The 144,179-nt window shown below is 36.6% G+C and overlaps 3 protein-coding genes and 1 long non-coding RNA gene across 4 annotated transcripts; 2 read left to right on the top strand and 2 right to left on the bottom strand.

Moving 5' to 3' along the window:
• Positions 1–4,858: 4,858 nt before the first annotated feature.
• LOC140166623 (uncharacterized) lies at positions 4,859–14,864 on the bottom strand. Its single transcript, XR_011860894.1, has 3 exons — positions 14,657–14,864; positions 8,821–8,927; positions 4,859–5,544 (listed from the first exon to the last, which is right to left on the bottom strand). It is a non-coding gene; the product is annotated as an uncharacterized lncRNA (long non-coding RNA).
• Positions 14,865–19,132: 4,268 nt separating this feature from the next.
• Positions 19,133–62,030, top strand: LOC140149609 (medium-chain acyl-CoA ligase ACSF2, mitochondrial-like). Its single transcript, XM_072171692.1, has 18 exons — positions 19,133–19,321; positions 27,259–27,387; positions 30,746–30,799; positions 32,742–32,848; positions 33,370–33,432; positions 35,264–35,381; positions 36,984–37,094; positions 40,996–41,144; positions 41,740–41,831; positions 44,295–44,365; positions 46,344–46,448; positions 47,588–47,736; positions 50,170–50,224; positions 52,044–52,130; positions 53,484–53,542; positions 55,638–55,698; positions 58,891–58,959; positions 59,570–62,030. Exons 1-18 carry the CDS (start codon positions 19,148–19,150, stop codon positions 59,627–59,629), a joined length of 1,713 nt encoding a protein of 570 aa, XP_072027793.1. The 5' UTR covers positions 19,133–19,147; the 3' UTR covers positions 59,630–62,030.
• A 4,990-nt stretch (positions 62,031–67,020) lies between these two features.
• On the top strand, positions 67,021–97,242 carry LOC140161897 (medium-chain acyl-CoA ligase ACSF2, mitochondrial-like). The gene is made up of 18 exons (XM_072185196.1): positions 67,021–67,194; positions 75,575–75,703; positions 77,613–77,666; positions 78,345–78,451; positions 79,430–79,492; positions 83,217–83,314; positions 83,573–83,682; positions 83,920–84,068; positions 84,923–85,014; positions 85,402–85,472; positions 85,927–86,031; positions 86,785–86,933; positions 87,553–87,607; positions 88,322–88,408; positions 90,478–90,536; positions 93,684–93,744; positions 95,656–95,724; positions 96,152–97,242. Exons 1-18 carry the CDS (start codon positions 67,021–67,023, stop codon positions 96,206–96,208), a joined length of 1,689 nt encoding a protein of 562 aa, XP_072041297.1. The 3' UTR covers positions 96,209–97,242.
• An 11,539-nt stretch (positions 97,243–108,781) lies between these two features.
• On the bottom strand, positions 108,782–131,727 carry LOC140149620 (medium-chain acyl-CoA ligase ACSF2, mitochondrial-like). Its single transcript, XM_072171702.1, has 18 exons — positions 131,533–131,727; positions 127,766–127,894; positions 125,353–125,406; positions 124,429–124,544; positions 124,153–124,215; positions 123,648–123,765; positions 121,207–121,317; positions 120,759–120,907; positions 118,051–118,142; positions 117,296–117,369; positions 116,839–116,943; positions 115,281–115,429; positions 114,378–114,432; positions 113,985–114,071; positions 112,619–112,671; positions 111,762–111,819; positions 110,424–110,492; positions 108,782–110,076 (listed from the first exon to the last, which is right to left on the bottom strand). Exons 1-18 carry the CDS (start codon positions 131,704–131,706, stop codon positions 110,014–110,016), a joined length of 1,719 nt encoding a protein of 572 aa, XP_072027803.1. The 5' UTR covers positions 131,707–131,727; the 3' UTR covers positions 108,782–110,013.
• Between the last annotated feature and the right edge of the window lie 12,452 nt (positions 131,728–144,179).

Consider the following 144,179-nt stretch of genomic DNA (forward strand, 5'->3'; position numbering starts at 1 on the left):
TTGGCAGGCAAAAACTATATGGGATAATGGGAGGCCATATTACAGGCTGTATCAAAATGATTGACATATTAAATAAAGTTGTGATATTTGCAACATAGCATCCTCTTGAAATGACAGAAATTTATATATTGATTAGGTGATTTTGTGTCTTTTTGTACTTGTACAGGAAACTGTTGGGTAACAATCATTTTGATACAGCCTTATAAGGTCTACAGGGATGTGCCACTCCAGAGGGTTGATTTCTTGTAAGAAACACCTAAACTCAAATCAAAAAGTCCCTAAATATGCGTCCCAATTGAAAAATTGTCCAAAACTGTCAAATCAGCAGACTTGTAGTTGTAGTACTTGTACTCGAGTGCCAATTTCCATGCCCATGGCTCTGTTCCCGTACCCGTACTCATACCCTATTTTGGTTTGACTTTCAGACCTGTACCCGTACCGTACCCATACTCATGGACTGGGAGTAGCTTTTGTACCCATATGTTATTAAAAAAACCCACTAAATACAAACAAAATAATCAAAGTTTCAAAGCATAAGCAAATTTTGGGAGTCATTTTATTTATTGCATACACAACATTTTGACTTTTTGATACACAATTGACATCTTCAAAATACATTTAATATCCCTGGCATGGACCTAGACTACTTTCTATTGGTGATTTGGTTCTGTGGAAGGTAGATGCCCAATTTTCCTAATTTCAGTGGTCTTGGTGTTCGGAAAATTAATATAAGGTGTGCGAAAACCTGTTCTATGGACGGACTTGCAAAAAAACAAGTTTCTGCAATAGACTAAATGACCCTAAAATATCACCGAAAGCATAATTGAAAAATAATACCCAGCTGTATTCCATCAAATTTTGGTTAAAACATGCTTTTTTCATGATTTTTATAATTTTTTACCTAAAATGCTTTTACACTATTTTGGGGAGTGAAAATTTATTTATTTGACAAGAAATGTATATCAATGTATTGAGCTGGATCTTTGAATTAAAAAAGTTCACACCAACTTATTTCTGTGACCCATAGTTTTTGATGAACCGTGAAACCCGTCTACAAGCATATATAGTGTTTTTTATGAAAGCTAAATTAATTGAAGCAAGCGTAAATATACCAATACAATAGATTGGTCTTAAGATAATACTTGTTTGTATATGCTTGGATCCGTAATTTATTTGCTCAAACTCCATAATGGCGCCTGGATTAATGTAGCTTTCCATCAGAAGCATTCTATATGCTTGTAGACGGGGTTTTTACGATATGCCTTCCAGAAAACCATATAGACTATTATAAGCCATGCGTCTCTACGGCCCTTGGTTTTCCACTTTCGTTGTCCACTCTTGGGCAGAACATGAAAACACAACAAATCAAGAGTTAAGATATGTCTGAATTAATATTCAAAAAGTTCCACGTTTTACTTTTACTCATTTAGGAGTTATTTGGGGTTAAAAATGTGTTTTTCGTGATTTTTTTCCATTTTTGAAAAAAAAAATTGACAAAAACAAGCTATAATTTGAAAGGGCCATAGATCAAAAACTATAGGTCACAGACATTCACCATCATTAACTTTTTTGTTCAGAATAACTAGGTTGATATAATCATGATAATGACATATTTTTTAAATCAATAAAATATATATTTATTTTTTCCCCATGCAAAATTACATTTTTAGGTCAAAATGGCCAAAATAGCACAAAAATATGGTTTTTGCCATTTTTTATATTTTAGAGTTGTGCTGTGACATTTTTATTCACTAGTGTTAGACATCCATGTGACATGTAACATCTACTATAGAAATGAAATTTCTACTCAATTTATTTTGAAAGTTACAGCTATTTTAATATTTGACATTTTTGGGCAAAAATGGAAAAAAATCACGAAAACCCATTTTTAACCCCAAATAACTCCTAAATGAGTAAAGTAAAACGTGGGAAATTTTTGAATATTAATTCAGACATATATTTACTCTTGATTTGTTATGTTTTCATGTTCTGCCCAAGAGTGGACTACGGAAGTGAAAGATAAATGCCCATGTCTCATAGTCTAATAGGCTATTTCAGCATGAAATACATATTACACTAAGCCAAAAAAGAAACTTATAATTTTTTACAAGGTCATATCTTAAAATCCTGTCTATCTAAATTAACCAAAATTACACACAGGATTGCCTCAATACTCTACTCTAAACACATGTCACTAACTATGCAGTTGTCCAACTGACACAACAGCAAAATGCACTGACAACACCTTCCTGGACCACATTCACAGCGCAACAGATTTCTTTTGCTACGTTCCAATTATTCGCCTGTGAATGTGATCCCGGAAGCTGTTCTGTGTCAGTGCATTTTACTGTTGTGTCAGTTGGACAACTGCTTGGTTACTGACATGTGTTTAGAGTAGAGTATTGAAGTAATCCTGTGTGTAATTTTTGTTCATGTACAGGCGAATAATTGGAACCCAGCCAAAGAAATCTGTTGCGCTGTGAATGTGGTCCAGGAAGGTGTTGCATGTCAGTGCATTTTGCTGTTGTGTCAGTTGGACAACTGTTTGGTTACTGACCAGTGTTTAGAGTAAAGTATTGAAGTAATCCTGTGTGCAATTTTTGTTCATTTTTATGGAGAGGATTTTAAGATATGACCTTGTGAAAAATTATAAGTTTCTTTTTTGGCTTAGTGTATTTGGATTTTTCCACTTTTATACATGTATACATAGACCATATAATACATTTTACCCAAAAGGTCTCTATAAATTTTTTATTTTATTTATTTTTTTTCGCTTTTGGAGTGGCCCTGGACCAAGAGCTAAATGCTTAACAGAGATGTCACATTTCCGGAATTTTCAGTTTCCAGATATGAGAAAATCTCTAATTTTAAAATGAAAATTCCTTAGAACCCTGACTGGATGATTTATAGACACACTGTACTGTGCAAAAATGGTGATGCAATTTTTCATGTGTATGTGAATGATATGATACTGGAAGTATGTATTCACAGATAATAAATGTTTTTATACTATAAAGTGAAGTATTTTTACATTTTGCCCCATGAAATTGCATCTCCAGTGGTGCTCAAGTGTGTAAACCCCTCTGGCTTCGCCCCCTCAACCCCCACCGGGGCGTTACCCCTGGACCCCACCAGGGGCCCTTAAGCGGGCCCCTGGCCCCCCGGCCGCAACAGGCGAGAGCTCCGCTCGCTCCGCTTCGCAATTTCATTGCCTTGGTTTTTTTTTTTTTCTTAAAGCACCAAATTTTTAATAATTGGCATTTTTGGTTTAAAAAAAGGAAAATAATCACAAAAACTGCATTTTTCAAACCAAATATCTCAGCTCATGTCGCTTTTCAGAAATGCCTGCCAGAGTAATCCGAAAGATGGGACTGTTATTTTTTGGATAATTTCAACCTGGCTGACACTTTTGCCTAAAAATGATAGAGCAGATAGACCGCTGTGATCTTTCTACTATGATCATGCAGTGTAAATGTAGTCAACTTAATATAACAGATATACCACTGATTACACAGTGTATAGTGCTATCTACTGAAGATAGCAGACACACTGCTGATCATGCAGTGTAAAGTGCTATCAACTGAAGATAGCAGACATACCACTGATTACAGTGTATAGGCCTACACATTGATTACACGAAGTACCAGTCCTCTTACCCCTTCTCTCTCTCTATCTCCCTTTCTCTTTCTTTCTCTCTTTTACCTTTTTTAGGGATCTACTTTTTTAGTATATACGCCGTAGAAGTGACGTAGTTAATCGGATTAACTCCATAGCAATAGATGAATACAATTTTGGCTATATCGCCCTGCACTACAGGGTTCATGCGGTAACCGATGCATTGAACCATAAATGTCAAAGAAATCCTGATCACTTGCACCTGTAAGATTAGTCTCTTTGAAAAGAGTGGTATTCTATTATATGATTGAAGACAGGTGATGAGTGCAACGTGCTGCAGTGCAGCGCGGTATATTCAAAACTTGTATTCATCTATTGCTATGGTAGTTAATCCGATTATGACGTCACTTCTACGGCATATAGTGTTACATACCTCATATATAGATTCCTGTCATCTGATTGGTTAAGGGGTACTACACCCCTGTGGTAAATTTGTGACTATTTTTGCATTTTTCTCAAAAAATAATAAAACACTGGTAACAAAAGTTATGTATATTATTGGGGCAAGGGATCCAATTACTACACTGAAATTTCAGTAACTCAAGACAAGCGGTTCAGCATATATGATAGGAAATGAGGTACATCCTAGCAGTACCTTATTTCTTATCATAAATAATGAACCGCTTGTCTTGGGTCACTGAAATTCCAGTGTAGTAATTGGATTCCTTGCCCCTATAATACACATAACCTTTGTTACCAGTGTGTTATTAGTTTAAGAGAAAAATGCAAAAATAGACACAAATTTATCGAGGGGTGTAGTACCCTTTAAAAGTGCAGTCATTGAATTAGCTATGCCCTCCTTTTTAAGAATTACGTAAAAACTGAACTATTCCCGGCATAGTCATTTTCACATCATCGGTGTGCCCCGATCAAACTCTACTCTTAGCATTACACGCTGGCGCCAACCCGCTGCCTGCCAGTTGCGGTGACGCGATCAGTTCATAACAAAAAACTTTCTTTGTAAATTTTACCATGGCCTATGAACAATAAAATAGGCCTTTTAACCAATCAGATGACAAAAAGTATATAAAACAAATATTGACTGCTTTATTCGGGTCATAGTTAACATTATAGGCCACGGTGATCTCAAAACCATGCTATGACCCTCCGCTGTGCCTTGGGTCATAGCATGGTTTTGAGATCACCTTGGGCCTATAATCATAACCATGCCGCCATAGCAGTCAATATTTGTATACTATCTACTGAAGATAGCAGACACATTGCTGATTATGCAGTGTAATCAACTGAAGATATCAGATATACCACTGATTACATCCCGGGATTAGTGCTATCTACTGAAGATAGCAGACACACTGCTAATCATGCAGTGTAAAGTGCTATCAACTGAAGGGTTTAATTTGAAGGTGATTATGTTCTTATTATGCTTTTTTGAAATTAATGGATGATTAATAGAATTAGCCCAATTTGCAATTAGCGAGCCATTCCCAAACCAGCGAGCATCTTAGTTCATCATACAGGTATAAGAGTCCAGCACAGAGCCTGCACAATTCTGTTGCAATTAGTGGTGGGTTAAGCCCATTATTTATCTTAATTCGGCTACTTCTTCCACATACAGTGTCATTCACGTGAGGCCACAAATTAGTCCCCAGATCATTAAAGATAGTCTGATAAAATGTCACTTAATATTGCCAAAGATAATTCAATTCATCTCTTGACTTTTGCTGAAGGCTGGTACTTTACATAAATACTAATTTATAGCATTGTTTGACAAATTGTGTAGGTTGAATAAACGGTACCAACAAGAAAATGTACGCTCCATTCAAAAAGCATGCTTTTTTTTTGTAACCATGGCAGCTCTATAAGAGGTAGATTGATGTCCTGAGGTCCCCTTTTCAAATCATCATGCCCCTGTGAAAGAAGACAATAATAACAAGAACATAATTATTTAAAAAGCTTTAATTATAAAACCATTTGATGTATAATCAATGTTATTGCATGCAATGCATGGACGAAATCTACCAACATGAATTTCAACCAATGAATTTCTTGGATCTTGGATTCTATACCTCCCTGTACAGGTTTAAAGTGGAGGTGTGATTGAAAGGTCTATTTTTGTTCACGGAGTGAACATTTCCCCCACTTGGACCCATATCTCATGCAGTTTATCCCTTACATACACTGTGTCTTGAATAGCTATTGTAGCCCATCAACCCTGTGGTTAAGAGGCTAGGAAATAATTTCTAATGTCTCATACCCGGGTTTATATCCCTTTATCTAATCCTGCCCCACATGACAAGGATCAGTGCATAGTCCTAGTTAGATATGAAAATGGAAAGTTAGAACAAATTACTATACACCTGATCCATGAACTGTGTCCTTTTGAAAGACTCTTCTTGTTTGTTTGAATCAGGGTCCTGCGTCACAACATTTAGCTAGAACAGATAATTTTGAAAGCTGAAGTTGTCTGATGAGTAACAGGGGCAATGTGGCGCAGTGGTACAGGCTCTACCTCACAATTGGAGGGTTGCAAGTTCAAGCCCTGGCGGTACCATCGTGTTGTGCACTTGGGCAAGGCGCTGTAAGCTTAAGGCCAGAGTAATGGAAGACACATTCGTTCACGCCCGAATTTGAGATTTCTTGATATTTATCAACACTAACATGTATTCTTTCACTTGAAACTGACAAAATACAACTTCCTAATATTTACTTGTATTTTTGCTTGATTTATTTCACTCCTTTCAACTCTAAAATGTCACATGGCTCAAGACAGCTTAGTAAATTGGCGGAAATAATGAGTCAGAAATGCTTAAAGCGAAAATATTGTGATTCTACAGCGATTCGCGTCGCGTGACGCGGGCGCAACTCTGCTGCGTATGTCCGACGCAGTCAAGGCGCATTCGGTATGTTGTTAACGCCAGCAAATGTGATGTAAACAAAACAAAATTTTGCAGTGAAAAAGCCACTTAGATTTTTTAATTATTTTGGATTTTGGCGCACTAAAAGCAGACATTATAGATTCATTGGTGCAAAAAGATGCATATTTAGACCATGCACCAGATACAGCTTTTACAAGCGTGAAAGTCTTACCGTTTTAAAATATAAGGACGTTTTGTGCATAATTTTGACATTTTTTTACTAAAACGTCGATTTCTCAGAGTTCATTTTTGACAATATTGCACAATTTTTGTGACAAGATAACTCGAAAAATATGCAAGCAAAAGGTAAACATTTTGCACTATCGTTTAGAGCACATCAAAGTCTAGGGAAGGTTTTCTCATTTTTTCAAAATATTTGTTTTAAACAAAAATATACACCATTATGTGCAATTTTAGCTTAATAGAGTTACAAAATTACTTTTTTCACATGTTTTTTGCAATATTTTGAAAAATAAGACTAATTTCAAAAAATAAAAAACCTTCCCTAAGTTCATGTCTCTTCTCCATGAAAAACTAACTAAAAAGTTTTTACTCGAATGGATTTTTTTTAACTTGTCACAAAAAATTGGGGTAAAAAGTGCATTTTTGTGATTTTTCAAAACTTGAGATTTTGAAGAAATCTGACGTCACCATGGGATTCCTTGACTCATTTCCTTTCCAAAAATGTATAGTTTTATATACTTTCGACATACCATTAAAAAATAATGATGCTCGAAAAGGTCCATGTTCTCTCCCATTACTCTGCCCTTAAGGGGGTACTACACCCCTTTGGTAAATTTGAGACTTTTTTTGCATTTTTCTCAAAACATAATAACACACTGGTAACAAAGGTTATGTATATTATTTGGGCAAGGAATCAAATTACTTCACTGAAATTTCCGTGACTCAAGACAAGCGGTTCAGTATAATATGATTGGATATGAGGTACATCCTAGCGGTACCTCTTTTCTTATCATAAATAACAAACTGCTTGTCTTGGGTCACTGAAATTCCATTTTAGTATTTCGATTCCTTGCCCCTATAATATACATAACTTTTGTTACCACTGTGTTATTAGTTTTTGAGAAAAATGCAAAAATAGACACAAATTTATTGAGGGGTGTAGTATCCCCTTAAAGATTTAAGGAGTGCTTTAAATCACACTCATTATGATCATTTAAGGTTGGTCTGAACCCTGGAATTATGAAAACTTTCGGGCCTCATAACTGCTAAATTATTAGTCTAAAGAATATAAAAGTATACATTTTAGAATGGAAATGACTTGATGAATTCATCTGTGAGGCCCAATTTGGGCCAAAATGCTCATTTTTGGAGAAAATTAAAAAAACCAGGTTTTTTGGCCCAAATTTTTTCGCGCAGCGTAACAAAAAATTGTTTGGCCAAAAAAATTTTTTATTGATTTTAAAAACTAGATAAAAATATCTAGGGAGCGTTTTTTCATTTTTTGAATTTTGACCAACTTCACCAAAAATATTTGAAATTTGGTAGAAAATCAGGCTTTTTATGATTTTTTGAAAATTTTGCATTTTTTGACCATTTTGGTGCAAATTTCTCAAAGTTGGTCAAAATTCAAAAAATAAAAAACGCTCCCTAGATATTTTTATCTAGTTTTTAAAAATTAATAAAAAATTTTTTTTGGCCAAACAATTTTTTTGTTACGTTGTAACTAAAATTTAAATAAAAACCTGCTTTTTTTGGGATTTTCTCCAAAATGAGAATTTTGGCCCAAATTGACCTCACAGATGAATTCAGCAAGTCATTTCCAGTCTAAAAATGTATACTTTTATATTCTTTAGACTAATAATTTAGCAGTTATGAAGCCCGAAAGTTTCCATAATTCCAGGGTTAAGACCACCCTTAAGGAGTGCAGAAGAGTGTGATAGCACTCACAGAACTCTCACACTCCTCAAAACTCTAAGCCTGTTTTACTGCATGAAAGAACTGAATATTGCATAATGCTTGCCATTATGAACATTTCCTCAAAAAATAATACTTGACTTGGTACTTGACTTGACCCCGCCAAAAAAAAAACTCCTGGCGCCACCACTGGCTGTGGCTCAAATAATCATGGCTCAAAATGAACATCATAGTCGACAAACAATAATTTCATCCCGGTACACCACTGTTCGACAGTGTCTCACGCCAAGCAATTCCAAAATGTTGAAAGCCCTGCCACCTACCTTTGATCTGAATTTGTTTACTGTATAGGCCTAACAGTAAGTTTTACTGTTGTCTTGACTCTACTTACCAAGTTACAGTTAAGTATGTCAATTGTGTCCTTACACACCCTTCATTGAAATTAATCAATCCATTTACAGATTTTAAACATCTCCACACATTGATAAGCTGGGCCAACTGCAAACCAAACACAAAGACATAATAGCATAATCAGTAATATCAACTTGACTAATATTGAATGTTACTGCAAAAATACCCACACATGTAATATAGTTTGGCAGTGATGTATGTGTGTATTTTGTCGGTCACATTTTCTAATCACACATATAAAGTTAATGTATACGCACGCAAATTAGAAATTCAAATTTTAACGATTAATTTAGAGAATCATTGTTTTTAGATTCAGGATGTATACCAAAATTGCTTTTTAAAAAAAGATTATTTTTGGAATCTAATTAGGAGTTTTGCACACTAGTAAACCCTAATTTAATGATTTTGGCTGCCATTTTGGTATGTAAATTTTGACCCAAAAATCAAAAAATGCAACGGCCACTGTCTAGTGCAGGGCAATGCATTCCGAAAATGGTGTATCCATTGCTATGGTAATTAATCCTGTTACATTGCTACTTCTATAGCAAATACCCTTTATACTTTGTTTTTTGCATGTGTTTACCATCGGGACACTTTCAGGGGGTTGGCAGTTTTGCAGCATACATGTTTCTACTACGGCTAAATGGGCCACTCTCTGTGACAAAAAGTTGAAAATAGCCCGGTACCACTTTAATTTATTGGCATGATACATGTACATATGTCAGCATAATTATTTATGAACATAATTATTTATGATTAGTGTCTAACAATCACGCCAGGGTTGCGTGCCTTCGCAGATCGCAATAGAGCTTTGCGTGCCTTCGCGATTATGGGATAGACCTTAAAATAGGCGGTACTGCATAGCAGTTTTGCACGCCTCATTTCATAGAATTCGGGTGAAGCTTTCACTGCTCGCACTCGCACACAATGGCGGCGGGTCCAGAGCCAAAATTCCCGTTTGTGGTGGGACGAAATTTTGATAGACCTTTTACATTGTAGCTCTGTGCCTGTTATTTTATGGATTCTTCATGTTCTTATTAAAAACAAGTCTGTTACAGACTATATATATTCAAACACAAGAAAAATAGTCCAAAGAATCAACATGTTGCCATGGTAACACAAATTTATTGATGTGGCGGGACGGAATGATAAACTTCATGTATTTGTGAACACAGTACGTTTGTTGAATTTGTATCAAAAGTACTACTGGGATAAAACATTTGTTTCTAACATGGGTATTAACTTCAACTATCCTTTTGTTATGGAAGGAATTATAAAATTCACCCCCCTCTTTATAGTACGCTCATTAAAGCCATATTATAACATTTTCAAACAAAATAGATTAGCATTTCTTTGTCATAAAATGTTAGCTTTTACTGTCAGATATATCCCTTTTATTTTTGAGCCGAACAACTACGGCAAAGCAAAGAAAATTGAATTTACTACCAGCACACATGTCGCCAAATACGTACCACTCCTTCGGTCATGTTGTGGTACGACCCTTTGTGTGTATCACGGTCGTGTACGGCCTACGTACTGTGTGTTATTCGACTAACAATTCCATCGTAATAATAAAGCGCCCGGTTCGGCGTTTTATTCAAAATCTCGGATTTTGACAAAACTACAGCACCTAGAGTCTTGATTTTTTGCAGGGTATATTGGTTTAATAAAGTACAATTTAATCGTGTAAAAAAGGAATTTTAAAATTTCAGTGAGGGCGTCTTCCTCAGCAAATGTTATAATATGGCTTTAATTTGTAAAAATCAGGGACGGAATGTGGCGGGACGGAATTTTGTCCACCATGTCAAAATCAACAAAAAACAAACAATTGATTCACTTTAAAACTTTCACTTCCAATGAAAAATTATTGCAAAATATTGACTGAGAAAGAAATTTTTTATGCCTTCCTGAACTTAAAAAAAATCATCTCAGAATGTAGCGGACTGGCGGACCATGTTTTACACCATAGACCCTGAAAATAGAATTATTGCTGACATCCTACTACAAAAGGCCTGAAAAAAAAAAAAAAAGTTAAAATGACTCTGAGTCTAGCAATATTGATGAATTCAAATTTTGTGTACTCAGGAATATTTAGTTGATATTTTGAAAGTATTGACTGAATTTTTTTTCGTTTTTGCCGGAACGTAAAAAAATCACCTCAAAATGTGGCGGGACGGAATTTTACACCTATTTTAATTTAGTTCTTTATTTTTGCAAAGTCCACTGAGATTTTTTTAGTGCTAAAATTGTCTATATAGAAGACCTTTATAATACCATGAACAAAAAAACCCTATCTTTTTTAAATAATGTAGTAACATCAAATTTAACAATTCCGTCCTGTCACACCGAGAGGGTGCTACGTGTGTATTTTATTGCTTGCATTCCGAAATTGACGGGCAAATTTTACTTTTTTTTTTGCCGATTCATAATCTTTGGTTAGTAGTCTAACCAGCTCTCGGAGAAATTCACTCCTGTGACAATTTCTAAATTTTAGGTTGAGTGATGACCATTTTTGGCTCTGGCCCGGCGGACTTATATTGCATACACGCTTGGCACGCTGGCGGGCAGTGGCGGCTACATGATGGACGTAACGCGTACATTGTTGTATGTTCCAGCTTGGCCAAGAATTATCTAATTGATGTATGCATTTATTATAAACCTATGGTCGTGCGTCATGAATTGGGGTATTGGAAAAGGTGGAGGCGTTACATTTTTTCATTTTATTCAGGACGTTTTGTCCTAGATCTCAAGAATGGAGAGGGGTAGGCCTACTGAACTAGATTTGGTCTCATTTTGTTGCTTATTTATCTAGCTCAAATTGTGGAAAGAAAGAACATCACACTTTATTTACTTCTTGAGATATTGCAGTTCAAATGATGTGAAGTCAGGGGTGGAGGATCCTACGGTTGAGGATCCTACGGTTGAGGCATGTGTTAAAGTATAGGGAATGTTGATTTTTAGTGCCTCACAAATGATACTTTTTACTGTAACTTCATAACCCAGTAAGGTATTGAGATGGATTATGTACCATTGTTTTGGTATTTATGTCTAGTTTGAAATGTGACCAGTTTTACTCCAAGCTAAGTTAATTTGTTGCAAGTGTGCTGCATTCTGTGTCATGGGTTCTAGGCTTTTCCTATACGTTACTGTGTTAAGTATTCATTTATGCTCCGAAATGTTCCAAAGGTCATATTTCTTGAAGGAGTTACCCTACTGCTGTAAATGTTTACATTTTTTGGATGGAAATTTGATGAGGAATTCAAATATGCCATTGGTTTTTGTGTAGGCCATGAAGGAAAAAAAGTTTTGATTGATTATGTAATAAAAATCATAAAAATTATGTACGACTTTTGAACACCCTGTATCTTAGTTCACAAATCACAAATTGACACACGTATGGGAACTGCCATGGGGTGGTCGGGGGGTCGCCGGGTGTAAACGAACGCGTCACCAGCAAGCGTCCTACACGATCAATAACGTGTATAGGGCGCATAATCGCGCATTCAAGTGCGCTGTACGCGACCGGTAGTTCCTGATATATGCGATGACAGGGTCAATGGCCGCTTCTGCCCCCATCAGACTTTCCTGCCGCTGTGGCAAGTGGCAGGGCGTTTCAACCAATGACAAGCCTTGATTGTGTCCTTTTGTCTGCAATGCGTGTGCCACACCGCTCAGCGGCAAGCGGTCCAGCACCCTCAGTTGTCAACCGTCTGGATTGACGACTGAGAAAAACTATGTGGAAAAAAAGTGACGGATTTTGCAACAGGATTCCTGTGCGTGGTATAGAGCATGCGCAGTTATGTCCAAATTGACATTTTGACCGAGTTTGTTGTTTTTATAACTTCAGAGCGCAATCTTGTCACAGCGGCGTGGTACAGCGGCGCGTTACACAGGCGCCGCTAGCATGCTAGTCAGTCGCGCTACAGCGCACAACCAAGTCGCATTGAATAGTTTTCAATAGTACAGGGAACCCATACCATAGTGGCTCTGCACAAAAAAAATGATAGGGCAGCGCCAATACCGATCATACCGTAGGTATGCCAAATTTGCCATCAAACAGCATCATTTTATATATCCAATTAAAGCCCTTGAGTGAAGAATGCCAATGAAAACCTTTTGGTCATAGCACTTTCCGTAGCAAAGTTACATCTAGTCAAAGATTGACTTTCATCAAAAAGATTCAGCTAGCAAAATTCCCCAAAAAACATTTCGGGGGTGTTTCTAGATCTTAGTCTCATGACGATAGCAGCTTTTTTTAATGGAACTGCTATCAAAATCCTCTGAAATTCCATGTGAGTCTCTCATCACCAAAAAAAAATCATATATGGGTCAAGTGAAGTAGACAACATATTTATGTAGGTTTCCTTAAGCAAACGGTTCTTTTAAATTATTTCAATGTAAATGTGCATTGCCGGTTTAGGCCATTTTGGCCGACTCTAGCAAATGTGTTAACTGACGTTTCCCTCTCATACCTATAGTAGGAATTCCAATTGAATGAACGCAGCTTTCAATAGCTGTACTTTCGATCCAACTGCGACCGTGATATCGCAGATCAAACTACAACGCTTAACGCATCGACCTTGGATACAATGCTAACCAATCAAGAGTGCATTTGGCATGGTTAGATGCACTTCTGTGTTAATCACGCACAGTCGCTGACACGCTGGCGTACATCGCACAGTGTACGCAAAAAACCTCACGCTATTGAAAGCTGCGCCATTCAATTGGAATTCCTACTATACATACCGATCAAATGATGTGTCTGTTTTGCCCAGTTTTTTAAGTTTGCGCTGCGAACTAGATTGGAATTATGCTGGTTTCATACTACCTGACGCTGTCAGCTTAGCGGCGTGGCGCCTACGCATTGCCATGATTGCAGACAAACGGACACAATAAAGGCTTGTGATTGGTTGAAACGTCCCCGGGGGGGCCACTCATGTATAAAAGTTGTAAGCATCCGCGTGAATTGACTTTCAAAAATGACCCTAAGCTAGGATGTCGAAAATTTGTCAAATTAACCCTAAACAAGGATTTTACTCAAATAAAAAACACCCTAAGCGAGGAATTTGTTTGAAATTTACCCTAAAAGTGGACAGACAATATAAAAACACCATAAGTGAGGAATTGGTTTGAAATTTGCCCCTATTCATTGCGTGTGTCAGTAGAGTGCCATACAGTGACAGTGATGATATCAACTTAAAATTGGCATTGTTGAAGTCGGCTCCGATTTTTAAAAAATCTGGTTAGTAAAATTGCTTAGAAACCACTCTTTTGTGCCGAATAACTTGATAAATATGTCACCACTAATGTCTGTTAATTGGGTAATTTTAACAAACTACCCTGAGCGAGGATCGTCCTTTAAAAAAACACCCCTTCTTTTAGTAAAATGAGTGTTTTGAGACCCTAATCGCGGATCCGCGCGGATCCTCGTTTTGCTTTTCAAAAACACCCTAAATCCGCGTTTTCTTTCACGCGGATGCTTACAACTTTCATATATGAGTGATCCCCCCGGGGAAACGTCCTGACGCTTGCCGCAGCGGCAAGTGGCAGGAAAGTATGCTGGAGGCTTTAATTTAATAATAATAGTCTAAGCAAGCGGCAGGGTAGTATGAAACCAGCAATCAGGGTCCTGGCCCGGGTTGAAGGGTGACTGACACTGTTGACATTGGTCATTGCCGATTGCATGCAGCACATGAGCAGCTGCATAGTGCATGCAGCGTCTCTGGTTTGTAACCTAGTCGTACTCGTTAGTCTATTTTATTTACTTTAAAATGTATAAAAATTATCTGTATCCACACAAGTGACACAATACTTACAAATCTTCACACAATCACGCAACCACACAGCTAGCCATCGTTGAAATAAAAGCAGAATCCATTGCCGTGCTGGTACAACGCACTACCGCCGACACAGAGAAAATAAAGGTAGAGAAGCGACACTCTCTGCAAACTGCCTATACCGTGCTATACAGCGGTTGAAGACAGGCGTCACGTCCGAATTGACCTACCTTGACCTATAATTTATGAGGAGAATCCCATTTTGTACCGCTCACAAAACAAAGAGTATGAAGTCCGCCCACCGCTGTCTGTGAAGCTGTCAATCATTCTAATGAACAAATGAAACAAGCTCTGGCATTCTGACAATGACGTAATCCTAATTATAAATTAGAGAATCACATTGTACATGTACTGTCTGCTGTACTAGATGTCTTCCAACAAGTGCCGGAGTGTCGCGGCCCTGGCCGACATGGCTCAGCAACACAGCGCGAGATGAGCGAGTCAGCGAAATACCGATACATCGATTAGGCCGTCATGGCCATGCAAGGTTGCCAGTCATCAAGAAATCCTCCGTCCCCCCCTGGTATGGAGATTGTAGAAAGGGAAATTTAATTTTGCTCTCTCTTAAAAATGACAACCTCACAAAACCATATAAAACAAAAGAAATCCACTCACAAAATAATATTTAACACAAATTCTTTTTTCCTCTCTCTAGATATTATTTGAGGAAAAAAGGAGATGGCTCAATGGACAATCGCCCGAAATCTGGACGGCCGAAAAAACCCCACCAAGATAATTACAACCGAACTCAAATAGCGTTTGTATCAAACATTGTTGATGATGACCACAAGTGCAGTCGGGATAACTGCAAGTCGATCCAGGTGGTGTATGACATGCATTCCCTAAATTCAGTAAATTTTCATCGTCAACCGTGTAATTGAATGGGATTATTTTGAAATTTTAAAACGCTTAAAATATCACAAACAAATAGGCCTATGTTGATAAATAATATAAATACAAGCTAAAACCGTTGGGGTTCGATAATGAACCCCACAAAACTAACCGAGTATATGGAAAATGCCATACGGCCGGGCGGTTTCACGAGTTGCCGGCTCGATCATGTCATCCGCCGCCTGAGTCGATCATGATAACTTTTTGATAGCAAGAGGGTATTGACGTCATAATGAGCCTCATTAACCAGCGCCGCCACTTTTTTCAATGGAATTTTACTGTGTAATATACCGCAAAATAAGGATATTGTTTTCTTTTTTTTCTTTTTGTAATAAATGAGGGTTCCAGGTTCCTGCAATATTATTATGACTATTATTGATTAAATGGTTTGTATTTTAGTGACAGTTTGGTTTGATACGTTTTCCATTTGTAGTATCATTACAATTTAAAATTTTCTGCGGTTATAGGGGTGCGGAAAGACATTTCGTCAGGAGAGTATGCTGCAAATCTCTATGTTTGTTTCCGAACAGAGGAAATTTGGCTGCAGGACTGATTTTGAATAAATATTTCATCGTCAGACCTGGTACAGAAATCCCGTCTTTGTACAAGTCAATACCTTTTTCACGGCAAGTGGACGCCCATAGCTTCCACCAATGGTTGAACATGGAGATTGTTATACCATACGAGATAATCTTTCATGGTTTTCATCCTTCTCGATCCCACAGTATGGACGGAGGACTAACGTAGACACCACGAGGAAATTCGTCCACAGTACCTATGATAAAATAAGACAAAAACAAAAGTCTAGCATTAATCATGTTATCTTGAACAATGTATAGAAATTTGATTATGTGATTTGAACAACAAGCATGACAAGCCAACCTTTTACCTCACTGGGCATGTCTTAATATTTGAACAACTTATATACAAAGCGCATTTTTCAGAACCATTCATGCTCTATGATATATTTTATAATGTAAATATACTTCTATGTAATAAGTTCAGATTAAACATTGATATTGATATCTTTTACGTTCTCTCTATAACTGTTTGCCGAGTTGAAATTAAATTAGATTTATTTGATATATTGAACAGAACCAACTATCAACTTGCAAAAAAAATCATTTTCTTTTGGCTGCTTTGATATTTGTTATCCAAATGTTATATGATGACTGGTTTTAGCAGCTTCTCGTCATTTGGACCCGAACCTTCAACGAGTCAACATGAATGTAATCAAACCTCACGCTTGTTTCCTGTGCGATAGATCATCGCACCACAGTATGACCTACGGAGGCATGAAACAACTGTAAACGCCGAAGAGGAATCTGAAAAAGAGGAAGATTCCTTTGTAGCCGATGCCAATTGTGAAGACCGCGATTCCCAAGATTCCGAGTCCGAGGATTCTACCTCTGAAGATTCCGAAGGCGATGAATCTGAAGATTCCGAAAGCGATGAATCTGAAGATTCCACGGAGGATGACTCTGAATCTGGAGACTAGAGGAGTCATCGGATGAAGAGACGACTACCGATGAGCTGGAAGATAATCCTACGTACCAAGAATGGTACGACCAAGCCAAAGAAGCTACTCGCGAGATGTGGACTGAAAAATAAGTACCTTAAGGGAAGGGGTATGAACGTTTGGACAGTATTTATTGTGGGACATTAGAGCACATCAAACATATCGAATTGCATTCTGAATACGAAGAATGTCCTTCTGATATCAAATAATTTTGATTTTTTGAAATTCGCAATGTAATACACATTTTATGGCAAATCATTAAAAATTGATATTTAACAATACTTGAAGTAAACTTTATAAATCTGATGATTTATACTTAAAGTGTATGTAGGTGGGATGAAAAGCCGACGATCAATTGAAAATTTTGACATTTCGTATTGAAGATATGGATTTTTTTCCCAAAACACCAAAAAAAAAATTAGGTCTTTTGGGGAAAAAATCCATATCTTCAATATAAAATTTTCAATTGATCGTCGGCTTTTCCTCCCAGCTACATACACTTTAAGAATATATCATTAGATTTATGAAATTTATTACGAGGACTGTTATATATCAAAATTTGAAAAATATCAAATTTTAATAATTTGTCATAAAATTTGTATTATATCGTGAATTTCAAAAATGAAGATTATTTGATCTCAGAAAGACATGCTTCGTATTCAGAATGCAATCCGATACGTCTGAGGTGCTCTCATGTCCCACAAAAAATACTGTCGAAACGCCATAAACGCTCATTCTAGATCCCTTAACGGAGGCATGGATGAACATCTGGCTCGGAAGAAAAGGCCAATGTAAAGACAATAGAGAGCTTGCGAAATGACGTTACTTTAACTTTAACTTTAACGTCTAGAGGATTATGTATTCAAAACCAAGGTGGTTTTGAATACATAATCCTCTATAATCCTCTAGACGTTAAAGTTAAAGTTAAAGTAACGTCATTTCACAAGCTCTCTATTGTGGGCGGTTAAACGCAACTTTGACCACTTCTTGACGTTTTGTCATACGACGTGCATCTAAAAGAAGATGACACTCATCAGGTAATTGTGGATGACCTCGAAGAGAAGATGGATAAAGGCGTGAACGTACACAAAGCGGTTAAAAGAGTAATGGCTAAGCACCAAGCCAAATTTTACGGACTTTTCCAACAAGAGGATGATGAGGAGATAGAGGAGGCTGAAGATTGTGATGATAACCATATAATGGCAAAAAGAACAAAATTTTATTAATTTTCTAATGTTTTCAAAAAAAAAGGGAATAATACAAATATTTATATTATGTTACGTATGATACAAGTTGATAATAAAATGATGTTCGTAGAAAAAAATATGACAATGGTGTTTCTTGCATCTTTTATCCGGTTTTGTGAACACTTATTCAAGTTATTAGTAATATAACGGTTGAAATCGTGAAAAAACAAATCCTCCAGTGCTAAAAGTAGGGGGAATTCCAACATGAGGTCGAAGTGCGCGACAAAATGTGCCATTTTGAAGCTAACTGATGAAATATTGTGCAAAAGTGGAATAAATTCGCGCGTAGCGCGAAAACAAAGGGCTTTGGGGGCTAAAATGGCCAAATATGAGGTTAATACAGGCGTCAACATTGGGGGATGATTGTATGGACTATCCCCCTGGCAAAATATTGTGGATTTATCCCCATCCCCCCGGGATCTATATATCTGAAATCACCCTTTATTATAGGTTTCTTGATCCTGTAAGTAGAGAAGGAAAACAAAGCCATAAGTTGAAGTGGAAGATTGAAAAATGCCATAGGCCTACGTCGGTGAAAAAAACGTTCAGCGTCCAAGAAAATGTAATGGTAGGCCCTGCACAATAAACAAGATCTTCTTTCTGAATTGGCCGTATTTTTACATGTAATACCGGTACGGTGTAAGAAAATCAATCGCATTATCATGATTATCGTGTTCAATCCAGCGTACGTAATTCATTGGAACGTTCTAAATGACCATGGAAATAGTATTTGCATGAAATGACGTACTTTATTTTATAACAGCTTTGTATCTGTCTGTATTTTTTGGGGCCTATATTCATTTTGCAGTGACGATGGCCGACACAACACTGACTAGAAGTTACATCCATGTTCCTCGAAAAATCCCTTTTACTTGTTTGACGATAGGTCAGCAGTTTTACGAAACAGTAAAGAGGATTCCTGACAAGGAGATGTTTGTTTTCTTTGAGGATGATGAGAGGATTACTTTCCAGCAGATGAAAGATCAGGTACGAAGCCCGGGTACCATATGGACATGCGGGTACGAAGGGTGTTGTTTATCCTACTTTTTAAAATCGCTACTTGTAAGTGGCCTAGACTCGCTTGCCAGTCCTATATACGCCGTACCTTAGACTGCGGAACTCAGTCCACAATGATAGTCAGTCATTTATCTTTTGGTCGTTATATGACTATCATTTGGCCGTACCTACGGTAGCTGTTTTTAAACAACACATGAAAAAACATCTGCCAAGTGAATCGTAATTACATTCATGTTTCATTGCTACTTTAAAACGGTCTCTCATTTTTTGCTATCAGGTCAGCTTTATGTCGGCACCCTAATTTTTTGGTACATTATTTAGTTTACCATCAGTTTTATATTTTCCAATAATATGTATCATGTCACTCCAAATTGTGTGCCCAGTGCATGGACAGCCTTGTGGCCATAACTGCTTGCTTTCACTATCTCGTCCATAGGCACTCAGTGCACGATTTTTAGTGAAAATTGTACCGAGCGTATTTTATTTTTTGGTTAAATGTTGTATGTTGTAACTTTAGGCCGAGGTTAGCAGTGTCCTCATCCATCTCATTGACGTTTTGCATAAAAATAGTTGCTTTTTCCATTATATTATTGTATATAAAATACATCCTTGTATCTCATTGTATCATAATTATATTGTTGTATAATGAATGGATGAAATAAATTGATTGATTGATTGATTGATTAATATATTAAGGACTGGCTTACGCCATTTTGGATGTCAATGGGAAATACACACTTAACGATTTGCGCCGGTTAGAAACTTGAAAAAAAATCTTTAAAATGTCATCAATGTAGGCCTATATAAAAGTGCTACCAATCTTATTGTGCTTGCTAATTTAAGACTCGGTTGAAACACAATTAAGGATCGAATGCATTTTAGTGTCAAAAAAAGGTAAAATTATCGTCAAAGTTCTGCCGAAATCGGCACTCTTGCGAAGGGTTCAGATTTCGAATCGGGAACGATAATATCCGATCTTTGCGATAAAAACACAAAATTACAACTTTAAACATACTATTGGCAAAAGACATTATTACCAAACAATATAGAATAGAAAATTTGACATCATTTTCTCAAAATATTGAAGAAATTTGCTCTCTAGACATCGAAAAAGTACGCAATCCAATTCCCGTTCAAACGCGTGGGAAACTGAAAGTGCATAATCCCCACTAAAGTGGCCCTACAAAATATTCGATGTAAACATATCTACGTCATTTAATCTATTCCCATTCTATTTCCAGTAGCCTAATATTTAAGTTCTAACCAGAGAAGATGTATTAGGGAACAACCCAAAAGTTCGATGAAGCCCTATAAACGAAAGTCCTTTCGTTAGAAGGCTAACCCCCTCCCCCCTCCCTTCTAACGTAAGTTTTCAAATATCGAAAATTCCAACCCGGATTCATACGATACAGGACCGTCGCTATGGTGGATGGGGATGTGGAAGAGTGCAACAATGCAATGATATCGGTCACGTTGATGGGAGAAACCAATATTCTATTTTATTTTATAATATTTTTCTTCATACCTTTTGGGCACGAAAAAATTATGACTTGCTGGATTTTCAAATAAAAAAGAATCAAGGTGCGGTACAGCTGATTAAAATGAACTTAAAATTGCAGGTTGCGAGTACTGCACTCTATATTGATTTGAAATTATTTCGAAACAACCACTGTAAAATGTCAATATCGTACTTCAGAAAATACTAAAATTTATATATTAAATCCTTTAAAAGATCAACTTTGACCGATGTTTTAACTACTTTTTTACATACTTAATAGGACTTGTTGACCCCTTCCCTCCCTAACGAAAGGACTTTCGTTTATAGGGCTACATCGAAGTTTTGGGTTGTTCCCTTAAGGATGAAACTTTTCAGCCATAAAGGTTTTATGTTTTCCGGTAATGTTTACTTCAAATGCTGACGTGGGAGTCAATAATTGGGATAATTAGCTTAATCTCTTTTCATCTTCTCTGATTGAATGTAGGAATTGCTTGAATCTGGGGGATTTCTCTTTGCCGAGAACCACTGTGTCTAAAGTCGGCATCCGCTAAAAGAGTTATCAGGACGAGGATGTTTATACTCACAGACTATATAGGCCTGCCCCTACATTATTTTTTTCTTCTGAAAACCACCCATCGTCCCAGATTTTAAATTTCCCTTTCCCGAGAACCGTTATTGTTTTTTTTCTTTCTGAAAACCGCCACCCCAGATTTTAAATTTCTCTTTGTCGAGAACCGCTGTGTCTAAAGTCAACATCCTCTGAAAGAGTTGTCAGGACGAGGATGTTTAGATATGAAGTACTCACCGACAATATACCCCTTCCCGAAAACCGCCCAACGTCAGCTTTCAAACTTCTCTTTCATTTCAAAAGGCGTTAAAAGCAAAATTTGTACAGTACATGGTGTATATTGCCTCGTGCTTACTTCATCCACGAACACCACCCCAAAACATTGTTTTTTTTTCTTCTGAAAACCGCCCCATGCCAGATCACCGCCCGTTATTATAGGTCTTTTTAAACCGCCCCATGCCAGATTTTAAATTTCTCTTTCCCGAGAACCGCTCTGTTTACAAAGTTGGCATTATTGCCTTTTTCTCTGAAAACCGCCCACCCCAGATTAAACATTTCTCTTTGCCGAGAACCGCGGTGTCTAAAGTCGGAAATCCTCTGAAAGAGTCAGGACGAGGATGTTTGGATATGAAGTACTCACCGACAAAATATCCCGGGGGGGTCACTCCCATTGTGGCTTGTACACCATCCGCGATAATAAAAACGCGTGTCGTGTTTCTAAGGGTGTCAAAAACATGAAAAATTGGGGAAAAGGGTAGCAAAATTGCAATTGCTAATACGCGGAAATGAAATTTAGGGATGTGAACAGGCGCGTTTTAGCCAAGGGTTAAATTCTTGTTTAGGGTGCTTTTCGCGGATGGTGTACATACAGGCCACAATGGGAGTGCCCCCGGGAAAATACCCCTTCCCCAAAATCGCCCAAACCCAGCTATCAAAGTTCTCTATAAGCATGCGCAATTTGAGCATTCACAATTTAATTGCCCACAAAACAGAAGGCATCATTTTAAAAAATTACTAAAAGCATAAAAAAAGAAAACTGGGTCAATATAATTCAATATAGACTATTGCCAAATGCCATGCTATTTAGCAAATTAATTTACCGGCTTAGGTGGAAAATACCAAGGAATACAATTCGCCACTTGCACGGTTCCGCCATTATGCACTATATGCGGGGAGAGCCTCGAACTGGCAGCATACATGAAAGGGAGAGTTACGTAACCTTACGCAGAATGTTAGATGACTGGTTCAATTCCCATTCATGTATGCTGCCAGTTCGAGGCTCTCCCGCACATAGTGCATAATGGCGGAACTGCAAGTGGCGAATAGGCCTATGTCGCAGAGATATAGTCGAATCTAAAAAAATAATATTCGATATCAGAAGGACATTCCTCGTATTCAGAATGCAATTTGGTGAGTCTGATGTGCTCTCAGGTCCCACAAAAATACTGTGCAAACGTTGCTGTCCGATCCCTTAAACTTATTTAAGTATATTATTTCCAAAATGGGTAGTCTATTATGTTGGTTGACTATTGATGTATAACTATTTTTTATCTTTCAATGAAACATGTCTATGGAAGGAATGTGCGAGGACTTCAAAAGTAATTTCTTTCGAGGTTTTTGCTATATAATAATTCCTACCCTTTTTTTAATTATTTTTTTTTTTAAATTCAAGAAGACTGTCCTTCAGGTATTTTTATCACCAACTTCTATTTAATATAATTATGTATTATGTTTAAACACCGAGCATTTATAAAGTTTTTAAAGAGATTATGATGAGAGAATCCAGAGTAATTGCTTTCAAATATGCAAATGAAAAGCATTATAAAAAACTTGAAAGTTTGAAAGAAATTGGGCTTATTGATTAGAATAAATGAGTTTCAAATTGGGCTTATTGTTTAGAATAAATGAGTTTCAAATTTTCGTCCAAAAATGGTATCCAATCACTCCCAGGCACACGGGCATGAAACATGATCAATGCAGAAAAATGAATTTAGAGCGAAATTCGGTCAAATAGGCCTGACGAGTGTCCAAAAGTTGACAACGTTTTGACTAAAAAAGTGTCCAAAAATGGTCTCAAATTACTTGGAGTATGAGTTTGTGTACCCAGTTAAACGTATAAAGGTCATTTTACGAGGAAATGGATGTTGAAAAACTGTACCTTGATAGATGAGCATGTTTGATATAAACAATGAAATAAGCATAACAAAGCAAACGCATGGCCACATCGTAGAACAGGGTTACAGGACACGATGTAAACACCCACACACCACAACCGCCACCCAAGCAAACATGCATACACGTGCACGCACACCCCACCACCACACCCCACCACCACACCCCACCCCTAAACCGTAACGCCTACATTCAACTCGACTACATACACATTCTCCCCACAAACATACTCCACTCTGCCGTAAGCTGCGTAACTCTGCAATATATTTGATGATTATTACTCGCCACTAAGAAACTATAGAAATATGCATTATGCTATGCAAATACACCTGCCGAAAATGTTCGAGGAAATCCAGACATCCTTGTATTGTCTGGGTTATTGTGTGTTCCAATGTCTGTGATTAAACTCGCAAAAGAATATGTTTTGTGTCAACCCATCTGTAAGAGAATTGTTACACAATTCAATGACGCAATTTGAAAATAGAATACTATATAATGGTAAAGAATAATTTTACCTTTCAATAGAAAGTTTCTATAGAAAAAAAATGTCTGGGATGTATAGTAACAACCTTGAAGGAAGTGAACATTTTCTAACATCTTCTCTGATCAAGCTGATACATTAAGAAAAGGAGGAATAATGACTCAATTAATATACAAGGTGTCCCAAAAGTCCCACTTTGAACGTTCATAACTCTAGTATTTAGCAACCGACAGCAAACATGAAGGTATCTTTGCACAAAGAAAACTCGTAGGTCTACAATGTTTTTGACACCAAATTTGCCATTTATTGTAGAAAATAATGAATAAACTAAGTTGAAACATTTGGGCATATTTATACGCACAAAACCATATAATTTTACAACGCATCCCCAGATCCCAAGTATCCACTACCTCCTCTCAACATCTACAACCCCCCCATTCAATTCCATTGTAATATTAAACCATAGACTGTAAAAAGAAATTACAAATAATCTAGAAGAAATCACCAAGAAATATGTACTTATTTGTGCTTTGATTTTATTTAGAAATCGGTATAAGTTATCTTCTGAAGTTGTGCAATATTCCATTCTTCAATTTTCTGCTTTGTCACAAAACATCACAATTTAATTATATGAAACAGTAAATGAGTGTATATTGGCTCGTTCTAACTTCATCCACGAACACCGCCCCTAAACATTTTAGCACCCCAGGTGTACTAGCATGACTAGGGGAATTCAAAAATAGCATAATATTGCGCTAATAGCATACTATAAGGCGCAAACTATTTTAAGAATAGCACAATAGCGCTAATACCACCCCTCCAGGTGTAATAGGGGAATTCAAAAATAACACAATTGCGCTAATAACGCGCTATAAAGCCTACCGCACCATAGCTGAACCATGTGGTTTCGGCACTATACCACTGTCACCCGGGGGTCACACCTTCTTGGCATTTGGAGATAGAGACTCAAAATAGGAATAGGAACTTTGACCGATGTTTTAACTACTTTTTTACAAATACTTTTTGACCCCCTTCCCTCCCTAACGAAAGGACTTTCGTTTATAGGGCTTCATCGAACTTGTGGGTTGTTCCCTAAGAAAGACGTAAAATCGATAATATGATGAATATTATATTATTGATTTTACGTCATCAAACATTACTGGAAATATATAGAATGGGAATAGATTAAATAACGGAGATATGTTACATCAAATGGAATACATATAGTGCTGTCGAAAACCCGAGTAAAAAGAATAAACAGTAAAAAGGTTTCACCTGTCACGTTTCGAACCCGGGACCTAGCGATTGAAAAACAACTATGACATTGGTTCTGCATTATTGCATTTGCCAATAAATACCTATTATCATGATTGTATGAACAAATTTGAGTCTAAGGGTGGTATAATAATCATGCGTAGGGCCTACTCCATCCCGGGGGTGTTGAAAAAAGGGGGGAGCATTTTTAGCAGGTCGAAACGGTGGGGAGCGATTTTTGGGGAGGGCAAGCGATTTTTCCTGCGCGTTTCGCTCGCATTTATATCGTTATGAATTCGGCAGACGGCCGAATCCGGATTCGGCTTTTGGTAAATTCATTTTAGGCATGCAATACTTTTGAATTAGAGAACAAGGGATCAATGATTTACCTATAGAGGGCAGCATATCGATTTTTTAACGGTTATCGTCTTTGACCGTACTGCGAGTCACCGTTAGCTAACCCAGTATGCCGCCCTCTTTTGAAAACTTACTATGCTGTTATCATTTGATCTCCGCTAAGAAATTAATATGCTGCCCTCTATTGTGTACAGCATTGATCCCTTATTCTCAAATTCAAAAGTAATGCATGTGTAAAATGAATTTACCAAAAGCCGAATCCGGATTCGGCCGTCTGCCGAATTCATAACGATATGATAAGACAATTTAGGGGATGTGCCTGTCAATAGGTTTTGACGTTTATATTGATAATGATAATCGTTATGAATTCGGCAGACGGCCGAATCCGGATTCGGCTTTTGGTAAATTCATTTTACACATGCATTACTTTTGAATTTGAGAATAAGGGATCAATGCTGTACACAATAGAGGGCAGCATATTAATTTCTTAGCGGAGATCATATGATAACAGCATAGTAAGTTTTCAAAAGAGGGCGGCATACTGGGTTAGCTAACGGTGACTCGCAGTACGGTCAAAGACGATAACCGTTAAAAAATCGATATGCTGCCCTCTATAGGTAAATCATTGATCCCTTGTTCTCTAATTCAAAAGTATTGCATGCCTAAAATGAATTTACCAAAAGCCGAATCCGGATTCGGCCGTCTGCCGAATTCATAACGATATGTACTGAAAGTGTATGTAGCTGGGATGAAAAGCCGACGCGACGATCAATTGAAAATTTTGACTTTTTATTGATAAACATTTTTTTCCCCAAAAGACCTAATTGTTTTGGGGAAAAATTTCATATCTTCAATACGAGAGGTCAAAATTTTCAATCGATCGTCGGCTTTTTTCTTTCTAGTTACATACACTTTAAGTACCCATATCATTAGATTTATAAAGTTTACTTCGAGTGTTAACTATCAAAAATATCATTTTTTTAATCATTTGCCATAAAATGCGTATTATATCGCGAATTTCATTCGCGAAAAATCAAAATTATTTGATATCAGAAGGACATTCTTCTTATATGCCTGATGTGCTCTTGTCCCACAAAAAATACTGTCCAAACGTCCATATTCCATCCCTTAAGATCATCATTGCACGGGTAATCTTGTTTTGTCCCGTATACAATATGATTCGCAAGCTTTTGCACGAGGTAAAAGGCTATCTGATCACCAGGTTAAGTTTTTCCAGCTTTTTCATGTCCTTCATAGGCTTAGGAACCGGTGGGATGGGGGGGCTTGTGGGAGCTCAACCGCCTCGATAGATTTGTTCTGGTGGCTCAGCCCTCCAATAATTCCAGATGAAGTAAAAAAAAAAATGACCAGATACGGGTGTTTTTGACCTATTTTTCACAAAATTTCCTGACACCAAGGCGTGCGATTACACCCCCCCCCCCTCGGGCACCCTCAGGATGGGTCTCCAAATTTTTTTGTTTGGTCAGCCTCCCCCCTTCCATGATGAAAATCTTCCTAAGCCAATGATTATGATTTTTCATTTTAGAATTGCTTCAATTTGTTTCTTTCTTTTTCAGAGTCAACAATTTGCGGCATCATTGTTATCTTTGGGCATGAAAAAAGGAGATCGGATGGCATTCTGGGGCGCTAACCACGCAGAATGGCTAATAGGACTATATGCGTGTGCGCAACTAGGAATCATAGCGGTATGATTATGTCATTGATCGTGTATAATACAGTTTCATTAAGGGTATACGATGTATTGTTGGTCGAAGCAGCCAAAAAAAGTAGGTCACAGCATCTTGCGAATGGTAGTGAGCTTTAGCAAAAATTGCATTGCTCAATTCATAGCGAGCGTGTAGAAGAATTCAAATATCATAGATATACTTTTGTAGGTCCTGTGGTTCTTGAGTTATGTTGAAACAACAACACTTTTGTAAAACGTACATAACTCATTAACAACAATAAATTAAGCAAGTTTTCAAAGTATGTGATTTGTAGAATGAACTTTTGCAAAACACCAAAGTGTTATTTTTCAATAATATATTGATTCAGATAATGAAAATCGACAATACCTCGTATACCCTTAATCCAGCATATACAGGGCTTCCCAGAAAATTACCGGGTGAATGAATTGGACATAAGTCGATAAATGGGAATCCAAATCTTATTATGCATCTTATTATGCTAATTTTACTTGAATCGGTTGACCGATTGCAAAGAAATGATAAGTGATTACATAACGCATGCATCCCCGTGCATGCATCAAACCAACACAATGCGCACTGTCAATGGGCTTTAGATTTTATTCAGTGAATCCTTTTTGTTATTTTTAAACAACCTGTTTCTTGCAGATTTAATTAGGTTTTGATCAAATTTGAAAAACTGCATGATATTGAAAATGAAAGCTTGCATGTAAGATGATGCTCAGTACTTGTAAATATCTTTTTTTTTTTTGCATAAAGAATTTGAGCTGGCTAAAAAGTTTTCTCACACACATTAATGTTTTAGGAATATTTCCAAGAAATGGTAATGCAAAGTTTAAATCTTTTGAAACTTCAATATAATGTTACATGATATCAAAAATCACACGTTGTCATTCTTGGCTCCAATGTTCTTTGGAAAGTTAAATATTACATAATGCACAGCATAAAAAATTAAAGCTGGGAAGTTTCCAATTGCAGAAATCAAAGTTTTCTCGGACAAACTGATGTTCATCTTCAGCGAAAGCTTGAATGACATACAGGGTGTCCCAGAAAAAAATACCGGGCAAATGAAATTGGCATTAAAATCCACAGATCTAAAAATCAGCGTGTGGCCCATCTTATTCTGCACATTATACGCTGATTTTACTGGAATCGGTTGACTGATTGCGAAGAAATGAGCGATTACATAACGCATGCGTCAATTCACTTCATTCCAAGTTTGAAAGAAAGATAATTCAACACAATGTATGCCGCGCCGTAGTTAACTGTGAATTACTTCATATTTTGTACCGTGAAATCCTTTTAGCTCTTTTAAAATAATCTGTATCTTGCAAAACATTTAATTAGGCTTTGTTCAAATTTGAGAACCTGCACGATATTGAAAATGAAAGCTTGCATGTAAGATGATCCTCGGTACTTGTAAATATCTTTTTTCGTAAATGTTGATATAAATGTTGCATAAAGAATTCCATCTGGTTTAACAAAATTCTCACACACATTAATGTTTTGGGAATATTTCCAAGAAATTGTAATGCAAAGTTTAAATCTTAACACTTCAACATTAATGTTGCATTGTATCAAAAATCACATGTAAAGCTGTAAGCACTTAATCATTGTCTTTCTTGGCTCAAATGTTCTTTGGAAAGTTAAAATATAACATATTTGCACAACCTAAAGTATTAAAGTTGTAAAGCTTCCAATTGCAGAAATCAAAGTTTTCTCGAACAAATTGTTATTCAAACTGTGAAAGCATGAATATTCCACCATCGGATTATAAAATAGATAATGTGGACTAAATTTAGTGAGCGAGTATGAAAAAAGCGCCTGTTGATTCAACCGAATCAAATAAAATTTTCGTATGTGATGCACAATAAAATAGGCTATGCGCTACTTTTTTAATGTTTTGATTATGATGTCTAGTTCTCGACTTACGTTCAATTTTATTTCCTCGGTATTTTTTTCTGGGACACCCTGTACACCGTCGGATTATAAAATAGATAATGAGGAATACATTTAACGCGATACACAAACATTAAGAAGGAGTCGAATGGACGAGTATGATAAAAGTGCCTGTTGATCAAACTTCGAATGAACTGCATTGATCCCGGGCATTGATAGTCCGGCTGCCAGTGGGTTTGACGTTGTTTCGGTGTCCGTAGTTTTGTTTTTGATGGATATTGCTTCTCAAGACCACCAACTTCAAAATTAAGTTTACTGGAACTCTGTCAGCATTGAACATTGTGAGATATGGCGGGTCAGAGTTCACACAGGGGTCAAAATTCAAATTGCTCAAATGCTGTTGAAAAGTTCTCCAAATTATGCCTCTTGTCATGGCGATCCAGAAAAAGTATACTTTTACCTATCTGAGACATTCCCTTCTGGAGTTATAAGCAGAAAGGTCAAAGGTCACCATTTTACCTCCACAGGGGTCAAAACCTGAAAAATGCTCCGATTTGTATGAAAATAGTCGCAAATATTTCGTCTTCTATAAATAATTAAAAAACAGAATAGTTTGCCATAGCTAGGATGTTTCGTTACTATGGTAACGTGGTGATAAAGGTCAATGCCCATTGAATCATGTATAGACCAGGCCCTTTTTGCTATGTTACCATGGTTACCCATGTAAGGAAGCATCATACACAGTACAAACTATTAGTTTTCTGCATGGAATTTCTATGACGAACAATTTGAGACTATTTTGGTGAAGATCGGAGCATTTTTCAGGTTTTGACCCCTGTGGAGGTAAAATCGTGACCTTTAACCTTTTTGCTTATAACTCCAGAAGGGTATGTCACAGATAGATAAAGGATACTTTTTGGTGAACTTTTCAACAGCATTTGAGCGATTTTAATTTTTGACCTCTGTGTGAACTTTGACCCGCCATGTCTCAAATTGCTCAATGGTGACAGAGTTCCAGTAAACTTTTGACGTTGGTGGTCTTGAGAAGCAATATTCATCAAAAACAAAACTATGGACACCAAAACAAGCTTCTGTGGCAAAATTGAGTTTGGCAGACGGACTATGATGGGCGCATCTTTAATTTCTTCGCAACCAGTCAACTGAATCAAATAAAATTTACGTATATGATGCAGAATAAAATGAGCTACGTGTTACATTTTTTGATTTCAATTTATGTCCAAATTCATTCACCAGGTAATTTTTCTGGGACACCCTGTATACCAATTGAGATCATGTAGGGCCTAGCTAGGCTAAGCCTAGTGCCAATCAGACCGATCCTCGCAATTTTACTCAATTGATTTAATATTACATAGCAGATATGGACGAACGATAATTACCCAATTAATTTAACCATTCAAACATAATTTCGTTATACCTAGTTTGTTTGTCATAATTGTAGGTGACGTTCAGGTTGGCTTTGCCTGTACAAGCGCTTGATATTCTGCTTAAAAAGGTAAGAAAGTGAGACACTGATAAGGCGTAAGTGTGTGAACTCATTAGACTAATAACCACATTGTCAAAACATAAGGGAAGTAAACATATCAAAAAAGTAACTAATCCCACTTAAATAATGGCCACTATTCAAAAATGGGCGATTGTATTACAAATCTGTAAAATGCGTTGGAAGCCGAATTAATTAATCTGCGCATTTTGATACCTCATTTGTTGCAATTGTTTAAATATTGACACCGCAGCGTACATTTAAATCAATGTAACCCGAGATTTAAAAGTTGCAGTAAATTCTATTGATATGTATTCAGTATAATGGAAGGAAATCTGCTCGGCTCTCATGGGAATGTTCGTTTTGTTTCATGCATTTTGGGGTCAAAATGTAGGGAAATCAATATTAATTCTTATCGTTGGTCAATATTCACTTAATCCCTAGTTGAAATATGAAGAGTTAACACATTTTAAATGCCCCGCCAAGTTGTCATATCAACGGTTAACATGGTTAAGTTAGATCAGGTTAGACTGGTCATCTTCGTAACATCTCACCTTTTGAACATGCCAAGGTTACAAGAGACATCTTGATGGACGATAATGCAACTCCACACAGGGCTAGGATAACCAACCAATTTCTGGAACAAGAAGGCATTAATCGTATGTTATGGCCTGCCAAATCTCCAGACCTGAACCCGTTGAAGCATTTGTGGGACATTTAAAGTACTGGGTAGACAAAAGGATCAAACCAACAACAACTTTGATTGGTCTGGAACAAATTCTGAGACAGGAATGGGCAGCAATAGACCAGGGGCGCATCAGACGTCTTGTAAACAGTATGAGGCGGAGGTGCTTGGCAGTTATTCAGGCAGAAGGAAGCCACACCCGATATTAACTGTTATGAAAGTGAACATTACAACAACAGTTACAAGAGACATTTGTAAAAACCATTATATCACATGAGTTTAAAAATGAAAATGACAATGTGTACAATGATATCTGAGTGTTTTTGTATTGTTGTAAGTGCAACTTTCAAATCTGGACCTCGCTACATTAAATTGGCCGGTGTTTTATTGTTTTCCGGGCTATCGTATCAAACGAGGTATCAAAATGCGCAGAAATAAATTCTGCTTCCAACACATTTTACAGATTTGTAATACAATAGCCCGTTTTTGAATAATAGCCATTCTTTAAGGGGGATTAGTTATTTGTTTGAGATGTTTATAACCAAATGCTAATTTAAAGATAACCGCATCGTCAAAAGCAATAGGGAAGTATAAGTTTCTGCCTCCATTCTTACGTCAGAAAATTTATTTCTTTTCTATTACTACCTCAAGAAATAAAACAATGAAATAGACAAGGACACAAAAAATCTTATCGGTGAACAATTGGAAACGGCGTCGAGCGCGCAAACCGTGCCGTAGATGTTCATTTATTCATCATAATATATCTTATTTTTGTTCTCATATTTTTCTTCTCGTATTTTCGTAATATTCAGTCATTCATTTCATATTTGCATACATATAACATATTCATGATCGCGATTATAGACTTCAACGTAGCTAATGAATATGGGTAACATATTTATTAAAGTCTCAGATCGCTCAAATCCTGAGGGACTTTGAAAGCAGCAAGGTGGTGGATGAATCGAGTTTAAAATAGGCATTTCTGGCCTTTTCGGTCTTCCATCGTCCATGTTTTGAGATCAGAAAGGATGGCACGTGAGCGATTACCACGTCTGCTCCATATTGATCCGACTTTGATTTTGCTAGGTGTATAGTTATACGATCAGCTGAAACAGTGCAGTCTCTTCTTGTGATCAGACTCAAGTCGTCGAAACGCAGGCCAATACGCTCAGTTCTCCATCATCTAAAGTCAGTAGTAATGATAACCAATGCAAAACGTGTCATGTCGTGTTTACACTGAGCCACTCAGCTATTTTCATCTTGTTACAGTTACGATGTAAATGTCTGCTTCTTTCACGTTCACCAGATGATCTTGTGAACAGAACTGTTCAAATGATTCCAGAACTACGAGATCATTCAACTAAAGGATTTCCAAGGTATGCACGTGTGTAATTTATATGTAATTTGTTTTCTTTATCAATGTAGTTATGATGAGACTGCCATATATTTTCATTCTCGTACTAAGTTACACTTTTCACCAATCCTACCTAATACATGAGTTACAGACTGATCGACTGCTCACTGCCAGAAGTAGATAAATGTAATAGCTGCAATAGCTAGCTGCCATGTGCATGTGTGGATGAGTACAATATAATTTATTGCCAGTTGCAAAAATTGCATTGATAATATCATGGCGAGCGTACCGTGTAGCAGAATTCAAATATCTCAGATTATTATATTCTTATAGGGCATGTGGTTCTTGAGTTAAGTTGTAAAGAGGGCGGAAACAAGTATGAGGCAGTGCAGTCTGTCGTTATAAATGTTATTGTATGGGTGTGCATTGTAATTTAATTTTGGCGTATCTTGTCCAGCATGCTTATTTTTTTTTTAATAATTTCTTTGTGTGTTTTATGATGGTAATAAAATGAATGATTGAATCATTGACTTTCCCTTCCAGCTTTCCAGACTTGGAATTTATTGTTCACGGAAATCTGAGCCCTTTTGATCATCATCAAGAAAGGTTAGTTGTTATCATTTATATGGACAATAATTATTGCACGCCTGTACGTATTACCAGAGAAAATGGATTATATGAAGGGAATTTGGAATTATCATGATTTTAGGCAAACTCTGATGGGGTACATTTTAACAGATAAACCTAGTTTCTCGCTTGAAAAACAAACAAACAGGTTTATCGAATTTGAAAATCCAATTAATTGAAAAATTGCTACAAATTTGGTTTCTCTACCCAATATTCCTGGTTTTTCGACGCTATTCCACCCCGCCGGCAACGGCCAATACGCGCTAGCCAGCAAATCTCCGAGTCGGGTGAGCCCTGTCATTTTTTTCCTTGGTACGTATTTTTGGCCCGCTGATTTTGTCATCACTAAATAGCAAGATAACGGGACGGTAATTATCACAAATAACCGATTATACAGGAAGATAGATTATTAAAGTATGAATTTCTGCAGTTCATTCTTGTATTGGACTGTTATTATGAGTTTGAGGGAGCCGTGAAGAAGCTAAGAAGCCGTGACGTCACACCATTGTTTAAAATATTATTATCTGCTCCTGGGGACCCACTCAGATATACGTATACCTGTAATAAACACGTGGGAAAAGGGTCGGATTTTCGCCATCAGACGGCGTTTTGGGAACCTGGGGTTTCGCCCCTGTAAATCGCCTCATTATAATTTGTATAATAATGCTACGTGTGACTTTGTATATATGGTGGCTGGAAAGAGCAGAACCAAACGCTGCTGAAGAGACTCTAATTATTTGACTTGAATATATCATTTCTAAGATTTCCGTATTTGTTCAAATGTTTTCGTGATTCAGTGGTAGAATTCTCGCCTGCCACGCGGGAGGCCCGGGTTCGATTCCAGGTGGGGTTATTTTGGTAATAAATAAATAAATAATTTATTTGTTTTTATGTAACAATGTATACATTACATTGGGAAATATATTTTGTGCACTTTTTTTTTCTGTAACGGGGACAATAACAGCTAAAAACTCACCTTGGCCCGGCTCGAGAAGGCGCTGTAATAATGAAACGCTGAAAACAAAAATAAAGAAATACATAAGGGGCGAAATAAATACAAAACAAGACCTTATCTTCTCAAACATGATATGAGGAACATGAAAAAAATATAAGAAAAAATGCCCCCTCTACAAAATTAAAATTACAAGAATGAAAACTCAGTTTTTTTTAATTTACAAAAATCATAAAATAAATGAAAAATGTTTAATGTAGCCTACATGATGATATACAAAATTTAAAAAAATATTTCAGGGTCGAATTAAAACAAAAAGAATGAGATATATTGTCAAGAATGATGGGCGTAGTGGTATGGCGACAGGAATACGGCAACGGTGCTGCATGTTTCTGCATGCCTGACCATAATGCAATTCACGCAATGATTGACTTGCTGATTGTGCTAATTATTCACATTTAATACGCTGAAAATATTCTCGTTTTCTCACATTAATGCATAAAGGGGACGATATTTGATATTGTATGTAAGTTTGAAGACAATACATATCCTAAACCAATAGGGTCACCCCCTTTAAATGATCGGTCACCCGTGTCTGCCAACCCTAATACCCTTGAACATAGGCGCCATGGCTACAGAGCGCATAGCTCTGTAGCCATGGCGCACCTATACATCCTAATCCGAAACCACCGCTGCTCACCACAACCCCAAAAACCATTGCTCATCTGGGTGAGAAACATGGTTAAACTTGGTTCCCCTCTTTTATTGTGTACAATACACATAAGTCACCCCTTAACACAAATCTTTGAATTTAAAATTCTTATTAATGTTCTTATATAAATCTATTTATTCTGCCAGCTGTGTGTACAATATGGATGCATTCATGAAGTTGGCGACTCAATCTGATATGGACCAAGTTGAGACAATATGTTGGAGTATTGATATGGATGATCCGTGTATTATTTACACGACATCGGTAAGTTTATTCCAGCTCAACTGCTGGACAATATTTCGTTTATTGATACATGTAGTGTATTCTAAAGAATATGTTATCCTTGACAAAAACAATAATTTCCTTTTATATAATTATTTCGGTATTGTGAAAATGTACAATTTCTTGACCGTTCAGTTGATTAACCCCCAAACATTAAATCGACAGTTTCCCTAGAAAATATCTAAAACCGTAATAAAAATTTAAAATTAATGAAGAATATGCATTCTGTCACCCTGAAAAAACGATAACAAAAATTCCGCCACCGACAGAAAATGACTTTGGGTGTGCTTATTTTATTTGGTCATTTATTGTAACATTTGGCGACATAGGCACTGGAATAAAACAGTGATTTTCTTGGTTTTATCCTATTTGTTCGGCTCAAAATTAAAGGGGGCATATCTGACAATGAATATTAACATTTTGTGGAAAAATATAAAATTCTATTTTCAAAGAAATGTTACAATATTGTTTAACAATAAAACACAAAACAACCGGCATGTGTTTGTTTAGGCACCATCATCTCAAACAAAATCCATCTTTAAAACATCCACCCTGGACATTGTTGAGTCTTCTAATTTGAATTGAATACATAAATACAAAACCCACCCAAGTCCATACTTTGGCAAATTGAGTTAAGCATGGGAAATTGTTGCTTATACATATGTTTATCATATATATAAAAGTACAAGTTAAATCCACCTTTTACATGCGTCTATTGAGCATGTGAAGTCCAGCATGTATGAAGAACAACCAAGGACTTGTAACACATATGCTATCATTGAAATCCAGTATGTGTGAAAGAACAACCCAAGTTCAGGACTTGTAACACATCTATTGTTGGAGAGTGACTTTTGAAGAAGAAAAAACATGGCAGTGTGCTTATCAACATATCTGTACGCTTTATTTTGTATTATCTTACTAGTAGTATTCCCATTCCAACATTGTTGTCTTTGTATGTGATTCAAAAAATAACCCAAGTCCGGCATATAAAATCCCTGAAATGCTATTATCATCATACCTAAAACACATAATACAGTTTAACCCACTCATTTGCATAAAACTTGCCCTGTACACCAGGTAAATCTAACTGAAGGAATAATCGAATTAACTAGCAATGATGAATACAATTTTTTAATATATAGCCTTGCACTACAACGTTCACGTGGTACCTATGCATTGAACCATGAATATCAAAGAAATGCTGATCACTCGCACCTGTAAAATAAGTATCTTTGAAGAGAGCGGTATTGTATTCAATCTATGATTGCAGACATACACAAGTAATGGATGCAACTTACTTGTAGTACAGGGCGGTACATTCAAAATTGTATTAATTTATAGCTATGGTAGTTAATCCGATTATTACGTCACTTCTACGGCGAATAGTCTATTGATTTTATACTGATACGTAGTCAAACATGGGGTTTTGTGTATGCATTTGTGGTTTAAAACACAAAGGTACAGTCTTTATAATGAGATCATAAAGAAATTCCATGAAAATAATCCAGGTCAAATGCCTTGCATTTATTTTTATGTTCATAGTTCATACTTATTCGATGATTTGCTATGATTATTCACTAACAGGGAACCACTGGTCTCCCCAAACCAACGGTATTGTCTCATCATGCAGTGGTAAACTGCGCGGCAGATACTGGGGCGTATCGACAAGGAGTGGACGGATTCAACGATAATTGGGTAAATGCTTGTGGAATCTATATTGACGATGTTAACTTAAAGCCATATTATAACATTTGTTGAGGAAAACGCCCTTTTGTGAGACATGAGAGCACATTAGACACACTAAATTCCATTTTGAATAATGTCCTTCTGATATCAAGTAATTCAGATTTTTTGAAATTTACGATATAATATAAATTTTATGGCAAATTACAAACTTTTTTGACATTTTTAAATGCTAAAACAGTCCTCGAAGTATACTTTTTAAATGATATGTACTTAAAGTGTATGTAGCTGGGAGGAAAAGCCGACCATGACAATTGGGCTATTCCAGAAAATAAGGGCACACCCCTAGAGGAGTAAATTTTCAATAAAAGATATGTCTGGATTTCCAAGTTTGCTTCCTGAAAATTTACTGTTGCCAATGTTACTGTTAAAAGCTTGGAAATGCAACAGAATGTATAAAATGTCACGGAATTTTCCGAAATGAGCTCCTCAAATTTAGGATTTCAATTGCGAAACATTTTTTGGTGGATTTTTTCGTATTTAGACACTTTGAAAGTCTGGATTCCCAGCAATTGTAACTAGTCAAAAGTCCGGAAATCCGAACTCCTCTATAGGTGTATGCATCTATTTTTCGTATTGAGGATTAAGACACGCGAAGTTTCATAAAAGATTTAACAATTTTAAATTTCCGATATAAACTTTCAAAAACGGCTGTATATCAGAAATATTTGAAATCCATCACCATATTGTTTCATATCAGTAAAAACATTGTTCTTTCCTGTCAAAAATGACACCTCATTTGTGACGATAACATATTCCACGGCTGAGTAACTTTCTTTGAAAGAGCTAGAGAGGTCTCAAAGAAAATGTGCTAAACTGACCATTATCTGCGCTCATCTCATTGATTGAAATGAATGAATGAGTGGGTTAATGCATGAATAAAAGAATGAATGAAACGTTATTTGCAGCATATCATTTTGAATGAAAAATGCTATATAGGATGGGATTAACAGTTGTACAGGTGGATTGAAATGGATTAACACAAGTCAATCTCTCTTACTCTTACTACTGGTCACTTCTTCATAGTGGTCATTTGGTCCGATTATCAGATCTGGATAATGCTCGAGCTATTGGTCAGCTTGAGGTTAGCATACCTCCAGTGAATCAAGGTGCGGCAACTTTTGGAGTTTCCCGCAGTATGATCTCCAAGCTATAAGCCAAGTTCCCAGACCGGGCCGGTAGTAGTCAATGGAAATCTCAATGCAATCAAATATGGAGATGACATCCTAGTCCCATTTCTGCAAATGCCTTGGACCGAACCCTGCTCAACAGGAACGCTTGCCCGCACAGGGCAAGAATTGTAAATGACTTCCTGCAAGAAGAAGGAATTCAACGAATGGAGTGGCCAGCCAATAGCCCGGACTGAAATCCTTTAGAACATCCCTGGGATCAACTTGGTCCGGCTGTGCGCACTTGAGTTACATATCAAGCCACCTTGCCTGGTTTAAGACATATCTTGCTTGAAGAGTGGAATGCCATCCCTCAGGAGCGTGTGGCCAGGTTGATAAAAGCATGAGAAGGGGATACAATGCTGTTATGAACGCGTATGGGCTCTCTACTCGTTACTGATTTTAGGTATGTGACGATTGCCATCCCTCAGGAGCGTGTGGCCAGGTTGATAAAAGCATGAGAAGGGGATACAATGCTGTTATGAACGCGTATGGGCTCTCTACTCGTTACTGATTTTAGGTATGTGACGATTGTTTTAATGAAACAGTGTGATATTCCTTACTCATGTATACTGGTGCAAATGGCGCAGACAATGGCAGATTTGGCACATTTTGTTTGAGACCTCCTTGTCCTTCAAAGACAGTTACTCAACCATGGAATAAGTCATGGTGACAAATTTGGTGTCATTTTTGACAGGAAAGAACAATGTTTGTATTGATATGAAACAATATGGAAATAGACTTCAAACGTTTCTGATATATAGCTGTTTTGCAAAGTTTCCAAACTTTTTTTGAGCAGTTTATAATACAAACGCAAATTGTATGACAGATTATTAAAAATTGACATTTTTAAGATAGGAAAGTCCCTTATTTTAAATTGTAATAAAAAATATGTGGCCACGGCCAATAATCAAATTTCTTTTAATCATACTTTGGTCAAAGACTGCTAAAAATGGTCTAGCATACACTTTAAGTACATATCATTAGATTTATGAGGAGTGTTACATGTCAAAAATGTCAATTTTTAGTAATTTGTCATAAAATTTGTATTATGTTGCAAATTTCAAAAAATCTAAATTACTTGATATCAGAAGGACATATTCAAAATGGAATTTGGTGTGTCTAATGTGCACTGCATCATATGCATACAAGATGGACTGGTTCTTCAGTTCCTGTTTACTTCGAGGACTGTTAAATATCAAATATGTTAATTTTTAATAACTTACCATCAACAATTTGTATTATATTTACATTATTTGATACCAGAAGGACATTCCTCGTATTCAAAATGCAATTTGGTGTGTCTGATGTGCTATCATAACTGTGCAAAAGTGGGTGATCGAGCCAAAAGAAATTTGAATTGTGAAATTTGGAATTTTTGAATTGATGGCAAGTTGACGATTTTAACAGTTTTGATCATTGTAATTTTCGATTAGTCAGTACTTTAATATTGACATTACAAAACATCGGTAAGCTGGTATGCAACAAAAAAACAAAAACAAAACAAAACAAAAACTCCAAAAAAGACATTTTTCAGATGTCTGAAATGTGCGAAATATGAGGGTTATCGCCAGAACATGGGACGCTGTATAAATAAGTTTGTATTTCGACACTTATCTTATAATTAATCCGCCTTCTTAAACGTTTTAATGTTTTGTTTGAGATGAACTTGCCATTCCTAGAAAATGGAATGTCGTGAAACGATGTCGTATAAGAATTAATAACTCTGGTGTTCTCCCACCTTTGTTTCAGATGGATATTTTATTGTGAAATGTCATTGTACAAGCAATACGTTAAAAAATATTCCACATAGCCCCTGCATGAAATTATTTAAATATCTTTGTAATCACTCAAAAAGCATTTTGTGTGAATTTTACAACAGAACTAAGTGCTATTCAATTTTTATGGGCCTTTTTATTTTACATGTAAAGTCTATGGGGGTGACGATTAGAAATGGACGGCAATATTGAAAAACCCTCATTTTGGGCCATTTTAGACACTAAAATGCCCACAAAAAAGAAGAGCGCTTAGTTCGGATGTAAAATTCACACACACTGCTAACTGAGTGAATACAAACATAATTGAATACATTTCATTCGGGGGCTATAGCAAACACAAAAAAATGTCCTATACCTTTCTCTGTCTCGCTCTTAGACTAGTTTTATTTTCACAAGTTTAAGATGTGTAAGGCATCTCTTTTAGTAAAAGTGGACGACAACTTTATACTGATATAAAATTGGATCGATTGAGCCCATATTTATTGGTCGAGCTATGAGTTTTAAAATAGTGGACGTCGAGTCCAATATTTTAAAACTCGTAGCGAGACCAATAAATATTGGGTGTAAAGTATCCAATTTTATCATTATTATGTGTTGGATCCAATATTTTCACACACTTGGATTCATCAAAATATAATAATAAAGTTAATTTGTCATGTCCATCCTCAAATTGATTGACAACATTGCCATGCAACCTTTGCTCAATATACTGAACATTATAAGCGATAGCCTAAAGGCCTATGCTATATATAATTGCACATATTCTACATCTACATGTAGCATTGCCTGCATGTCTCTCGCTCTGTATTCCCTTCCTTCTCCCTTCCTCACACCACTTCCTCTATCTCTCATTATCATGACGTCATCCTGATCCACATTAATCACTTGTTTTCTATTTCAACTCAGGATTCAGTCCGATTCGGAGCTACAATGGGTTTCGCTTGTTCCTCAAGTTTTTCACCCAAATTTCTTCCTGTTGTACGAGGATGCACAACCATTGTTCTTTTTCGTGTGTTCGATGCTGAGATTATGGCAAAGGCATTTCAACAAGAGAGGTTTGTTTATTTGACGGGCGGACACGTGCTTGGGTCTTGATGGGACCGGGCTCAAGCTAAATGCTCAAGCCAAGCTTAAATGAAGAGAAGCTTGTATGAGGAGAAAAGAAAGGCCACTCCCAAAACATCAATTGTAGTACAATTTTGTTCTTAGTTCTTGGCTTGACAAATAGGAAATTGTGAATTCATTTCCGTCCCCTGACACAAAGGCTGCTATATCTTCATTCTTCAATTATATTCCATGTGTTACAATTTCACCGATCAGTCACGTGAGGCGCAATTGAAATTAGAAGACGTGCTCAACAGTGTCCAGGTTGGATGTTTTAAAGATGGATTTTGTGAGAGATGATGATGCCAAAACAAAAATATGCCGGTTGTTTTGTGTTTTATTGTTAAACAATATTGTAACGTTACCATGATTACCATAAAAATAGATTTTTATATTTTTCCACAAAATGTTAATATTCATTGTCAGATATGCCAGTTTTATTCCAGTGCCTATATCGCTAAATGTTACAATAAATAGACAAACAAAATAATCATAACCAAACACACTTTCAATCGGTGGCGGATTTGTTGTTATTGTTTTCTACAGGGTGACAGAATGCATATTCTTCATTAATCACATATCGGCGCTTCTTAGCCTCCCAAACATTGATGATTACGACTTCTCAAGTTTACGAATAGGTAGATTGGTTACTACAAGACATCACTAAAGACAAAAACGACGATGATATCATCGTCGTCATCATCATCATCATCATTATCATCATCATCATCATCCAGGGCCGTTCCGACCATTAGGCCAGGTAAGGCGGTCGCCTAGGGCGGCAAACGTAGAGGGGCGCAAAAAAAAGGGCGAAAAAAAAAAAAAACGGGAATGGAGAAAGAAAAGGGAAGAAAAAATGACAGCGCCTCCCTTAGGGGGCGCCGAATTGACCAATTCAGGATCGATTCTGCGCCCCTCCAAATGATGAAAGTCAAAATTTTACAATATCAATATTTAAGACCGATATTCAATATCATTGTAACCAAAATTAATTAGTGGTAAACCCTATTTGTGCAAATTTTTGCTCGCTCCCCGCACAATTGTTTCAAGAATTGGGGTGGGGGTTGTCATTATGTATCCTTATAGCCCTGAGCAGCACAAACCTTATAGCTCCGGCACAGGAAAAAAAAGGTGAGTTTTCAAGGGGCCCCCTTTAACACCTTTTTTGGTATGTTCTGGTGGGGCGGCGGGAAGAGGCTTTGCCTAGGGCGGCAAAATCCCTAGGAACGGCTCTGTCATCAACATCATCATCATCATCATCATCATCATCATCATCATCATCATCATCATCATCATCATCATCATCATCATCAGGGTGCATCAAACGCCCCTCATGTCAACCATATTTTTTGTACCTAGTGTCAAACCGTGCCATTTAACTAGAAAACCATCCCCTCCAAATTTAAATTCAATCGGAGGTCGGGAAGGGGGTCCACCGTGAGCTTAAAGTTCGGACAGAGGTAACCAGTAAAAGTCCGGCCGGCAGCTATTGAAATATATATACAGTTATATATATTTAAATTCATATTATAAGATCGTACATTATGACTTTAAAGCTTCAAATTAACCTCTTGTTGAAGCACAATGATGACCAACGCATAGAGAAAGTACAAACTCTCATCATATTTTGCAAAGAGCAAACAAAAGCTTCCACCTTTTTATACTTCTAAAAACCCATGATCTATTAATAGACCATTCTATCACGTTACAACACTTCCTATGGGTATTCCCCATGATGTCATATATCCACGTTATATCAGGGATTCCCTTAATGGTGCAACACACAATGGACGTTCTGGAAAAGGGAATTCCCAAATATCAAAATTAGAAATGATTCAATATTATTTGTTTGGATCAACTTAATGAATGAGAGACATTTCCCCAAATGTCTTATGATATATCTCTTAATTTTGTAAACAGAGATAAATAATCAAATTAAATTACTCAGGGCACATCACAGCCTAGATAGGAGAAAATTACATTATAATTATCACACCAAAAAGTATCACTCGGTACATAAAGCACACAATTGACAACAATTACGACGACATATCGTCAGCCTGCTACGCTAATTGCTTACGTCATAGTAATTTTGAGAACAAGGTACAAAATATGGTTCAAGTGTACCAATCTTTGCTCAAGGACAACTGATAATGATACAAATTAAAGGGAATAATCCAAAATAATAAGGGTGATTACGTAACTGATGCATGTTTGAACCACAATTTGTACTTTGTTCTCAAAATTACAAAAAATGACTTGGGCAATTCAGGTTGTAGGCTGACGATATCATTGTTGTTAGGTCAAGTTGCTTTGATTTTATTATCAAATTGAGATTATAATCTGATCTACATGGACTATCAGGCCAACCATGCCAACTGATGCTAAAGCTTGATGGTGCATCCGAGATAGGATGTGAAATATTGCCACTCATAAGTAAAGCGCTCCACAGACTCCGAGTATTGTACGTACAATATTGTATGCAACATATCTACGTTATTTAATCTATTGCCATTCTATTTCCAGTAATGTTTAAGTTCTAACGAATGTTTGATGACGAAAAATCGATAATATGTTACATGTAATCTTAGATTATTAATACACAGATTGGAATTTTCCATGCCTGTGCCCTCTAAGCGTACTCGAATTCAGCTGACGCCGGTACAGCGTACAGACCTGGCGACATCGCTTATCTTACGCGCGAAGTTTCTTTTGTGTACGCTCGCGCTATTTGCGCTATTTTGAGTTTGCTCACGCGGTACCTGACTTAGCGTCGATCCCCTGAGGCAACATGCCATGTTTCCACGGTATGCATGTAATATCTAGTAGAAATATATTATCGATTTTACGTCATCAAACATTCGTTAGAACTTAAACATTACTGGAAATAGAATGGCAATAGATTAAACAACGTAGATATGTTGCATACAATATTGTACGTACAATAAAAAGTCTGAATACTGCTTTAGTCCAGTAGATCAGATTATAATCTCAAGTTCATAGTTATTAATTCCTTGGTGAATTATAATCTTCATAATCTTCACAATCGTAGTCGATTTGATTTGATTACAATCTTTTTACGTTTCTTCCTTACCGTATAGCATGTATGAGTGGTAGTACAATGCCCTTGTCTTTGCTACAGAAAGCCAACAAAATTATCAAGTACATAACGGTAAGTTTAGGGTAGAGTGCACCAAATCTTTAAATTACTATGTTAGCTAAAACCAGTATACGAATTCTTTATTATATACCTCATATATAGGTTCCTGTCATCTGATTGGTTAAAAATGTGGGCATTGTATACAAAATGAGTGGCATGGTTAAAATTACACGCCCAAGGTGATCCCCAAACAATGACTATGCCCCGACTATGACTATGCCCTAATACCAGTCAATATTTGCAGTGGCGTAGATTTCTTTTTGACATTGGGGAGATGGGGTTGGAAAACAATTCTTAAGTATATTGTATCCAGCCCTTTTTAGTTACCAAAATAAGTTTATGATACAAATGCGCGTGAAGCGAGCAAAAAATGTTGCCATTTAAGCTAAAATGATGAAATATGGTGCAAAAGTGCAATATATTCGCGCGAAGCGCGGAAAAATTGCCACTTTTGAAGCTAAAATGGCCAAATATGAAGTTAATTTGGTCAGAAACCCACATACAGGCGTCAACATTGGAGGAGGGGGGGGGGGTGATTGTATGGACCATCCCCCCTGGTAAAATATTGGGGGGATTTATCCCCCATCCCCTCGGGATCTACGCCTATGAATATTTGTATACTATAACAAAGAAAGTTCACAGAAATAAACAAGCAAAATTAAATACAATCTCGCGATCACCCCACACAAATTAAACTAGAGCTAATTGCGCATACACAAATACGCGACCTTAGCAATAGCTAATTAACTACGCCTATAGCTAAATTAGTCCAGCTATATAGCATGCATGCATGTTAGCAGTAATATATTATGCTGATTTTACTGAGGTCTTTTTTGAAATGCACTATACTTTGGAATTTGACTAGAGACCAAGATTAATTCGTTAGCTCACCTATACTATAGCATATGCGAGTTCAAAAGGTCCAGCATATTGGTATAATTCATTGGAATATACATGTATGAACAGATGTTTTTAGTATTATAATTATAATCATTAATAATTTACATATTACATAATTATTTTCCATAATTACAGTATGTGAAATCATTTTGATATAAACCAAAAATTATTCAATATTATGTAAATATTTCTGTGCAACTTTGATCATGCGCTATTATAGTGCGACTTCCTAAGGTACCGGTATTTTGCTACATGACCTTTGACCCCAATGACCTTTGACCCCAATGACATTTGAACCCCAATGGATGTATGCAAGTAATGGCATGCTATATTATAATTTGTGGAATGACTTAGCATTTTTAGTAACAGAACAGAAAATCACATCAGCCATAATGACCTTCGTTTGACCTTTGACCTCAAGGCTAATGCATGTGGCAAGTGACATCATCTTGCTGTATAATTCGTGTAAGGAGTAGCAGTTTTAGTAAAAATAACAGGAACTATCATTTTCGGCCATAAAGACCTTTCCATGACCTTTGACCTAGAGTTGGTCATGTGACATTTGTGCCACCAGCTATTGGTCCTGATGACCAAGTAACATTGTTGTACTCTATATATTTGTGACAGCAGCAGTATTTTAGGGTATTTGGTCATATACCGGAAGTATCCCTTTAATGACATTTGACCCCAATTCTGGACAATAACTTTTAAACACTGGGTATAGGCTATAGCTGATGCATGTACCCAAGTGCCATCATCGTGCTATGTAATTTGTGGAAGAAGTAGCATTTTTAGTGAAATCACATTTTTGGCCATTGACCGGAAGTGGATGACCTTTGACCTGAAGTTGATCATGTTTCATTTGGCCCCCACCCAATGGTCCTAATGACCAACTATGGTCAACATGGCACAAAGCATATGGCTACGGTGGCTCATTATAAGATTGACAGAAAGAAAGAAAGAAAGAAAGAAAGAACTTGGCAGAAATAGACCTTAGCAATTTTGCAAATTGCTAAGGAAATAGTAAAACATCTCTCTTAATTTCTCTCCGATTCTCTACTTACTTCTTTTTGTACTTATATTTTGTTAGAACATGTTCGGTATGACGGAGACACTTGATAATATCGCTAACCATCCACTGGATCCCAAAGATGTATTAGATGACAGTGCTTTTTTCCCATATGGAGGCATGGAGGTAACGTATAGAAAGTTGGCATATCTGTTTATTTATTTCACTGTTGATTATGTTTCTTCCATTTTGGTGGTCAATGTGAAACATCATAAACATGTACACCAGTATACAGCTTATTTCAACGTTTAAGCATCCCATAGAAATAACGACATCGACTATCATGCATAGATAAAGAAGTAACGTCTGCTTGTTTGACCCAACTTAATAGTAAGCCTAATTTATTACAGTAAGCAAATGTTTTAGCTTTAATTATTGCGTATCTTGTATCTATATATTATTATTATATTATTATATGTACTTTTAATATAATCAGGAAAGAAGAACACATTGTGCTTGGACTGTTTAGTCTATTTCTTCTTTCCTGGATTTTCATTTAAATTGTTCGTAATTTATGACAATTGAAATAAATATTATTATTATAATTATCAACATTACGCCTATTAATAGTAAGCCTAACTTAAAGCCATATTATAACATTTCTGTAAAAATAGATTAGTATTTATTTTCCATAAAATGTTAGCTTTTACTGTCAGATATGTCCCCTTTTGATTTTGAGCCGAACAAGTGAGGTAAAGCACAGGAAATTGGAATTTACTACTAGCGCCCATGCATGTTACTCCTGCGGTTGTACTACGGTACGATCCTCGGGATGTGTGTTTCTGTGTATCCCGCACGCCGTGTACGTACTGTGCATACGTGTTCGACTAATATTTCCATCGTAACAATAAAACGCCGGTTCCATCGTTTTATTCAAAATCTCGGTTTTTGACAAAACTACAGCACCTAAAGTCTTGATTTTTGCAGAGTATCTTTATTGCCTAAAGTACATTACAATCGTGTAAAAACCAGAATTTAAAAAACTTTTGAGGGCGTTCTCCTCAGCAAATGTTATAATATGGCTTTAACAATAAGCCTAATTTAGCAGAAAGCATAATTTAAAAGTAAGCCTTTATTTAACAGTAAGCCATTAAACACCAAGATTAATTTGACAGTAAGCCCAGTTTAATAGCAAGCCTAATTGAGCAGTAAGCTTTGATTTACAGTTTATTTAACAGTAAGCCTAATTTAACAGAGAGCACTATAAAACTGGTCCAATGTAAGAAGGTGTGGTAAAACATTTTTCCGCTTGTTTGTTTAATTAGTGCAAAATTGTGAATGATGAAGGCACCATCGCTCCAATCAATACCCAAGGAGAGCTTCATATGCGCGGCTATCCTTTATTTATGTATTACTGGGGAGAAGAAGAGAAGACTAAAGCAATGAAGGATAGCAATGGATGGATACATACTGGGTATGTAGGATATATTAAAGGCACATTAGTAGTACAGCAGGTCTGTAATGGGTGAAACATTTCCTGTCCAGCCTTATGGTGTCATATTATCTAGGAACGCTTAAAATCTAAAGGCGTTTGAAATCCAGAGGGTTATAATTTGACGTTAATTGACTTCCCTAGTTTATATATCTCATCCACTACTACACTATCTATATAACTCACTAAATTAGCAATTCCATCATGACGGTCAGTCCACCTTTATTAATTGTTCCTTCAAGATATATACCTAGAGAGTTCTCCTCCAAGACAACCCCCCTCCTAATTTCCCTCTCGATTATAGTGGTCAGTGAAATATATCCTGTTAGTTAAACGGGGTAATACCTGCATACAATCAGATTTATCCATAGTCGTATCCTTAATTCACCTATTTCACCTGTGTAAATGGCAGTATTGATTACCTGACCCTTGCAAATTAAGAAATATGATTTACGATAAATAGCGCCACCTATAGTTTGCATTTACTTAATAATGAAGCCATTTCTATATACATCAAACAACCGTGGTAGATCACCGAGACAGTCGGTCCACCTCAGTAATATATAGTTCTTCCAATTAATTAGAGCGATTATCCCAATACAACTAATTCACCCAATTAATCAGTTTGCCCTGGGCCCAGTTCAGTCAGTGTTCTTTCTATGGTAGTATTATACATGATCATAGGCCTGTAAATGACATCGACTTCTATATATATATCTTCAAATACGATCAAAAATTGATCAAAAAGTGGGGGTAATTCTCAGATTCAAGTTAAGCGCGAATCACGGCATAGCTTTTTACCCCGCACTCATGATATCGATGAATGAGCCATTGGCTACCTATTTTCTCATAATCTCGACAAATAAACAATGGATTTAAAATTGATGTTTGAATATAGAAATAGGAACACGTGTGTAAATCGATGATGATCGATGGTTCTCCACTGCGATTTGCAATTCTTTGTTCTTTTCGACGTTTGTTACTGCGCAGAACGTCCAACTATGTTTTGGCCTTAAGGTTACACGAAGAAACGTATAAAAAACGTATAAAAGACGTATAAAGTTGTTCTCTAAAACCGCGTTTTCTCAGCAATCAAATATCGCAGTGAGTCAAATGTTGGTGCATGGATGTATCTTAACATTATTTTTGTTTGTTTATATAAATTTTTAGAATCCGTTTGAAAATCCTTCGTTTAAATCATTTTTACGCACCTTGTTCACAAGATCAAAAACACGTTCCATGCAGTTTTTTTCAAAAATTCGCTCCGTATAAAACTACGCCGGGTGATTGTTTTCTCCTTTTTTGTATTGTACTACAAATCGACCAAAGAAATAATGTTGCCATGGGGAAGAACCAAAAACAGTACCGATTAAATTTTATTAGCCCGTTTTTGGGAAAATTTTTCGAGAATATTGTACCACAAAACACTGTTATGTTACATTATCGATATCTGGATTGTGGAACATTAATTTTGATTTCTAACTGCCTACATTATTTCTCAAAAGTATGTCGATTCCTTTACCATTTGAATTTCACTCCAAATTTAAGCTACTTTTGCAAAAATCGAGGTTTTTCGCCATCGATACCTCCGACATTTACAGCGGTGATGAGATTGTTTATCATAAGAGCGGCTGGTATGCACTATTCCATAATAGTCAGTTTAAGATCAATCGATTTCACAGATCACTCGGTAGCTCAATCGGTTAGCGCGCTGGCTGGACTCACGTTCGACTATATAACACTATAGTTTTGAGCTGGAAAACTTTGGTACGGGTTCGAGTCCATTCCATTTATTTTATTTTATTTTTCTGTCACTTTTTTTTTTCTTTTTTCTTGTTTGTTTCTTTCTTTCTGACTGCAGCGATTGTTTGTTTTTGCCTGTTTTTTTTCATTATATAATTCAGGAATTTTTAGGCTATACTAGTCTAATAGGCGCGGCCTATGAATATTTTTACAAATTAGATTAACAAAATATTGGTTGTTGGTTTTATTACTGTTGTTGTAGTTATTGTTGTAGGCCTATATATTGCATAATCAGGGTATAAATAGGCATACTAGCTATTTTAGCCTATAGAAGCATTGATTTATTTCACGACAGATATCATCCAGGATAATTTTAAAAATTGAAAATTTAGAAAATCCAAAGGAAAATTGCCGAAAACGGCTGCCCACAATCACCATCAGCCCATATGGTCCTATCATGGTCGCCCCTTCCCTATCCCTGCAACATTTAGGATGACTCACGAGACGCGGTTTGTCCGTGGCCCTAGTTCAGATTGATACACTCTTGTACGCGTGAGTTCATTCTTTTCTGCATGGCTGTTTCCATTATTAACTTGCGCCCCTCTGGAATCAAGCCTTGAAAATCAATTGTATTTAACCTTAATGATGATACGTTGATTATTATGTTCTCAGAGATATTGCAGAGATGGACCACAGAGGATTCATAAAGATTCGTGGAAGGGAAAAGGTAATCACTTGGTTTGAGTATCTGTACCTCTAGAAGACTAGCGTGACTAGGAAGAAATAATAGATGTATAATATTATGTAGATGATTCATTTATAAATACATGTCAGTGTATCGCAATCATGCTCACGTATTCGACAGATATTTATTTTAAACTCTCCCCTGTAATCGGGGGGGGGCACTTGAATTGAAAACGTATGAAAGTATGAAACTAGGGGTCTATCGTTGTAGAAATTTTCAGAAAATAGGGGATCATTCGGTGTTGGCAACGTCAAAAATGGGGTGATTTTGAATGTGAGCGTCCAAAATTTCACATCATTGACAATCAATAATAGTTTTTATCCAATTTTACAGTACAAAATAGACCAAAGTCGTTCATTCTGCTGAAAATGCGCGCGTAGCACGTTGAAATTTCAATTTTGAGGACTAATTGTTCAAAAAGGAGGTTATTCTGTGTAGGCTGCTGAAAAAAACGGGGTTATTGGGTGTAGGATTTGCATAAAAATACCGGGGTCTTTTCATGGGCACATGACGTATGTCAATATATTGGAGTGCCTGTACGGGCTTGTACTGTGTGTTTTAGCTTCGCCATCTGGAAAATAATAAAATAAACGGCCCCCCCTTTACAGACCTCAAAATTTCAGGCCCCCCTTTTGACATGAAAATTATGGGTCAACCCCATAGAAAAGCATATAAACTCAATTTTTCCAGGAAAATTTGTGGTCTTTTTTTCAGGCCCCCCTTAGGAGGGTCAAACATTTTCAGGCCCCCCTTTTTGCATCAGGCCCCCCTTACAAGTGTTTGTGAACGGTCCCTAATGCAGTCGGCCTACACGATTCATCTATTGGCAGGACTGGTAATGGTAATTTACTAAGCTTTAGTCGAGGTTTAGCAACGATTCATTTACCAAACCTACTGCGGTATAGACCATTCTTTTAATTGGCACTTTGCTGCCGTTGATAGGATGGATATCGATATCACGTATTATAAATAACGCAAAACAGGCCATGAAGGATATCACGTGATTATAAAATATCGATAGCGATGTCAAGAAGGGTGTGATATCCATGCCCACAGACTTAAAAATATGGGGTCAAAAATAATCACAAAAAGGGTAATTTTTTGACCCCACAGGCGACTGTCAATTATGCACCGACTAAATAAAAGTCAAATTTGACCCCGGTGATTTAGTGAAAATTTTGACCCAAACTGTAAATTCTGACCCAAAATGACTATATTTAGAGTCAAGAAATGATTTGACCCTAACATAGTCAGTTGAAAAATAACCCAATTTGTGTCAAAAAATGACTATATTCAGGGGTCACGATCAGAAAATGACCCATAATGTGGTTAAAATGATTATATTCAGGAAAATGACCCCGGAACGTGGGTCTAGAAATGATTATATTTGAGGTCATTTAAATATAACCCTTTTAGGGGTCAATTTAATATGATGCCAAACAACTGAAAATGACCCCGACTGTGGCTGCTTTAACCACGAAGAGGATTAAAAGGGTTAATATTTTGACCCCTTCGTTTTAAGTGTGCACCCCATCAACGGCAGGCAAGTGCCAATTATACGAAAGACCTATAGTAAGAGTAAAGCATTTAGTGGTCATTATAATTATTTCGTACCTTTTGTAACAAGGTTTTCTATCTTTAACATAAACCTAAACGTACTCTCATTTTTGGGCATGTTTACTATCAAAATGATTAAAATAGTTTTCAGATCACAAAACTGCATTATTATATTTGAATGATTCATGCCATGTTGTTTGTCATTAACAATATTATCATCTCTTATTGCTGATCGTTATTCCAGGAACTGATCATCAAAAGCGCAATAAACATTGCTCCTGCAGAATTAGAATCGGCACTCTCTAGGCACCCATCAGTAAACAGCGTTCTGGTATGTTATCAAACTTTTGTATTTAATTAATACACGTATAATTATGTGAACACAAAATATTTTTCAGCTGACAATATCACAAAAGACATCTGGATTTTTCAAAGCTTTCAAGGAGCTAGAAACAGAATCCTCTGCCCATGACCAACTCTGGAAATGAAGAAATAACATGACTAAAATTAACAGTTTTCCAAAAAAAAAGGGGCATTAGCACTAAACTGGTAACAAATTCAAACAATCAATACTACGTTTTCTTTGCGCTAAAACCAAAACAGTTCTATAACAATAGGCCATAATTCTTCGTACGATATTTATTTTCAAAAATGTTTTTTTAGATGGCTACCGGCTACCCCATCAAAATTGATGCATCATTTGACTAAAACACTGAGTAGCTAATATGATAACTGTTCTGTTTTTAAGAAATCCTAAGAAAGTAATTGAATACATGAATACAAAACCCACCCAAGTCCATGGGAAGTGATTTTGAGAAAAAAAAAACATGTGTATCATTTTAATTCCTTCAGTTAGATTTACCTGGTCAATATGGTAAGTTTTATGTGCAAATGAAATGAGTGGGTTAAACTGTATGACGAGTAGCATTTCAGGGACTTCATGGGGGATCATTTTAAATGCTAGACTTGAGTGTTTTTTTGAATCATATACAGGGTGAGTCAAAAAAAGTGCAATAGAGAAAAGAATCCATTTTTATTTAAGTACCGAGTTGAACCTTTTAGGTTGTAAAACATTTCATACATAACATATCCATTAGTGATAATGTGTGAAAAAATCAAGGAATTGGCATTTACCGTTTTGTTTTTATGACACATTTTATAGCGATACCCAATTCTAATGTTTGTCCAAGAGACATCTAAAATGTGAATGTCAGCCCACTCTGTGTAAGGTACATTTGGAAGTACTGCCATTTTCTTAACCTCATTGGCATTAAAATAAAATGGAGCACCTAAAGTGTTATTGTCCTTGATCTTGTTTAAGGAGAAGAAACATTATTTGTTGTTATTTTCATTTTCCCTTTACTTTAAAGATGTTTATCCTCTATCAAAAACATACTGATAAATACATGTACATCTTTCCATTTCCACACACTTCCTTTCGATGTAGAATTCAATTCTGTAAAGAGATCATCCAATCAAAAAAGTCTCTTGATGTTATCATTGGCAGACGGTTTGTGTGGATTGAACGGAATCAAACCGGAGACTAGTTGGTGAATTCATAGATTTAATGCAATTTACCTTCCCGATATCGAGAGTATTTTACTTTTCGACAATCTAATATCTATATTTTTAGTTTGATTTGATCTGTTCACTTTCTATTTCTTTGTTTTTTCTTTTGCGACAGGTTGTCGGTGTTCCTGACTACAACACAGGGGAAGAAGTATGCGCGTGTGTTTCTGTCAGGTGCGTTCATTTGCCTTTTAAAAGTATGGCGGACACAATAGAATGGTGCTGCATGATTTGGGCAGTCCTTTGAATTTGTCGGGTTTTAACCAGATTGAAAACTGATCTCCTATACGCCGTAGAAGTGACGTCATAATCGGATTAACTACCATAGCAATGGATGAATACAATTTTTAATGTACCGCGCTGCACTACAGGCAGGTTGCACTCATCACATGTGTATGCCTGCAATCATAGATTGAATACAATACCGCTCTTTTCAATGATACTAATCTGACAGGTGCGAGTGATTATCATTTCTTTGACATCTATGGTTCAATGCATCGGTACCGCGTGAACGTTGTAGTGCGGGGCGATATAGTCAGAATTGTATTCATCCATTGCTATGGTAGTTAATTCGATTAACTACGTCACTTCTACGACGTATTGTGAACGCCATATTTTGTAAAGGCTAATAATGTAGGTATAGAGATTGCTCGTGAAATTATTGATTGGCTCTAAGGATTTGAACCGGTGTCCTTCACCGTAACCATAGCGCAGTGCAGTCCATTCAATCAAATGTTTTCATCAACGTACTTGATCGTAGTGCATTTGTTATGTGTGTGAGACGAACTGTCGCGGTAGATTGCAATCATGCTTTTGTTGAATGCATTTGAGTAGTCCGCCATATTTACGGTATGATACGTCATATTCACAACCTCTGTAAGATGATAATATATACATGTATATGCATGATATATAAAATGAAGAATATATATTTTACGTTCAATCAAATCGCGTTATTGTGGTGATGTTAGAATGCACATTATACGAGTATCTGATCTTGATTATGTTTTGCCGTCTTAAGGGCGTACTACACCCATATATTGGTTTGATTGGTCTAAATAAATATTTTTCATTTATAGCTAGGCGATATATGCACGGATCATGTGAAATAAAAAAAAATATGAAAAAAAAAAAAAAAAAAGTGCTTTTAAACAATTGTAGTAAGTCATTTTAGCCCTATATATATTTTGTTTACTGTATCCTAGTTACTCAGATGCGTGTTTCATAACAAACCATGATTTATTCTATTCAGCATGTTCAAGTAGGGTACATGAATAGAATACATTAAATCCTTTGTTATACTCTCTATAGAAAATCTAGTGGTGCATGCAAAATATATAAACACTTACACAATGGATGTATAGTCATTAGTCAATAATATTATAATGTGTTGTTAGGAGAAGAAAAGGCTATTAGGTCACCGTATGTCAGGTTATAGGTCAATTGGTTCAGGTCAAATTTAAGCATCAATTTTGAATACACATGTGAGAGTTTGTGATATCATAATGAGGAATAATTTTGATATTCTGTCTTTAACTGGATATATATCGAGAAGTGCAAGGTGGATATACTAATATACCTTGGGATGTAAATGGTGAGTACAATTTAGAATGCCTAGTTGCGATGGATTTCACAAATAAATATAAAATAGTTACCAAAATCACAAACGTGAAGCTTACGGAAAACTACCCAATATGGTGGTATAGGTGACAAGAAATACAATTTTTTCAACATTGCTGTAGTATGGTTGTGGTAACCTGTTACCTGTGGCTTAATTAAGTTTCAGTGAAATAATGTCGCAAGTTAAAAATACAAAATATAGCTCAACATTGAAAATAGAAGCATTTTAACCAGTTCCTTTTTTTGATAGTTGTGGAGCACCAAGTTCATGAAGTCATAAAAGAAATCAGGAACCACTTATTCCCATTTTACATATCAACTTTATTTCCCTAACGTGTTAGCAACACATATCCAAAATTTTAACGAAATCCGTTGATAGTAAGCTTTCCAAAATGAAGTGAATTTAAATCATCAGTGATGTACCACCTTTTGGCTTCTACTTTTAAAAGCATGTAAGCTACGTTGATACCGATGCCACCAATAAAACGAGAAGATTTGCCCCTTCATTTTTTATACCACTTTGTCCATTTTTTTTTGTAATTTCTTCACAAAATGCAAAAAAATCAATGGGTGTAGTACCCCCTTAACATAATAATCTTTAAATTCAACTAACCTCAGTTTCTTTATTAATGTAATTATCTTTACACAGAAAGGAGAATGGCAAGATCACTGTAACAAAAGACGAACTCATTGAATTTTGCCGTGGAAAGGTACGACGATGTAGAAATACGCTAATAAATGTGAATAGCTAGTTTAATTGTGAAAGGTTCTTTTTCAGTTCCAATAAACTGATACTCACTCAGAAATATTTAAATTCCTTTCAAGAATCTTGTTTGCACTGGTCTGGTATTTCTAGCTGTTTTTAGAACCGCCAACACTCTTCTTTCCTCGTTGCCGATTACATATGACCTGGTCATAATTTTTCCCAGTCTGTAAGCCCTTTCATCCTTGTTCATGGTATCATTCCCCCACTTCTGATCCAGATTGCTTCCTTTAATAGCTAGCGTGTTGTTTGTCGGACTTTTGATCTATGATATGAGTCTCGCCGATCCAACTGATTACGTGATTTTAATGGGCAAAATGTTGTGTAATAGCCGATTTGTGTATTTCTGAAACTGAAGCTTTCTTTTTCAGTTTCTGGTTTGCGTTCTATTAGTCTTGTTTCAACCAACAGTTTCGCCGATATAAGTTTTGGGCCAGTTTTGGCAAAGTATCTCGTAGATTACCTCGTCCGATTGTAATGGGTCACGCTTGTCCTTAGGATGCACTAACATACATGTATTACGAATCTTGCGGTGGGTTTCATGTTGGTGGAAAAGCTGTTTCCTGAAAACTCTAGAAAACTCTTTCTGAAAGTCCCTCTACGTATGGGATGACCACAAGTCCTTTGTTCCTCTCTTTGCTGTCATTGGAAGGCTTTCTCTTAGGATGTTCTTTGTCCGCTTTCACTTTGGTGATCAGATGAGACCACTTTGGGTAATCGCATCTGGTGAGGGCTTGTTATATTATGTATCTCCTCCTTTAGCTGATCTCCTGTCTCCGTTACAATGGCACCTTTCCTGTCTAACAAAGTTCTCACGACACCTAACTTCTGATGTGACGGGTGGTGAGATTGAAACTAGGTATTGTTCTGTATGTGTTGGTTTAAATACAATAAATACAGAGCTTCGTCATGTTCGTAGTTGGTGGCATCAGGTCTCTTCATGAGTAATGATTAACGTGTCCGGGAAAGGCAGGCTACTAGTAGGGTCCAGAATGGAAATCCCGTTCTCGGTTTGAGTACAAGAAGTTTTGAAGGTGTTTTTTTTTAAATATAGATTTGAGGATGCTGAATAAAATGAGAGGAGTCTGACCCATCGAAAAATGTGGGGAACTCTCGCTAGAGGGCGTTTTTCAAAATGGCGGCCAAAATCCCTTAAAATCACCATAACTTGGTCAGAGAAGCACCCAGCAGCACGATTCTGATGTCTATACCCATGTTTTCAGCATCAAGGAATCCAATAGAGTCATTTACAACAACCTAGGACCTAGATGGCTGCCAAAATTTCAAAATGGCCGCAAGTGAAAATTAATTTGGCTATATCTCGGGTGCAGAAAGTCCTAGAAGTATGATTCTGGTGTCTATACCCATGTTTACAGGGTCTAGAAATCCATTGGAATAATCTAGAGCAGCACAGGACCTTAAAATCCCAAGATGGTCGCCAAAATTTAAAAATAACTACAACTAAAATTGCTTATATCTTATCTTATCTTATCTGTGGTTTAGACGGCCTTATCCGGGGTTTATTACGAGCCTTACCTGGGGCTAAGATGCCTTAACCTTAACGCAGTCTAAACTTTAGATAAGGTATCTAAACCCCAGATAAGGCGCCGTAACCCCAGATTAAGGGACGTAGACCCCAGATAAAGCTGTCCAAACCCCAAATAAGGCGCCTTAACCCTTAATAAGGAACATAAACCACAGATAATGTATCAAAATCACACGTAAGGTGCCTTAACTCTAGATAAGGGTCGTAAATACCAGATAAGGGTCGTAAACACCAGATAAGGCATCTAAACCCCAGATAAGGCACCTTAACCCCAGATACACGGTTGTATCATGTGATCATTTATTAATTTTTCAAACAAATCATCATGTACAGTCAAATTTTAGGCTTAAACAGCTAAAAGCTGTATCATGCTAATGTATACAGATGCTTTTGAGTCGTTTTCAACATTAATTTCCCCTTATTTACAACATTATTTACTTTTACAGCAGTTTTAAATCTTTTTTGGATAAAAATGTTTCTATTTATGACAAGATTGGTGGCGTTATTTAGTTTCTGCAAATTACGCTTTCAAGCTTGTAATACAAATAATTCCTTTTATTATTTATTGAAATATGTTTATAAAATTTCATTGTTGCTTGTTTCACCTATTCCATCTGTTTTAATGGCAGTATTGATTATCTACCCCTTGCAAATTAAAAAATATGACTTATGATAAATAGCGCCCCCTATAGTTTGCATTTACTTAATAATGAAGCCAATTCTATATACATCAAACAACCGTGGATAAGAGACGTAAACCCCAGATAACGCAGTCTAAACGCCAGATAAGGCGCCTTAACTCCAGATAAAGAACGTAAACCCCAGATAAGGCATCTAAACCCCACATAAGGCGCCTTAACTTCAGATGAGGGACGTATACTGTCATATTCTTCCACATAGGTGAACTTAATGCTCCTTGTAGTGTCAACTTGATTAAGGTGTAGCTAGGTGTTTTGTCAAGTTTTCTGCTTTGCCACACTTGTTGACCTCTGAAACATAATATTTGGAAACATCGTCAACGTGGGAGAGCGTGGCCTAATGGTTAGGGTACTTGCCTTTAATGCATGAAGTCCGGGGTTTAATTCCCGGCGGTGATTTGCTGGCTGGGGAAAAATATCTGAAATTATTTGGCAGCCTCTGTAGATTAAATTCAGACTTCCGCTCTCCTCATGGTTCATTTAGAATTGGGTAAATGAATCATGAAAGTATTCCGTTCTTCGGAGGGGACGTTAAGCCATCAGTCCACATGTATCTCGCAGCCAGGTTTCGAACAGAGTAGGGTGTTAACTCCTGACTGTTCCCAACTGTTCATCAACTGCTTTGAACATGGATGGCTATAGTTGTTTAAAACTTCAACTATGCTCTTTATTCAATAAATTACAACATTTACGTTCAGATGTTTAAGCTTTAATTGTGGTGAAAACATGTTATAGGGGTACTTGATTTGATTTTATCGCCTTTTGCGCAAAAGTCTGTACATTTTTCATAGATTGTGTTGGAAACGTTTTCAAATGAATTGACATAATGGCCGTAAATATCGCAGAAAGGTGTGCAGGATGGTCTGATAACAAATCTTTGCCATTTTATTCACAGGTTCATGCGCTATTGGTACCTAAATATGTTGTATTCGTGGATAGGTTTCCAACAACGGACACTGGAAAGGTAAACCCCTATTCGTATTCTATAGTCAGTTCTATCACTAATATGCTGGGATCTGTTTTATTATTGCAACTATCTGAAAAGATGCGAGTCTTTGGGCATGTTGGGTAACCAATGACCGCTCTGTCGAAACAGTGGTCTTTGGATGCGGTTATCATTCTTAATCATGTTAACATGGTTATGTTATGTAAATCCACGTAGAGATGTAGAGGGGTAATTGGTGAGAACATGATTTTGTCTTTGAATACTAGTAAGAATTACACACAGTTCCATTGTCTTTATATAATTATGAAGTGAACAGGTACAACTTGTATCGAGGTTGTGCGTGACATTATTGATTGGCTCCAAACAAAGGATTTGAACCGGTGTACTTCACCGTAATCATGGCGCAGTGTAGTCCATTCAATCAAATGTTGTTATCAACCTATTTGATCGTAACGCATTTGTTATATTTGTGAGGGGAACTGTCGCGATAGATTGCAATCATGCTTTTGTTGAATGCATTTGAGTAGTCCGCTATAATTACGGTATGATATATCATATGCACTACCTCTATTGTGTCCATTCCTATGTATCCTTGAATTTAATATACCATTTTCCTCTTTTCACACAGTTTTCTCGCAAGGAGATGACGAAGAGGGTAATTGAAATGCTAGACGTAATTACGGAATAGGCATAAGCGAAACCGTGTGCTGTTATTGCTGTCGTCGTTGTTGGTGTTATTTCAATAACCTGATTAAAATGCAGCAATTGTCGACGGACTTAACATATTTCAAGTAAATGTACAATATGCACCTTTTAATGTTAGCACATTTTTAAATTAAATAGGGTTTCACATCGAATACATTTTTAAAATGTGTAGTATGGATGTGATGGAATTATAAATGTGTTAGAGTAGAGCTATTAATGCTTATAAATGTAGTATACACTATAGTATAGTATATCATATTATAGTATAGTATAGTATAGTATAGTATAGTATAGTACAGTTCTAGACTATATTATATTATAGTATAGTATACCGTAAAATTCCGTCTACAAGCATATATATGCCTCTAAACGAGGTTTTTTGACACAAGAGACAAGAGGCAGACACTCTCAACAAAAACGTTATTTGGAGTTTGAACAACTATATTACTGATAAAGGCGGCTGTACAAACATGTATATTTGTAAGACCAATCTATTGCAATGTTTTTGAGAAGGGTATTGGCCTTTCATATCTTTCGTTAAAAAAAACCTCGTTTAGAGGCATATATGCTTCTAGACGGAATTCTACGGTAGTATAGTATAGTATAGTATAGTATAGTATAGTATAGTATAGTATACAAGGTATATCAAAAAATAGATTGTAGGTTGTAGGGCATATCAGATTATTTTGTGTGACAATTCCAAAAAAATGCTCACACAATCTGGGTGATGCATGGCTTCCTTTTCCCGCTGGCGTATGACCATTAATAAGGACTCGGTGGCTTTTTTTTATGAGACGAGTAAAATTGCAGTTGCGCAAAGTCAATTAAAATCAAAACCCTGATGATCTAAAAGTAGCCCATGTCATTCCCATTTATAAGTAATGAAGATGAGTTTTCTAACTACAGACAAATTTCTTTTTTACCTGTCTGCTCCAAGCTACTGGAAAAATTAGTTCATATTCAATTAAAAAATTATGTTACCGATAGCAACTTTTTGCACGAAGATCAGTCTGGTTTTTAAACACCACTCCACCTGTACTGCTTTCCTTAAAGCAATTGATATAACGGTATTGATAATGGTTATTATGTTGGCGCAGTCTTTGGTGAAGCCTTTGGCATGGTAAATCATTAACTGCTTATTCAATAAATGCACGCATTGGTTGTTATCTAATGTACGATGCTATTCACAATTAATAGACGTTCCATAGGGCCTTATAAACTAGGAATATAATGTGAAATGATTATCAATCGACCAATCAATCAAGTTTTAAGTTATCAACAATCAATAATAAACCGATGAGTCATGGAATATTACTAATTTCTTACTTATCTACCAAATAAATAGACATAGGCCTAAATAAATAGATAAATACATAATGCAGAATGCAGTTAGTATTTTAGTTAGAAAACTCCAAACATTCTATTATAATTTTCTGCTATGCACGCAAAGGACTTGTGCCTTTAATATCCGCGCCTAATCAATAATGAGTCTTTCACCATCAGTGGACTTCGGGTATATATATAAATGCGCTTTTATAAATGCGCACGTGACATCTACAAGTCGCCATACCGTGTTCAACGATGTAAGGTATCCGGATGTACACAAATTCCACACGCAAAAGTATAGGCGAAAATGACGGGTTACAAGGAAAATCGTTTTTGCAAAATAGTGGCATTGATTGCAAAGTGCAAAATAATTTGACCCGAAACCTAAACTCTTTATTTGGATTTTCCATCACGGAAAACAAAAATTAATGACGGAAAAGCTAGATATAGCTGATTTAAAAACTTATATTTCATTATTTCCGTGCTAAATGGGCGTGGCAATTGGCCATATCGATGACGAAATGTGACTCTTACTGGCAGTAAGGTCAGAACTGAGTAGCTGCCGATGATGTTATTTGATAATTTTTGCGCGTGATGATAGGAAACTTAGGGGGCTGTCATTTTCTTCGGAAGGAATGGGTCATGGATTTATTTATTTGGGAGTCAAGAAAAGTATTTCCCCCCCCGCCCCCACACGTAGTGTCGCCACTGAATATACCCCTGACCCTAATTTTTACTCTAATTTTAACGTAAATTGACGAAACTGTAACTTTAGCCATTTTCGGAATAATGACCCTCTCGAACTAATAAATAGGCTAGATGTTCCCGCCTGACCTCCTCAACCCTAACTTACTCATTCGCTCGCTCACTCACAATAAGTATCAAAATGGACAAAAAACAAATTCAAAATGTGTTTTTAAGCACCTTTTTGTGTCCCCCATGCTAAATCGGTAATCTGTACACCCTTTGACGTACAATTTAGAGTATAAACACGTAGATGACTGTACATGAGCTAATCATCCCGGCTGGAAGATGTTGAGGAAGACTCGTATACTATACATCACACTCATGACAATTTGACGTACAATCACGTTTGTAAATCATGGTTTATTTGGTTAGTATCGTATGGTGAGTTAGATCGTCATACACATTATTGTCATGGTATATTGTAAATGTATACGTCAATTTTGTTCAGTTTGGTTCAAACGGCTTATAAAGTTTTACTTAACACGGAAGGGGAAACTTAGAAAAAAAAACCAACTAATTTATGAGTGTAATAAGGGGGGAGGGTGGGGTTTTGTCTAGCCGAAAGGGGGGAACAAATATATTTATAAAATTATAAGTAAGACGTAGAAAAAAAGAAACCCTGTTCTACGGGCGGACGGACCTTTCAAGTAGGGTCGGTCGTTTATTTTTATTTTTAAATAACCCAAAAAATCACCAAAATCTGTAAATAATTTGCAATTTGAGAAAATACAATAAATAAATAAATAAATAAAAAATAAATAAAAATTAGTTATGTTTGTACATGGGGGGGAGGTGCTGTGCAATAATCATGATCCTTCGATATCCATGATTTATCCTTGCAAATTTATAGCATCGAACCTCCAGCCAATGTTCCTTGCCAGTTCTAGCCACGAAACAAGGTCACTCCCTCAATGGTCGCCATTTCAGTGATTGACAGTGATGTAATGCAAATATGGCGCTGGCCATCTGGTCACGTGCGCATTTATAAAAGCGCATTTATATATATAACCGAAGTCTACTGACCATGCTCACACACCATGTTAAACTACTGACCATGCTGACTGTATCCCTGAAGGATATACTGACTAGGTGCTAAACATCTCAGTAAAGTGGATGCTTTTACTGTACCCAATCAAGTCTACATATCAAACAGACAAACAAACATCAGAATAGTGACAAACTGGCCTATACAGGACGCAAAAAGATTCCAACAAGCGCAACAAAGAGACAACACAGTTTCTTCAATGAAGCTTTATTTAAAGCAGCTTTTATTTTAGTTTTTATTCTCTGTACTTTTCGTATTAAACGTTCATTTTATTTGTCAGCTCTTTTGTTTCCTTTTGTTCCTTTTGTTTTAAATTAAAGGCACACACAAATTAGCCATTTACACTCTCAAACCAGATGTCTAGTCCGTGGAGTTTGTCACTTTTAAAACTGGACCTTCGTCTAATCAAATGCTTGTAACTTTAGTTCTTGAAGTCACATTGGTCATAATGTGCCGTATTAGTGCATCTATTAAAAATACAAATTTACCCCAATATGGTTCGACCAGTTTTGAAATTGTGATTATTTCTCCAAGTGTAAGGATACTTTTTTGGGGCAGTATAGGTGGCCTAGAGGGTCATACATTGCACAGTCCCCCACCGAGTGTTAGTGGTCACCCCGGGGTGGTCACAATATCGAATACTAGTAGCAGCTTCACAAACGTAAAATTGTAAAACTCATTGGCGAGGACTGAGAGGTCAATTGCTTCTCCACGCCTTTATGTTTCTTTCACTGCTTTATATTAGAATTATAGGGCATCGGCTGTGATTCAAATGAGGTGCATTGGGTCAGGTGGATTTGTTTAGGTCAAAATATCGAATAGCAACTTCACAAACGTAATATTGTTAAACTCATTGGCGCGGACTGGGAGGTCAATTGTGCCTCTTTCACTGCTTAAGGGACGCACCATTAGACTCAAAGGGGGGGGCTAGGAAGTTTTGAAAAAAAACTTTCCCCACTACATGAGCAAAAAAAAAACCTTTCCCCACCAACACTAAAAAAAAAATAGCGGCGGAAAAAAACCCTTTTATTTCCCTGACCCCAACTTCCTAACCCCCCCTTGATGTCTAATGGTGCGTCCCTAAAGAATTAGGCCTAAGGCATCGGCAACACTGACTGAGCGAGATTGGTTCAAATGAGGTGCATTGGGTCAGGTGGATTTGTTTTAATACTGCTGGGAGGCGCGACGCGAGAAATGTCGTGACGTGTGTACTTAAAAAAGCTTAAAAAAATAATGAGGCAGCTAAAAATACAAATATGTTTTCCAATAAAACAGAACAAATCGATTCATTGCTTGCAGTGTGTAAAATCACTCAACAATCACTGAAATCAGTACGTCTTGTTCAAATAGTACCCAGTGGGCACACCTGACTCTGAAATCACGTTGAAATCAGGGTGAAATTTTGAGCTCCGGACGTCGAAATCAGGTTGAAATCACGTAGATTTCAACCGGATTTCAAACTCCTTCATTTTTGCATTGAAAGTTGGTTGAAATCAGGTTAGGTTGAAACTTCGACGTTGTATCAACGTTTATTCAACGTCAAAATCCTAACCTGTGCCCACCGGGTATACATCATTATTATGTTGGTTAAATCGGTTTATACAATAGAATGATTTAGGAGGTACTACACCCTCTGCATGATAAATTTTGTGACTAATTTTGCATTTTTCTTTAAAAAAATGACTACACATAATTATTATAGGGGCAAGGAAATCCAATTACTTCACTGAAATTTCAGTTATTCAAGACAATTAAGTAGTTCATTATATATGTTAAGAAATGAAGTACATTCTAGCGGTACCTCTTTTCTTATTATAAATAACGTATTGAGTCATTGAAATTCCAGTGTAGTATTAACTGGATTCCTTGCCCCCTATAATATACATAACTTTTGTTACCAGTGTGTTATTACTTTTTGAGAAAAATGCAAAAATTTATCAAAGGGTGTAGTAACCCCCTTAAAGATATTTGTCTTCTCGTTGAAGTAGTGGTGTTTATTTGATTCTTAATTCTCAGTGGCGTAGATTTCTTGGGGGATGGGGTTGGAATAAATGCTTGAAGTATAGTGAATTCAGCACCTTTTGCCGACAAAATAAATTTATGTTACAAATGCGCCATTTTTGCCATTTTGAAGCAAAAATGTTGAAATATGGTGCCAAAGGGAATAAATTCGCGCGAAGCGCGAAAAAATGTGCACTTTGGGGGCTAAAATGGAAAAATATGAGGCTAATTTGGTCAGAAACCCACATACAGGCGTTACATTGGGGGGGGGGGGGGGATTGTATGGACCATCCCCCTGACAAAATATTGGGGGGGATAAATCCCCCCCATCCCCCGGGATCTACGCCTATGGTAATTCTATGTTAAATAAGACACAAATCCTGCAAAGAAATGGTACAGATCAACGGTTCCAGATTGAACTTCATCGTCCATGACCTTTAAAAATAACGAAATGACATCTTTTGTACTGGATCCGGACAATCACACTGTGCTATACGTAGGCCTACTCCGTATTATAGTGTGTATGCACAGATGTATGGCATTGGCAGTCATACGAGAAAAACGGAACACAATTAGTTTGTGTGTGTCGCAAAGCAGGTAAGATTTTGATTAATTTCTGAAATGATTGATTTAGCTATTATATTTATGATGTCAAAATTAATACTCAAAGGCAAAAAAATGTTAATTTTTTTAAACTTTAGGGCAATATAAATTATGTAAGCCACAGAAGGGCATCATTATTTTCATTGATTCCAAAAAATGGTAAAGGTAAATTTTTGTTGACAATTTGGAGGCCGATTTCTCTCTTAATGTGTGGACTGTAAAATTGCTGCTAAGGTAATAGCAAATAGATTGATAAAGGGTTTGAGTTGTGTAATTTCAAATGACCAGATAGATATATCGGTGAAAGTGTCAGATTAATCCTGGATATTATTGAATATACGGATACAAATGATTTACCAGGTACAATTTTCTTCATTGATTTTTTCGAGAAAGCCGAAGCGTATGATAAATACGAATTTTGCGCAAAGGTGCTTTGATTATTTTGACTTTGGTAATGGTTTAAAAAGATGGATTGAATTATCATATGCACAAATAAGTAGCTGTGTAATAATGGTTGTAACCAAAAAACACACAATTTTATTGTTGTGACGATAATTCGTCTTTCATGTCTTTTGCATAATTGTAAATTGATCATTGTGGCGTAAGCCATGATACCCGTGCATCGAGTGAACGCCGTATTATCCGTGTATCAGTTGCACGCCGTGGAGCGATATATTGCCCGTGCTTAGATAAATATATCACTCTTTGTTGACTCTATCTCGTGGCCCATGCTTAGTTTAAGTTCAGAGGGGAAGTGTTTAATTCATCCTCTGGTTTAAGTTTCTCCGTGACGGCGAATAATACTGTTGTCAGGTCATGCATGTGAATTATATTCAATTATGCTGCAATGTGACTCTGGTAAGATTTATTTAGATAAACCTTTATTATTTTGCTCCGTGTGTTAATTGATGTAAAATCACAATAAATTCCATGTACGTAATTCTGTTTCATCTGTTTCATTTCGTATTAGCAATTCCCTTTCCCGTACGTCCTCCTCCTTTATGACTCCAAATCCGGTATCTGGTAAAATGTGCATACTGATGGGTTGCAAAAAACAGACAGAAAAAAATACAAGCGAAACAAATTGTGTTGAAGAACTGAAGTGTCCTCGAAGTAAACTGGATGAATCTAATGATAATGTACTACTTAAAGTGCATGTAGCTGGGAGCCGTCCATCATATGACAATTTTGACCTTTCGTATTGAAGATATACATTTACGTGCCCTAAACACCTGGAAATGTTTATAATTTGGACAAAAATGACGTGACGAATATAAACATTAATTGCATATAGCCGCCATTCCTATGGCGCGCTATTGTAATTGTACGCTATCGGCATTTCCTTAGTCGACTATTCAATTCTTTACAGGGAAACTGAAAGATAAAGTTAAAATTTTATTTTATTTTCAAATTTAAATGAAGAGCTAAGAGCGGTTACCGCATAGCTGAACCATACCTATCCATATCCGAAATATCGGCGAAGCGCAGCGAAACGCATAGCCGGACAGACAGACACACACACTCCCCCACACCCCGACACACAGACTTCGCACATTATTTTAGTAGATGCTTGTTCTTTGCTATGTTTATATGACTATATTTAATATCTCTCTGTATTTTCTAGGGGCCTATATATTCATTTTGCAGTGACGATGGCCGACACAACGCTGACTAGAAGTTACATCCATGTTCCTCGAAAAATCCCTTTTACTTGTTTGACGATAGGTCAGCAGTTTTACGAAACAGTAAAGAGGATTCCTGACAAGGAGATGTTTGTTTTCTTTGAGGATGATGAGAGTATTACTTTCCAGCAGATGAAAGATCAGGTACGAAGGGTGTTGTTGTTTATCCATCGAGCTATAGTATTAATAGTAGCTATCAATTAGTACTAGTAGCTCGATGGTTTAGCTACAGACTTTTTATTCGACGTAAAATATTCGATGTAACATATCTACGTTATTTAATCTATTCCCATTCTATTTCCAGAGAAGATGTAAGAAAGACGTAAGAAAGACGTAAAATCGATAATATGTTACGTAGAATATCTGGTAGAAATATATTATACATTTTACGTCATCAAACATTAGAAATTAAACATTTATAGCTAACATTACTGGAAATAGAATGGGAATAGATTAAATAACGTAGATATGTTACATTGAATATTTTACGTCGAATAAAAAGTCTGAATTTTACCACAGATTATTTAATATATTATTGATTATAATCTATGATTTTACTCAGGGCCGTGTATTGCAAATGGAATAGTGCTGTCGAAGACACGAGTAAAAAGAATAATAAAAAGGTTTCACCTGCCACGTTTCGAACCCGAGACCTAGCGATTGAAAAACAACTACTATGCAAACGTGTAGCAAGCGGGTGGACAGAGTGGACGAAGTCCATAGGCCCCCGAGGATTCAGGGGCTCGAGCAAAAGCGAAAATGAAATAAAGGCTGATAAAGGATATGTTAAAAGGGCCCGCACTTCTCCTTGTCCATGGGCCCCAAGGCCCTTGCTACGCCCCTGCTACTATGACATGCGAGTGTTGGTTCTGCATTATTGCATTTGCCAATAAATACCTATTATATGAACAAATTTGAGTCTAATGGTGGTATAATAATCATGTGTAGGGCCTACTCCATCCCGGGGTGTTAAATTACGGGGGGGGACAAAATTTGTTTAGCAGGCCGGGGGGAAAAGCATTTATTGACAGGTTGAAGGGGGGGGGAAGCGATCAAACGAAAAAGGTGTTGAAAAACGTTAAGACATGATCATTAGGGTGATTCAAAAATACAAAAGTTGTGATTTTTTAACTTGGTGTAACAATACAGCACGCAAAATTTCATGAAATTCAAATAATTTTTAGAGGGTGCGCCTGGGCTTTGAAGTTTTGTGCGTGAAGTCTATGAGGATTTTTAGTAATTTTCACTCAACCACCAGAAAGTAATAATCATCTTTTCAAACTATGCTATAAAACTTGGTTGAACAAATTCATCAGGATCAGTAGAGTAAACTCATTTAAGTTCTTGATATCTGATCCAGAAATTGCACTTACTTTGTGTACGTTTCAGCAACACTGTTGCCTTTGTCAACACTTGATGATGAGCGATTCCTACTGGCAACCGACGCTAGATGTATCTCCAGCGTAGGTCTTGGTGTTGACAGTTGATTTTCCATCTGGGGATTTTCTTGATATTCAAGATGGGTTCCGTGTTGTCTTGTTTCTGTTTTTACTTATTTTTCTTTCTTGTGTAAATATCTAAACTATATATTATATAATGTAAAGGTGATGCATTGTCTTTCAGGCCTTTGGCTTTGTAATGCATCTACCTCATCACATCATTATTTTCCACATTGCTTATCTCTGTTATGCTGATTATATATGTATTTATGATGATGAAAATAAAATGATTGAATGAATGAATGAATGAATGAATGAATTAATGAAACAAATATGTAAGAAAAATTAAATGAAAATATTGAAAAGTGGAGATAATTCAAAATTTATATCAATTTTTTCAATGGTGTGAAAGCAGTAGACGGAACAGCCAAAACATTTGGCCAGTCCTCTGGCCACAGAAAAATATTATCATTCGGATAGCCTATGAATGAATGAATGAATGAATGAATGAATGAATGAATGAATGAATGAATGAATGAATGAATGAATGAATGAATGAATGAATGAATGAATGAATGAATGAATGAATGGTATAAATATTCATCAAGATACTGAGATAATGGACTTGCCAATCAAAGTGAGCACTAATCATTTTTTTGCAAACAATAGTAAAAACATTATGCTTTCCCATAGTGAGATTGAAACATGTTCTAGATATAGATTATTGCAGGCTTTCCTCTTTAGATTTATACCATTTAATAAAAAACAATTTACTCTGATGAATTACATGACTAGTATATGATTTTAAGTAAACCAAATCTACAGATGGTCACCAATCATCAAAGATGCGACAATGTAGAATAACTTGGGTAAATAGGCATGATGGGAACAATTCTCTACTACTGAAAAAACTGTTAGAGAAAAATGTTGCACCAAAATACAAAACTTCAAAGCCCAAGCGCACCCTGCAAAGTTGATCTAAATTTTATTAAATTTTGCATGATGCATTTTTACACCAAAATGAACAATATTATAGATACTTTTCTGAATCACCCTAATGATCAATATGCAAACTTTCCTGCGCATTTCGCTCGCATTTAGCCTATAGACGAATCCCATTTCACGCATTCCTACACCTCACTGACAGCCATAACTGGGTTCCCGTCGGCTACAATGCACCCAAAATGTGAAATGATTCGGCCTTGGCGGGAATTTTAAACTGCATTCCATCACCCGTGTTACACCTGCGGCGAAAACACACGTAGACAAAAGAATGATGAAAGTTTACAACACAATAGAATTCACTTCGGCAAAACACACAGATTCTACTTATCCCTATTGTTTATTATTCTATTAACCCTCCTTGTCCTTGCATCTTCTCTAGGCGTTAGGCGGCTTTTATTCGCACAATTGGGCGGTCAAAACACCACTTTGGTGCAGCGGGGACCCAGTAGTGGCCGACCAAATCCTGACCATGGCTTGTGGGATTCGTCTGTATGATAAGACAATTTTAATATTAGGTTCTCCAAACTCTTTCATGTGTAAGGAGGGGCAGAGATCTTTTGACACGGCCGACCATTTCTGAGAATCACCACCCACCACCCCGGGTGCACATAATTATTGCAACACCCTTAACTAATACAATATGAGGCTCTCTACCTTCTTGTATACTTTTATAATTAGTACTTTTAAAATTAGTAACAAAGATTCAATTTCAAATTATGAAAAATAAACACAGTGTAAATATAAACGTTAAAACCTACATGTATTGACAGGCACATGTCGCGTGCCAATGCGAGTGCCCCCCCCCCCCAAGTACGAGGATGAAACATTATTATGATTTAATTTTATGGTTCATTTGAAAAGAATTATGCCTTGGCTTTCAAAAAGTGCCGTGTTCATGTAAAAAACAAACAAACATCGTCTGGCTAAACATAAGGAACTCATGAATCTAAGCTACCAGACAAGCCAGAGGCAATTGTCGCATTGAATATATTGACCTTAAGGGCTGGGGTATGAACGTTTGGACAGTATTTATTGTGGGACATCAGAGCACATCAGACCTATCGAATTGCATTCTGAATACGAAGAATGTCATTCTGATATCAAATAATTTTGATTTTTGAAATTTGCAATTTAATACACATTTTATGGCAAATCATTAAAAATTGATATTTTTGATATTTAACAGTACTTGAAGTAACCTTTATCAATCTGATGATTTATACTTAAAGTGTATGTAGGTGGGATGAAAAGCCGACGATCAATTGAACATTTTGACCTTTCGTATTGAAGATATGGATTTTTTTCCCAAATCACCAAAAAAAAATTAGGTCTTTTGGGAAAAAATCCATATCTTCAATATGAAAGGTCAAAATTTTCAATTGACGTCGGCTTTTCCTCCTGCTACATACACTTTAAGAATATGTCATTAGATTTATTAGAGTCACGCGGTAGCCGTGACCAGCAAGTTTTTTAAAAAAAAGACTGATAAAGAAGACTAATAACAGATGCTCCCGCGAGACTATATTTACAGCTAACATTAAAACACTTGACTTCTATTGTTCGATGTTATTTTTCGCTGGGTACAAAATGTATCTAAAACCATGCTAAATGTTATTTACAGTCCCAGGTGTAATATCTTGACAACTCATTAATTCAAAAAGGGCCACCAATCCTACAGTCAATCATTGTTCGTAATAAACAAATATTTTTGCTTCCATTTCACGCGATATTTCATAGCGAAAATTAGTGGCAAATCATACTGATCCAGAATTTTTAGACACTGCTACAGGTCTACCTGGTTATCACCTTCACACTACTTTTTCAGATTCACTTCCAATTATACCCTAGCAATTTCTGAAATACCGTACATACTAATTCCGAACCCCATTCGCCAAAAAAAATCAAGTTTTTCACAATTCTTTTGTTCTTTTCGGACGACACATCAATTCATATAATAAATATTGTACATCGACACGCTATTTCACAGCCGAATCCCGTGGTGTAATGGTTAAGGCATTGAACTCCTAATCCGGGGACTCGAGTTCGAAATCCGATGACCAACTTATTTTTTTAATATTTTATTAAACAATGATTTTATTGTCATTAATCAAGGATAACACAATTTTAATCATCCAGTGCTATTATGATATTATTTTTTTTTTATCAAAGCAAGATGTTTGATTCTCAGGGATATTATTTATTGCATTAAGGGCCTATTTAAAAACAACCTATATGTATAGTGCAGCCGCTAGCTGTACAAATAATAAAAGAAATCTTTTTATTAATTTCTTTATTTATTTAAATCTGAATAACACAAGAAACTAGATCAGGTTACCAATATTTTGCTCATTTTTAGTTCTGTCCTACCACGGGGCGATTCGCATGATAATATGACAATAAAACATGTGATATGTATGAATGGTTGTTGAATCGATCTAGAGACCTGTCCCTTTGTCATCTTCAGCTATCGTAGAACTGTATTAACATGACTGTCATTTCAATTGTCATACCGTTCCGGTTGGTTTATTGCATACACTCTATAGGTGTGAAAAATTATTGTTCCACTAGTATGGAAGGCCAGCAGGGACAAAAACGTATCAAAAAAAATACAACCAAATATGGAAGGCCATTAAAGTCATAGTTACGTAAAGACAAATTAGCAAAGCGGCAAAAATACCCAAATGCCTATTAAAAGGAGGGACTGTCCCCACCACAGACACACGGAACCCCGATAGAGAGCAGGGCTTGAAGAATGAGGGAAATCAAAACCACAAACCGCGAAAGACCGCCAACAACCGCCGCTTAATAGGGATGTTAAACTAGATTGCCCTACATGGTTACAAAGAACCACAAACCGCGAATTTTGGATATCCACCTAAATTGCCCATGAGCTACAAAGAAGTATGGTTATCCAACAAGCTTAAGCTATAAATTACCCACTCCCCTAGAGATCAGGGCTTGAAGAATGAGGGAAATTAAAAACCACAAATCACGAAAGACCGCCAACAACCGCCGCTCAATAGGCATGTCAAACTATATTGCCCCGCAGGGCTACAAAGAACCACAAACCGCAAAATATGGATATCCAACCAGTTTAAAAGACAAATTAGCCACCGATAGAGGCCAGATCCTGAAAAATTAGTGAAATTAAAACCACAAACCGCGAAAGAACGCCAAAAACCGCCACTCACTAGGGATATCCAACTAGATTGGCCCGCAGGGCTACAAAGTACCACAAACCGCGAAATTTGGATATCCAACAAATTAAAACCACAAACTGCGAAAGACCACCAACAACCGCCGCTCAATAGAGACATCCAGCTACATTGCCCCATAGGGCTTCAAAACCACACACCTCGAAGTATTATCCAACAAGCTTAAACTATAAACTAACCCCTGATAGAGGGTAGGGCATGAAGAATGAGGGAAATCAAAACCACAAACCGCGAAAGACCGCCAACAACCGCCGCTTAATAGGGAAATTCGACTAGCTCTATAAATCTAAATAACTATCAACCGCGAAGTATAGTTATCCAACAAGCTTAAACTATAAATTAACCCCGATAGAGGGTAGAGCATGAAGAATGAGGGAAATTAAAACTACAAACCGCGAAAGACCGCCAACAACCGCCGCTTAATAGGAAATCCAACTAGATTGCCCGCAAATACAAAGAACTATCAACCGCGAAATTTGGATATCCAACTAGATTGCCCGCAGGGCTACAAAAACCACAATCATGGTTGGCATGAAGAATGAGGAAATTAAAACTACAAACCGCGATAGACCGCCAACAACCGCCGCTTTATAGGGAAATCCAACTAGATTGCCCCGCAGGGCTACAAAGAACTATCAACCGCGAAATCTGAATATCCAACTAGATTGCCCCGCAGGGCTACAAAAACCACAATCATTAAAACATAATTATCTTGCTAAGTCGTGGCACTTAGACGCTTCCGTAGTATAAGCCTTGCTACATAATACACGCATTTCTCAGCTTCAATTTGAAGTAAATCGGACTGACTCTGTGTCTCGCTGGCATCGTCAACATTGGGTATGTGTTGTTCATATTTACATTTTCTTAGTTGCCTTGAATAATTGAAGTATATTAAAATGTATATGTATCCCTATCAACATTACAGTCACGCGGTAGCTGTGACCAGCAAGTTTTAAAAATAAACGGCTGTTAAAGTTTTATTAAATTATTTACTGTCATAAATCAAGGATAACATATAATTTCAAACATCTATGTTTCGTTCTATTCGTTTTATGGAGTACTTCGAAACCCGATGACTTTCCAAGCTTAGAGTTGCTTGGATACATACATAAAAAGAAAGAAAATCCACCAAAAAACGTTGACAACGTAAAGAAAGCAGCAAGTTTAAAAAGCCCCCACCTCGGCTCACTTTTTGAAACTTGGTCCCATTTTGAATATCAACAGCAAATCGGTGTTTTTAACGTTTAAAACAATAGCATCATTGCCATTAACATGCCTACTTGTTATTCGTTTAATTCAATCATTGGTCATGAACTTAATAATTATTATAAAACAAAACATAATAGGATATTGGCCAAGAACAACATAATAACCTTTCTGATCGTTCCAGAACAACTTAATATCGCATCGGCACATTAAAGATACATAACACTTCTGGAAATGTTTTAAGTTGATACTTATGACAAAGATTAAATCAGTATCTTTTACAAATGGGACCAAGTTTCAAAAAGTGAGCCGAGGTGGGGGCTTTTTAAACTTGCTGCTTTCTTTACGTTGTCAACGTTTTTTTGGTGGATATAATTTACTTCGAGGACTGTTATATATCAAAAATTTGAAACATATCAAATTTTTATAATTTGTCATAAAATTTGTATTATATTGTGATTTTCAAAAAATGACAATTATTTGATATCAGAAAGACATGCTTCGTATTCAGAATGCAATTCGATAGGTCTGAGGTACTCTCATGTCCCACAAAAAATACTGTCGAAACGCAATAAACGCTCATTTTAGATCCCTTAAGGGGGAGACATGGGTAAAGTAGAGGTTACTGGAAAAGGGAAAGACCTCATACTCCAGTTCCCGGTAATGATAGAGCCATCGAGTGGAAAATTAGTTTCTTGTTTTATTTTGGAAGATCAAACCAATTATTATAACATTTCCATAAGAAATAGAATTGTATTTCCTTTCCCCAAAATGATAGTTTACTGTTAGACATGCCCCTTTTGAACTAAAAAGATGAGATAAAACAAAGAAATCATATATAATTCCAGCGTATAGAATTTGTGCATATGACGTATCATACCGTAAATATGGCGGACTTCTCAAATGCATTCAACAAAAGCATGATTGCAATCTACCGCGACAGTTCGTCTCACGATCAACTAGGTTGATGCCCTTGATGACAACATTTGATTGAATGGACTGCACTGCGCCATGATTACGGTGTAGGACACCGGTTCAAATCCTTTGTTTGGAGCCAATCGATAAAAGCATGCAGCGCCTCTATATGACATGTTGCCAATGCGTGTCGACCGTGACTGAGGCCAGTCCTGTTATGACCTTCCCGAACGCCATGCGCGTACAGTGTTCCTATCATAATAATTACACAACGTATTCACGACGTACTCCGTCGTTTTCAAAATCTCAGATTTTGTCACAACTACAGCATCTATTTGTAGGGTATGTTAGTTTACTGAAGGACTTTACAATCGTGTAAAAATCTGAATTTTTAAAACAGTGAGGGTGTCCTCCTCAGCAAACGGTAATTTTTTTTATGGCTTTAATGTTTATTTTAAATTTTGGGACTTTTTTTTTTATTGTTGATATGTTTGATGTTATTTCAAAAAAGGAAAAGGTACATACTTTGTTTTCGTTAATACAGCTCTTTTCCGCATTCCCCATTTGTTTTGTCGATTTACTAATATGACTGAGTTGTGACTGCATTTGGCGTTTTCAATAGGTTTAAATACATTTTAAATTTTTTTGTTTGGTCACCCCCCCTTCCATATTGAAAATCTTCCTAAGCCAATGATTATGATTTTTCATTTTAGAATTGCCTCAATTTGTTTCTTTCTTTTTCAGAGTCAACAATTTGCGGCATCATTGTTATCTTTGGGCATGAAAAAAGGCGATCGGATGGCATTCTGGGGCGCTAACCACGCAGAATGGCTAATAGGACTATATGCGTGTACGCAACTAGGAATCATAGCGGTATGATTATGTCATTGATCGTGTACAATACATGTACAGTTTCATTAATTTAGGATATACAGAGTTTCCCAGAAAAATTACCGGGTGAATGAATTGGACATAAGTCGATCAGAATCCAAAAATACAGCGTGTAGCCCATCTTATTATGCATCTTATATGTGATGCGATCAAGCAAAATCAGTCGGAACTCGGAAATATTAAATTTTCAGTTTCTGATAGCATAGTACAAAGCATTTACAATGCTGTATTTGGCAGAAAACCCCACTGCAATTGAACAACCAGTTCCAAAGATATGAGCAATTAAAGAGCTTCCAAAACAAAAGGAATCAAAAGGAAATATTTCCTTTGTCTGGCTATATCTCAAAATCAATATTTCCGAGTTTCGACTGATTTTGCTTGATCGCATCACATATGCTAATTTTACTTGAATCAATTGACTGATTGCAAAGAAATGAGTGATTTCATAACGCATGCATCAATTCATTTCATTTCAAGTTTGAAAGAAAGATTATTCAAGTACAACACAATGCGCACTAGTAGTTAACTGTCAATGGGCTTTATATTTTGTTATTTTTAAACAACCTGTTTCTTGCAAACATTTAATTAGATTTTGATCAAATTTGAAAAACTGCATGATATGAAAATGAAAGCTTGCATGTAAGATGATGCTCAGTACTTGTAAATATCTTTTTTCTTTATTGTTGATATAATTATAGTATAAAGAATAATTGCATAAAGAATTCGAGCTGGCTAAAAAATTTCTCACACACATTAATTTTTTTGGAATATTTCCAAGAAATGGTAATGTAAAGTTTAAATCTTCACTATAATATTGCATGATATCTAAAATCACACGTTGGCTCAAATGTTTTTTGGAAAGTTAAAATATAACACATTTGCACAACATAAAAAATCAAAGCTGGGAAACTTCCAATAGAGGTTATCCGTGTTCTATAAGCTGCATATCCTACCAGCGTCTCCTATACCTTGTTTAGGACTTTCAAAAGACGTACCTGTATGTGTAACCATGACTATTTTAAATCAGCCCGCCAAAATCATGCAGGTAACTCCGAGTTCGTGCATTGAATTAGTTTGAATGAGGAATACTACGGGAACCAGTGCCTTTTGTTAGAAGTCACGCATGAGTAAAGTGGATAACCTCTATTGCAGAAATCAAAGTTTTCTCGGACAAACTGTTGTTCATCTTTGACAATGAAAGCATGAATAACATACACCGTCAGATTATAAAATACATAATGAGGACTAAATTTAACGCGATACACAAACTTTAGGAAGGAGTGAACGAGTATGAAAAAAGGCGCCTGTTGATCAAATTTGGAATGAACTGCATTGATGGGCGCATTATTTCTTCGCAACCAGTTGACCGAATCAAATAAAATTTACGTATATGATGCACAATAAAATGAGGCAAGAGCTACGCACTACATTTTGACGCACAATAAAATAAGCTATGCACTATGTGCAATAATTATGTGTACCCCCGGGGTGGTGAATTCTCAAAATGATCTGCCAAAATCGCTTCCCCCCTTTTGGCCGTGCCATAAAATTTTTGCCCCCCTTTGATGTGCCAAAAAATCTTTGCCCCCCCCCCTTTTGACATGCCAAAAAATCTTTGCCTATAATTCACCACCCCGGGGGTACACATAATTATTGCACCACCCCTAATATGTCCAAATTCATTCACCCGGTAATTTTTTTCTGGGATACCCTGTATACCAATTGATGTAGAGCCTAGGGTTGGCCTAGTGCCAATCAGACCGATCCTCGCAAATTTTACTCAATTAATTTAATTATTTGAAACATAGCAAATATGGACGAACGATAATTACCAAATTAATTTAACCATTCAAACATAATTTCGTTATACCTTTGTTTGTCATTATCGTAGGTGACGTTCTGTTTGGATTTGCCTGTACAAACGCTGGACATTCTGCTTAAAAAGGTAAGAAAGCTTAGACACTGATAAACTACTATGTGAACCCATAAGGCTAATAGCCACATTGTCAAAAACAGCAAGGGAAGTATAAACAAATGCTAATTTAAAGATAACCGCATCGTCAGTAGGGAAGTATAAGATCTAACCAATGCTAATTAAAGTACATTATTTCCCGCCCTTTTTGTATAAACGGTCAATATACAAACATATTCAACTGCAATCGGAGGTCCCGGGTTCAACCATCTCTAAATTCCACCCACTCTTATATATTTCCATCGCGTCTTTACTTTACCCGTGAGGACAAATCAGTCCACTTCTATTTTATCAGTATAAAAAGAAAATAAAGATTTGATACTTGTACTTTTTATGAACTTCCGCCTTTAAAATATTAGGCCTCTTAATGATGGCTTATTTCTATGTGATATTCTCTCTTTTTTTTAAAGTGTAATTATATTGGGGTGCTGATGCTACAGACAATTCCTGTTAAAATTTTAAAAACGTAGCAAATATTGGAAAGATATGTAAGTTTTCACAAGTAATGAATACAATTTGATCTATGAAACATGTCAAATGAGTTCAAGTTCAGTTCTCCATCATCTATAGTCAGTAGTAATGATAACCAAATGCAAAACGTGTCATGTCGTGTTTATACCGAGCTACTCAGCTATTTTCATCTTGTTACAGTTACAATGTAAATGTCTGCTTCTTACGCGTTCACCAGATGATCTTGTTGACAGAACTGTTCAACTCATTCCAGAACTTCGAGATCATTCAACTAAAGGATTTCCAAGGTACGTACAATCGTACATGTTTAATTTAATATGATAAGACATATGCCATATATTTTCATTCTCGTACTAAGTTACACTTTTCACCAATCCTACCTAATACTATAGTACATGAGTTACAGACTGTTCGACTGCTCACTGCCAGAAGTAGGCAAGTGTAATAGCTGCAATATCATGCGCGGTTTTTTTGGGGGGGGTTGGGGGCGCGAGCCCACAGAGGTAAACGCAGGGGGCGGCCAAAACGAAGGGGCGGCGGAAGAAGAAGGGGCGGCAAAAAGAATTAGTAAAGAAAAAGTATAAAAAAATTTGAAAAAATTGTATATATATACATCAAAATGTGTTGGTTTTAGGGCGCTAGCGCCTATAATCCTTTTTTATAGGACATGTGGTTCTTGAGTTAAGTTGTAAAGATGGCTGAAACTACATTAACTTTGTAAAACGTACATAACTCATTGACAGCAATAAATCAAGAACGTTTTCAAAGTACATGCTTTGTAGAATGAACTTCTGAAAATCGATCTTTTTGGCTACCTCGACCAACAATACTTAAGTCAACCCTTAGTATTTTAGCTGTTCTTAAGCAAAAACATTTATAATATGATTTATAAAGCGCCTTTTACAAAGTAGACAAGGAAAGAAAGAAAGAAACCAGCAGATAAATCTTTCACAAAGACAAATCAATCTGAAGTTCACAACTCATCAACTGATGACACTTATCCCGTCGTTAGATATGTTATATGATCCAAAATCAAGAAATGTCATTAATCCAAACCTTGGTTGAGCAAAATAAAATGAGGCAGTGCAGAGCAGAGGTGGCAGCCTGCAGTTTGTCGTTATAAATGTTATTGTATGGGTGTGAAATGTAATTTGAATTTTGGCGTATCTTGTCCAGCATGCTTATTTTTATAATTTGTTGTGTTTCTTTGTGTGTTTTATGATGGTAATAAAATGAATGATTGAATCATTGACTTTCCCTTCCAGCTTTCCAGACTTGGAACTTATTGTTCACGGAAATCTGAGCCATTTTGATCATCATCAAGAAAGGTTAGTTGTTATGAACAATCCACAAAAAAAACGTTGACAACGTAAAGAAAGCAGCAAGTTTAAAAAGCCCCACCTCGGCTCACTTTTTGAAACTTGGTCCCATTTGTAAAAGATACTGATTTAATCTTTGTCATAATTATCAACTTAAAACATTTCCAGAAGTGTTATGTATCTTTAATGTGCCGATGCGATATTAAGTTGTTCTGGAACGATCAGAAAGGTTATTATGTTGTTCTTGGCCAATATCCTATATATGTTTTGTTTTATAATAATTATTAAGTTCATGACCAATGATTGAATTAAACGAATAACAAGTAGGCATGTTAATGGCAATGATGCTATTGTTTTAAACGTTAAAAACACCGATTTGCTGTTGATATTCAAAATGGGACCAAGTTTCAAAAAGTGAGCCGAGGTGGGGGCTTTTTAAACTTGCTGCTTTCTTTACGTTGTCAACGTTTTTTTGGTGGATTTTCTTTCTTTTTATGAATGTAGCCAAGCAGCTCTAAGTTTAGAAAGTCATCGGGTTACGAAGTACTCCATAAAACGAATAGAACGAAACATAGATGTTTGAAATTATATGTTATCCTTGATTTATGACAGTAAATAATTTAATAAAACTTTAACAGCCGTTTATTTTTAAAACTTGCTGGTCACAGCTACCGCGTGACTGTAATGTTGATAGGGATACATATACATTTTAATATACTTCAATTATTCAAGGCAACTAAGAAAATGTAAATATGAACAACACATACCCAATGTTGACGATGCCAGCGAGACACAGAGTCAGTCCGATTTACTTCAAATTGAAGCTGAGAAATGCGTGTATTATGTAGCAAGGCTTATACTACGGAAGCGTCTAAGTGCCACGACTTAGCAAGATAATTATGTTTTAATGATTGAGGTTTTTGTAGCCCTGCGGGGCAATCTAGTTGGATATTCAGATTTCGCGGTTGATAGTTCTTTGTAGCCCTGCGGGGCAATCTAGTTGGATTTCCCTATAAAGCGGCGGTTGTTGGCGGTCTATCGCGGTTTGTAGTTTTAATTTCCCTCATTCTTCATGCCAACCATGATTGTGGTTTTGTAGCCCTGCGGGGCAATCTAGTTGGATATCCAAATTTCGCGGTTGATAGTTCTTTGTAGCCCTGCGGGCAATCTAGTTGGATTTCCTATTAAGCGGCGGTTGTTGGCGGTCTTTCGCGGTTTGTAGTTTTAATTTCCCTCATTCTTCATGCTCTACCCTCTATCGGGGGTTAATTTATAGTTTAAGCTTGTTGGATAACTATACTTCGCGGTTGATAGTTATTTAAATTTATAGAGCTAGTCGAATTTCCCTATTAAGCGGCGGTTGTTGGCGGTCTTTCGCGGTTTGTGGTTTTGATTTCCCTCATTCTTCATGCTCTACCCTCTATCAGGGGTTAGTTTATAGTTTAAGCTTGTTGGATAATACTTCGAGGTGTGTGGTTTTTGAAGCCCTATGGGGCAATGTAGCTGGATGTCTCTATTGAGCGGCGGTTGTTGGTGGTCTTTCGCAGTTTGTGGTTTTAATTTGTTGGATATCCAAATTTCGCGGTTTGTGGTACTTTGTAGCCCTGCGGGCCAATCTAGTTGGATATCCCTAGTGAGTGGCGGTTTTTGGCGTTCTTTCGCGGTTTGTGGTTTTAATTTCACTAATTTTTCAGGATCTGGCCTCTATCGGTGGCTAATTTGTCTTTTAAACTGGTTGGATATCCATATTTTGCGGTTTGTGGTTCTTTGTAGCCCTGCGGGGCAATCTAGTTTGACATGCCTATTGAGCGGCGGTTGTTGGCGGTCTTTCGCGATTTGTGGTTTTTAATTTCCTCATTCTTCAAGCCCTGATCTCTAGGGGAGTGGGTAATTTATAGCTTAAGCTTGTTGGATAACCATACTTCTTTGTAACCCCGCGGGGCAATTTAGGTGGATATCCAAAATTCGCGGTTTGTGGTTCTTTGTAACCATGTAGGGCAATCTAGTTTGACATCCCTATTAAGCGGCGGTTGTTGGCGGTCTTTCGCGGTTTGTGGTTTTGATTTCCCTCATTCTTCAAGCCCTGCTCTCTATCGGGGGTTCCGTGTGTCTGTGGTGGGGACAGTCCCTCCTTTTAATAGGCATTTGGGTATTTTTGCCGCTTTGCTAATTTGTCTTTACGTAACTATGACTTTAATGGCCTTCCATATTTGGTTGTATTTTTTGGATACGTTTTTGTCCCTGCTGGCCTTCCATACTAGTGGAACAATAATTTTCACACCTATAGAGTGTATGCAATAAACCAACCGGAACGGTATGACAATTGAAATGACAGTCATGTTAATACAGTTCTACGATAGCTGAAGATGACAAAGGGACAGGTCTCTAGATCGATTCAACAACCATTCATACATATCACATGTTTTATTGTCCTATTATCATGCGAATCGCCCCGTGGTAGGACAGAACTAAAATGAGCAAAATATTGGTAACCTGATCTAGTTTCTTGTGTTATTCAGATTTAAATAAATAAAGAAATTAATAAAAAGATTTCTTTTATTATTTGTACAGCTAGCGGCTGCACTATACATATAGGTTGTTTTTAAATAGGCCCTTAATGCAATAAATAATATCCCTGAGAATCAAACATCTTGCTTTGATAAAAAAAAATAATATCATAATAGCACTGGATGATTAAAATTGTGTTATCCTTGATTAATGACAATAAAATCATTGTTTAATAAAATATTAAAAAAATAAGTTGGTCATCGGATTTCGAACTCGAGTCCCCGGATTAGGAGTTCAATGCCTTAACCATTACACCACGGGATTCGGCTGTGAAATAGCGTGTCGATGTACAATATTTATTATATGAATTGATGTGTCGTCCGAAAAGAACAAAAGAATTGAAAAACTTGATTTTTTGGCGAATGGGGTTCGGAATTAGTATGTACGGTATTTCAGAAATTGCTAGGGTATAATTGGAAGTGAATCTGAAAAAGTAGTGTGAAGGTGATAACCAGGTAGACCTGTAGCAGTGTCTAAAAATTCTGGATCAGTATGATTTGCCACTAATTTTCGCTATGAAATATCGCGTGAAATGGAAGCAAAAATATTTGTTTATTACGAACAATGATTGACTGTAGGATTGGTGGCCCTTTTTGAATTAATGAGTTGTCAAGATATTACACCTGGGACTGTAAATAACATTTAGCATGGTTTTAGATACATTTTGTACCCAGCGAAAAATAACATCGAACAATAGAAGTCAAGTGTTTTAATGTTAGCTGTAAATATAGTCTCGCGGGAGCATCTGTTATTAGTCTTCTTTATCAGTCTTTTTAAAAAAAACCTTGCTGGTCACGGCTACCGCGTGACTCTAATAATTATTGAACGCGTGTACCATGATTAACAGAGAAAATGGATCATATGAAGGAATCTGGAATTATCATGATTATGGGCAAATTCTGAAATTATGGGGAACATGATAAACAGATAAAACCTGGTTTCTCGCTTGACAAACAGGTTTATCGATTTTGAAAATCCAATTAATTGAAAAATAGCTACAAATCTGGTTTCTCTACCCGATATTCCTGGTTTCTCGGTGAGAAACATGGCTAAACTAGCTTTCCCTCTTTTTATTGTGTACAATACACATAAGTCACCCTTAACAAAAATCTTTGAATTTAAGATTCCTATTAATGTTCTTATATAAATCTATTCATTCTGCCAGCCGTGTGTACAATATGGATGCATTCATGAAGCTCGCGACTCAATCTGATATGGACCAAGTTGAGACAATATGTTGGAGTATTGATATGGATGATCCGTGTATTATTTACTTGACTTCGGTAAGTTTATTCCAACTCAAACTGCAAACTGTTGGGCATTATTTAGTTATTGATAGTGTATTCTAAAGTATGTGTTACTAACTGTTTACTCGTTAGGTAAAAATAGTCATTTGCTTTTATATTTAGGAGAAAATTCGGTGAAAATCGCATTAGCCGAAAAACGATTTTGCCTATACTTTGCAGACTTTAGTACTTTATGCTCATACTTTATACTTATTCGATGATTTGTCACTAACAGGGAACCACGGGTCTCCCAAACCATCCGTATTGTCTCATCATGCAGTGGTAAACTGCGCGGCAGATACTGGGGCGTATCGACAAGGAGTCGACGGATTCAACGATAATTGGGTAAATGCTTGTGGAATCTATATTGACGATTTTAGCTTAATACTCTAGGCTCTGGCGGTGGTGTCGTGTACATGACTCTTTTAAAAATTTACTTTCCATTTTCATGTTATATATGCGAAGACATTGCATTCTCTCGCTCTCTATTCCCGTTCCTCTCTCTTTCTCACTTCACATCCTCTATCTCTCTTTGTCATGACGTCATGCACATTAATCATTTTGTTTTCTATTTCAACCAAGGATTCAGTCCGATTCGGAGCAACGATGGATTTCGCTTGTTCAACAAGTTTTTCACCCACATTTCTTCCTATTATACGGGGATGCACAACCATTGTCCTGTTTCGTGTGTTCGATGCTGAGATTATGGCAAAGGCATTTCAACAAGAGAGGTTCGTTTATTTGTTTCTTTAACCAATCTGTTTGGGCGCTTGCATGTGCGCCCTCACATTATGACGTCAAGCTTAAAAACTTATATAGACGAATCCAACGAGCCAAGTCATGGTCAGGATTTGGTCGGCCATTATTGGGTCCCCGCAGTGACTGCCCAATTGGGTGGATTAAAGCCGCTTAAAAATCGAGGTTAGATTCTTTTGTGTTGTAAACTGTCATCATTCTTTTGTCTACGTGTAACACGGGTGATAGAATGCAATTTAAAATACCCTCCAAAGCCGCATCATTTCACATTTTTGGTGAGATTGAGCAGACGGGGACCCAGCTTTGGCTGCCATTGAGGTGTAGGAATGCGTGAAATTGGATTCGTCTATAGCATGCTGCCTTGAAAAGAAAAGAAAGGCCACTCTCAATAAATCAATTGTACAATTTTGTCCTTAACACTTTTGTTGAGAAATAAGAAATGGTGAATTAATTTTCGTGCCCTGATACAAAGGCTGCTATATCTTCATTCTTCAATTATATTCCATGTGTTACAATTTCACCGATCAGTCACGTGAGGCGCAATTGAAATTAGAAGACGTGCTCAGCAATGTCCAGGTTGGATGTTTTAAAGATGGATTTTGTTTGAGATGCTGATGTCAAAACAAAAACATGTCGGTTGTTTTGTGTTTTATTGTTAAAACAATATTGCAACATTTCCATAAAAATATATTTTTATATTTTTCGCTTGTCATATATGTCCCCTTTAGTTGAGCCTTTGTCGCCAAATATTACAATAAATTTACAAATTAAAGAAGCACAACCAAAGTCATTTTCTGTCGGTGCCGGTTTTTGTTATTGTTTTCTATAGGGTGACAGAATGCATAAGCTTCATTAACCAAATAACGGCGCTTCTTAGCCTCCCAAACATCGAGGGTTACGACTTCTCAAGTTTACGAATAGGTAGATTGTTGATGAATGTGAAAAAGATAGAGACAACTACAAGAGATCACTAATGACTACTCCAACAACAAAAACGACGATAAAACAATCATCATCATCATCATCATCATCATCATCATCATCATCATCGTCATCATCATCATCATCAACAACAACTACAACAACAACAACAACAACAACAACAACAACAATATCGTTATGAACATCATCATCATTATCACTTATATTATCATTATCTTTATCGTTATTATTATTATCATCATCATCATCATCATCATAGCCATAATACTACTATCAATACCAACCATAGGCAACAATTACGACGACATATCGTTGTTGTTGGGTCAAGTTGCTTTAATCTTTCTATGTTTCTTCCTTATCGTATAGTATGTATGAGTGGTAGTACAATGCCCGTGTCTTTGCTACAGAAAGCCAGCAAAATTATCAAGAACATAACGGTAAGTTAGAGTGCATAAAATCTTTAAATTACTAAACTACCAGCTGTACGGATTCATTACTATAACAAATGAAGATCGCAGACACAAGCAAAATTAAATAAAGCTACGCGCGCATCCTCTTATCACCACCAAATAATTTAAAATAGGGGACCGTTCACAAACACTTGTTAGGGGCCTGATGCAAAAAGGGGGCCCTGAATTTTTTGACCCTCCGGGGGGGGGGGGGCCTGAAAAAAATGGCCACAAATTTTCCTGGAAAAATTTAGTTCTTATGCTTTTCTATGGGGTTGACCCATAATTTTCATGTCAAAAAGGGGGGGGGGGCGAAAAATTTTCGCGATGATATTTTTGCATCAGCCCCCCCCTAACAAGTGTTTGTGAACGGTCCCTAGAAAACATCTCTGTAACTGTCTCTCTGATTCCCTAGTACTATTTTGTACTTATATTTTGTTAGAACATGTTCGGTATGACGGAGACACTTGATAATATCGCTAACCATCCACTGGATCCCCAAGATGAATTAGATGACAATGCTTTATTCCCATATGGAGGCATGGAGGTAACGTATGCACTCTTAAAAATATTTTACTCAACTTGAGTAAAAAAGTCACAACTGAACAAATTGAGTAAATAATTATTCAAATTGAGTAAATACCCAACATTGAGCTCATATCAATAAATAATACCCTCAATGTTGGGTAATGTTTATCAATATTAGCTCAATGTTGGGTATTATTTTCTCAATTTGAGTATTTTTTTACTCATTTCGTTGAGTTGTGACCTTTTTACTCAAGTTGAGTATTATTTTCAAGTTTAAGCATCGCATAGAAATAACGGCACCGACTGCATAAATAAGCAAGTAACGTCATACCATACGTTTAACATATACTTGGCCTAATTTAATAGTAGGTCTAAGCCTAATTTAGCAGTAAGTATAATCTAACAGTAAGCCTAATTTAACAGTAAGCATAATTTACAATAAGTTTAATTTAATAGTAAGCATAATTTATAGGTAGTCTCATTTAACAGTGGCTTAATTTAATAGTAGGTCTAAGCCTAGTAATTTAACGGTAAGCCTAATTTAGCAGTAAGCATAATTTAACAGTAAGCCTAATTTAACAGTAAGCTATAATTTATTTTTAAGTTTTACAGTAAGCATAATTTATAGGTAGCCTCATTTAACAGTAAGCCTAATTATAATTAAATAGCAAGCCTAGTTTAACAGTAAGGTTAATTTACAGTCAGCACTAGTAAAACTGGTACAATGTAAGAAGCTGTGGTTATTCGTTTGTCTGTTTGATTGTTTATTTAGTGCAAAATTGTGAATGACGAAGGCACCATCGTTCCAATCAATACCCAAGGAGAGCTTCATATGCGCGGGTATCCTTTATTTATGTATTACTGGGGAGAAGAAGAGAAGACTAAAGCAATGAAGGACAGCAATGGATGGTTGCATACTGGGTATGTAGGATATATTAAAGGCACATTCAGCGATTTGCTAAACCATGGAATCAAAAAGCAGGAAAAATTGTGTGACGTCTAAGATGGGAGTTAACCGTGGATCACGAAATGGCTTTGTATACCCCGCACTCATGATGTTGTAAATCCGATTTTGCTCATTATCCTTTACATTTTTGTTGTGTGTAAAAAATCAGGAGGAAGGAGCCATTGACGACCTACCGTAAAACCTCGTCTATAAGCATATAGAGTGCTTCTGATGAAAGCTAAATTAATCCAGGCGCCATTATGGAGTTTGAGCAAATAAATTACAGATCCAAGCATATATAAACACGTATTATTGTAAGACCAATCTATTGTATTGGTATATTTATGCATGCATCGTATTGATTAAGCTTTCATCAAAACATTATATATGCTTGTAGACGAGGTTTTACGGTATTTTCTTATATTAAAAAACCATAAAATTGGTATTTGAATATAGAATGTGTGTAAAACGGTGGTGATGGTTCTCCGCAGCCGTTTTCAGTTCTTTGTTCTTTTTGACGTTTGTTGCTGCGCAGAACGTCTAACTATATATATTTTTACCTTAATGATGATACGTTGATTATTATGTTCTCAGAGATATTGCAGAGATGGACCACAGAGGTTTCATTAGGATTCGTGGAAGGATAAAGGTAACCACTTCGTTTACATCTAGAAGACTAGCGTGACTTGGAAGTCTAAATAAATAATAGACGCATAGCATATTATGTAGATGATTCTTTTATAATACACATCAGTGTCTCGCAATCATGCTCACGTATGTTTCGACAGATATTTATTTAAATCTCTCCCTTGTACTCGCATGTGTGTGATTTATATAGCCTCGCCATCTGACAAAATGCGCGAATGAATAATATCGTTATTTCTACCTAATAGAGTCGGCCTACACGGTACATCTTTGGCATGGCTTGTAATTTACTTAGGTTTAGTCGAGGTTTAGCAAAGATTCATTAAATAACATAGGTACTAGGTATAGAACATTCCTTTAATTGGCACTTTTCTGCCGTTGATGGGGTAAATATCGATATCACGTATAACGAAAAACAGGCCATGAAGGATATCACGTGATTATAATAAGTCGAAAGCGATGTCAAGAAGGATGTGATATCGATGCCCATCCCTTCAACGGCAGGCAAGTGGCAGTTATACGAATACTAATACCATATAGTAAGAGTGAAGCAGTTAGTGGACATTAACACAAACCTACGTACTCTCTTTTTTGCATGTCCGCTATCAATATGATTAAAAATAGTTGTCAGAACACAAAAACTACATTATCATATTTGAACGATTAATGCCATGTTGTTTGTTATTAACATTATAAGTATCTCTTACTACTGTTTCAGGAACTGATCATCAAAAGCGCAGCTAACCTTGCTCCTGCAGAATTAGAATCGGTACTCTCTAGACACCCATCAATAATCAGCGTTCTGGTACGTTAACAAGCTTTCGTATTCAATTAATTAGCGATATTTATTTTCAAAAATGCATTTTTTTAGATTGCTACCCCCATCAAAATTGGGCATAATAGGACTTAAACACTACATAGTTAGTATGAAAACTGTTCTGTTTTTAAGAAATCCTAATAAAGTATTACATTCACTTGCTGAACCAGTGGCGTGCCAAAAGAGGGAGGGGGGGCACAGCCCCCTGTTTGACCTATGAATCGGGGGATGGTCATTCGGGGAAACTGGTATGGTAACGGCCCCGGGTAATTGCTAGCTTCAAAGCCCCATAGGAGGTTCACAAATTTTGTGAAACCAATATTGAACTATAAATAAAACATAAAATTTGTTTGATTTTGATCGCTATATCAAGTATCATCCTTTTTTTGTTGTTGCTCTTTTTCTTTTTCAAACCATCTAAAAAATTGGCTCAACCTTTTTGGGCGTAGTCATTTGGGGAATAGGATTGTGTGCCCCCGGTCAAAAAAATCCTGCACACGCCACTGTGCTGAACAGCCATTGATGGAAATTTTCATAGACGTAGAAAGCAACAGTTGGGTGTGACATATATTATATATTTTGTGTTGTACTGGTTGAACTAAATTACATGCCTTTATGCACACGGAACTATATTAGCCAAAGCTAATGTACATGAAATGAAGTTGGCATGGGTCCTTTATCGAGTTATAAAGTGCTAAATTTCTGCAAGGTGTCTTACCGCTACAGCATGCCGCGTGTTCGTATAGACGGTGGTAAGACCAAAGACGTAAGAAACATATCAACATTATCTGTGTGGTACGAGAACTTTGAGTTTGATACTAACAATAGCATGAATATGGTTCTACTGTATGGTATATAATCACGTGACTAACCTATGGTCACTGATGTTCACGACTCATGAATATGAAATGTCCGATTAAGGTTATTAATTATTTTAAACTGTTGTGATTTGGTAGTTCACAGCATCTTACGAATGGTAGTGAGCTTTGGCAAAAACTGCATTGCTCAATTCATAGCGAGCGTGTAGAAGAATTACAATATCACAGATATGCTTTTATAGGTGCTGCGGTTCTTGAGTTACGTTGTGAAGAGGGCTGAAACAACAACACTTTTGTAAAACGTACATAACTAATTAACAACAATAAATTAAGCAAGTTTGCAGAGTATACGATTTGTAGAATGAACTTTTGCAAAACATCAAGGTGTTAATTTTCAATAATATATTGATCTAGATAATGAAAATCGATTTTTAGGTTGCTTCGACCAACAATACCTCGTCTACCCTTAAAGCATTGAAAGCCTTGTTTTAAGTCGTGCTTGGTGACGTCGTGAGAAAGATTTCAGCCAATTAATGCAATTTAATTTCCCGATATCGAGATTATTTTGCTTTTCGAAAGTCTAATATCTATATTGTGACCCGGCAGCACAAATGAGCCGTAAATTCCCTAAATTGTATTCTGAGTTACGGTGTAAAATGTGTACGAAGGTCGTATTCATCGGTAACTTAAGCTGGCCCGACATCTGTCTCATTTTGATAGTCAAAAAATAATCAATAATCCTATTGTTGAAGTGGATAATAAGCTTCTATCTTAGATGGCTATAGAACTTTTAATAGCTCTGGTCTTTGTTTGCTTTTGCTAAATCCTGTTCAAGTGGTGGGTTACCAGGCATAGTATTTTGTACAGGTATGCATAACCAACAATTAACAATGAGAGAACTTTCTTAAACCTCGTTGACTTGGGGATGATTTGAAATGACCGCCAATTATGACTGTTTGATATTTATTGCCAGCAATGTGGAAAAAGAGACACATGTAAAAACGTAAAAAGCTATAATTTTGTTGAAGGAGCAAAGTTTAACAAACCATAACCCCGCTTCTGGATATCGTTTGAAGTCAAATGATATACCATTTTTAAGTTTATGATGTTTATTTTTAAACACGAAATAAAACAAAATTGACCGGGGAGGAATTTACGGCTCATTCGCCGTGAACGGTCACATTTTTAGTTTGATTTGATCTGTTCACTTTCTATTTCTTTGTTTTTCTTTTGCGACAGGTTGTCGGTGTTCCTGACTACAACACAGGGGAAGAAGTATGCGCGTGTGTTTCTGTCAGGTGCGTTCATTTGCCTTTTAAAAGTATGGCGGACACAATCACTAGTGGAAGTTTTGGAACTTGTTTCGGACATTTTGATGAGAAACGGCCAAAATGGTGAGAATTTAATTTTCTCATTCTTTTGGATGAGAAAATAATAATCGGGGATTAGCAATTGTCACCAGTTTTAATAAGACAATAATGATTGACACACACACCAGGAAGTTTCTCATCCAAGAGAATGAGAAAATTAAATTCTCACCATTTTGGCCGATTCTCATCAAAATGTCCGTTTTCTCATCCAAAACTTCCACTAATGTAGGAGTTCGTGATCACAGTCTTTATTTAACACGCCACGCCGGTAGATGTCATTGTTAAGCAGTGTTTGAGTTGTTGGTGGTGGTGGTGGGAGGGGGGGGTAATAGACAGTCGATAACCGACAATCAATGATCAATTAATTGTCAATATTCAATTAAATTCTAAAACCTAACACGGAAATGATGATCACAGACTGTCATGTTCAATCGCAGTCGCTAAGGATGATTAGGGGGGTATATTTGTGTGGTTGAGGGTGGTGGAGGAAAATCGATAATCGATTATCGTGTAACCCCCTCCCCCACACACCCCCACGTTCAAGTTTCATACGTTTTCATAAGTATTTACTTATAGAGTGCTTGCACATAAGGTCATTAGTTCAAATCATCTCCTCTATAGGCACGCTCCAGAAGATATGCAAATGGATGCAGTACAAAAGAATTATTTGACCACTATCTAAATAAAAGATTAGTTATTTTATTTTTTGCCCACATCATGGCCTATCTATTAATAAATAGTCATGGAAATTTTTTCACGCGGTACCTATGCATTGAACTATATCATGTTGATCACTCACATCTGTAAGATAAGTATGTATGAAAAGAGCGCTATTGTATTCAATCTATGATTGTAGACATACACAGGTGATGGGTGCAACCTGCTTGTAGTGCAGGGCGATATAGTCAAAATTGATACAATTAGTTGTTTTATTTTATATCCACATCATAGCTGATGCACTAACTAATATTCATTGAAAATTTGGAGTGATTCTTTCAAGTAGTTTTAAAGTTATAGCCAAAAGATTAAAATCAGATGTTAATTTTAGCGATTGCCTCAGACAATCCCCGAAAATGTCCTTGAAACGCTTTAGGCATCTTGAATGAAATCAAAAGTGTATTTTTAATGTGGATAAAAATGTTCAATATTTGGAATTAGAAGAAAGCTGGGCCATCAATTAACACTTTTTCCTTCCTTACCCCCAGCATTCAATGTTGCGACACTTTGGAGACACGCTGAACACATTTGCACGTTTCAACATTGCACGGGGGAGTGGGGGACTTATTTTCCCTAAAGACGCTTTAATGTTTCAAGACATATTTCGGGGATTGTATGAGGCAATCGCTAAAATTAACATCTGATTTTAAACTTTTGGCTGTAACTTTAAAACTACTTGATAGAATTACTCCAAATTTTCAATGAATATTAGTTAATGCATAAGCTATGATGTGGATATAAAATAAAACAACTTATTGTATCAATTTTGACTATATCGCCCTGCACTACAAGCAGGTTGCACCCATCACCTGTGTATGTCTACAATCATAGATTGAATACAATAGCGCTCTTTTCAAACATTACTAATCTTACAGATGCGAGTGATCAGCATGATATAGTTCAGTGGATATGTATCGCGTGAACGCTGCAGTGCAGGGCAATATAGTCAAAAACGACCTTTTTCACCTTTTTCAGATCAACGCCCTCCCCCAAAGCAAAAAAAACCAAAACAAAACGAACCAATAAAAAAATCGCATTAGTACGCTCATGAAGTAGGCCTACTTATGCAGAAATATCTTTAAAATTGATCATTTTATTTGCGTGAAATGGTAAAGTGCGATTGTAAATCGTCCCATTGAATCACATAGTGATTTGACGGTTTACCATAGTCTAATACTGAATATTAATACAAGGAGTTTCTTTAATTTAGAAATGGTAAACCGTTGACAAAATTCATAATTTAGGCCGATTTGGTGTCAACTTTTATTTGGAAAGTGTTTTGTTTGAAAGCTTGTTCAAAACTACATCTAATTTTACTATTTTACGCTTTGTTAGCTCTAACATTATTTACATTTTACTGATTTTAGCAAATGTAAATCGTCTGTCGAGATTTACCATTTTCATAATCACGAGAATGCAATGCGCAACCATATATCACGGAATCCCGTAATTATTTCAACATGACAGCGTGGTGTAATGGACAGTGCTTCAGACGGTGAAACGAAAGGCTAGTGGTTCGAGCCCCAACAGTTTCACTTTTTTCTTCTTTTTTTGTGTGTGACTTATTCAAACCAGTAAACTTTTCTTCTATATTCATGACAATTGACATTGTGAAACACGAAAATAAGTTTTAAAACCCTAATTTATCTATGGCATGATAATTGATTGTTTTTTTAATTGTAATAAAGACACACATAGATCCGGACATCTTTAAATGTCATGAATATGGGCAATATAGCAATTGTCAGATAACACTAGTGGAAGTTTTGGATGAGAAAACGGACATTTTGATGAGAAACGGCCAAAATGGTGAGAATTTAATTTTCTCATTCTTTTGGATGAGAAAATAATAATCGGGGATTAGCAATTGTCACCAGTTTTAATAAGACAATAATGATTGACACACACACCAGGAAGTTTCTCATCCAAGAGAATGAGAAAATTAAATTCTCACCATTTTGGCCGATTCTCATCAAAATGTCCGTTTTCTCATCCAAAACTTCCACTAGTGAATAGAATGGCGCTGCATGATTTTACTCTTTTCAATTTGCCGGGTTTTACCCAGATTGAAAAAAGGCCTCCTATCGTGAACGCCATATTTTGTAAAGGGTAATAATATTAAATATAGGTATTCGTACAGTAAGCATGGTAAGATGATAATAATATATGCACGATATCATAATTTGAAGAACTATTTTACGTTCAATCAGATCGCGTTATTGTGGTGATGTTAGAATACACATTTATACGATTATCTTATCGATTTTGATTTATGTTTTGCCGTCTCAACATATAATTATGTAATCTTTACATTCAACTAACCTCACTTACTTTATTAATGTAATTATCTTTACACAGAAAGGAGAATGGCAAGAACACTGTAACAAAAGACGAACTCATTGAATTTTGCCGTGGAAAGGTACGACGATGTAGAAATACACTAAATATAAATGTGAATAGCTACTTTAATAAACTGATACTCACTCAGAAATATTTCAAGCCTTGTCAAGAATCTTGTTTGCACTGGTATGGTATTTCTAGATGTCATTAGAACCGGCAACACTCTTCTTTGGTTTTGATAACGTCAAATTTCCTCGTTGCTGATTATATATGAATTGGTCATAATTTTTTTCCAGTCTGTAAGCCTTTCATCCTTGTTTATGGTGTCGATGTCATTCCCCTTACTTCTGATCCAGATTTCTTCCTTTAGCTAGCGCCTTGTTTTGTTGGATTCTCGACCTATGACCTGAGCCTCACTGGTCCCACCGATTACGTGATTTTGACGGCCAACATGTTCTGCAATAGCCGATTCGTGTATTTCGGAAGCTAAAGTTTTCTTTGTGACCGTGGTGAAGCTCTTGACGCTTACTATTTCACTTTCTTATTTGCATTCTGTTAGTCATGTTTCAAACGACCAGTTTCGCCGACAATGGCCGATGTAAGTTTTGGGCCAGTTTTGGCAAGGTATCTCGTAGATTACCTCGTTCGATTGTAATGGGTCACGCTTGTCCTTAGGATGCACTAACATATTACGAATCTTGCGGTGGGTTTCATGTTAGTGGAACAGTCATGTTTCCTGAAAACTCTAATTAACTCCTTCTGAAAGTGCCTCAACGTATGGGATGATCACAAGTCCTTTGCTCCTTTCTGTGATGTCATTGGATAGCTTTCTCTTAAGGTTAGTATGTTCTTTGCCTGCTTTCACTTTATTGATCAGACCGGACCACTCAGGGTAATCGCAGCTGGCGATGGCTTGTTTTATATGTAAATCCTCTTTTTGCTGATCTTACAATGGCATCTTTCCTATCTATATAACAAAGTTTTCACGACACTTAGCTTCTGATGTGACGGTTGGTGAGATTGAAAGTAAGTATTGGTGTGTCGGTGTTGGTTTTAATACGATAAATATAGAGCTTCGTAGTGCCATCAAGTCTATTGATGACCAGTGTGTCCGGAAAAGGAACTCAAAGGGGAAAGGCAGTAAAATTAAATTAAACACGGTGAGATCAGAATTAGGTGTCTAACCTTAATATCTTGATTTTACATGTTCAGAACACAAGAAGTAAAATAGTATATGTTTGCATTCACTGTACATTACCCGAGTCATGTCACGGTATATTTGAATTTGATTTAGTTCACGTGCCTCATGACTGCAGTAAATCCGACGTCATGAACACCCGGGGGGGGGGGCACTCAACTTTAGAAGTGACGGGTATGTGCCTACCGGTGTTGCGAAGTAGGGACCTATCGGTAACAAAGCGTTATTTTAAAAAAGGGGGTCATTGGGTTAAAAAAGGGGGTCATTGGGTATAATATTTTGAAAAAAGGGGGTCATTGAGTATAAGATTTCAAAAAAAAGGTCATCGGGTAGAAAATTTTGAAAAAATGGAGCAAAATTTTTGAAAGTTTCGGCATAATTTTGAAAAAATGGAATAAAATTTGAAAGTTTCGGCATTATTTTATTGCATTTTGAAGATGCTCTTCTAGAAAATCTAGAAAAAAAGGGGGTCATTGGGTAGCCGCAATGTGTGAATTACAGGGGGTGGCAAAGATCATTTTTTGGCACGGCCGGGGGGGGGGAGGCAAGCGATTTTTGGCAGACCACTTTGAGGATTCAGCACCCCGGGGTATTGCACAGCCCCTCAATAAATTTCCAACATTTACGTTCAGATGTTTAAGCTTTAATTGTGGTGAAAATATTTACCCTTTGTACATGTTGTTTTATTTTATTGGATACGTTTGACAAATAGATTGACATAATTGGGCGTAAATATCACAGAAAGGTGCACAGGATGGTCTGATAACAACATCTTTGAAATTTTGTTCACAGGTTCATGCCCAATTGGTACCTAAATATGTTGTATTCGTGGATAGGTTTCCAACAACGGACTCTGGAAAGGTAACCCCTATTCGTATTCTATAGTCAGTTATATCACTAATATGCTGGGATGTGCTCGCCCGTGGAGTATTTTATTATTGAAAAATGGAGTATTTGGGCATGTTGGGTGACCAATGACCGCTCTGTCGAAACAGTTTTTGGATGCGGTTATTATTCTTAATCATGTTAATGTAAATCCATGTAGAGACGAGGTAATATATCTCACATCCTTGAATTTCAAAAAGGGCTACAAAGTAGACTAGGTGATAGATTCCTGTTGAAAACATTTAGGGGTCACTGGGGAGAACATGACTCGTCTTTGAATACTAGTAAGAATTACAGACAGTTCCATTGTCTTCATATAACTTTGAAGTTAACAGGTACAACTTGTATTGTGTCCATTCCTGTATCTTTGAATTGAACATTTTATTTTCCTCTTTACACACAGTTTTCTCGCAAGGAAATGACGAAGAGGGTAATTGAAATGCTACACTTAACGAAATAGGCATAAGCGAAACCGTGTGCTGTTATTGCTGTCGTCGTTGTCGTCGTTGTTGATGTTATATCAATAACCTGATTAAAATGCAGCAATTGTCGACGAACTTAACATATTTCAAGTAAATGTACAAATGCACCTTTTAATGTTAGCACATTTTAAAATTAAATTGGGCTTCACAGCGAACATATTTTTAAAATGTATAGTATGGATGTGATGGAATAATAAATGTGTTAGAGTTAAGCTATTTTAATAGCTTAACTTAGCTTAAATGCTCAATAGCTTAAGCATTAAAATGCTTATAAATGTAGTATACAGTATAGTATAGTATAGTATAGTATAGTATAGTATAGTATAGTATAGTATACTCTCTAAATTCCAGGTAGTTATTAAAATGACAAAACAAATGGATTTAAATTATGCTCTAATAAAGATTTGAATTTTAAGTCTCTCAAAAGTTTTGTCATTTTAATAAGTCTCTTAGACTTATGTTTAAATCTTAGGAATTTAGAGAGTAGTAGTATAGTAAAGTATAGTATAGTATAGTATAGTATAGTATATAGTATAATATAGTATAGTATAGTATAGTAATAATATAGTATAGTACAGTCTACATGATATTAAAAATAGATTGTAGGTTAAAGGGCATATATCTGAAATTTTGCGTGATAATTAAAAAAAAAATGCTCACACAATCTGGGTGATGCATGGCTTCCTTTTCCCGGGGGATTCTCTGATCGCATTTCTAGAGTGTTTGGTTCTTCTCAGCACTGGATCGTATACGTGCTCTAGGACGTAAATTCCAGCATCACAATTGACAGTTTCATCCCTCGTTTCGACGTCTCCTGATCCTCTCCAGGCATATTTTTTATCCCTGGTCTCCTGATCTATATGGGCTCTCGAGAAAAGAAGATGGAAGGTGAAACTACTAGTCCATAGTCATCATGTACCAGTAGATCGGCTTTATTGTAACCTTTATACTTGACCGGATGAACACTATTGTCATAGAAGATGTGGATAAGAAAGAAGAAGAGAATAGGATCTGAAAGTTGCGGGTGTCCGACTATCCGAGATGGGATATCGAGAAGGCGTAACAGAAGATGAATAATCCAACAATGAAAAATACCACATGCCAAAAATCGAAGAACGCCAATCTAAAAATCAATAAGTCCGCAATTCCATATCATTACCGAAAAAGTAGGAACTAAAGAGAAGACGGCATAAAAAAGAAAATTGTGATGCCGGAAGTTATACCACATATCACGTACGATCCTCTGCTGAATAGAGCTATAAACCATCCTGGGAATAGATCCGCCGGAAAACGAGGAATCCATCAGCCAAGATAGCGAACATTTGTAACGCCAAAACACATTATAATTACACAGAAACATAATCAAGTTCTATAAAGTATATAGTATCACTTCACTCTCTTGATTTTATTGTAACTTTGCCAGTTAAGTATAACGGTTTTTAGATTTCCACAATACACGCTACGAGGGTGATTCAAAACATTAGAGACATTGCGATTTCCAAACGTAGACATCGGAAGATATTCCACGTGCGAAATCGACGTAGATACATCGTTGATAATGTACAAAATATGTCCATTTCACAATATGTTAAAGACAGTCAAAGATAATGAACATACGAAGGAAAGTCCAATTATTATTATGATCTTTTTTGTTTGTAACAAATCATTATAATAAAGGTACAGCGATGTGTTAAAAATGGACGAAATTTAAACGCAATATTCATACGCAGAGATTGCCGATTGAAATGTGTGTGATACTTTGCGTACAAAAAATCACATTGCGATTTCCCATTTTGGATTCCCAACGTAGAATAAAACGCAGATGCTACGTTGCATATGCTGATTTTACCTCATGTCTAAGTCCATGCAACGCGCCCAATTTTCAGGACGAAAAAGTCTCATTTTGAAAGTAAAGTCATGATGTATGGATGTAGTGATCTTTAATCTACCAAAATATATGTTTTTGGGCAACTAATATTTGGGGAGCACAAAAAACAATTAAGTTTAATCAGCATGTAGATCAAAATTTTAGTCAAAATCAAAAGCGGCTTGTTTAAATCAGGCATAGACTCAGCTTACTGTTATCGGGACTGATATTTTTTCAATCACTATGCCCTCTATCGACCTAGGTTAGAAGCTGTTAGATTAGATCAAATATTATAGTCTTTTTTTCAGCTCATTTGTTCTCCTTCGTGACGAATGAGCACAATCCAGCTTGGGACCGAGACTAGCAATATTTAACGTACGTAAAAACGTACGCGAAAACGTACGTTCCACGCGCTGCGTTTAGAAAATCGCAATGTCTCTATTATGTCGCCACCCTCATACCTCACCTTTTACAAGGAGTAGCCATTTTATATTTCCATTTTATAACCAAGGTCTTATTTAGCTTGCAAACAAATTGGTTTAATTCTTTTTCTATTTGTTGTAGACAAATTAAAAATCAAATCAGGATTCAATAGAGCGAAAATGGAAAAAAAATGGAAAAAATACCGAAAGTTATGAAAATAATAATAATAAAATGCTTTACTTTAACCGACGTTGCTTTTTTGCAAAGAAAAGACAAGAGGAGAGAAGAACTGTAATCAAATTTAATGTTTTTCGTAAAAATACCCAAACGACGTTAGTGCAGAATTTGTTTGTATTAGAAAAAAAGGGCTAACTATATGGAAATGGCACTTGGTATTGAACACCAAGGAAACTAATGTGAAAATAACAAGTGACAAAACGTTGATTGGATGTCTTTATGTCATACAGACTGATGGTCCTGAAGCAGATCCTCATGCTCTGTAAGACCATTAGACACAACAGCAAACATTGGATGCTGGTATAATTTTTTTAAGTTAAAATGCATTTTTATTACTGGTGATATTGCTATATGGTTACACATTTGATGTGGTTTCATTTATAATAGTATGTTAGCGTTATATTTATAACACTTGCATATTCAGCTAATCTCTAGGACGGACACAGTCATATTTACATGTAAATGTGAGATGATTGTTTACCGTTTCCGGTATATCAAATCTTATTTTGGTTCTGAAGTCATCTACGAAAATCTGGAAGAGATATCCGTAAACATCTGCCTTCACTTGTAGATGACATCCCCACTTATCCTTTACAGAACCAAAATTATAAGAGTGGGTTAGAACTTAAGATTGAATGGTATCTGAGTAGCAGAAGGATAAAAAAGGTAACTTCAATTATCCTTTAAATCACCGATTTCAAAGCTTTTGCAGACTGCAGTTCGTGAGTGTAGGGTTGGCGTCATTATGATGTATAATGAAATGAATTCAATAACACGATTATATACCGAAAACGTGTTTAACTTCAATAATAGACAGAACTGAAGAGATATTGTGCCTTTATGTAACAAACGATTTAAAATTAATATATTTTTGCATGTGTGACATACATCAATGCACTTAATGGTCATATTTTTATTACATGCGGTATTTATACTAAAAAAACAACAACCAGTGCATGAATGTAATAAAATTCTGAAAAGCATTATATTTGAGCTGTTTTGATTGAAAACTATTTTGAGTTGTTTTTTAATATTCTTATTTGAAGCGTCATTAAACACAACACACGTTAATATTGAAGATAATATTTTTCACAGTACATTACAAAATACGGAATGCAGCCAAATTTCCAACTGACTAGTCAAACTTTTTTTTTCCAATTTGTATTCATAAGTTCGGAAATGAAGTCAGCATATTAAAACATGAATATAATGAAAGAATATAGAATTAACTCGCTTGTGATTCTACTAGTATACTCAGAGGACTTGTTCAACGCGCGATATCATGCACTCTTATTCGCCGTAGAAGTGACGTAATAATCGGATTAACTACCATAGCAACAATTTTTGAATAGATCGCCCTGCACTACACGCAGATTGCATTATAACAGGTGCGAGTGTTCAGCATAATATGCATATTCTACAGAATTATGATAGATACAGGTCTTTATCCCTGTTCTTTGATATCTATGGTTCAATGCATAGGTACCTAGTGAACGTTGTAGTGCAGGGCGATATATTCAAAATCGTATTCATCTATTGCTATGGCAGTTAATCCGATTAATTACGTCACTTTTACGGCGAATTGCTCTTTAATTAATTACCCGTAGCAATGGGTTTACACTATTTTTAATGTATTGCACTGCACTAGACATTACGCTGTTTCTATTCCTACCCTAGATTATCTAAGAATAGGGATAAAGTGAGCTGATAGGGATAAAATAATGCTGAGTCCAATGCATGTATGTTTCATCCGCACCTGAAAAATTCGTGTCTTTGAAAAGATGATGAGTGCAACCTGCTTATTCCAGAATGGGCAATACATTCAAAAATAGTGTAAACTCATCGCTATGGTAATTAATCTTGTTACATCACTATACTTCTACTAGGGGTGGGCGAATGAGAGCAATTTTTGCAAATCATTTATAAGACAAGTGGATTCTATGGCCATTTTGGCTGCTGAAACTGAATCTGAAAAGCTTTTTGGCATAAAATGAATTATATTTGTTCAGTGGACTTTTTTAAACTGGCCGGACATTTCGCTGAAAAAAAAGCCAAAAAATTAACAAACATAGCGTGAAATATGTCTTTTTATAGGTTTTTGAGATCACTGAATTAAAACAAATAGCACTAATCAGAGTGATTCAAGCATTTGTATTGCCAGTTAGCTGCAAAATGTTTTTAAAAAAATTAAAAATCATTTATATGCGCCTTTATGAGCACGGCCCTTTTGCAAAAGCCATTTATCAAAAGAACAACTATAAATTACATAAATTACATAAACAAGAGCATTCCATAGTAGAATGTGATAAACATTAAAAAAAAAAAAGGTCTTTTGGTGAGTGATTTTTACCTACAACACAATATGTAATGTACAGCAAGAAACAACAACTTTGAAACCTTTGTTGAAAAAAAGATTTCTTCATAAAAAAAACCTCTCTGCCCAAGTGCTATAGGGAAACTGAACTGTCAAAGGTGAGTTCCTTAAAGGGGTACTACACCCTGTGGTAAATTTGTGACTATTTTTGCATTTTCTCAAAAATAATAACACACTGGTAACAAAAGGTATGTATATTATTGGGGCAAGGAATCCAATTACTACACTGAAATTTCAGTGACTCAAGACAAGCGGTTCAGTATATATGATCGGAAATAAGGTACATCCTAGCGGTACCTTATTTCTTATCATAAATAACAAACCGCTTGTCTTGGGTCACTGAAATTCCAGTGTAGTAATTGGACTCCTTGTTTCTATAATATACATTACTTTTTGTTACCACTGTGTTATTAGTTTTTGAGAAAAATGCAAAAATAGACACAAATTTATCGAGGGGTGTAGTACCCCCTTAATCATGTTAATCAATATCGAATACTGTCATCATTTCAATGAAAAGAAAGTATCTTACCATCAGGGGCTATTTTAACGTGTCCCCTGGCACGTTCGTGCAATGAGATAAAATATCTGTGCAGTGACAATTAAAAATCCGTGTTTGAAATATGCAATAGAGATGCTTTATAATTATAGAGCCTTTCGTACAGTCACATTCAGGTAAAAATGTCAACATTAACACTCCACAGCTCTTCAGCACCCCCTTTCTTGAAAACCTCATTTCGTAATACCAGATGCATATAGAAATAGCTGGGAACAGCTACCTTAGAGCAGGCGTGGACACGGTGATTGTCCATTCAAGAAGGGGAAAGAAAAAGAGAGCAAATAGGAGAAACTGGAAAAGGACAGAAAAAACATTAAATTGCACGTAAGGCCAATGAATGCCCCCGTTTTTAGAAGCTCGGATCCGCAATTGATCATGTAAACAGAAAACAAATCTTATTTAGACTTCTATATTTTGCTCAATATCTTACCGACTGATGAAATCTTATCTTAAAGGAGTATTTCGTGATCCTAGCATCCTCTTTTTATGACATTTTTCAGTACATATCCACGAAAAAGCCTATTCCCAAAATTTCAGTTGATTCCGATTTTGCGTTTGCGAGTTATGCATGATTATGTGTATTACACTGCTCCATAGACAATGCGTTGTAATTTCGTTCTGGTGCACCAGAACGAAATTCAAATTTCACGATATCTTTGCAAAACGAATTAATCTGCAAGAAATATTTTGTACATAAACATTATGTAGCCAGAGGTTTCCAGTGCTATAAAAATCTCAACTTTTTTTCGACAAGCCTAATTTAATAGAATATTGTAAATATTTTGCTTCATATCGGTATATTGAATGAAAGTGAATATAACCATGACCTTGAAATGCAGTGTCAACAGAGAAAATGGATCTCATATAATTCTCCATTCTTAATGAAGAACCTTGCTCAAAATTTATATAAAATGTATTGTACGTAATGTGCGTATAGTAGCAAAGCAACGAAGCGAAAAGTATAGAAGCTAAAGCTCAATATAAATGTTGTCATTTTTGATACATTACAACAATACATTATTATGTTCATGGTTTATCTGTTGTACTTCTCTCAAATTGCATGATAATGGAAATTTAAATCAAGCGATTAGTATTGATGCATTTTAGCCCTAAAATATCTTGACGCATAGAATATTTCTACATATACATGGAATCAAGTTTGTATAAAGTGCTCAAAATGCCGCATATTTGGTCAAAATCGCCTAAAAATTGCGGGTTGATCATGGTAGATTTAGGATTAAAAGGGGCAAAACAGCTACATTATCTTGTTATGTTATGAATATGTATTTTTATGCCTTTTTTACGTAAATTTTAGATATATGTAAGTTAAACAGCATACCAATACCCCAGTCATTTAAGTTATTTATATTTAAATTCAGAGACCTCAAAAACATATAAAATGATACATTGCAGGCTATGGTTGTAATTTTATAGCAATTTTTTGGCAAAATATTGGGAAAAAGTCGGGTTTTGGCAGCCATTTTGAAAAAGTCCACTGAACCAATATAAAAATTAATTTTATGCCAAAAAGCTTTCCCGATTCAGTTTCAGCAACCAAAATGGTTGTCTTAAAATTATTTTGTCCTTTGCTCACCACCTAGGTTTCATTATCATTGAGGTATAGGACTTTTTATTTTTTCGGAGAAGAGCAGGTAGGGCAACTACTTGATTATATTTCTACATGTTCATACTACATACTCTGAAAATTTTAGAAAATTCCATGTGTCCGGTTTTTTAAAATCACATTTTTGTTCCTAAAATAGGGGTTATAGCGCCCTCAACGGGCACTCATAGGGCTACATGTAAAGACCAGTTATAGACAAATGGCCCCAAAATAAAACGGACTCGTTCATTTTTCCTCAAATTTTGCATATGATGTAGATTTAACATCTGGAATGTAATGCAAGTGGTTTCGTTGCTGATGCTCTTCTAAATTCATTTATAAAATGTCCGCCCCAGACCAAGGTGTCACCCTTACCCTTATCACCGTCTTTTCTCTCAGTATTGGTGTATTGCTTTTTGTTATGGGAAGTTGTTCAAAAGCGTTCTTGTCATGCACGGTTCGGAAACGAGCTAGCGCACTTGTCATGGCATTGCATAACCAGGTTTGACTGTATTGAAAAAGTGGCTACGGAAGGGGGGGTCGGGGGGCGAACATATTTTGTTCCGGTTTTACTGGGACCCCAAAATGAAGGTGAGTTTTGCTATTTTATTAGGTTTTTTTGGGGGGTCGACCCCCACTTCCGCTGAATATGTTTTGAAACTACGTAGTTGCTAAATAAAAATAATAAAGATGCAAACAAAGAACAAAATTCCAAAAAACAACTTAAGCATAAGCTCACATGATAATCACCAAAATCTAAGTATTTTGTTTCTTGCCTTACATAATCAAATGAAATTGGATTTTTCAGGCAAGTATAACGCACACGATTTCATTATTGCGAGCGGGGACTTTTGTGATACAAACAATTTAATAAAGGTTACCCAACGTGTATTATTTCTACCTCACTGAATCGAATAAGTGATCATTTTGTGCACACTTGATTTAATATCGTTCGTCTTCTTCTTCACTTGGCTATTGGCCTCATAGACTCAATACAGTCCCCGTGCATTGTATGCTGTGAATCCTCGCATATTCATGAGGGCGAATCGTTCGATTGTGCGTGTCTTACAACCACGACAACGTTGCGTACCTTCGCGTTTACGTGATAGAGCGTTTGCTTGTCTTCGCTTTACGCGAAAGACCGCAAAATACGCGGTAAGTGCGTAGCAGTTTCGTGTGTCGCACTCCACGGAACAATCGGACCTCATTATCGGGTGATGCTGAGACTAATTGTGACTGTTTGGAGTTTGTCTGTATCTCTGAAATAGTCCATGATTGGCCCAGGTTTCACGGATCATTAATTGCCGCCGACATCGAGCCACAGCTAGCTGGAAATATATACCACATGATAATGATGAACTGTGCATTTGCGTTGTGCGTTAATTCTCGGCCAAATGAGAGCTGCACAGTATTGGAAGGAAGGGAGGAAGGAAAGAACTGGGAGGATGAAATAACATACTAGAAAAATTTAAAACAAACAGATTAGGAAATAAGAGATGCAATATAGATCAAATGAAGGGGCCATCAAAAGTTAATAATAATGCCGGAAGTTACACTATAATAGATGACGTACAATCCTCTGTTGAATAGAACCCTAGGACATTTGGGAAGAGATCCGAAAATCCCGCAGCAATTCATCAGCCAAGATCATGACGAAAAATCTAGATTGTGTGAGTATTCTCAATAATGGTTTGTCACGCCAAAGTCCAGACGAAGCAAGAGCATCAGGGGCCCATAGACAAGGAGCAGTGCGAAACCCTTTTTACATATCCTAATTATCATCCCTTATTTCATTTTCGCTTTTGTGCGGAGCCCCTGAACCCTGGGGGCCCCTGAACTTTGTCCATACTGTCCACCTGCTTGCTACGCCCAAAACCCCATTATAAATTACATACTAAAGTAAAAGCATAATTAAGTTGTATGTATAGGCTATAGTATAAGATATCCAATCTCTTATAAAGTATAACGTATATAAGGACATTTAAATGGGATAGAATTTGGGTTGTTACTATTGGTCTATAATCGCCATCACGTGATTCGTGTGCAGTCATATAGTTTCATTAGCGGTGACCATGAAAACAGACTATCCTTGGATGTTATACTAAGGAAACGTTTAAGTGACTATGTCCGCTGTAACTAAACATCAACATGAAAAATAACGGCTAATATATCGTACATAAATAAACTATTTGACTGGTAATCAGGATGCTGGAAGCTGCTGGATGCGGATATCGCCGCTTACTTTGGTGTCAGTTCCAAAGCGAATTTCGCCGTTATATCTTCGAAACCTAGTAAACTTAAAAGTTATCATTTGATACATTTAATAACAACATAACTCTGTACTGTAACACACAGTAACGCTTCTGAATCGATTTCTACCTTTTCTACTTGTTGAAGGAATGTAATGGCTAGACTGATCAGTCTATTGTTAAAACTTTCGGTTATTTTTCTAACAATAACCTTTTATCGAGGAAATGACGTCCATGTGACTGCAGAACTTATTGTACAACCGTTATGGGATGCCGTGATAAACACTTCGTCACCTTGCGTACTAGATGAGTACAATACGGAAATTACACGTCCAATGCTAAAACTATGGGGAAGCACACATCATACATGTAGCCTTCAAATTACCGCGCCAGGAACCTCATACAACTCTACTGTTACTGGACACGGATGAAAACTACTTTGTATACGTTGAACGGGAAGGACAGTTGAACGAGTGCTCTAATCAATTTGTATCAATAGCTGCACAAAGACAAGTATGTAATGTGACTTTTATGCATATGAACCTCACGGTTCATTTGCAAGGTAATGTTTCTCTGTTGATTACCGATTTGAGTGACAATAATTTTAGTTGTCCTGATCATGCTGATAGATATGGTAATAATGTAACTGACGGTGATGTATATCGTAATTTCGAATGTTCGAAAGGTACTGTAAGAGGTTATAGCGAACAAATCACTTGTATAGAAGATACCAGTGTAGGTAATTGCACGCTTGATTTCAAACTAAATTGCGATGTTACCTTCGGGAACAGGGAAGTAGTGATTGCATGTAAAGACAAAAATGTCCTGCAAAAACGAAAGGTTATGATAAAATATCCAACATACTTACGGTTGTTGGACCTTAGTATCAATAACATAATGCAAATTGAAGATAATGCATTCAAAGGGTTAAGCGAGGTTATGATATTAGATCTTGAATTAAACATGCTAGTTGTTCTTGTCGGTCAAACATTTTCAGGTTTAGATCAATTGCATAAGCTTTTCCTACAACAAAATCAAATACAATTAATCCATGAAGATGCACTTCGAGGCTTACGAAATTTGAGGTCATTGCACCTTCAAAATAACCAGCTAAAAACACTTGAAGAAAATGTTTTCCGAGATTTAGGCAATCTTGAAACATTGTACCTGATGGACAACAACCTGGCTACGCTACCAGAAGGTTTGTTCTTAAATTTAAGGAATTTAGATGAGCTCTATCTTCACTACAACCCGTTAGTTGCGGTTGATGATAGAATGATCTGGAGCTTAAGTAAGCTGTCCATTCTCATTTTGGCTATTACAGATATTCGGGAAGTCTCAGGCGATTTCTTTTTTGAGGTTGACAATTTGCATACGCTCTACTTATCCTATAACCAAATTGAAACTCTGAATGAAACTATTTTTCAAAATCTTGACCAACTCATATTCCTAGATCTTCGCGGCAACAGATTTACGGAACTTTCAGAAGAGTTGCTTTGGGGAAATACAAACTTGAACGAGCTTTTACTTTCAGAAAATCCACTGGTATCTCTGCACTCAAATCAACTCAAAGGGTTACGCAACTTACGAGATATTCAAATAACTCATACCACGTTGAAAACATTTCCCGCAGAGATATTTTCTGATCTGACTAACTTAAAAACAGCTGTTTTTACACACAATGAATTAACATCACTCCCCAGTGACGTATTTCATGGGTTGTTTAACTTACAAGTGTTGGCTCTGTGGCAAAACAATTTAACTCAACTGGATGAGGACCTCTTAAAAGATTTAAGTAAGTTGGAAATTCTAACCTTCAGAGAAAATCAATTATCCAAACTACCAAAAGGTATATTGTATGGATTGAAAAACTTGAACATTCTGTACTTGGAACATAACCAGCTATCGTGGTTTGAATCGGATATGTTTAGAGACCTGGGAAACCTCACGTTCTTGGTAATGTCCGACAATAAATTTCAAGACATCCCAGATATGAAATATCTTAAACAGTTAACCTTTCTGAACATACGTAACAATCCCTTGATTCATGTTACTAGTGAGAGCTTTTCTGGTATACAAAACGATATTGGTTTCGAAGTCAGTCAACATGAGATATGCGACTGCTATAAACCTGCTGGTTCTGATTGCAGCGCATCAGATGATAGGTCCCCGTACCTTACATGCGATCGGTTATTATCAGATAGAGTTCTGGTAGCTATGATGTGGCTTATTGGTTTAAACGCGCTGTGCGGAAATATCTTTGTACTCATTTGGAGAAAGAAAACTACCAAGAAAAGTAAAGTTCAAGATTTATTTTTAACCAACCTTGCGCTGTCAGATTTTCTCATGGGTGTATACATGATAACCATTGCATCTGCAGATATCTACTTTGGGGAGAATTTTCCCATGCAATCTGAAAGATGGCGATCTGGTATATCCTGTCGTGTTACAGGTGCAATATCAATAATATCAAGTGAAGCGTCAGTGTTCTTTGTAACACTTATAAGCATTGATAGATTCATTAGCATAAGATTCCCTATGTCAACTAACAAAATTGGAAAAAACCTGGCATTATTTACAATATGCATAACCTGGGTCTTTTCGGCAGCATTAGGCATTGTACCATCGGTACTATCCGCCGGAAAGAAAAACTTCAAATTCTATGACAACTCTCATGTGTGCATTGGTCTCCCATTGGCTTTGACTAAATCATATAACAATACCAAAATTGAAGAAGTGATCAACATTCCAAGATTTGGAACACTTACGTACACAAAATACACATATGTAACTGAGTATGAAGGTCTCATAACTGGTATGTATTTTTCTACGGCGGTATTCCTTGGCCTTAATTGTATCTGTTATCTGATTATTCTTAGTTGTTATGTTCTTATTGTACAAGCCATCCAAGCTTCGTCAAAACGATCTGGCCGTACTCGCGAAATGAAAGAACAAATTAAACTTACAACTAAAGTAACAACCATAGTGGCCACAGATTTCCTCTGTTGGTCTCCGATAATTTTACTCGGAATACTTGTGCAAACAAGAATTGTTACTTTGCCTCCGTCGGTTTATGCCTGGTCAGTAACCTTTATTTTGCCCATCAATTCTGCAATTAATCCATACCTGTATACGATAGCAGATATAATTTCAAAAAGGCGCGAAAAGAAAGCTAAAACAACTGATCAGACCAAAAATATTTAAAATCCTCAAGGAAGTAATGGATTTCCCGAACCAAAGTGTTTAATTATTACTTTCAATTTGTACTTTAATCGCACTTTATTTCACAGTTGTTAATACCGTATTAATATTAACGTCATTTACTATATAGGCCATATTTTATACATAATTACTGATTCAACAATGAACTAGTGTAGCTATCCGCGATGCTGCAATGTTTTGTTAGGCCAATCTGGTACTCGTGCCTATAATTTTGGTGATATATGTTTGGAAAATACATACTACATTGTGTAGATCATTCTCCTGAACAAGATTTTAGCCAAATCATGCAACAAATTGAATTGCTTTGATGCGCTGAAACACCAAGTCTGTGATTGTGATAATTCATCATCTGAATACACAATACTGTCATGATATCTTAAGCAAAACGCTCTATGTAGAATGTGGAAATGTCCTTTTCCTAAAGTACTGTTGAACTAAGTAATAAAAGAATGTTAACCTCTTGTGTTTTAATTAAGTACACAAACTATTACATTATTAATCATTCAACATCTTCTTTATGACCAAAAAGCACTTTAAACTTGCCGTTAGACTTTTTGAAGGTCAGTGTATGCTGAAAAAGTAAACTCTTGTAGGGCCAAACAAATTGTCTTTTCATAGAAATAAAAGGTGAGTGGGTTTTTTTGATAGATGCTTGAAATCACATTTTAATATATATTCATATTGTGCTTCTTGAGACGCGTATAAATAATTCAAAATGAGTTTTATAGAGACAAAATTGACAGATTGCTATGTTCAAGCAACCCTTTAGTTAAAAAGACCCAAAACATCAGATACTAATTGTAATATCTATTATTCAAGTTAAAAACTCTTGTATTATTGGTACCCATACTCAAATAAATTAAGCAGTTTTTTTAAAAACCCTAATGCTGTTCTGACCCAAAATCATGTTTTTGGCATAACTCTGAACCGATGGGTCATAGATAGCATATATACTATACATTTTAGAAATCCTTATAATTAGACGAATAATTTGGCGCATCTTTAAACAAAATTATCACCTTTTCATGACCCCTAGCGGTCACTAAGGGTCAAATTCAAAATAGCTGCCGATCTTAAAATAAACTTGAGACCATTATACTTCATGTGTGGAAACTCTCATGCTTTTATCACAAACTATATAATGGTTCTGGCTAGCAAATGTTTTTGTATTATACTTTCTCCTTGTTAAATTTGACAACACGATGGGTTGAATAAATCACGAAAGTGTGTAGTAATAGTCTCACGAACATCCCTACGTTTCTTGTTTTAAGCCTAACATTTCCATTGCTCTTGTCGACATCTTCTTGCGAGAGAACTGCAAAATGAAAAATATCATGGTATTATTTTAACAAGACCTCCTGGAAACGAGTTTCTACCATTAAAAGATTAACGTAATAAAAAGAATCGTCCATTGTATTCTGTACTCTCTAAAAGAGTGAAATCGAAAGAAGGATGGAAAAGGTAATCTGTATACTCTCAAAAGAGTCAATATTGCCTAAAGAAAATGTACTTTCTCTCATTTTAGAGTGTTTTCCACTCAAAAACGGGTTGTCCTTCGTTCAACTTCTTGAAAGAGTGGAAATTCATTCTTTTAAATTTAGAGAGTAATGTTTGACCGATAAGCAATTGTGTCCATGTAAGTTTCTAACGCTAAGGTCTTACCTTGCCTGTCTCAGTGGCTGGAAACTCATCCACAAACACAACATACTTCGGAACCAGAAGTGTTAGAACCTATAATGTTAAGGAGTAATCCACAATGAAATGCGTCCCAAGAATTTCAGCAAAAAATCGTATCGGAATACCAGGTGAAACAAACTTCCTCGCCCACTGTAAATCATATATATGTGACCTACTCCCACAAAATGAGCATTAAGTTGATATGGTACTATAAAAGATCCATGACAAAATTGAATTATAGAAAACAAAAGAAACTCTAGAGGAAACATTGATTTTTGAAGACCAAATCAAGGAGCCAACCTAACATGGTTGGTATAATTGTAAAGGGTATAAAATAAGGATTTCAAATCTGGAATATCAACTTTCTTCTCATTATGTGACAGCAGGTCACATATGCTATTGAATCAATGACCATTACGCCTTTCTAAAATTAAACACACGTGCTGGGTTGTTTTAATTTTTATTATCAATCAATCAATCAATCAATCAATCAATCAATCAATTGAGCAAGCAAGCAATTATAAATCATAAATTTTTCGTTTTGGGTTCATACCCCCATCCCTTAAGATAACAGAGCCTTAATTTAATCATTTACAGGTTTACTACGTTTCTCGATGATTTTTTTTTTTTTTAACAATGTTTCCAGGTAATTTGCATAATAGAGATATATGGATAATCGAATGAGCCGTAAATTCCTCCCCCCGGTCAATTTTGTTTTATTTCGGGTTTAGAAAATATATATCATAAGCTTTAAAATGGTATATCATTTGACTTCAAACGATATCCAGAAGCGGGGTTATGGTTTGTTGAACTTTGCTCCTTCAACAAAATGTTGAAGAAACTTTTTTTGTTTTTACATGTGTCTCTTTTTCCACATTGCTGGTGTTAAATATCAAACAGTCATAATTGGCGGTCATTTCAAATCATCCCCAAGTCAACGAGGTTTAGGAATATCCTCTCATTGTTAATTGTTGGTTATACATACCTAGACAAAATACAATGCTTTGTAATCCACCACTTGAAAAGGATTTAGCCAAAGCAAACGAAGACCAGAGCTATTATTTTTTTATAGACATCTAAAGTAGAAGCTTATTATCCTCTTCAACAATAGGATTATTGATTGGATTAAAAGGTGTTTGACTATCCAAATGAGATACTTGTCGAACCAACTTGAGAATACAATTTAGGACATTTACGGCTCATTCGTGCTGTACAGTCACATATTGTCAAAAAATAAGCACAAGAAATCATTGGTTTTGCCTTTGCCACACCTATAACGAATGACTCTTCAACATGCTCATTAATCTAAACATAAATACACACCTTTCCTTTGCAAAATTCAATAATTTCATCTGTGCTTGGTTTGGCTGCCTTTTCCAATCTATACGTAAAATGAACAACAATAATAATAAAACAATTAAAACTTTTAACAATGAAACAATGATTCATCATTCTTATGAGATATAGGGTCCATTTCACTAAACTTTACGAAGCTTCGTAAGTATCGAAATCGTGACTTTAATTTGCTTAATTGCACACAAATCGCTTAAAACCGTTATTGCAGACTTGTGAAGTCCATCTTGGAGTCAGTTACGTCTTGTGGCCTTTCGTTTGAGGGCAACTACATTTAGCTTTATACCAGGGTCCATGAATGTGTTGTCTAGATCATGAGACAATGAGAACAGTCGTTTTTTTCCATGGTTTTCGTAGGTAACCTTAGCGAAAACGTCAAAAGTTACCTTCGAATAAATCAATTTGGACACAAATTACTCAGAAACCAGAAGGTCGTTAAACATTTAAAATGAAGCACACATGACAGTTGACAAATCCAAGTATTTATCCCTTCTAATCTTCTTTGAATCTGATTTTTCTTTCAAATGAGCAGACCGTCGTCTATTTTCGAAAACCATTTCACTAAACTTTACGAAGCTTCGTAAGTATCGAAATCGTTCGTAACCTACGACGAATCGTAAGTTCCATTTCACTAAACTTACTTACGAACAGTACCCTTCGTAATAGGGATTTACTATATGGACCATTCGTAACTTTACGAACTGTTTCTTGAGTTACGAAGGGTTAAACGTTTAGTGAAATGGACACAAGGTATGTTTCTACATTTCCTATGTTTGCTTTACCACCACATACCACTTGTCAAGAGAGTAGACATTCTGTAAACGTACCTAACACAAGCACATACTTCTTCTCCAGCAATATCGTCCGGTACTCCGACAACCTATCCGATTAAAAAAAAATCACGAAAAAAGATTTATGATTTGGTCTTTCTTTGTCCTCTCGGAGATCAAATCACTTAAGGAAAACCTAATTGTAAGAAAAGATGAACAATAAAAGTCTTTTTTGAAGGATACACGTTTGCAATTAACTGTTAGATGACGCTCATCTCAAAAATCACTTGTATTTAACAATTGAAATGCGTGCCCTATCAAAATTGGAGAGGCGAGTGAAACATACATGCACATGAGTGTACACATGTGGTACCACTGTGATTCCTGTGCGGTTTTCTACCCAACAAAATCGCACAAAATGGCGACCCCCAGTACAAAGAAAACGCCCTCTCCAACAAAATGGCGACCCCCAGTACAAAGAAAACGCCCTCTCTAACAAGATGTCTACATGCAATAATGTGAAGCACAGAATACACCATGTATCTCACCTTTCTCCACTCCCCATCTTTCAATATCGGAGTGTCTCACAGACCTGCCGACAAAATGGCTTAGTCTAACGTTGAATTAGAGGGGTGTTAGCGTGGGCGGGGATATACCAAAAGACAGGCAAAGTGTGACAACATTTTTCCAGAAATGTAGGATCTACTTCAAAATACGAAATAATACAATTGTCCTTTTTCAGTTCATATCTTTTGGGTCTTGAAATTTTGATTTAGCATTTTCACTTTAAAAGAGTCTAAAGGGCTTTCAAAATTCTCCTGACCATACCTAGTTACTCCAAGGAAGAATGCTGAATATTCCCACATCAGGTGTCACATTGAAACATCAGAGGATTCATGGTACTCGTTAACACACAGGAGGGAACACCTTTCACCAAAACCTATATTTAATGCTTAATTTACTGTAGTATCGGCTAGCTGAATGTCTTACTGTAATACAAACCTACTAAAACTTATATGTGACCATCCAGCACAACTGAGCCCTGAAGTCGCCAATCATCATTTTGAGATATTCAACCAAAATATTCTGCTTGAAATTAGCTTTAAAATGATGTATATCATGTCTATAGTACTTGACATTTAAGTAGTGAAAAATCAATAAAACAGTCAATAAATGTTTCCTATTGTTTATTGTTAAGTTCAATGGAGCATATCTCAATAGTGGCACTGGCGACATCCGGGCTCAGTTGTGTTGGATAGTCACATATGCCATGCTTAGTAGTACCAGCAGGGCTAGCTGGATTCTTATCGAAACATGTTTTACGTGTAAAAAAGTTCAGTCTCCAAAGTTGGTGTATCCTTAGACGGCATAATTACTTCGCTGTAATCATTTAGGTAACAATGAAATCATCGATTTATCTTACCATGCTGTCTACTATGCCAGGGTGCTGGTTGAGTACACGTTCTAATTCAGGTGGTGCCAAGTTGACAGCGTTCTTAATGATCAATTCCTAATATGATGGACAGATATGTGTTATTACATTCACATTAACCAATCGCCATAAAATCAACATTATTATTTGGTTATGTTTCACCAATTTTGCGAGAACGCACTTACACTATGACGCCACAGTGACGTAACAGCGGAGAATGTTGGTACTTGGGAAAAGGAAACCTATATATATATATCCTCGATTTGGTACCCTCTAAAGCGTATAACCAAGAATTGCGCCCGTAAGACAAGGTTAAAGCAATGGACGTAACGAATCAGCAATGTTATCCCTACTTTAGTAGCAAAATAAATATGGTTACTTTACCTTGATTCTGCCACATATCTTTATGAATCCTCTATGGTCCATTTCTGCAACATCTCTGAAAAACAAATATTATAGCGGAATAGTCGCAGTGATGGTGGTAGAACTAGAATGGTGGTGATAGTGTTGTTGTTAGGGTGGTGGTGGCCGGGTAGTGGTAATAATAACAGTAGTAGTTAGTATGTAATGTATACAGGTAAGTTTGGTGGAAGTAGTATCCCCATAACAACAAGTTAGCATCAGGGGGCTTCAAAATCTTTCAAGGGTTTTCTTATCTCTGACTCTGAGATAGAAAATGCAGCATGTGTTTGTTATTGATAATTGGCGTAGATCGGGGGGGGGGGGCGATAAATCCCTCCAATATTTTGATAGGGAGATGGCCCACACAGTCACCCCCCCCCCCCATGTTGACGCCTGTATGTTTCGGGTTTCTGACCAAATTAATCACATGTTTGGCCATTTTAACCAAAAAAGTGCAAATTTTCACGCGCATCGCGCAGTGAATTCCGCTTTCACACCATGTTTCACCAGTTTAGTTTCAATATGGCAAAAACTTTTCACGCGCATTTGTATCACAAACTTTCTGTCGCCAAAAGGTGCTGGATGCACTACACGTCAAGTTTTTTTTCCAACCCCATCCATCCAATGTCAAAAAGAAATCTACGCCACTGTTATTGATTCTGAAAAGGCCATCATTAAATGCGCACCCAATGTAAATACAATTTGATGCCGGTGTATACTGTACCTGCATTGATTTCAACTATGTAATAGTGACAGTGTAAAAGTAATTCGGCAGCTTTTATAGATTTACTTAAGATTGTATTTCAGCCATTTGCTCACATCGCAGACAAATGGAGTGAGCCAAAAGTTTTATGGGGGTACACCCGCTGGTAGTCGGTACCCTACCCTGTATGTGCCCATCCGTTGTTATCCTTGAATTCTCTCGTCTTTTCCGGCTCACCCCAGTAATACAAGAACAAAGAATAGCTACGAATAAGCATCTCTCCTTGGGTATTCACTGGAACAACCTTTCCTTCCTTGTTGACAATTTTCACCTATGTGACAATGGTAAAATTATCCACTTTAATTTTTAAACGATAAATTCAAATAAATGTTATATACTAAAGAACAAGAGTGAGCATTTCGGTAAATAGATGCATTTGAAGGATTGTTGAAAAATAACTCAAACATTTTTGTTGACAAATCCATTAAATGAGAACTTGCGACTTTAGCTTTCACCATCAGGGCTGATGGCTTATAATTACAAGTGACGACGTTTTTGTTTTGAGTAGTGGATGGTATACGTGATCGGGAGAAGCGAATATAGATTGTTTCTCTTATTCGTCTGGTACATGCATTTGAGTCTTTATCGAAGATTGCTACCCCTTCCCATTCTATGATGTGAATTTCTTTAGCTATGTGGTCTGTAATGGCTGATTTGTTCTGTTCTGAGGTTGATTCTTTTCTGTTTGCTCTAGTAAACATTTTCTTGTGAACATTACATACCACATTCCTCAAACAAGGACAACAATCTTCGATAAGGACTCAAATGCATTCACCAGAAGAATGAGAGAGGCAATCTACATTCGCAAAGGTATGGTTTCTTTCGATAACGTATACGATCCATTGCTCAAAACAAAAACGTTGTCACTTCCAGGAAATATCAACAAGTCCTTCGCGGGAATCGGTTGAAGGTATACATGTATGTGCCACCGTTTTGTGATACTTTTTAGCGATTTTTATATGTCGATGGGTGGATTCCCAGTGATAGGTAGCAAAAACAGTAAAAAGTAAGTATAGAAAAAGGAGAAAAAGTCAGCATCAGATGGCGTGGCACATATCCGTACAAACTTTTTCGAAGAACTCCCCGGGGCTTGTGATCAAGCCATCAGTCCTGATGGCGAAAGCATAAGTCGTGAGTACTCATTTAATGGATTTCTCAAGCAAAAATGTTTGAAATAATGGCAATTTGGCTTCTGCATATTCTGGTATCAGATCAAAACGGATTGAAATGCCAGTATGTGGGCACCGTGTCGCAGCGGTAAAGCATTCGATTCATAAATGCAGATTAGCTCGAGGCGTGCGTTCGAATCTCCGCAGCACTAACGTGTTCTGCAATTTGACAAGCGCTTTAGTCTCACGTATCTCGCCATAGCCAGGTGTAATATGGGGGAGCTGTTAGTGGATAATCACAATCTATAAGTGCTGAGGGGAGCTGCGTTTCGGTTGCGAAGCGAAATGTTGAAGCGAACATGATAATTCTGATGTATCCCAGTGGCAGCGAAAACAATGTAAGGGTGCGCTGGTACCTGACTAAGGTGAAGTACACGAGAAGCCACCCTTCATTTTTTAATGAAAATTAATAGGTGGCGTCAATGCCATCCAATCAACGTGAAAAACGTTATGTGATGAAATCGGACCACCCTCCTCAAACTACCAAAGTTAAAGGTTCATTGATGTTTACCTCTATTCCACCAACTGGATATACACAATCCCCATCTATGACATCTTGCGGATCTAATGGATGGTTAAACATAGTAGCCAACACTTCAGTCATTCCATAAGCAGTCTATCGGAAGGTAAATTCGAAAAGAGAGAAAAAAGAAATCAACCAAATATGCGATGCTGAATTTCCATATGGTTTGTCAGCTTGTGTCAAAAATAAGATTCAGATAATGATAATTATGGAACTTTAGGAAAGCAACCAAAAAAAAAAAAAAGGGGGATTGCCTTAAACGTGGGGGACAATTGGGGGTTTGATTGATTTTGACTCAAATTTAAAAACAAAAATTCTGCAAATGTTCTCAATAAATTTGAAAGGTTGTTCTCCAAGATCTATCTAGTTTTGATTTGCTAGGGTTATTTAGCCTCGTTCAGAAAAAAGTTAAAAATGATTATGGCAGCCTGAGTCTGTGACTTACAGTTCTCGTCTTTGTAATCTTTTGCTCGACACTTTGCCGTAATTTGTAAGGGATAACGCTTCCTCCCAAGATAACTGAAAAATAGACGACAATTTCATTTTTGTGCAGTAGCATTATGGTGGTGAATAACTCAAATGTTTGAAATATATGTAATTTATAATCATGGTAGATACGATATAATAGGTTGAAGGTTAGCAACTATTTTTAACTGTTGCGATTTGCTAGTTCACAGCATCTTGCGAATTTGCATTGATCATTTCAAAGCGAATGTGTAGAAGAATTCAAATATCATATATATACTCTTGTATGCCCTGTGGTTCTTGAGTTATGTTGTAAAGAGGGCTGAAAAAACAACAATACTTTTGTAAAACGTACATAACTCATTAACAACAATAAATCAAGCAAGTTTTCAAAGTATAAGATTTGTAGAATGAACTTTGCAAAACATCAAAGTGTTATTTTTCAATAATATATTGATTTTGATAATAAAAATCAGGTTTTTTTTTTTTGGCTACTTCGACCAACAATACATCGTGACGTGTACCTTTAATCTTTTAAATAAACAATGTTCAGGACGTGTAGCAACCTACTAAAAACAACACAAAACAGGAACGCACACACCTCTTCCTCCACTACACACATTCCACCCACCCCAATACACCCCTACATACATACACTACATTATGTACACCCCATGCCTAACTCAAGGACCCCAACATACCCCCTCACCCACAGGCTGTATACTTGATCCATACCTATTTTCAAATTGGAAAAGTCGTACTTGTTGAAATCTGGAAAGTTGATCAGCTGGGCCATGTGATTAATAAAGAACAACCCTTCCGTCACTCTGAAATAAATTTGAGGCTACAGTTTCACATTATATTACACGTCATCACATATACGGTCTTAGACTCTCCAATATAATATAGAATGTAAAAATATTTAAAAAAAATTCAGACCTTTAGTTTAGACCTTCCAAAGTCGTTACTCTGAGTTTCACGCCTAAAGGCGATCGTCAGACAACATGGTGGAGACAATTTCGAATGGAAGAATTTACATTCCATGGTGTCAACAGCCAAACTATTCCAGAGTCGGCCTGTATTATCATAGATAGTCAGATAGTGCTCAACTGCACAACAGGAGCGTAATAACAACATAACAACATAATATTCATGGTCGGTTACCCTGGTTTGATATCCGCATTGGCACATTTGTGCCCATTCAGTCTTAATTCCGATCCATGTATGAATAAGCTACTTTCTGTTTGATAATAATGTGCTCTTCATATATAAACTACATGGCTTTCAAGCTTTTTAGCAACATCTGTGGTTTTTACCTAGTCGACTGAGTTATACCTATTTTATTTAGGTATATTTAATTTATTGTATTATAAAGTTTATTGTTTCCTTACTGTTTGATTTGTATTGTATATTTTCATGCCCGACCCTACAGAGGCACGTTGGCGCAGCGGTACGGGCTCTGCCTTGTAATTGGTGGATTGCGAGTTCGAGCCCCAGCGGTGCCATCGTGTTGTGCTCTTGCGCAAGGCGCTTTACCCTACTTACCTCTCTATACCCAGGGGTGAAATGGGGAGCTGTTATGAATATTGTCAATTGAACGCCGCCCAAAGGTATGAGCATGCCTTGGGCATTGTATGGCAGCTGACATTATTCTATCGACATCAGAATATCTGTAAAGCGCTTTGGTACATGTACACATGTGAAAGGCGCTGTATAAATACATATATGTATTTATTATTCTTATTTATTTATTTATTTATTTATTTATTTATTTATTTATTTATTTGCTTCTTTTAACTCTGAACTAATTTCTGATCTTGTTTTCCCATCCTTTCCCTTTTATAGCTCACTACACCTGTCGGGTGGTTCGTCTGATGATACTAAGGAAGCTCGCTGTACCTACTATGATTCAAGTACTATCCAGAATCACCAACCTAGCATATGTAATTTCTCTCTTTTTCATTTAAATTCCAGTAGCCTTGCTAAACATTCTAATGATGTCATTGACTATCTCTCTGTTTTAAATCAGCATTTTGAGATTTACGGGTTCTCAGAAACCTGGTTTACTTCTGATGACTATTCTTTGCTTTATTATGGTGATTTTACCGTTGAAAATTGTGTTAGTGAGGATCGTCGAGGTGGCGGTGTATCATTGTTTATCAAATTAACCATCAATTGTTCAATCAGAACTGATCTAAAATTACTGCCGAACATTGTGACTCTATCGTTATTGAAATGACCCATAACTCCAAAAGGTCCCATTGGCATTGTTTACAAACCAGAATAAGTCATCTTTGATTGCAGATTTTATAGCCTCTTTAACAAACACACTCGATCTTGTTTTTTGAGAGAAAAAGACTTGTTTTATTATGGGTGACTTCAATATTGATCTTCTTGTTCACGAGCACAATCCCAAGGTTTCTGAATTCCTGAATTTATTTTACTCGCATTATTACATCGCATCCATCAATCGACCCACCCTCATTCAAACACCACTACATCTCAAACAGACACATCCCACACTCGCACACCGCCTTTGTATCTCTCACTTGGTGCATGGGCATACATCTCGTACTTCCATGCTTGGTGCTTGCAGTAAGATTGGATTGATAACAAATAGATGGCGAGTATGATTGACACTATAAGTTAGGGACAAAGTCCCACGGGCGAAGTGCTGCTAAAAGTTCAAAGTACAATTCAAGGTCATTTTTTTTACTCGGGGTTTCACGATCAATAAACTGGTAGATTCCGAAATCAGAATTGTTCAATAAGTGAGCCCTCATTATAGTTATGCCAAGATAATTATATTGCATTCGATAACATACACGTATATTTACTTTCACTGTCACCTTTTTATGACTATTTATCGAATGCTTTGCTTGTGAAACATCTGTATAATTTCGAGTTCAACTGAAAGCGCTCATCATGATTAATAACATATTTTTCATTTATCAAAATCGATTCATACACTCCTATATCAAAGCAGCCAATCAGAAAAGCTGTTAGAAAAGTACGAAACATGCATTGATTGTGTATATTGTGCACTCCGCGTACTGCTCGCAGTGTTTCTCGCGCGTTCGCGTCGCGTAGGATTGATTCATTTCTCTCTTCGGGGCTCGTGCATTAGACGCATCAACATCAGCGCGCGTGCATTATTTTGTCTAATTTCTCTCCCAATAAGTAATACCTATAACTATGGCATAGTCTAATTTTGTATACGTCTAGACATGTATTTTTCATGGACCCGAACGTGTGTCATTTGCAAACCTTTGTGATCCACTGTCAATGGAATTGAACACTATTGATTAACTTAAGCGCGTCTTGTTTGGGCAAATCTATTTAAAAATAAATTTAGCCCTTGCCTTTTCAGCCCTCGACAGATCTCTCTATGTCTCTATGTCTCTGTCTGATTATCTCTACTCCCGATCACCACTCTCACTCACTTTTCATCTTGGAGTGCCTTCGCCATTGCTTCAACAGTAAAGTCTGCGTACAGAATAACGGTTGTGCATCCTCGTACCAACGGGAGAAATGTTCCGATGAAGGATCCCGATCCGGAAAAGCTCACCGTGGTCGCGTACCGTACCGAATCCTAAAATTCAGTGCATGAACATAATTATTAGATTTCAAGCACCAGCTGCTATCTCATTATATTCGTAAACTGATATGCCTAATGAGAACATTCTACATAATAATTGAACAAAATTGAATAATAAAACGTTAAGAAAAGCAGGGAACAGACAAAAATTTAACACATTAAAACAATATTCTAATAATAACTGATAGTAATATACATTATAAATGCAAACAATAGTGTAAAATAAACTAATTTCGTTCAGGGGGCAATACGAGCGTATGTTTAATGTTTAAATCAATCCATTTGTCTCTTACCCAGTTATCCTGAAATCCTTCCACGCCAGCTCTGTAAGCACCTGCCGTAGCAGCGTTGTTTACCATGGCGTGATGTGAAAGAACTGAAGGCTTGGGAATTCCAGTAGTACCCTTGAATCAATAAGTAAAAATCGATAGGTAATGCAAAAACGTACTGTGACTCCAAAATAATATTTAATAATAACAACAACAACATAAACAACAGTATAGTAAAGATAGTGATATTACAGTGATATCAAAACTGAAATGTCCGCCATCAGTCTATTTTGCTCACATTTTCCATTATGACTGAATATATAGTGTTTTGTTCTATTCACCATTATATTTTATCCTACCGTGAATTATATTTTATAAACTACCTTATGGATATTTATCATAATATTGTACCGTATTATAAAATTTTTTTGTAAGAATCCACTGTCGTGTAATGCAATTACGACTAGATTTTAAGGACAAATGAGAGAACTAATGTCTTTCAATTGCGCCATAATATGTTTGAAGTGAGATACCGTAAAACCCCGTCTATAAGCATATAGAGTACTTCTGATGAAAGCTACATTAATCCAGGCGCCATTATGGAGTTTGAGCAAATAAATTACGGATCCATGCATATACAAACAAGTATTATTTTAAAACCAATCTATTGTATTGGTATATTTACGCTGGCTTCAAATTAATTTAGCTTTCATGAAAAACACTATATATGCTTGTAGACGGGGTTTTACGGTATGTTATCTGTTCGAACTCCAATAACACCTCATACATATTTTCCTGGATATTTGTACGTTCATAGCATTACAGCCCTGCTATATTGATTTTTCAAAGTAATATACAGCCTGTCTCAAAAAGAAATTGTGCAAGTGGAAAGCGCCATCTTTGGCAATTAGAAAATACTGTTGTGACATGATGCTTACATCAACGTCAGGGGAGCATTCCTAGCTTTCAAATACCGTTTGTTTCATTCATTTTGGTTTCGGCAATCCAGAGATCTGCTTCACTAAACATTTGCTAAACACAAGTGAATGAAAAACCTTTTGTGCCACCTTTTAGAAAATTGAATAGAATGTTATGTATACCTATACAATACAGTTTAAAATAAAAGAACATTCATTTATAGGATTAGAAATGATATGTAACTAACAATTGTCCAGTACGTAATTGTATTGAAGACGAGGGCAGCAAGATGCATTGTTACAGGCGGCGGTCACGTAGAAGGAAGGGTGCTCCGAGTGCCCCATGTACAAGAACAATAATGTTAAAGACCAAACTGTAAAATTTACTAAACTGTTGATTTCAAGCAATGTCGGACTCAGCTGCTGCACACTCGGAAATAGTATTATTTGTACTTATGATTTGCTGACAATTCATCAATGGATTTTAAATCTTTAGTGTAAAATTTCAAACGTATACGATGTGCAATATTTCGTTGACATGATTTTAATTTTACAACAGAGTGTGCAATATTTGTTTCTTTTAACATGTCTTGAGTGCCAAGAGAACAGTATTTACCATGATAAAATCATTAACATGTAAATGTATTTAGTTTTACAGCAGAATTTGAAATATTTATTTATCTTTTAACCAGTTTTAAGTGGAAAAAGAGAATCATTAGACCTGTATCATGATAAAACAGTAAAAACATTAAAAACAAGTGTGTATTTTTGTGTAATCGATGCATTCGTTTGATTTCACGAAGGAACTCTTGATATCGATGCTATCATTGATTTACACGTACAACCCTCTTCCCTAGTAAAAGTGGCACAATTGTTATCACCCTTTCGTAGTTAACTAAACATATCTCGAGATTGAAACAAGCAAATTGAACAGAACAAACGGCATTTGAGAGCTAAGACTATGCCCTTGAGGATGTCACAGCAGTTTTTTCAAATTGCCAAAGAGGGTGCTTTTCACTTGCACAGTTTTTTTTAGACAGGCTGTACTACCGTAATACTTATTTCAGTGCACCCAAAAGTCCAAGGTGTCACTGCAGCTGGAATGGATACTAGATATATCAATTCGTTGAAGAATTAGTGATGTAAACAGGATTAATCACCATTCGCCGTAGAAGTGACGTAATTAATCGGATTAACTACCATAGCAATAGATACATCGCCCTGCACTACAATGTTCACGCGGTACCTATGCATTGAACCATAGACGTCAAAGGGATAAAGACCTGGATCGTATTAATTCTAAAGAATATTCATATCATGCTGATCACTCGCACCTGTAAGATTTAGTATCTTTGAAAAAGTGGTATTGTATTCAATCTAAGATTGCAGACAGACACAGTTGATGAGTAGTGCAGGGCGATATTCAAAAATTGTATTAATCTATTGCTATGGTAGTTAATCCGATTATAACGTTACTTGGTTAATGTCCTAAATGACAGCGCGTATCTTAATGCACTCCATTCAGTTAATCATTATTATCATACTTACTGATGTGAAGTATGCTATTGCCGGGTCATCCATATCAATTGACATACAGGATGTAGCAACCTTGTCTATATCTGTTTTATCAGCCAGGTCCAGAAAACTACCAAGTTTGTAAATTGACCTAACAAATAAATAACAATAATAATAACAATAATAATAATAATAATAATAATAATAATAATAAAAATAATAATGATAATAATAATAATAATAATAATAATAATAATAATAATAATAATAGTAAAGTAATAATAATAATAATAATAATAATAATAATAATAATAATAATAATAATAATAATGATAATATTAACACTAATAATAATAATTATAATAATTATAATAATAATAATAGCAACAACACTAATAATAACAACAATAATAATAATATTATGCATTTGCATGTCTTCTGGAGCGTGTCTAGCGGATGATTTGAACAAATGACCTTCCGTGCAAGCACTCTATTATGTATTATCTATCCATGAAAGATTCTTAGAAATTATACCAACCTGTTTTTTACATGCTCAAAGGATAATTCATCTCCATAAATGATAAAATCCAGATCAGGAAAACTATCATAAAAATGCACAACATGAAACAAACTATTAGAAATAGAACAACAAATAACCGTTAGAACATCTAGTTTATTTGCAGTTGTTAAAAGAAGAAAGAAATTGACAAATTTTGAAAGAAATTTGATAGAAAGAAATATTATTAGAAACAAAAAAGAAATATTATTATAAAGAAAGAAAAAAAAGATAGACAGACAGAACATCAAGGCCTACCTTGAAAACTGCTGACCTGCCTCTTGTGCACCATCATTCAATTCCGGCATTAATTGGTACAGGCTCTCCACAAGATGGGCTGGTGAATGAGTCAGTAGCATTGCTTTACATTTCAACTGTATAAAGACGACCCCATAAAGAACCAAGCGAAGAAATGAAATAAACAAGCAATTATTAAAAAGCTAGCATTTCTTTCAAATGTATTGAACGGAAATAATAATATTTAATAAATGTGCAGTGAGTTCTTGAATTTACGAGAAACATCTTATTCATGCAAAATTTATACCGAAATCCCCCTCCCTCCTATTAAAAAGGATCGTCAACCTTAGAGAGTTTGCGAAATGCAAGAGGGAGGGACATCTTGTCCTCCTTCTTGACCCTCCCCCTGTTGGATGCTGGCCGCTGTGGTAGTTTACGTTTTTAGACCTCTTCTGCCCATCAATTATGTTGTCCCTTGAAAGTCGCCTCCCCATGCCTTCCTAAAAGACAAACCCTGACAACGCCACTGAGGACGGGGAAACTGCAGTGCGAGTGTGGTATTATAGGAGGTTAAAATTGAGAGAGCGGGGATTTAGGCGACAAGACGCTGTTGGTGCAATAACCAATCAGACGTTCGCGTTGAAGTAAATTTGAGCAAGAAATCCAATCGATGTTTCTGAAGTTGCCGTCACTATTGAGTAAATTTTCAAACTCAGTCATTTCGCAAACTCTCTATTATTAGAAGGTATAAGATACAGGCCCGTACGCAGGAGGTATTCAAAGTTATGTCGAACTATAGGATTAGGGTTCAAGTATGTTTCATCTGAGAAAATTGCAATTTTAAATTTCAAAACTGTGAAGAGTCTAGTACTACTAGACTCTTCACAGTTTTGAAATTTAAAATTGCAATTAGATTAGTAATAATATCAATTTTCAGTGACTTACCTTCTTGAGGAGGGAAGAGACTGTTTGAAGTGGAAATTCTAGTCGCAATGGGACCTGAAGAAAGATATTATTTAACATAGTTTACAATAACTAACACCCAACCTCTTGGATTTTTCTCTCGTTTGGCTCAAAGGTATCTTTGAAATATCAGGATAAATAAGACAATATCCTATAAAATAGAAACAAAAAAGGGCATACTATATAATGGGCATTTTGTACCTATAAGCTAGTCAAAAATGACGATTTTTGAAAGCGTCAACTATAATAGAAAAACACACAAAAAATACAAACAAATTATTTTTATGTTTCTAATAACATTCGACTACATTCTTTTAGATGCAAAATATAGAAATTCATATATGTTGAACATCAAAAGTTTTGGGTGGGTCAAAATGTACTAATTTTAAGCGCCATTTGTGGCTGAACCACTTAATGGGGCCCTACAAATTATGTAGGGGTCTAGAAATTTCTCTTTTTTGAATTGCTCATAGACATTGGCACACGGTTAATCTATTCTAAACATAGTAAGACCTAGTATAAGTGCACTGTGACATTATCATGGGTCCTTCATTTTGAAAAATAATTTTATTGAACTGTACGAAGTGCCGATTTTGACCCCAACGAAATTCAAAAATCTATCTTTTTTGGCATTAGGCATTCCAGACATTTGTCCACATTCACAAAGAGGGTCACAACTGATTCAGAAGAAAATGCCCTCAAAGAGAGCACTTGCCTTCTTATACCAAATTCTGGCCTTTAGAGAATTTACAAAAAACCAATTAAAATACTAATCACAGATATTCCAATTTTCTTATTATAGATAGTAACTCTCTCTAACATTCTCTAACATCTGGTGTCATTTCCCGGTTGTATGATAATGGCGCGCGATATAACGATAATCCGAAAATGCAACAAAAAAGAAATGTAAAATTTGACCTTTGACCTGTATCTCTGTACGCCCAGAAGATCCCGACAATTTTTATGTGCATTTATTTCAGGGCGTTGTATATTTTCATACTGAATTGTTATTTCCATGGGTTCTTAAAGGATATCTCTGGCAATCATAACATTATGCCTTATATGTTAGAAAAATAATTATTAATTACGAATGACATGATTTTATTACTCATAATAAAACCATATTGACCATAAAAACGAATAAAATCAACCGGCTCTCAACACACGATATTCAAAATTCCCGCGCCTAAATTATCTAGTCCAATGACGTCATGGTTACTTGTGCTCAATTGTTGTCAGCCTTCATTGTAATACTGCACTGGAAATTTCGGCGCCCTGGAATTGAAAGACGGCTGTAATAATTCGTTTTTATGGTTGATATGAATTTGTTTCAAATAAAACCACCTGATCATATAAGGCATAATGTTGTGGTTGCCGGAGTTATCTTTTAATGGCGCATTTAGATATAAGGCAATAACAATTGCACGAGGGCGCTTTTCATCATAGATCCACAATAAGGGGCTGTGCAATAGTTATGAGCCCTGGGGAGGATAAAATTGGGGAGGATAAAATATTTGCAAGAATGTTTTGGCGAGCCGAAAGAGGGGGGGGGAGGGGCAAGCAATTTTGGCAAGCTGAGTGGAGGGGGCAAGCGACTTTTGGCGAGCCGTTTGAAATTTTTTATCCCGGATGGGATGGGGGGGTCGTAATTATTGCCCGGGGGCACTCCCACTTTGGAGGTGAAGCGTATGTAGGGCTGTTAAGACCTCCTTTTTCAGCGTCGCTGCCCCCCAAAGACCCCATATTATGATATTTTTTACGAACACATGCTCTGTCACCCGAAGATCCCCTATTTTTCCATTTGATCTGTCACCTAAAGACCCTCATTTTTCAATTTGGACCGAAACTTTCGTTTATCACTGATTTTGTTAATAAGAAATTTGAAGCCATTTAGAACTAGAAATTCGATGTTTAAGGTTTCTGTGGCGCTGTTTCGGCTCTCGCCCAAAGGTTCCATTTTTAAAAAGGTCATGTTCTCACCCAATAACCCAATACTTTTTATATTTTGCTCTCACCGAATGCCCCTGCGAAAGTGCCAGCCCTACACCTATATCCATTTCATATTGAAGTGCCTCCCCCCTCCCGGATTATTGCACAGCCCCTAACATGATGGGCCAACGAAATCACTTTTTTTAATTTTGTTATAATACCAAATGAAGGTTTCAAAATTTGTTTTACTCTCGTCGGTGAACAATTCCCATTCACTGTTAATGTGTTAATCGTTTCATGAGTTTTTTTAGTGCTAAATTTCAAGAATTTTTATATCTCACAAACAGAAATTGTCAGGACGCCAAAAATTTGGCTGTAATATCTGGAGGTAAAAAATCCATGACCGGTACACTATTAGCGACATTGACATGATGACTGTTAACAAAAAGGTAGTGAGGGTACTTACTGCTAAAATTCCTAATTGCGTGCAGGCATAGAAAGCTACTAACCATTCCGAGTGATTGAATCCCCATAATGCCATGCGGTCGCCTTTCTTCATACCTTTCGAAAGGAGTGATGCTGCAAACTGTTGACTCTGAAATTGAGAAAAACAAAGTTAACATGCTTAAGGAAAGTGTATTTGCTCTAATTTGATTAGGAATTGATCTTGATGATGGAGAATAATTCACCACGGGCCGGGATAACATGATATTACCATTATTACGAGTCTTAAAGGCACAGTCCACCGGAGTTAATGTAGATTAGATCCAGGCCAAATGCTCTTTCAATAGTTGTCCCATGACATGTATATAAATTCAGTAGTGTTAAGTTGTATTTCTGGGAAAACACACTCTTATTCACTTTCGTAGTTTAATAGTTATTATATTTTGGCTTGTTTCTGGACATACTATAAATTCTTTCAACTGTTTATATTAAGCACAAACGGAAATTATATTTGAGTTCTGAGCTGACTTCAACACTGCCCCCAAGTGACTTACATTGGTTAGTATGGCACATTCTCCAAAAGCGGCAGTGTTGAGGACCACCCAGAATTCAAATATAATTTCCATTTGTGCTTAGTATAATAGACAGTTGAAAGACTTAATCGAAGTATGCTCAGAAACAAGCCCAAATTAGAGCTGTGTAATAATGACAGAAATTTATAAATAAAAAGGTGAACAAAGAGAGTATTTTCCCAAGAAATACCATTTAACACCACAGAATATTTATACTTGGCATGTAAACTGGATCTAATCTGCATTAACTCCGGTGGACTGCGCCTTTAAGCTTAGCCACAGAGCTTTTACCTGTCCTAAAATTAATTGTCTTTACAATCATATCAGGCTGACATTTTTGTATCCAAAGTCAGGCCCGGCGCAAGGGATTTTTAAGTGGTGCGGCGCTAGAAATACACTATCCAGAGCTTAATAGCGAGCGGAGCGTGTAACGGCGTGTGGTCCAAATTTTTTTTTTCTGGATGCGCTTAGAGGCCATTTCCTGTTGTTTTTTTAAACAAAACTGCGGATGTCCCGGTTGCGCGAGAATCACGGAAAAGAAAAACTCACTCTATTATAATTTCCCCAATTTGCAATGGTAAATATGCAGATTTTAAAAGAACTTCACATTATAAAACCCGGGGAAAAGGGGGTGGGGTGGTGCCGCTGAGAATTTGAAAGTAGACCCATCAATATACAAGGTGTCCCATAAAAAAGGTTACATGTAGAAAATGAATCGTATTTTGTGATGGTACAACAAAACAATGTCAATTTTTCAGATATTATTTATTCATCCTTTTTGTAATTGTCAAGTAAGTTTCACCTCTGAATCTTAAAAGCAACTTAACTTATGAGCGCAAGATGACGGGGGTGTCAAGAGTGGCTAACCATAGTTGAGCACAAGCACATTAAAAAAATGTCTTTATTACTTTTTATTTTTCTCTTACTTTTTCATGGTTGAACTTATTGCACAAACGAAATATATTGACAAATTAAATATTGTCCACTGAAAATAAATCAGTTTTAGAGCTTCTGACTCTTGGTGATAACAAATTAATGAAGGAAGATGGCACACGTTTTTGGTGATGGCGTTTCTGCACGCTGTATCTCCTGTCATACTTCATGCATTTAGGCCTTTTTTATTTGTTGAATTGATCCCTGACACTTAGCGAGTATGAAACTGCAAAGGTCATCCAAGGTCAAAGGTCAGGTCAAATTTAAAATGGATCTGATCATGCTGTAACTGAGGGAAAACAATCCCTGACACTTCCACAAGTAGGCCTATAAAACTGCAAAGGTCATCTGAGGTCAAAGGTCAGGTCAGATTTAAAGTTGATCCGATCGGCCTAGGCCTGTACCCTGTACCACAATATGCTGCCGAAGTCACATGGTTCAGCTATGGTGCGGTAACCGCTCTAGTTTTACTATTAGTGTGTACAATTTTTTGGAAAAAATTTGAATTATTTTTAAAATGGACCATTGTCCACTAACATTACTTTTTTAAAAAGATGAGCACCAGTACCCCGGTAAATTATTTTGCCCATGCAGTATTAATTTAACCTGCCCATTGCCCAAAAATGGCCACCATTATTATGTAAATAATTGTGCTTAAAAATATCCATACCATACAAAATTGTTCCGTTAATACAACTTTTAATAGAGCAGGAATATATCAGAGAGTAATTTCCACACAACACCTAAACGCATATCGCGCATTTATGGAGCCCATAAAATTCAAGTTAAAATCTTGATTTGAAATCAATTCACTTTACTGTGGGAAAATTCCCTTGTATAAACATTGATAGCGGCCCTAACAAAAGGTTCTCACCATGGTTGTTCATCACAATAAGAACCAAAATATTATTGATAAGGCTGAAAGTCAAGACATGTTATCTGTTCAGACTACCTGTTCATGGTCTATTATTCATGTTCAAAGCAGAAATAATGTTAAACGAACTGGAAATACTTTTGTGCAACCTACAGAGAATACGTGGGAATTTGTGGTGACAACATTTTCTTGATACAATTTCGGTCATGACGGAGGGCATATTATCAGTTTCCCTTCAAAAATGGCGTTGTTTTGTTATCAGTGAATCTATAATTTAAACAGTTAAACTTCGTCAAAAGTATGAATTGTTTTTGTATTATTTGGCCCGAGCAGAACCGTAATTACTAGTATTGAGTAGCATTGGTCTACATTTATAGGCTTACTATGACTAATAAATAGCATCATTATTTTGTAAGTTGATACAATTTTGGTAATGACGGAGGGTATATTATCAGTTTCTCTTCAAATGACATTGTTTTGTTAACAGTGAATCTATAATCTAAGCAGTTAAACCTAACTATGAATTGTTTTCGTATTATTTGGCCCGAGCAGAACTAATTATTACTATACTAGTGTTTATTTTGTTCTTTTTTCTTAAACCAAACTTGGTCGGATCAATCCTGCTGATCCGAGCCGTGGCTACGCGCCTGAAATAGGACTAACCGTAATAAAGCTACCATCAAATTTTAAAGCTGAAATAGCAAAATGAAGCCCAATTTTGTTTTGCAAACTTTGATAATTGTTCACATTTGTTGCCACGGTGACCCTTTGAATGAAAAAAGATGCATAGGCCTACTTAAAAGTTGCATCTATTCACTAATTGAAAATCTTGCTCGAGTGCCTGTTGATCACTGCTATTATAGGTCACATTTTTAAAACGTTGTATATGCAAAAACACTACAACAACTTTTTTTAGTATTAGTGTTCATTTTTTAAATTGCTTTCTAAATAGGAGAAATATTTTTTTTTTTTTTTTGGCTTTTTTTTTTGCTCTGCTCAAAACTGGTGCGGCGATCGCCTGACCTGTCGCATAGGTTGCGCCGGCCCTGAAAGTTCGCAAGGTTCACATCCCTATTATTGAGGGAAACCAAAATCCAGCAGACATCAATAAACTTACTGAGCGTTGGCCGCTGACAGTAGTGAAAATTCGTAACTCGCTCTAATAATAAGCTTCGCAAAAAGTTACGACTTGCTTGAGTTTAGCGAACTGTCCCAGTTTCTTATAAATTAGTCCAGATTCATTTGCTAAACTGATTTAGAATATGTTACATTTGGACATGGTCTGCAAAGTAGCTACTAATACACATTGCATTGCTCAGTACCAGTACTGGCAGACTAAACTGGTATTACCACTGAATACAGTGTCCTCAGTGTTAGTATTTCTTACTGGTGCAAGTGGGAAGTACTCACCCTGTCTTTCATTTGCTGAAAACTTATCCTTTCGTTGTCCCCGTAAAATACATACATTTCTTTATCCGAATATTTCTCTGCTACATAATATAACTGTTGCCCTATTGTGCGATTAGTAAAAGGAACCTTACGTGGAACATGTATGTAACTCATAGTACGGTTTACATTAGCCATCTTGATCAGACACCAGTATTAACAGGTATTACAACCAACTCTGCAACCAACTGAACATTGTCAATGTGTTACTTTTTTTTTAAATAAAAGGTCAGGTTAAATTCCATAGGGTCTATGATACGAGTCTCGCTCGTTTACGGCAAGCCATTAGGGTCATAACGTAGCTTATTTAAAGCTACGTGCAGCTATTTGACCAATCAAAATCGTCAATCTAATCACGTGGTTGGATCGTTAGCTGCGCGTAGCACAGTGCCAGCTATCCTCTTTCACAATTATTATCTTGTAATTAATTTACGGAATTAGATAACGAGCAGGTAAAGATGTCAAATCACAGCATGTGCCAAAAAAGGGCTAAAATGATACATACACAAAGCATATTTATTATCATGAGTGTTCCCAAGTTTACACCGTGTTTAATGGCATACTTTATACCCGGACTGTATAAAGCAGTGCATGGGATCTGAAGGTCAAACAACAACATGCAAAGCACTGATTAAAGACATTGCAGGGAAATCAAAGGTCGTATGCCTGATCCCCCGGCCTGATCCACGTCGTGAAGAACTTGTCTTGGTAAACAAGGAAGGTTGCTGATATGCACCGCGCTGTATACTGAAGACTCATTATAAATAATATAATTTAATCATGATATTGGACAATAATAATAATTTGATCAATAAACTTGGCGTTAAATTTTAATAAAAAAGCCAACATAAAGACATTTTGACATTACATTTAAACGCTAGATTTTAATGAACTAGAAAGAGGGTATGTATGATATCATTACGTGCAGCTTGCTTGCAATCACGTGATTGTAAACACCGAATCTGATTGGTTAATAAGCTGCGCGTAACGAGAAAGAAGCTATGCGTAGCAGGCTCCACGTAATGAGCCGCTTAGCTTGCCATACTCGTTGATTTCGAACATACTGCAGTTACTGTCCGTTTTCCTATACACAATACACAGTGCTCTCACCATTGACGCGTGACCTTTACAAATGATCTACGTTGGAAGAATGGGCACTTGCCTAGTTAACATCACTGTGTGAAAAATAACCAGCCAATATGTTAGCTATTCTCCAAACTTCTAGCAAATATATTTCTCTAACATGACCTAAAATTACAGCTAGGTTAGATGTTCAGAAATAGTCGCACTTTTGTAAAATATGAGTGAGGGCAAGGCATAGCTAGCCAACTCCCCGTGTTAATTGAATGGAGATTTGACCGAAAATATTGGTATCGGACCGCTCACTTCTGAAGGATGCCACAAAAAAACGGTACAAGCTACATTTTAACTATTCTCTGGCAATCATCATGATGAGTTTCTGATATAGTATGCCGAAATTGGGTACTGTAGGTGATTGACAAATGGTCGCACTTTTCTGATAAATAAGTGACAGTGAACATGAAATATCAGCGCCCATAAACCCAAGTTAGTAGCTAGTTAGTGGAGGCCGTCACGGGACTGATTATTGATTATTGAAGTGCCTTATTAATAGATACGCACGATTTAAGGCAAGAAAAACAAACCGGGACACTTTTGGAGACGTCGTCATCATCATCATCATCATCATCATCATCATCATCATCATCATCATCATCGACATCATCATCATCATCACTTTCTACATTTTTTCTAAACAACATAGGGCCTACCGTTTTAATAAGATTTTTTCTTGAAATGCATGTAACTATAATTATTGTTTAGAGCGTGATGAAATAAAACATCACGATTTTCATCACAAAACAAATATAATGCATAAGAAATCGTTTGTTTTAGAGCATGATGATGAAATAAAACATCACGATTTTCATCCCGAAACAAAGTAATACATAAGAAATCAATTTTTCGTGAGTGATGAAATAAAACATCAAAATTGTCATCACGAAACAAAGTAATACAAGAGAAATCGTTTGTTTTAAAGCATGATGAAATAAAACATCACGATTTTCATCACAAAACAAAGTAATAGGCCTACAAAAGAAATACATTTTTTCAAGAGTGATTGAATAAAACATCACGATTTTCATCACGGAACAAAGTAATACATAAGACATCGTTTGTTTGATTGCAATCAACCGCGACAGTTCGTCTCACACACATAACAATGCACTGCGATCAAATAGGTTGATGACAACATTTGATTGAATGGACTGCACTGCGCCATGATTACGTGCACCGGTTCAAATCCTTTGTTTGGAGCCAATCAATAATTTCACGTACAGCCTCTATGCAAATTAGAGTTTACACACGCTGCAGCTGGGGTAATCGACCGAAGGTTGTTGCCGTTAGTGATCGAATGCATGAGCTTATTTGCTTTACTGAATCGATTTACTGGATTAATTTCCTGTTAACTGGGTTTAATGCCACAAAGGTCGAATCGCCTTTGCCATGGACCATGACTGCATCATGATGCGAATAAACACGGCCTTGACCACGTTGACTGTTGGATCATTCGACGCTTAATTAGCAGGGTAGCTACGCGTAGCTATCAAAAATACATGTTAAGGTTTACATTTACTATCTAACAATAGGTTATGATGGGGCAAGTGCGGGGACACATAAGGCTATAAAATGAGCTCATAATAACAAAGACATGGTACGTTGTGCAGAAAACTTTTGGCCTTTTAATATAAAGTCAGTGAAACTATAAATGAGGTATCTTTTAATTTAAAGTAGTTTGTGATCATGAGGTAGACTACCCCGTAGTCCACTTGCCCATTGTGCATACTCTGGATATTGTCTCTCTCTCTCTCTCTCTCTCTCTCCCTCTAGGTGCCATATCCTAAGACGTTGGCGATCATGTCATGCCACAATTCTCTGTTATAAGCCATCTCCAGAAGCTCTGTCGCTTTATGTTCAGCTCCCCTTTCTTTTAGCCAGTCTTTCAGATTTGATAACCACATCACTCTCTTCCTGCCTCTGCTCCTTGTTCCTTCTATTCTTCCTGTCAATACTAGGTTCTGAGGATATGACCAAGGAATTTGAGCTGCTTAACTCTGATTTCACGGAACAGCTTCCTGTTCACATTTGCTCTACTTAGGACATCGTCATTAGACACTTTATCAGTCCACGGGATCTTCATCATTCTTCTAAGGAACCACATCTCGCAGCTCTCCAATCTTCTTTTAATGTCTGTTGTTATTGACCATGCTTCACTTCCATACATTAATACAGGGACGACATAGCAGTTGAGTACCCGAATTCTGGTCTCTATACTGAGGGCACTGTTTTTTAGGATCTTGTCTAATTTTGAGAACGCAGACTTAGCCAGTGCAATCCTTGTCTTAATCTCCTTAATACATCTGGCATCTTCTGTGATTAGACTGCCAAGGTAGTTGAAGGAGGAAACTTGCTTAATTCTTTGATCTTTCACCTTCAATATGCATGTTGGGCTTTCAGTTTTTGATACCACTATACATTCTGTCTTCTTGCAATTTAACGATAAACCTTTCCTCTCACTTTCCTGAACCACCACATCAAGAAGCCTTTGCAGATCCTCCTCAGACTCAGCTAATAGGACAGTGTCATCTGCATATCTTATGTTCGTGATGTTATATGTCCACCTATACTGAGACCATTTTCCTTTTCTAGCTCCCTTAGAATCAGCTCACTGTAATAATTAAAGAGATCTGGTGACATCACACATCCCTGTCTGAATCCTCTCTTAATGCTTGTATATTCACTACAATCTCCATCCACCCTTATGCACGCTGTTTGGTTCCAATAAAGGTTCTGCAACAGTCGTAGATCCTTTAAATGCAGGTCTAGCCTGCCAAGATCTTCAAAAAGCTGATCATGTCTCACCTTGTCAAAGGCTTTTGAGTAGTCAATGAAACACATGAAAACATCCTTCTGCATCTCTACCGCTCTCTCTGTTATCATTCTCAAGACATAAATCGCATTCCTGGTACCAGCATCTTCTGCACGCAGTAACAGGATTCATAGAATTATCTTTGTAACATGGCTCATAAGGCTAATTGTACGGTGTTGTTCACAATCCACAGCTCCAGGTTTCTTGGGAAGAGCAATAAAGATTGATTTGCTCAGGTCTTCCGGAAATATCCCATCATCATACATTCTGTTGATGACTCCTGTCAGTTTCTCAATTCCATAATCCTCTAATGCTTCAATCATTTCAACAACTATTCCATCTGGCCCAGCAGCCTTATTTCTGCTCATCATTTTTATAGCTGATCGAACCTCTGACTGCAATATCTTTGGACCCTCAATAGAATCGGGAAAGCTTGGCAAACCTTCCCTTACATCGTGAAATAACTCCCCAACATATTCAATCCATCTTTTCATTACATCATCTTTCCCTACCAGCATATTACCATTCTTTGCCTTGATGCACCCAGAGCTTGAACAGCCTGATTTCCTGCCTGAGATCTCATTTATCCTCTGGTACACATTCCGATTCTCTCCAAATTGACTCTCAAATTTGGCACATTCACTATTCAGCCAGGTCTCTTTGGCCTCCTTGCAACGTTTCTTTATTTGCCTATCCAACTCTCTATATACTCTCTAATCCCTGTCCATGATCTTTTGCCTGTCTCTCATCATTGATAGAATTTCTTCTGTCATCCACTTGCTTTTACTTTCTCTCTTCTTCTTTGGCAGGCATTCCTCTGCTGTTTCAACCAAGATATCCCTCATTGATTCCCATGTCATCTCTTCTCCTTCGTCTGTAAGTTGCTCAAACCTGTTCGCCACTTTGATGGAATACTCCATTCGAATCTCTGGTTTCTTTAGCTGTTCAAAATCTACCTTCTTCGTGATCTTCGCTCTCTTCAACTTTCTCAGCTTACAACGAAGTGTGCATACTACTGGAATATGATCACTTCCGCAGTCTGCCCCTGGATGTGTCTTCGCATGTTTCACTGCTCTTCTAAATCTGTCATTAATGGTTATGCAATCTATCTGGTTCCTTGTGCGATCCCCAGGGCTCTTATATTCTTCTGGGGTGCTCCTTAAACCAAGTGTTTGTGATTACCATGTTGTTTGCTTCACACCACTGCACCCATCTATCACCACGCTCATTCCTTTCTCCAAGTCCAAACTCGCCTACTGTTTTGCCATCTTGTCCTTGCCCCACCTTTGCATTCAAATCTCCCATGATCAGTTGTATTTCATCTGATTTGCACTGAGACTTTGCTTCCTCCAGTTTATCATAAAAAGCATCAATCTCCTCTTCTGTGCTCTCTGCTGTGGGAGCATATACTACAATAACAGAGATATTGAAAGGTTGTCCTTGTAGTTTGACCAGCAAAACTCTCTCACTTACAGTCCAATAGCCCAGCACACATTTAGCCATATCTGCATCTAGCATTAGCCCAACTCCTTTCTCATGCTTGTCACCACCTGCATAAATCATCTTGAAGTCATCGATTTTGAAGTCTCCATTATTTGTCCACCTAGTTTCATTTATTCCTAATATGTTGATTTTAAGTCGGGTCATCTCTTGCTTAACATTTTCGAGCTTCCCACTCTGGTTAAGAGTTCGCACATTCCAGGTTCCAACTCTGATGATCTTACTTTTTCGCAAGATGACCTTACTATTTCGAACAGTAGCTAGCCGACGGTCTGGGCCCACCTGCTCTCCATGGGACACCCTACCGGGCGAGGAGCCGTCCACATTAGGTTCCACAGCCCCCTTCACACCGTTAGTCTCTAACATCAAATTGTGACCTTCCATGATTATTCTTGGGAAACAATAAGTGAAGTTGTATCCCGTTGCCTTCTTCACAATACTGGTGAACACTGGTGAAATTGAGACCTTCCATGATTATTCTTGGGAAACAATAAGTGAAGTGATAACAATGACCTTACTATTTCGAACAGTAGCTAGCTGACGGTCTGGGCCCACCTGCTCTCCATGGGACACCCTACCGGGCGAGGAGCCGTCCACATTAGGTTCCACAGCCTCCTTCACGCCGTTAGTCTCTAACATCAAATTGTGACCTTCCATGATTATTCTTGGGAAACAATAAGTGAAGTGGTATCCCGTTGCCTTCTTCACAATACTGGTGAACACTGGTGAAATTGAGACCTTCCATGATTATTCTTGGGAAACAATAAGTGAAGTGGTAACAATAAGTGAAGTGGTATCCCGTTGCCTTCTTCACTATACGGATATTGTATTTAAGCTTAAAACTCTGATTTAATTAATGTGTGCACAATTGATAGATTTTCACATCTGATCTTTTCAGTCACCCTACTCCCTCTCTTTGTTAGCTTCCCAAGTAGACTACTGACTTTGCCTTGCGGTTAAGATTTTTAACACGGGACTCTATGGAGAGTTATTTTTGGCCTAACTAAAATTGGCCATGATGTAATGCATCTTTAAATGGATCTGCCTTGTGATTGGTCGCCCATATCTCGCTATGGTTTAAATCTTCTGGGCCCGCGTCATTACCATTAACTACACCGCACACAACTGTCTGTGGTATTTGCGGCGCTTTTGTGTTGGGGTAAAGTTCTGCTTACAATTCAAAGTCCATAGTCGGGGTTCGCTATCAATAAACTGGTAGATTCCAAAATCAGAATTGTTCAGTATTAAAGTGAGCCATTATAATTATGCAAGATAATGTTGCATTCAATTACTTTTATTGTCACTAATCATCTGATATTTTTAACTCTTTATGACCATTTTACTATTGAATACTTAAATTTTAATAAACATCAGTATAATTTTGAGTTCAACGAAATGGGTTCATCATGACTAATAATAACATATTTTTAATAAAATTCGACTATGGCATAGTGTAATCATGAGGTAGAGTGGAGTGTCTCCGAGTGAAGAGTGTTCGCCCTATTTTTTTCTGAAACTAGGAATATGTGTGAAATGGCTATCAATCGATCAATCAATCAAGTTTTCAAGTTATCAACAATCAATAATAAACCAATGAATCATGGAATATTATTAATTAATTACTAATATACCAAAGTAGTCATTAAATAAACAAGTAAATAAATAGGCATAGGCCTAAAGAGAAGTAAATACATAGGCCTAATGCAGAACGCAGGTATTATTTTAGGTACAAAATTGTATTATTCTATTATTAATATCGCAGCAGTCCTACATTATTGAACTTTATTAAAGCATCAAAAATCAAAAAACAGAATTGAAATCGGTCAATGCATTGTGATGTGGTGTCAATTTAAAGATGCTCGTAGATGGAATGAAATCCTGCCATGCACAAATGGCTGTAATGACAAAATTGGCACATTTCGAGATTTTGAAGGTTTATTTGGACGCTTGCTTGAAAAAGCAGCATTAATTTAAATATCACATGTTAAATGCCTATCTTTCCTTACTTCGTTAAAGAAAACAAAATTAAAAAATCTATCATTGAATAATTAAAACAAATTAACCAAATATACTATTTTAGCAATTTCGGCCAATCTGCTGACAAATTAAATCTCAAAAATGACTAAGTTCAGCTAATTAATATGCAAAATTGATGCCAATAGAAAACCGTACATGATATAAAGGTGCGGGTTTTTTGCACACATATGTATACAAAGTTCTTTCAATTGATAACAAAAAATACACAAAAAGTAACTAATTATGTACGGGAAACATCATACATACTCGCCAGTCGTGACCTTTTTATGAGATTTAATACGCCGCCGGAGACTAGAGCTCTTCCATAATTTAGTCCGAAACCCGGTTTCCAGACGGACATTTGTGTGTTGTTACAAGGAATTCAAAGTAATTTTATCATCAAGTGACCCACATAGAGGAATACGACATCTATCGTGAGCCAATCTCCATTCTGTTGCCTGCAAAAGCCGACGATCAGGTAAAAAATATAAAAGAAGCGTGAGCAGATATTTTTCTTAATTTCATGATAAGCTTAAATTGCATTGAAAACACCAAATTGCAGTCACAAAATATATAATATTCGTAAATCACTAAAGCGAATGGTAACGTATGGGTATGTGGAAAAGAAGTGCAATAGCAATAACAAAGTATGTGCCCAAAGAGTTGTCTTTGGCATGTCGCTTTTTTTAAAAATATCACAAAAATTTTCAAATTCTGGAAAAACGCCTCAAAATTTAAAACAAACACGAACCTTCCAAAATAAATATATATTCGCACTCGGCGGCCCAGTCACTACCTCTCGCTGTGATTTGGGGTATCTCGTTGCTTCCCCTCTCCAGATACCTATACTTCAAGTTCGCCCATACCCCACGCCTTAAGTGAGAGCTTATTCCTAAAAATGATGTCTTTCAGTAAGAGCATATATTTTTGAAAATGGGGTCATTCAGTGAGAGCATTTTTAGGCTATTTTTTGTCCTGAAAATGGGGTTTATTTAGTGCTCGAGCATTTATTTGGGAACCTGATTGTCATTCACTGAGAGCGTTTATATGGTCGAATCCAATGAAAAGTGTACACGGCATGTTCAGGGCCATAACTTTAAAGTATTAAACAATTGGCTTTCGTTTTTGTATTGTGTTTATTCGCCTTGATCATACGCTTCGTGCCATATATAATAAGACCCCTTCTGTGAAAAACTTAGACACAGAGACCCAAAAACATGCTATTTTGACCCATTTTTTCAAAATATTTCTTAAGGTATTTTTAAAAACATCTACATCAGTTATGAAAAGCAGTCATTGGATTGAATCTAAATTGATTTCCTGAAAGGTGTGTATTCAAAGATAACCTGTTCAATTTTTCACATATTTGTACATAATTTTTTGTGATAATTTTTTGAGTGGTATTTTTTTACATTACCTACGAATACAATTTTTCATAGCACTAGATATATTTTTAAAAAACGGAAATCACTTATAAATGCGCGATTGATACAAGCTTTGATATATCCAATACTGAAATGCATTGCATTCAGACATTTTTACACAGCCGTGACGTTAGTCACGGCTGTGTCTTTTTTCTTACAGGTTCTTTCTTTCTTCTTTCTGTCAACCATTACATTTGCTCTAGCACTCACATGCTTGCATCGATTTTGACCTAACTTTGTCACAATGATCATTGAACATGCCCCTACATGTCACATGAAACTTGCGGGGTCAAAGGTCACGCAGGGGTCACAGAGGTCAAAAACGTAATTTCAACTAAAAATGCATTTTCTCCTACAACTTATGTAGAACAGCGACCCTACTTGCACACATGCATTGTTATTACCCAGTGTCTATGTGGTGTACACAGATTTGTGGTCAAAGGTCATTAAGGGTCACTTCCGGTATAAAACGAAAAACCTTTAAAAATTTTTATTAGCTAAGTAAAACATAGTACAGTAACGGTATGTTCACATATGATCTGCAGTCCCCCAATGTATATGTGGTATTTTTTTTTGGGTCAAAGCTCATTAAGGGGTCACTTCCGGTATAAAAAGAAATACCTTTAAAATGCATCTTCTTCCACAAATTATGTGGGACAGAGACGCCACTTGCACATATGCATTGCTATTACCCAGTGTCTATGGGGTGTACACAGATTTGGGGTCAAAGGTCATTAAGGGGTCATTTCCGGTATAAAACGAAATACCTTCAAAATTTTTTATTAGCTAAGTAAAACAAGGGACAGTAACGGTATGTTCACACATGATCTGCAGTCACTCACTGTATATGTGGTATTTTTTTATTTGGGGTCAAATCTCATTAAGGGGTCACTTCCGGTATAAAACGAAATACCTTTAAAATGCATCTTCTTCCACAGATTCTGTAGGACAGAGACGCCACTTGCACACATGCATTGTTATTACCCAGTGTCTATGGGGTGTACACAGATTCGGGGTCAAAGGTCATTAAGGGGTCATTTCCGGTATAAAACGAAAAACCTTTAAAAAATTTTATTTGCTAAGTAAAACATAGGACAGTAACGGTATGTCCACACATGAATTGTGGTTACCCAGTTTATATGTGGTATTATTTTATTTGGGGTCAAAGGTCATTAAGGGGTCACTTCCGGTATAAAACGAAATACCTTTAAAATGCTTCTTCTTCCACAAATTACGTAGGACAGTGACGCCACTTAAAAACATGCATTGTCATAACACAGTGTCTATATGGTGTACACACATTTCGGGTCAATGGTCAGTAAGGGGTCACTTCCGGTATAAAACGATATACCTTCAAAATGCCCCTTCTGCCACAAAAAGCATAGCAAAGTGATGCCACGTGGACACGTGCATTGACATTAGCCAATGTCTATGGGGTTTCATATATTTTGGGGTCAAAGGTGATTAAGGGGTCACCACAGGGCTGTGTTCGTGGTCTTAGACCACAGCTAAGTCTAGTTCTTTCTTCTTTACACAGCCGTGACGTTAGTCACGGCTGTGTCTTTTTTCTTACAGGTTCTTTCTTTCTTTCTCTTCTTTCTTCTTTCTTCTTTCTTCTGTCAACCATTACATTTGCTCTAGCACTCACATGCTTACATCGATTTTGACCTAACTTGGTCACAATGATCATTGACCGTGCCTCTACATGTCACATGAAACTTGTGGGGTCAAAGGTCATGCAGGGGTCTGAGGGGTCAAAAACGTGATTTCAACTAAAATGCATCTTCTCCCACAACTTACGGTGGAGAGTGACCCCACTTGCACACATGCATTGTTTTTACCCAGTGTCTATGTGGTGTACACAGATTTGGGGTCAAAGGTCATTAAGGGTCACTTCCGGTATAAAACGAAAAACCTTCAAAAATTTTTATTAGCTAAGTAAAACATAGCACAGTAACGGTATGTTCACATATGATCTGCAGTCACCCAATGTATATGTGGTATTTTTTTTATTTGGGGTCAAAGCTCATTAAGGGGTCACTTCCGGTATAAACAGAAATACCTTTAAAATGCATCTTCTTCCACAAATTATGTGGGACAGAGACGCCACTTGCACACATGCATTGTTATTACCCAGTGTCTATGGGGTGTACACAGATTTGGGGTCAAAGGTCATTAAGGGGTCACTTCCGGTAAAAACGAAATATTTAAAAAAATTATATAAGCTAAGTAAAACATGGGACAGTAACGGTGTGTTCACACGTGATCTGCAGTCACCCAATGTATATGTGGTATTTTTTTATTTGGGGTCAAATCTCATTAAGGGGTTACTTCCGGTATAAAACGAAATACCTTTAAAATGCATCTTCTTCCACAGATTATGTAGAACAGTGACGCCACTTGCACACATGCATTGTTATTACCCAGTGTCTATGGGGTGTACACAGATTTGGGGTCAAATGTCATTAAGGGGTCACTTCCGGTATAAAACGAAAAACCTTCAAAAATTTTTATTTGCTAAGAAAAACATAGGACAGTAACGGTATGTTCACACATGAATTGTGGTTACCCAATTCATATGTGGTATTTTTTATTTGGGGTCAAATGTCATTAAGGGGTCACTTCCGGTCTGAGACGAAAAACCTTCAAAATGCCCCTTCTGCTACAAATAACATGGCAAAGTGATGCCATGTGCACACATACATTGACATTAGCCAATGTCTATGGGGTTTTCATATATTTTGGGGTCAAAGGTCATTAAGGGGTAACAACCCGGCTGTGTTCGTAGTCTTGGACCACAGCTAAGTCCAGTTCTTTCTGTCAACCATTACATTTGCTCTAGCACTCACATGCTTACATCGATTTTGACCTAACTTGGTCACATTGATCATTGACCGTGCCCCTACATGTCACATGAAACTTGTGGGGTCAAATGTCACGCAGAGGTCATAGGGGTCAAAAACGTGATTTCAACTAAAAATGCATCTTCTCCCACAACTTACGTAGGACAGTAACGCCACTAGCACACATGCATTGCTATTACGCAGTGTCTATGTGGTGTACACAGATTTGGGGTCAAAGGTCATTTAGGGGTCACTTCCGGTATAAAACGAAATACCTTCAAAATTTTTTATTAGCTAAACCAAATATAAGGCAGTAACGGTATGTTCACATATGAGTTGCAGTTACCTAGTGTATATGTAATATTTTTTATATGGGGTCAAAGGTCATTAAGGGGTCACTTCCGGTATAAAACGAAATAACCTTTAAAATGCATCTTCTCCCACAAATTACGTAGGACAGTGAGGCCACTTGCACACATGTATTGTAATTACCTAGTGTCTATGGGGTGTACACAGATTTGGGGTCAAAGGTCATTAAGGGGTCACTTCCGGTATAAAACGAAATATCTTCAAAAATTTTATTAGCTAAGAAAAACGTAGGACAGTAACGGTATATGCACACATAAATTGTGGTTGCCCAGTGTATATGTGGTATTTTTTAATTTGGGGTCAAATGTCATTAAGGGGTCACTTCCGGTATAAAACGAAATACATATAAAATGCATCTTCTTCCACAAATTACGTAGGACAGTGACGCCACTTGCACTCATGCATTGGTGTTACCCAGTGTGTATGGGGTGTACACAGATTTGGGGTCAAAGGTCATTAAGGGGTCACTTCCGGTATAAAACGAAATACCTTCAAATATTTTTATTAGCT

This window comes from Amphiura filiformis, chromosome 1 (genome assembly GCF_039555335.1).
Source record: "Amphiura filiformis chromosome 1, Afil_fr2py, whole genome shotgun sequence".
In the NCBI taxonomy this organism is placed as follows: domain Eukaryota; kingdom Metazoa; phylum Echinodermata; class Ophiuroidea; order Amphilepidida; family Amphiuridae; genus Amphiura; species Amphiura filiformis.

Excerpts from the sequence above, each read along its gene's own strand:
- LOC140149609 (XM_072171692.1), top strand. The coding sequence starts at position 19,148 with ATGGCCGACACAACACTGACTAGAAGTTACATCCATGTTCCTCGAAAA. Across the intron at positions 19,322-27,258 it reads TCCAGCAGATGAAAGATCAG|AGTCAACAATTTGCGGCATC; the intron begins GTACGAAGCCCG and ends TTTCTTTTTCAG. Across the intron at positions 53,543-55,637 it reads TGCGCGTGTGTTTCTGTCAG|AAAGGAGAATGGCAAGATCA; the intron begins GTGCGTTCATTT and ends ATCTTTACACAG.
- LOC140161897 (XM_072185196.1), top strand. The coding sequence starts at position 67,021 with ATGGCCGACACAACGCTGACTAGAAGTTACATCCATGTTCCTCGAAAA. Across the intron at positions 93,745-95,655 it reads TTGAATTTTGCCGTGGAAAG|GTTCATGCCCAATTGGTACC; the intron begins GTACGACGATGT and ends TTTTGTTCACAG. Across the intron at positions 95,725-96,151 it reads CAACAACGGACTCTGGAAAG|TTTTCTCGCAAGGAAATGAC; the intron begins GTAACCCCTATT and ends CTTTACACACAG.
- LOC140149620 (XM_072171702.1), bottom strand. The coding sequence starts at position 131,706 with ATGGCTAATGTAAACCGTACTATGAGTTACATACATGTTCCACGTAAG. Across the intron at positions 121,318-123,647 it reads CAATAGCATACTTCACATCA|GGTACTACTGGAATTCCCAA; the intron begins GTAAGTATGATA and ends TATTGATTCAAG. Across the intron at positions 115,430-116,838 it reads ATCCAGTTGGTGGAATAGAG|GTGAAAATTGTCAACAAGGA; the intron begins GTAAACATCAAT and ends ATTGTCACATAG.